The sequence below is a fragment of the Salvelinus namaycush genome, unplaced genomic scaffold (genome assembly GCF_016432855.1).
Source record: "Salvelinus namaycush isolate Seneca unplaced genomic scaffold, SaNama_1.0 Scaffold566, whole genome shotgun sequence".
Taxonomy (NCBI): Eukaryota; Metazoa; Chordata; class Actinopteri; order Salmoniformes; family Salmonidae; genus Salvelinus; species Salvelinus namaycush.
Window position 1 is genome coordinate 40,310 of NW_024061271.1, and position 119,768 is coordinate 160,077.

Below are 119,768 nucleotides of genomic sequence, written 5' to 3' on the forward strand. Positions count from 1 at the left end.
AACAAACATCATTATGATGGAAAACAGCCCTGATGTTGGAAACAAACATCATTATGATGGAAAACAGCCCTGATGTTGGAAACAAACATCATTATGATGGAAAACAGCCCTGATGTTGGAAACAAACATCATTATGATGGAAAACAGCCCTGATGTTGGAAACAAACATCATTATGATGGAAAACAGCCCTGATGTTGGAAACAAACATCATTATGATGGAAACAAACATCATTATGATGGAAAACAGCCCTGATGTTGGAAACAAACATCATTATGTTGGAAAACAGCCCTGATGTTGGAAACAAACATCATTATGTTGGAAACAGCCCTGATGTTGGAAACAAACATCATTATGATGGAAAACAGCCCTGATGTTGGAAACAAACATCATTATGATGTCATCCAGAGTCACATGTATTTATTTTCCAAGTTGTAGCACACCATGTGTTACACCCAACAGGTTTTTAAAGCACCAAACAGTTTAGTCTGTTACGATACTGCTATCGTCTCGGCCGTAATTGATATGGGATGTATGTTAAGTCCACGTGTACGGTTCTTTAGGTGGGCACACACTGATATGTACAAACACAATATTGTAATAATCCATCATGTTTATTGTCCCTCAGGTGGTTTCCCTCCTCCTATGACAGGTATGTCCTCATCACTACAGTATATCACTACACTATATTACTACAGTATCTCCTCCTCACTACAGTATATCACTACAATATATTCTCCTCACTACAGTATATCCTCCTCATCACTACAGTATATCCTCCTCATCACTACAGTATATCCTCATCACTACAGTATATCCTCCTCCTCCTCACTACAGTATATCCTCCTCCTCCTCACTACAGTATATCACTACAGTACATCACTACAGTATATCCTCCTCCTCACTACAGTATATCCTCCTCCTCCTCACTACAGTATATCCTCTTCCTCACTACAGTATATCCTCCTCCTCCTCACTACAGTATATCCTCCTCCTCCTCACTACAGTATATCACTACAGTATATCCTCCTCCTCCTCACTACAGTATATCCTCTTCCTCACTACAGTATATCCTCCTCCTCCTCACTACAGTATATCCTCCTCACTACAGTATATCCTCCTCCTCCTCACTACAGTATGTCCTCCTCCTCATCACTACAGTATATCCTCCTCCTCCTCACTACAGTATATCCTCTTCCTCACTACAGTATATCCTCCTCCTCCTCACTACAGTATCTCCTCCTCCTCCTCACTACAGTATATCCTCCTCACTACAGTATATCCTCCTCCTCCTCACTACAGTATGTCCTCATCACTACAGTATATCACTACAGTATATCCTCTTCCTCACTACAGTATATCCTCCTCTTCCTCACTACAGTATATCCTCCTCCTCACTACAGTATATCCTCCTCCTCCTCACTACAGTATATCCTCCTCCTCCTCACTACAGTATATCCTCCTCCTCATCACTACAGTATATCCTCCTCCTCACTACAGTATATCCTCCTCCTCCTCACTACAGTGTATCCTCCTCCTCCTCACTACAGTATATCCTCCTCCTCATCACTACAGTATATCCTCCTCCTCCTCACTACAGTATATCCTCCTCCTCCTCACTACAGTATATCCTCCTCCTCATCACTACAGTATATCCTCCTCCTCCTCACTACAGTATATCCTCTTCCTCACTACAGTATATCCTCCTCCTCCTCACTACAGTATCTCCTCCTCTTCCTCACTACAGTATCTCCTCCTCACTACAGTATATCCTCCTCCTCCTCACTACAGTATATCCTCTTCCTCACTACAGTATATCCTCCTCACTACAGTATCTCCTCCTCTTCCTCACTACAGTATCTCCTCCTCGCTACTATAACGTCTCTGTCTCCAGGTGGCTACCCTCCTCCTATGCCAGGTGTGGTGTCTCCATGGCCTCCTATGATGGACCAGTCTAAACAGTGGGACTACTACCCTCCAGGTAAACCAGTCTAAACTGTAGTACTACTACCCTCCAGGTAAACCAGTCTAAACAGGAGGACTGCTACCCTCCAGGTAAACCAGTCTAAACAGTGGGACTACTACCCTCCAGGTAAACCAGTCTAAACAGTGGGACTACTACCCTCCAGGTAAACCAGTCTAAACAGTAGTACTACTACCCTCCAGGTAAACCAGTGTAAACAGTGGGACTACTACCCTCCAGGTAAACCAGTCTAAACAGTAGTACTACTACCCTCCAGGTAAACCAGTCTAAACAGTGGGACTACTACCCTCCATGTAAACCAGTCTAAACAGTGGGACTACTACCCTCCAGGTAAACCAGTCTAAACAGTAGTACTACTACTACCCTCCAGGTAAACCATTCTAAACAGTAGGACTACTACCCTCCAGGTAAACCATTCTAAACAGTGGGACTACTACCCTCCAGGTAAACCATTCTAAACACTAGTACTACTACCCTCCAGGTAAACCAGTCTAAACAGTGGGACTACTACCCTCCAGGTAAACCAGTCTAAACAGTGGGACTACTACCCTCCAGGTAAACCAGTCTAAACAGTAGGACTGCTACCCTCCAGGTAAACCAGTCTAAACTGTAGTACTACTACCCTCCAGGTAAACCAGTCTAAACAGTAGGACTACTACCCTCCAGGTAAACCAGTCTAAACAGTAGGACTGCTACCCTCCAGGTAAACCAGTCTAAACTGTAGTACTACTACCCTCCAGGTAAACCAGTCTAAACAGTGGGACTACTACCCTCCAGGTAAACCAGTCTAAACAGTGGGACTACTACCCTCCAGGTAAACCAGTCTAAACAGTGGGACTACTAGCCTCCAGGTAAACCAGTCTAAACAGTGGGACTACTACCCTCCAGGTAAACCAGTCTAAACAGTGGGACTACTACCCTCCAGGTAAACCAGTCTAAACAGTGGGACTACTACCCTCCAGGTAAACCAGTCTAAACAGTGGGACTGCTACCCTCCAGGTAAACCAGTCTAAACAGTGGGACTGCTACCCTCCAGGTAAACCAGTCGAAACAGTGGGACTACTACCCTCCAGGTAAACCAGTCTAAACAGTGGGATTACTACCCTCCAGGTAAACCGGTCTAAACAGTGGGATTACTACCCTCCAGGTAAACCGGTCTAAACAGTGGGACTACTACCCTCCAGGTAAACCGGTCTAAACAGTGGGACTACTACCCTCCAGGTAAACCAGTGTAAACAGTGGGACTGCTACCCTCCAGGTAAACCAGTGTAAACAGTGGGACTGCTACCCTCCAGGTAAACCAGTGTAAACAGTGGGACTGCTACCCTCCAGGTAAACCAGTGTAAACAGTGGGACTGCTACCCTCCAGGTAAACCAGTCTAAACAGTGGGACTGCTACCCTCCAGGTAAACCAGTCTAAACAGTGGGACTGCTACCCTCCAGATAAACCTAAACAGGAGGGTGGTATAGACCATGTATTTATTTAATGTGATCCGCAGTAGATCTGTGTAATAGCAGAATTTAAAGGTCATATCTGATTGAGCTGACCTATGCAGTGGTTACCGTGACTACAGTCTCCGTGAACACAGGAACATTGCCTTTAAAAGGGTCACTCTCTGTTAGTCAGCGCCTCTACAAACTGTTTTTGGGTGTCAGCTAATGTTTTTTACTAGTGATCAATAACCAACCAGTCAATCAATAACCAATCAATCAGTCTGACCTGATGTTTTTTACTGTACTACTACCCACCAGGACCGGGACCGGGACCGGGACCGGGACCAGGACCCAGACGGGAGGACAAGAGGGAGAAGGAGAGAGAGAGACCCAGGGAGAGACCACATGAGAGGGAGAGAGAGAGAGAGCACAGCCCCTCCACAATGGCTTACAACAGGTTAGCCGAGGACGACGCGGCGACAGCGGGTTAGCCGAGGACGACAGCGGGTTAGCCGAGGACGACGCGGCGACAGCGGGTTAGCCGAGGACGACGCGGCGACAGCGGGTTAGCCGAGGACGACGCGGCCACAGCGGGTTAGCCGAGGACGACGCGGCGCCAACGGGTTAGCCGAGGAGGACGCGGCGACAGTGTTCTCCTAACAGTATTTCTTCCCCCACTGTCCCCGTACCGGGCTCGGACCAGTGGTCCTCTGCTCACTAACACAAGTGACCGCATTCCTTGGCAACGCACAAACCAGTTGAGCTATAGAAACATATTGAATACGATAGCTAGCTGTGGAGTGCGCTTACGGCACATTCTTAACGGCAGCTTGCCTAGTGGTTAGAGCGTTGGGCCAGTAACCCAAAGGTTTCTAGATCTAATCCCCGAGCTTACAAGGTATAAATCTGTTGTTCTGCCCCCTGAACAAGGCAGTTAACCCACTGTTCCCAGGCCGTCATTGTAAATAAGAATTTGTTCTTAACTGACTTGCCTAGTTAAATAAAGGTTAAATAAAAATTAACTCTGTTACTAGGGCCCTATAAAATCTGGAGACCGCAGACGGGATCGCAGAATCCAGACAATAAAAACTAAATGTATTGAACATTTAATTAATTTGCCCCAAGTTTATCATAAGACGTTAGCAGAGCGCCATCAGTGATTCCTATTCCCACCAACTTTCTGAAGAGGCAACGAGGAATGTGTGGTTTGCACTCAGCTACCCCTTCATGTAGCCGTTAGCCACGATGCTAATGAAAAATCTTCTGGTAGGTGCAACGTTTTTCGTTTAAATAAATAAAAAACTTCTCAATTAAATGTTAACTACAAAGTAGCCTATGCTTTAACCTGGCTGAATGACATCAGGATTATTTGCATTGTCGTGATTTGTTTAGCAAACTCGACCATCACGTGCGCTACAAAAAACGCAGCTAACAGCCTCTGCTAGGTGGGTAATGGAATTAAAGGGTAACTACAACCCTGCATAAAATATCAACAAACATGACCAGACCTCAAAGCTGCTTTTAAGCTTTGTGTTGTGGACTTAGAACAATCCAATTTAGTTGTTTTTCTATTGTGTGAAACTGAGGAAAACCAAAACAGAATTTTATAGGGCCTTACGTTACACGTTAGCACAAAAACAACACACATTCAGACGAATGCATGGTCACACATACACACCTCTTCCAGTTTCACATGTTCTCTACCATGAGAGAGCAAGATATGTTTAAACAACGACCAACAGATTGGCTCATCTCACTGTCCAATCAGAAAAGATCTGTTTAACTTCTTATGGGCAATGCTGGACGGTAGCGTCCCACCTGGCCAACATCCGGTGAAATTGCAGTGTGTGAAATTCAAATGACAGAAATATAAATATTTAACATTCATGTAAATACAAGTATTATACATCAAAATAAAGCTTAACTTCTTGTTAATCCAGCCGCGGTGTCAGATTTCAAAAAGGCTTTACGTCGAAAGCACACCATGCAATTATCTGAGGACAGCGCCCCGCATACAAAAGCATGAAAACAGTTTTCAACCTGGCAGGTGCGACACGAAAGTCAGAAATAGCGATATAATAAATGCCTTACCTTTGATGATCTTCTTCTGTTGGCACTCCAAAAGGTCCCAGTTACATCACAAATGGTCCTTTTGTTCGATAACGTCCTTCTTTATATCCATAAAAACTCAGTTTAGCTGGCGCGCTTCAGTCAATAATCCACTCGGTTTCCCTCCTTCAAAATGAAGCCCAAACGTTACCAATAAACTTATCTAAACAAGTCAATCAACGTTTATAATCAAACCTCAGGTACCGTAATACGCAAATAAACAATACAATTTAAGACGGAGATGTTCATTACCGGAGATAAATAACAAAGAACGCACTTTCATCCACGCGCATGGAAACACTACAGCCAAAATGGGAGCCTCTTAGAAAAACTACAACTTCTTGCAAATTTTTCCAAAAACCAGCCTGAAACTCTTTCTAAAGACTGTTGACATCTAGTGGAAGCCCTAGGAACTGCAATCTGGGAGGACTTCGCCTCATAATAAACATGAAAGCCATTGGAGACAGTTGTAGGCTGAGAATTATTTTTTGGGGATGGTTTGTCCTCGGGGTTTCGCCTGCCATATCAGTTCTGTTATACTCACAGACATTATTTTAACAGTTTTAGAAACGTTAGAGTGTTTTCTATCCAAATCTACCAATTATATGCATATCCTAGCTTCTGGGCCTGAGTAACAGGCAGTTTACTTTGGGCACGCTTTTCATCCAGACGTGAAAATACTGCCCCCTACCCAAGAGAGGTTAAACAACGACCGACAGATTGACACACCTCATCTCACTGTCCAATCAGAAAAGATCTGTTTAAACAACGACCGACAGATTGACACACCTCATCTCACTGTCCAATCAGAAAAGATCTATTTAAACAACGACCGACAGATTGACACACCTCATCTCACTGTCCAATCAGAAAAGATCTGTTTAACAACGACCAGATTGAACAGTGAGTTGTTTCAATCAGAAAAGATGATTAGTCATGTCACTGTCCAGCGTCCAATGAGATATTCTGTCTGGTCTCCATAGTGACGAGGAGCCGTACCGCGGTTACCGGGAGTACCAGGCGGAGCGCGGCTACAGCGGCGGTGACCGTGGAGGAGGTGACCGTGGAGGGGGGGAGCGTGGAGGCGTAGACCGCGGAGGTGACCGTGGAGGTGGGGAGCGTGGCGGTGACCGTGGCAGTGGTGGTGAGCGTGGTGGTGGAGGCGGGGAGTGTCACAGAGAGAGGTCGAGCCGTGAGGAGGAGAGACACAGAGAGAAGGAGGAGGGGAGACACAAGTCATCACGCAGGTACGACACACACACACACTCAGTCACTCACTCACTCACTCACACACACTATTTCACCTCTTTGTTGTATCAGAATCAGAACTGTCTTCCTTTTCTCCCCCCCTCTCTCTCCCTCCCTCTCCCTCACTCTCCCCCCCTCTCCCCCTCTCTCTCACTCTGAGCAGTAGCAGCAGGAGGAGACATGATAGTGAAGAAGGAGACGGTCACAGGAGACACAAACACAAGAAGAGCAAGAGAAGCAAGGAGGGCAAGGAACCTAGTGATGACATGGGAGGAGACCAGGAGAACCAGGACACCATGGAGTGATGAAGACAACATCCTCCTCTCCCTCTCCTCATCTCTCTCTCTCTCTGTTTCCCTCTCTACGTCCCTCCATCTGTCTCTCTCTCCCTCTGTTTCCCTCTATACGCCCCTCCATCTCTCCCTCTGTTTCCCTCTATACGTCCCTCCATCTTTCTCTCTCTCCCTCTGTTTCCCTCTATACGTCCCTCCATCTGTCTCTCTCACCCTCTGTTTCCCTCTATACGCCCCTCCATCTTTCTCTCTCTCCTCTCCCTCTCCTCATCTCTCTCTCTCTCTGTTTCCCTCTATACGTCCCTCCATCTGTCTCTCTCTCCCTCTGTTTCCCTCTATACGCCCCTCCATCTGTCTCTCTCTCCCTCTGTTTCCCTCTATACGCCCCTCCATCTGTCTCTCTCTCCCTCTGTTTCCCTCTCTATACGTCCCTCCCTCTGTCTCTCTCTCCCTCTGTTTCCCTCTATACGTCCCTCCATCGTTCTCTCTCTCCCTCTGTTTCCCTCTCTACGCCCCTCCATCTGTCTCTCTCTCCCTCTGTTTCCCTCTATGTCCCTCCATCTTTCTCTCTCTCCTCTCCCTCTCCTCATCTGTCTCTCCTGTTTCCCTCTCTACGTCCCTCCATCTTTCTCTCTCTCCTCTCCCTCAGAGCACTGTTGTAGTTGATCATGCTCAGAGATCGTTGTTTACCCGTTCCCTTCGTAGTCATGACGATCATAAACAACCCTCATCTTCTGTCATTTATTTTCTTAACCAAACACCTCGCTGAAAGATGTCAATTTGTTGAATTAAAAAACAAGCTTTTGATAACTTCTGTGTGTTTGGTGGTTTCTGTGTGTTGGGGGGTTTCGGCACACCTATATTTGGGGAGTTTCTCCCATTCTTCTCTGCAGATCCTCTCAAGCTCTGTCAGGTTGTTAGACAGAGGGTCAAGATTGGAGTCAAGTCTGGGCTCTGGCTGGGCCACTCAAGGACATTCAGAGACTTGTCCCGAAGCCGCTCATGCGTTGTCTTGGCTGTGTGCTTAGGATCGTTGTCCTGTTGGAAGGTGAACCTTCGCCCCAGTCTGAGGTCGTGAGCGCTCTGGAGCAGGTTTTCATCAAGGATCTCTCTGTACTTTGCTCCGTTCATCTTTGCCTTGATCCTACACCGACGCATGTCTTGTATTCAAGATCCTAAATGGCCTGGCTCCCCCTCCACTCATCCTACACCGACGCATGTCTTGTATTCAAGATCCTAAATGGCCTGGCTCCCCCTCCACTCATCCTACACCGACGCATGTCTTGTATTCAAGATCCTAAATGGCCTGGCTCCCAGTTACTGTATTCTACAGTCTACTATCAGGGTAGTGACCATGCTGGAGGTGTGTTACTGTATTCTACAGTCTACTATCAGGGTAGTGACCATGCTGGAGGTGTGTTACTGTACTCTACAGTCTACTATCAGGGTAGTGACCATGCTGGAGGTGTTACTGTACTCTACAGTCTACTATCAGGGTAGTGACCATGCTGGAGGTGTGTTACTGTACTTTACAGTCTACTATCAGGGTAGTGACCATGCTGGAGGTGTGTTACTGTACTCTACAGTCTACTATCAGGGTAGTGACCATGCTGGAGGTATGTTACTGTACTCTACAGTCTACTATCAGGGTAGTGACCATGCTGGAGGTGTCTTACTGTACTCTACAGTCTACTATCAGGGTAGTGACCATGCTGGAGGTGTTACTGTACTCTACAGTCTACTATCAGGGTAGTGACCATGCTGGAGGTGTGTTACTGTACTCTACAGTCTACTATCAGGGTAGTGACCATGCTGGAGGTGTGTTACTGTACTCTACAGTCTACTATCAGGGTAGTGACCATGCTGGAGGTGTTACTGTACTCTACAGTCTACTATCAGGGTAGTGACCATGCTGGAGGTGTGTTACTGTACTCTACAGTCTACTATCAGGGTAGTGACCATGCTGGAGGTATGTTACTGTACTCTACAGTCTACTATCAGGGTAGTGACCATGCTGGAGGTGTGTTACTGTACTCTACAGTCTACTATCAGGGTAGTGACCATGCTGGAGGTGTGTTACTGTACTCTACAGTCTACTATCAGGGTAGTGACCATGCTGGAGGTGTGTTACTGTACTCTACAGTCTACTATCAGGGTAGTGACCATGCTGGAGGTGTGTTACTGTACTCTACAGTCTACTATCAGGGTAGTGACCATGCTGGAGGTGTGTTACTGTACTCTACAGTCTACTATCAGGGTAGTGACCATGCTGGAGGTGGTACTGTACTCTACAGTCTACTATCAGGGTAGTGACCATGCTGGAGGTATGTTACTGTACTCTACAGTCTACTATCAGGGTAGTGACCATGCTGGAGGTATGTTACTGTACTCTACAGTCTACTATCAGGGTAGTGACCATGCTGGAGGTGTGTTACTGTACTCTACAGTCTACTATCAGGGTAGTGACCATGCTGGAGGTATGTTACTGTACTCTACAGTCTACTATCAGGGTAGTGACCATGCTGGAGGTGTGTTACTGTACTCTACAGTCTACTATCAGGGTAGTGACCATGCTGGAGGTATGTTACTGTACTCTACAGTCTACTATCAGGGTAGTGACCATGCTGGAGGTGTGTTACTGTACTCTACAGTCTACTATCAGGGTAGTGACCATGCTGGAGGTGTTACTGTACTCTACAGTCTACTATCAGGGTAGTGACCATGCTGGAGGTGTGTTACTGTACTCTACAGTCTACTATCAGGGTAGTGACCATGCTGGAGGTGTGTTACTGTACTCTACAGTCTACTATCAGGGTAGTGACCATGCTGGAGGTGTGTTACTGTACTCTACAGTCTACTATCAGGGTAGTGACCATGCTGGAGGTGTGTTACTGTACTCTACAGTCTACTATCAGGGTAGTGACCATGCTGGAGGTGTGTTACTGTACTCTACAGTCTACTATCAGGGTAGTGACCATGCTGGAGGTGTGTTACTGTACTCTACAGTCTACTATCAGGGTAGTGACCATGCTGGAGGTGTGTTACTGTACTCTACAGTCTACTATCAGGGTAGTGACCATGCTGGAGGTGTGTTACTGTACTCTACAGTCTACTATCAGGGTAGTGACCATGCTGGAGGTGGTACTGTACTCTACAGTCTACTATCAGGGTAGTGACCATGCTGGAGGTGTTACTGTACTCTACAGTCTACTATCAGGGTAGTGACCATGCTGGAGGTGTGTTACTGTACTCTACAGTCTACTATCAGGGTAGTGACCATGCTGGAGGTGTTACTGTACTCTACAGTCTACTATCAGGGTAGTGACCATGCTGGAGGTGTGTTACTGTACTCTACAGTCTACTATCAGGGTAGTGACCATGCTGGAGGTGTGTTACTGTACTCTACAGTCTACTATCAGGGTAGTGACCATGCTGGAGGTGTTACTGTACTCTACAGTCTACTATCAGGGTAGTGACCATGCTGGAGGTGTGTTACTGTACTCTACAGTCTACTATCAGGGTAGTGACCATGCTGGAGGTGTGTTACTGTACTCTACAGTCTACTATCAGGGTAGTGACCATGCTGGAGGTGTGTTACTGTACTCTACAGTCTACTATCAGGGTAGTGACCATGCTGGAGGTGTGTTACTGTACTCTACAGTCTACTATCAGGGTAGTGACCATGCTGGAGGTATGTTACTGTACTCTACAGTCTACTATCAGGGTAGTGACCATGCTGGAGGTGTGTTACTGTACTCTACAGTCTACTATCAGGGTAGTGACCATGCTGGAGGTATGTTACTGTACTCTACAGTCTACTATCAGGGTAGTGACCATGCTGGAGGTGTGTTACTGTACTCTACAGTCTACTATCAGGGTAGTGACCATGCTGGAGGTGTTACTGTACTCTACAGTCTACTATCAGGGTAGTGACCATGCTGGAGGTGTGTTACTGTACTCTACAGTCTACTATCAGGGTAGTGACCATGCTGGAGGTGTGTTACTGTACTCTACAGTCTACTATCAGGGTAGTGACCATGCTGGAGGTGTGTTACTGTACTCTACAGTCTACTATCAGGGTAGTGACCATGCTGGAGGTGTGTTACTGTACTCTACAGTCTACTATCAGGGTAGTGACCATGCTGGAGGTATGTTACTGTACTCTACAGTCTACTATCAGGGTAGTGACCATGCTGGAGGTGTGTTACTGTACTCTACAGTCTACTATCAGGGTAGTGACCATGCTGGAGGTATGTTACTGTACTCTACAGTCTACTATCAGGGTAGTGACCATGCTGGAGGTGTGTTACTGTACTCTACAGTCTACTATCAGGGTAGTGACCATGCTGGAGGTATGTTACTGTACTCTACAGTCTACTATCAGGGTAGTGACCATGCTGGAGGTGTGTTACTGTACTCTACAGTCTACTATCAGGGTAGTGACCATGCTGGAGGTGTTACTGTACTCTACAGTCTACTATCAGGGTAGTGACCATGCTGGAGGTGTGTTACTGTACTCTACAGTCTACTATCAGGGTAGTGACCATGCTGGAGGTGTGTTACTGTACTCTACAGTCTACTATCAGGGTAGTGACCATGCTGGAGGTGTGTTACTGTACTCTACAGTCTACTATCAGGGTAGTGACCATGCTGGAGGTGTGTTACTGTACTCTACAGTCTACTATCAGGGTAGTGACCATGCTGGAGGTGTGTTACTGTACTCTACAGTCTACTATCAGGGTAGTGACCATGCTGGAGGTGTGTTACTGTACTCTACAGTCTACTATCAGGGTAGTGACCATGCTGGAGGTGTGTTACTGTACTCTACAGTCTACTATCAGGGTAGTGACCATGCTGGAGGTGTGTTACTGTACTCTACAGTCTACTATCAGGGTAGTGACCATGCTGGAGGTGGTACTGTACTCTACAGTCTACTATCAGGGTAGTGACCATGCTGGAGGTGTTACTGTACTCTACAGTCTACTATCAGGGTAGTGACCATGCTGGAGGTGTGTTACTGTACTCTACAGTCTACTATCAGGGTAGTGACCATGCTGGAGGTGTTACTGTACTCTACAGTCTACTATCAGGGTAGTGACCATGCTGGAGGTGTGTTACTGTACTCTACAGTCTACTATCAGGGTAGTGACCATGCTGGAGGTGTGTTACTGTACTCTACAGTCTACTATCAGGGTAGTGACCATGCTGGAGGTGTTACTGTACTCTACAGTCTACTATCAGGGTAGTGACCATGCTGGAGGTGTGTTACTGTACTCTACAGTCTACTATCAGGGTAGTGACCATGCTGGAGGTATGTTACTGTACTCTACAGTCTACTATCAGGGTAGTGACCATGCTGGAGGTGTGTTACTGTACTCTACAGTCTACTATCAGGGTAGTGACCATGCTGGAGGTGTGTTACTGTACTCTACAGTCTACTATCAGGGTAGTGACCATGCTGGAGGTGTGTTACTGTACTCTACAGTCTACTATCAGGGTAGTGACCATGCTGGAGGTGGTACTGTACTCTACAGTCTACTATCAGGGTAGTGACCATGCTGGAGGTGTGTTACTGTACTCTACAGTCTACTATCAGGGTAGTGACCATGCTGGAGGTGTGTTACTGTACTCTACAGTCTACTATCAGGGTAGTGACCATGCTGGAGGTGTGTTACTGTACTCTACAGTCTACTATCAGGGTAGTGACCATGCTGGAGGTGTGTTACTGTACTCTACAGTCTACTATCAGGGTAGTGACCATGCTGGAGGTGTGTTACTGTACTCTACAGTCTACTATCAGGGTAGTGACCATGCTGGAGGTGTGTTACTCTACAGTCTACTATCAGGGTAGTGACCATGCTGGAGGTGTGTTACTGTACTCTACAGTCTACTATCAGGGTAGTGACCATGCTGGAGGTGTGTTACTGTACTCTACAGTCTACTATCAGGGTAGTGACCATGCTGGAGGTGTTACTGTACTCTACAGTCTACTATCAGGGTAGTGACCATGCTGGAGGTGTTACTGTACTCTACAGTCTACTATCAGGGTAGTGACCATGCTGGAGGTGTGTTACTGTACTCTACAGTCTACTATCAGGGTAGTGACCATGCTGGAGGTGTGTTACTGTACTCTACAGTCTACTATCAGGGTAGTGACCATGCTGGAGGTGTTACTGTACTCTACAGTCTACTATCAGGGTAGTGACCATGCTGGAGGTGTGTTACTCTACAGTCTACTATCAGGGAGCCAGACTGCTCATGCTCCTCTAACCTGTGAGAACATCCTGAAACCCCTAGAGATGATCCGGTGAGCATCTACACTGTCTAGTTCACTATATATCTATAGCGATCTTTCTGTTGGTCTATGTGTCGGTTGTTGGGTCAGTCCGTCACTGTGTGTCTGCCTGTCTATTAATTCCTAGTCTGTGAGTCTGTCTGTCTATATTAATTCCCAGCACAACTGGCCTGCCATGCAGACTATTACAGGGACCTGTTGGTCTTTATGCAGATACAGTCCCAGTGATGATGAAGATCACAGATGATCTCATTGAGAAGGTGGATGTTGGTAATGTTCAGTTGGGAATCTGGTAGACTGGATTACTGTAAAAGTACTAGGAGACATTTTTAAAGGGGCCTATAGAATAACGATCTTTAAAGTAATGACTCGGAACGTCGGTTATAAGATTAACGTGTATTTTAATAATACTTCACGTTACATTTGACCACTTTAGATTCTATAAAACAATAAAAGAAAGTTGCTAGTGAAAGCCAGGTTTATCACTCGTCACTTGCTCATAAGTGGAGCATTTTCGTTCTCACTTCCACTTCCTGTCGCAAAGCATCCTGGTAATTGCAGTCTAAGACGCAATATACAGAAATAGCTCCATCATTACATGGCTGCTAAATTTAAGATGGTTCGTCTAAACGAGTCATGCATAGTGTAGAGAATCATTGTACCATCTGAACCAATGAAATATATTTTTAATAACTAATTTTTAATTATTATTTTCAGCTGTTTGAAGCTGGTGTCCAAAACCGAGAGTAAAAAAGATGCCTAAATTTATGGACGGGAAGCAGGGAAATGGCACACATCAGACTTGCTTTCAACCAGAAGACACATCTATAACTCACGTGAATTTTGGTCGGCTCGCCAACAAAGCTACATATTGCACTTTTAATTAGTTCGTGAGGAAGAGAACTCCAGACCGACATGGAGAAATGAATTTGTCAAATTACCTGGGTGTCATGGATGTTGGAAATGTTTAAGGTACTGTTGTGTATCTAGTGGACTGGATTACTGTAAAGTTCCATGGCTGTGTTTACACAGGAAGCTCAATTCAAATCTTTTTTTTCTTCACTCATTGGTCTTTTGACCAATCAGATAAGATCTGATGTGATTAGTCAAAAAGACCAATTAGTGGAAAAAAATATCAGAATTGGGCTGCCTGTGTAAACACAGCCTAGAAAACATTTTGAATCGCATTATTCTAGGTGAAATAGGCCCCCAGACACGTTGTGAAGGGAGGAAGGATGAAAGAAATGTCTGGAATGGTGTGAAAGGAACGGAAACCATGTGTCTGATACCATTCCATCCTCCCCAATTGAAGTGCCACCATTTTTTTTTTTTTTTTTTACATTTTTTTAGTCATTTAGCAGACGCTCTTATCCAGAGCGACTTACAGTAGAGTGCATACATTTTTATTACATTTTACATACTGAGACAAGGATATCCCTACCGGCCAAACCCTCCCTAACCCGGACGACGCTATGCCAATTGTGCGTCGCCCCACGGACCTCCCGGTCGCGGCCGGCTGCGACAGAGCCTGGGAGTGAACCCAGAGACTCTGGTGGCGCAGCTAGCACTGTGATGCAGTGCCCTAGACCACTGCGCCACCCGGGAGGTCGCCACCCACCAGCCACCTGTGCCGCACACACTCAAGTTGTACAGCTGATGTAGGCCTACAAAAGTCAACTAATTTGAATCACGTTATTTTAGATCAGCCTTTTTCAAACCTCTCCTCCGGGACTCCCGAGAGGTCCGTGATTTAGTTTTTGCCCTAGAACTAACACCTTAGACGAAACTAATTAACTCTATCATCAAACCACAGATGATTTAAATCAGGTGTGTTAGTATAGGGCAATTTTAGAATACTTTTATGAAAATGTTTGTATCTACATGCCCAGGGACTACAGTTGAAAACTAGCTAGCTGGCTAAATCTGGCACATTTACAGAAATGTTGATTGATGTGCAGAATCTCTGTCAAAAAATACATGTTCAATAAATGAAATGGAATGTGTTTATTTGAGTTGGTCTTTAATACGTGTGATTAGTTCAATGTAACGTCATATACTACACATTGTAATCAGTTTGTTTTGGGGTTTGCAGAATCAATGTATATCGTTGGTTACCCATCCTATCATGTTACCATAACAACACAGATATGAGCCAAACCTGGTTGTTGTCACACTGCCCTCTGCTGGTAACACTGCAAAACATCACTCAATCAAATACAATTAATACAAATCCACTTTTTTTGCAGATATGATATTAATTTATGGGCTGAATACTTGTTTTAAGTGTATGAAGACTTTATATGACATGAATATGAACATATAATATATAAACCTATACGTGTTGAACGCGTCGACTGTGTTGAAATGGGAAGTAGTCTACATTATATAAGGAAGTAACTTTGAGGAATTCCGGTCGAAGAAACATGTTTGAGGTCTGTAGCCTTTTACAATTTAATATAGAAAAGTATTTTTGAGAACTTAGACTATTGTAGAGAGAGGTGATTTAGCGGTAAAACATCCGCAGAATTGTAAAGTTATTACAATACGGATTTCAACTTTCAAGAATAATAATTGCAGGCTTATATGTTGATTACTATTGATTATCCTAATTAATATGATGTGATGTTAAAGGCTATGAGGTATAGAGTTGTTGTTATAGGCGATTGATAGCACATTATCGTGATTTGATATCCGCGTGATCCCCAACACAGTCGAAACTTTGCGTTGTTTCAATTCCTGAAAGAAGACGTGCATCGGAAATGTGTAAATCTGTCGCTAAAGAAACTAGTCCGTCTCGTCAAGTTGGCAAAGTAAAAGTGACATGCAATAATTGGCACATAAACGATGTAAATGTTGACTAAATCATGGTTTCCAAAAGTCGGCCCGCCCCCCTACCGTTTTGCAACGGGTTGGTGAGGTTTGCACTAATGAGTACACCCCAGCTCTGGATCAATCAAACGTACTTGTTTTAATGTTAAATGACGAGACCGAGACATTGACGCGAGTAACAAGTCTTGTTCAGTGCGTTGCAATACATCCGGGTATCTCAAGCACCCCGGTAAAAACACTGGAGTTGCAGTAATGAACATTTACCAACAGGTGGCATCACTGTGCCATCTTACGCCTATAAAAGTACTTGCCAGACGAACCAAATTTTCCATCTTTGGACATTTTCCTGCAGAACAAAGCAATGCGTGTTACCTTTATAGGCAACTACTAAACCAGAATAAGAAACAATGGTGTGTAGGCTACTACTAAACCAGAACAAAAAACGATGGTGTGTAGGCTACTACTAAACCAGAACAAGAAACAATGGTGTGTAGGCTACTACTAAACCAGAACAAAAAACGAGGGTGTGTAGGCTACTACTAAACCAGAACAAGAAACAATGGTGTGTAGGCTACTACTAAACCAGAACAAGAAACAATGGTGTGTAGGCTACTACTAAACCAGAACAAGAAACAATGGTGTGTAGGCTACTACTAAACAAGAAACAATGGTGTGTAGGCTACTACTAAACCAGAACAAGAAACAAGGGTGTGTAGGCTACTACTAAACCAGAACAAGAAACAATGGTGTGTAGGCTACTACTAAACCAGAACAAGAAACAATGGTGTGTAGGCTACTACTAAACCAGAACAAGAAACAAGGGTGTGTAGGCTGTATTCTCCTAAAGGGTTAGGAAGAAATATCTGTCAGCAATGTTAACTTAAGCTCCCGAGTGGCGCAGCGGTCTAAGGCACATCATCACTACAGACCTGGGTTTGATCCTGGGCTGTATCACAACCGTCTGTTAACTGGAGTCCCATAGGGCGGCGCCCATTTGGCCCAGCGTCGTCCGGGTTAGGGGAGGGTTTGGCCGGGGGGGGGGGGGGCTTTACAAGTAGGCCGTCATTGTAAATAAGAATGTGTTATTAACTGACTTGCCTCGTTAAATAAACATGTTTAATGTCTGTAACGTCTACTTGAAAAATTATTATAATGTCTACTACCGTCTTTCAATATAAAGTCTGTAATGTCTTTTAGTTGTTTGTGTTGACCCCATGTAGACTAGCTGTTGTTATGTAGTCAGGGGGCCAACCAGGTAGACTAGCTGTTGTTATGGAGTCAGGGGATCCAACCAGGTAGACTAGCTGTTGTTATGTAGTTAGGGGATCCAACCAGGTAGACTAGCTGTTGTTATGGAGTCAGGGGATCCAACCAGGTAGACTAGCTGTTGTTATGGAGTCAGGGGATCCAACCAGGTAGACTAGCTGTTGTTATGGAGTCAGGGGATCCAACCAGGTAGACTAGCTGTTGTTATGGAGTCAGGGGATCCAACCAGGTAGACTAGCTGTTGTTATGGAGTCAGGGGATCCAACCATGTAGACTGGCTGTTGTTATGGAGTAAGGGGATCCAACCAGGTAGACTAGCTGTTGTTATGGAGTCAGGGGATCCAACCAGGTGGACTAGCTGTTGTTATGGAGTCAGGGGATCCAACCAGGTAGACTAGCTGTTGTTATGGAGTCAGGGGATCCAACCAGGTAGACTAGCAGTTGTTGCAACATGAAGTCTGTTCGAACTCTGACCACGGACAGTAAAAGTGTTGTCATTGTTAATGGTTCAACAATGTTCAGAAATATTGACTGTTCTGTTATTTATTGTTGTAGCTGAGTGAGCTGTGACTTACATCTAAAATGAGTCTCTCTGGGGAGAGAGAGGAGGAGACCACTGCCTCTAAAATTTGTCTCTCTGGGGAGAGAGAGGAGGAGACCACTGCCTCTAAAATTTGTCTCTCTGGGGAGAGAGAGGAGGAGACCACTGCCTCTAAAATGTGTCTCTCTGGGGAGAGAGAGGAGGGGACCACTGCCTCTAAAATGAGCCTCTCTGGGGAGAGAGAGGAGGAGACCACTGCCTCTAAAATGAGTCTCTCTGGGGAGAGAGAGGAGGAGACCACTCCCTCTAAAATGACTCAAGACACCAGTTCTAAGAAGTAAGAGATGAATTGTAAAATATACATGGTTAACCTGTTATAACAGGTTAAAAATATCAAACTAATGAAAAGTGTTACAAATTACATAAAATGTAGGTCTACATCATTCATTTAAAAGGCAAAAAATGGATTTACCAATTGTAGACTGTAGCTTTATAAAGAAACCTCAGGACTTCTAGAAGTTCCACTATACAGTTGTTAAAATGAAGTAGATGAGGTATTGATGAGGTGATTTGTCTCCCTGTTTTGTTCAGTGTCCAGAAGCCCAGAGCAGAGTCACCTACAACCAGCCTGCTATCAATGAAGAGTGATCAGCCACCTACTTTCAGCCAGGAACCATTACCAGATGACAATAAGGAAGTGGAGAGTTTGGACAGTGAGGATGCATTAAAGATCACACACAACCTTCTGGACAGAAGAAGTAAGACTGTGTTTCATACAATATTACAAAGAAGGGTTCACACACACACACACACACACACACACACACACACACACACACACACACACACACACACACACACACACACACACACACACACACACACACACACACGAGTCCCAACTCTCATTGTTTTCCTACAGGTCAAACTCTGCTGACAGTCCAACAAGACATTAAGGCTAAACTGAAACACAAGTATCAACACATATCTGAAGGAATTGGACACCATGGAAACCAAAGTCTGTTCAAGGACATCTACACAGAGCTCTACATCACAGAGGGTGGAAGTGGAGGGCTCAATAATGAACATGAGGTTAGACAGATAGAGATGGCATCCAAGAAACAAACCACACAAGAGACACCAATCAAATGCAACGACATCTTCAAGCATTTACCTGGACAAGACAAACCTATCAGAACTGTGCTGACAAAAGGAATCGCTGGCATTGGAAAAACAGTCTCTGTGCAGAAGGTCATCCTTGACTGGGCCGAGGGAAAAGCAAATCAGGACGTTCATTTCACGTTTCCTCTTCCATTCCGTGATCTGAACCTGAAAAAGGACCAATACAGTCTGATGCAACTTCTTTCCCACTACTTCTCAGAGCTGAAAGAGATTGACAGCATTGAAGATGGTGAAACCAAAACTGTTTTCATTTTTGATGGTCTGGATGAGTGTCGACTTCCTCTAGACTTCAAAAACAATGAGAAGTGCTGTGATGTCACGAACCCAACCTCAGTGGACGTGCTGCTGACAAACCTCATCAAGGGGAATCTGCTTCCCTCTGCTCTCCTCTGGATAACCACACGGCCTGCAGCAGCCAATCAGATCCCTCCTGAGTGTATTGACCAGGTGACAGAGGTACGAGGGTTCAATGAACCACAGAAGAAGGAATACTTCAGGAAGAAAATCACAGATCAGAATCTGGCCAATGAAATCATCACCCACATGAAGACATCAAGGAGCCTCCACATCATGTGCCACATGCCAGTCTTCTGTTGGATATCAGCCACGGTCCTTGAGATGATACTGAAAGAGGCAGAGAAGGATGAAGTCCCCAAAACTCTGACCCAGATGTACTCACACTTCATACTCATCCAAATCATTGTGAAGAACAGGAAGTACAACAAAGCCACAGAGACAAACCCAAAGGAACCGTCTCAGTCAGACAAAGAGATGATCCTGAAACTGGCGAAGCTGGCTTTCCAACAGCTGCAGAAGGGCAACCTGATCTTCTATGAGGAGGACCTGAGAGAGTGTGGCCTTGATGTCACAGAGGCATCAGAGTACTCAGCATTGTGTACAGAGATCTTTAAAGAAGAATCTGGGCTGTACCAAGACAAGGTCTACAGCTTTGTGCATCTGAGCATTCAGGAGTTTCTAGCAGCAGTGCATGCTTTAGAATCATGTCTGGACAAGAAGGAAAATGTTTTCTCCCCCACTAGTGATGATGAAGAGAAGGAGTCAATCCAGTTGTCTGACTTACACAGGAGCGCAGTGGACCAGGCCTTGAAAAGTAAGAATGGACACCTTGACCTGTTCCTCCGCTTCCTTCTAGGTCTCTCACTGGAGTCCAATCAGAATCTGTTACGAGGCCTTCTGACACAGACAGGAAGTACAACACAGACCAATGAGAGCACAGTTGAGTACCTTTCAGACAAGATCGAGGAGGAATCCTCACCAGAAAGGATCATCAACTTGTTTCACTGTCTGAATGAGCTTGGTTCCAACTCTCTAGTTGAAGACATGCAGACCTCCCTGCGATCAGGAACCCTTTCAGCAACAAGACTAGAACCTGACCAATGTTCAGCCCTGGCCTACCTGTTACTGATGTCAGAGGAGGGGCTGGAGGAGTTTGACCCGAAGACATACAACACATCAGAGGAAGGTTATCAGAGGTTGCTGCCGGTAGTTAGAACCTGCAAGAGAGCACTGTAAGTTCTGTTATTGAGTTGATGTTTACAGTATCATTATAATGACGGATTTGTATATCTAACAGATTATCTCCTCTCTCCAGACTGGATGGCTGTAAACTCACATATAAATCCTGTGAGACTCTGGCCTCAGCTCTGCAGACACCAAACTCCCCCCTGAGAGAACTGGACCTCAGCTATAATAACCTGGGAGACAGAGGAGTGGAGCTGCTCTGTGTTGGACTAACCAGTCCACTCTGCAACATACAGACACTTGTGTGAGTTAACTTTCTTCAGTATCCACTGTGAGTTCATATATTTTGTATGTAGTTAGTATGTGTGTGTTTTTAACATTATTTGAACATCTTGGTAAATATGCAGAAACGTACATCAAATGTGATAAATATATAAAACTAAGGTTAAATATCTTAAGTGAGTTAGTATGTTTTCAACATTGGTTAATCATGTGTACTTCCGTTTTTGTCTCTTGCTCCCTCTTAGTGAATAGGGGGCGCTGTTTTCACTTTGGGAAAAATCGTGCCCAAATTAAATGGCCTCGTACTCTGTTCTAGATCATACGATATGCATATTATTATTACTATTGGATAGAAAACACTCTGAAGTTTCTAAAACTGTTTGAATTATATCTGTGAGTAAAACAGAACTCATTTGGCAGCAAACTTCCAAACAGGAAGTGAAAATTCTGTAAATGGGGCTCTGTGTCAGGCCTTGCCTATTCAATTGCCTTATATTTATGGATCTGTATGCAATTCATACGCATTCCACTAGATGTCAACAGGCAGTAGAATGTTGAATGGGGTATCTAGCTTGACGTGAAACCGAATGAGAGCTTTTGGAGTGACAGGTCCGCCCTATTGGCAGTATTCAGCTGCGCACCAGAGAACACCACATTGTCTTCTGAAATGCGTTAGGTATACACGACGAAATGCGCCGTCTTGGACTTTATTGGATACATATGAGAAAAACATCATAAAGATGGATTTTCAACCGAGTTTGACCAGTTTATTCAACGTTTATTGTGACTTGGAATTTTTCGTTCCATGCGCGGAATTTTTCGTTCCAAGAGTTGATGGACATGTGCCCTCCACAATGCTAGCCAAAGTTGCTAATTCGACAGAAGAAATGGACATTCTAAAACAAAACAACGATTTATTGTGGAACTAGGACTCCTTGCACTACATTCTGATGGAAGATCATCAAAGGTAAGAGAATATTTATGATGTTATTTCGTATTTTTGTGGAATATGTTGGCTCCAACATGGCGGAGAATTGCTGGGCGCTGTCTCAGAATATTGCGTGCTGTACTTTGTACTAAAGTTATTTTTTTAAATCTAACACAGCGGTTGCATAAAGAACCAGTGTATCTTTCATTTGCTGTACAACATGTATTTTTTAGTAAAGTTTATGATGAGTTCTTTGGTTAGATAACGTGACTGTCCAAAATATCTCCGGGCAATTTTGTGCATTATGGCTACGTATTCACAATGTAAAACCAGGATTTGTAGCTCTAAATATGCACATTTTCGAACCAACATAAATGTATTGTATAACATGGTGGTGAGCTAACATAAATATATATTGTGTTTTCACTGTAGAACACTTAAAAAATCGGAAATATTGGCTGGATTCACAAGATGTTTATCTTTCATTTGCTGTACAACATGTATTTTTCATAAATGTTTTATGATGAGTATTTACTTATTTCACGTTACTCTCTGTAATTATTCTGGCTGTTTTGGTGCTATTTGTGACGGTGGCTGCAATGTAAAACTACGATTTATACCTATAAATATGCACATTTTCGAACAAAACATAAATGTATTGTATAACATGATGTTATAAGACTGTCATCTGATGAAGTTGTTCAAAGGTTAGTGATTAATTTTATCTCTTTGGGTTTTGTGAAAGCTATGTTTGCGGTGAAAACATGGCGTTGTGTGTTTGGCTATTGTGGTGAGCTAACAAAGATATATTGTGTTTTCGCTGTAAAACATTTTAAAAATCGGACATGTTGGCTGGATTCACAAGATGTTTATCTTTCATTTGGTGTATTTTTGAATATTTTTGAATTTCGCGCGCTGCGAAGCGGAATGTTGTGGGTGTTCGCTAGCGGAACCCCGGGGCGAGAAAGGTTAATTAATGTATCTCATTATTCTTAAAGCTTTGCAGTGTATCACCATATCTCCTCTCTCCAGACTGGATGGCTGTAAGCTCACATATAAATCCTGTGAGACTCTGACCTCAGCTCTGCAGACACCAAACTCCCCCCTGAGAGAACTGGACCTCAGCAACAATGACCTGGGAGACAGAGGAGTGGAGCTGCTCTGTGTTGGACTAACCAGTCCACTCTGCAACATACAGACACTTGTGTGAGTTAACTTTCTTCAGTATCCACTGTGAGTTCATATATTTTGTATGTAGTTAGTATGTGTGTGTTTTTAACATTATTTGAACATCTTGGTAAATATGCAGAAACGTACATCAAATGTGATAAATATATCAAACTATATCAAGGTTAAATATCTTGAGTGAGTTTGTGTTTTTAGAAAAAATATAAACTACTGGAACCAAGACTTCAAAATAACTGATATTGGAACAAGATGGAGGGAATGTTGGAACATAAATAACACAATTACAGTTAACAAGAATGTATGTTTAATCCAGTACAAACTAATGTATAGAATTTATTACACAAGACAACATTCACAAATTCTACAGCACAACGACAGAGTCGTGTCTTAAGTATAAAACTAACATTGAGTCAATAATTCATGCTTTCTGGGAATGCTATAATTCCAAAAGTTATGGGCGGAGTTAGAAGTTGTCTGTCAGAAGTATTACAACGTAAACATACTTTTAATCCGTCTTTCTGCATATTTCATGACATGGCATATGGGGGGTGTAGTGAGATACCCGATGTCGTGTCTTTACAATGGATTATATGATATATAACATGCTATTTTATCAAATCAATTCTCTGTAATTAATATTACCTGATTAAACTAATCATGTAAATGTAATTAACTAGGAAGTTGGGGCACCACGGAAGAATGTTTATAGAGCTGTTGTCTTCCGAATAAACTGATATGATGACTGGTTACACAAAGAAAGGGGTTGGGTTTGAATGAAAGAGCGGGAAGACTGAGGAACAAATGGATTGGGTCTCTATCGGTCCTCATGAAGCTATGCTATCGTAAATACAGAATCTTATGCATTCTAAATAACCGCCCATTCGGAAAAGGATAATGCAAGAAATATATTTACTCTGAGCTGCGCTTCGATAGATGGGTCGAAGATGGAAGGCTGGGTTGCCCAGCAGAGATCTCCCTTGTCCTTTGAAGAGTATTTCTGGGCGCATACGTCGTGGTCTGTCGTCTTGTGGTAGAACGGATACGTCGTGGTCTGTCGTCTTGTGGTAGAACGGATACGTCGTGGTCTGTCGTCTTGTGGTAGAACGGATACGTTGTAGTACCCTGTCTTACTTATTGTTTGTCTTTTCCTAAGCCAACACGTTTACAGCTGCTGCTGATAACTCGACGTCTAGGATGTATCACTTCTTTAGTGAATAAGAGTTCAAAGTTCACACCAAGTTGCCATACTGTAAGTTCATGCTATATTCTGGCTGGTGTAGTCGAAATTCATCCTTCCAGCGTGGCGATTGAAATTCCACTTTGAAATTCGCCCTTCTAAACGTATGGACATCAGTCCTCACGTCATTGGGAACACAATGTTAATTTCGTTAGGTTGTAGTCGTTCAACCATTCGCAACGAGAGCTCACGCTGAGGTTGGCTTAGTTCGCCGTGAATTGGGGTTTATAGAAATGTAGAAAAGGGGTTTGTTCATCATTTCCAACCAATGCCTGTTGACGTGGGTGTGGCCACTGATTGAGCATATTTTACTTATGAAAACAGTTCTCTCGCTTTAAAAACTAAAATTACATTTAATCATTTCACAAATAGTTTCATATTTAAATATTTAAATTGCACAACAATTCCATGTGGATCTGATAACTAGAACGTGTAGACTTTCCAAGATACAGTTTGTCGTCCTGTCATCAGTAATAATGTCTCAGACAAGAACTGATCTGACATCATATTCTTTAAGTACCAACGGACACTTTCAACTGGTTGGATTACAGAAATGTTGTTCAGTTACCAACCTGTTGACGTTACCATACTCTCTATGTTAACAAAGGGCTTTCCAAGAGTCCATTCTGTAGAGTAGAGAGAGAAAAGGGGTTAAGGTATTTATGGGGGTCATAAACCTCACCAATAGGGCAACGTCATGACACCGATGAGCTGGACGATTCTCTTCTCATCATTCATCTTGTAAAAACTAATACAAAAAATATATGAAGGGTCGTAAAAGTATGTTTTTAACATTGGTTAATCATGTGGGGCGGCAGGTAACCTAGTGGTTAGAGCGTTGGACTTGTAACCGAAAGGTTGCTAGATTGAATCCCCGAGCTGACAAGGTAATAATCTGTCCTTCTGCCCCTGAACAAAACAGTGTTCCTAGGCCGTCATTGAAAGTAAGAATTTGTTCTTTACTGACTTGCCTAGTTAAATAAAGGTTAAATAACAATTGTCTTCATGCATCTCATTATTCTTAAAGCTTTGAATATTTAAGTGTATATCTCCTCTCTCCAGACTAGCTGGCTGTAAACTCACATATGAATCGTGTGAGACTCTGCAGACACCAAACTCCCCCCTGAGAGAACTGGACCTCAGCAACAATTACCTGGGAGACAGAGGAGTGGAGCTGCTCTGTGTTGGACTAACCAGTCCACTCTGCAACATACAGACACTAGTGTGAGTTCAATATCTTCAGTATGAGTTATTATGTGGATGTTTTAAACATGTGTTAATCATGTTCTCCTCTGCCCTCTAGTCTAGGTCAATGTGGTCTGACAGAGGGTTGCTGTTCAGATCTGGCCTCAGTCCTGAGTTCACCCAACTCACAACTGAAACAACTGGAGCTGAGAGACAATGACCTGCAGGACTCAGGAGTTACACTGCTGTCTGCTGGACTGGAGGACCCAGACTGTAAACTACACACACTGGGGTAAGTACATCTGTTTCAGTCAGGTCAGTACTGAGCTGAGTTACACTGCTGTCTGCTGGACTGGAGGATCCAGACTGTAAACTACACACACTGGGGTAAGTACATCTGTTTCAGTCAGGTCTGTACTGAGCTGAGTTACACTGCTGTCTGCTGGACTGGAGGATCCAGACTGTAAACTACACACACTGGGGTAAGTACAGCTGTTTCAGTCAGGTCAGTGCTGAGTTTAGTAAAACAAATACTCTGAAAATCTGATGTTTCATGACAATGTTTGTGTCATGGACAAATGTATGGGTGTCCTACAAGATGATTGACACCAGTACACCAACCTAGACAGCTGTTGTGTGTCTCTGTAGGCTGTCTGGCTGTCTGGTCACAGAGGAGGGCTGTGCTGCTCTGTCTTCAGCTCTGAGGTCAAACCCCTCCCTCCTGAAAGAGCTGGACCTGAGCTACAATCACCCAGGAGACTCTGCAGGGGGACTGCTTTCAGCTGCTCTGGTGGGAGCTGCTCTGGTGTATCCCACATATAAACTGATGAAGCTGAAGTAAGTCAGAATAGATGTCCTAATAGTGTGAGCAGCGGTTGTGTCATATGTAGTGTAGTAGGGTCAGTAACATGAGGACATGATGGTAGAATTAAGGGGAAGTTTACTCAGCAGGCTGAGCACTCCAACACAGCATACATCATCCCCACATGAATACTCTTCTTCTGCATCTCTGATATCCTGTTGGAATTGTACTCTGTTCTGTATGCAGGATAGAATACCTGTATGTCTCTAGTAATGAATTGTACTCCGTTCTGTATGAAGTAGGTAGGATAGAATACCTGTATGTCTCTAGTAATGAATTGTACTCCGTTCTGTATGCAGTAGGTAGGATAGAATACCTGTATGTCTCTAGTAATGAATTGTACTCCGTTCTGTATGCAGTAGGTAGGCTAGAATACCTGTATGTTTCTAGTAATGAATTGTACTCTGTTCCGTATGCAGTAGGTAGGATAGAATACCTGTATGTCTCTAGTAATGAATTGTACTCTGTTCTGTATACAGTAGGTAGGATAGAATACCTGTATGTCTCTAGTAATGAATTGTACTCCGTTCTGTATGCAGTAGGTAGGATAGAATACCTGTATATCTCTAGTAATGAATTGTACTCCATTCTGTATGCAGTAGGTAGGATAGAATACCTGTATGTCTCTAGTAATGAATTGTACTCCGTTCTGTATGCAGTAGGTAGGATAGAATACCTGTATGTCTCTAGTAATGAATTGTACTCCGTTCTGTATGCAGTAGGTAGGATAGAATACCTGTATGTCTCTAGTAATGAACTTGGATAGTGCACCAGAACACAACAATATGGTTTAAATGTTGACTGCTTTATTAGGTCTTTGTCAGTCAATAACCTGTTTCTCCTACAGTGTGGATCATGGTGGAGAGTGCAGGCTGAAATCAGGGCTGAGGAAATGTAAGTCTCTTCAATCCTAATTAACTGAATATTCAGAACTATTGTAACATAGTAACTCATCAATACTTGTTCTGTAACTACAAAACAAAATGTTATATGAAGATGTGGTTTGATTAAACTCTCATTTTGTCTACAGATGCCTGTCATCTCACCCTGGACCCAAATACAGCACACCCACACCTGAAACTGTCTGAGGGGAACAGGAAGGTGACATGTGTGAAAGAGAAGCAGCATTATGAAGACCATCCAGACAGATTTGACTATCTTTACCAAGTTCTCTGCAGACAAGGCTTATCTGGGTGTCGTTATTACTGGGAGGTGGAGAGGGATGGTGACATGGCTGACATTGGTGTGGTGTACGAAGGACTGAAGAGGAAGGGACGGTTGTATGACAATTGGATTGGCGATAATAGGAAGTCCTGGTGTTTATTCTGCTCTCATAGAGGTTATGACTTTTTCCATGCTGGAGTCTGTAGCAGAATCCTCCCTGGTTCTGTTTCTAACAGAGTTGGAGTGTATCTGGACTGGCCAGCTGGTACTTTGTCCTTCTATAGTGTGTCCTCCTCTGGTACACTGACACACCTTTACACAAGACACACCACATTCACTGAACCCCTCTATCCTGGGTTTAAGGTTTACTCCTCAGTGACCCTGTGTCAGATAGATGACCAACACATTCAGAGGTGAGTGTTTTAATGTGTTCTGTTGGACCTACAGACAGTTAGATTAGTAGTAGTGGTGTGTTTTAATGTGTTCTGTTGGACCTACAGACAGTTAGATTAGTAGTAGTGGTGTGTTTTAATGTGTTCTGTTGGACCTACAGACAGTTAGATTAGTAGTAGTGGTGTGTTTTAATGTGTTCTGTTGGACCTACAGACAGTTAGATTAGTAGTAGTGGTGTGTTTTAATGTGTTCTGTTGGACCTACAGACAGTTAGATTAGTAGTAGTGGTGTGTTTTAATGTGTTCTGTTGGACCTACAGACAGTTAGATTAGTAGTAGTGGTGTGTTTTAATGTGTTCTGTTGGACCTACAGACAGTTAGATTAGTAGTAGTGGTGTGTTTTAATGTGTTCTGTTGGACCTACAGACAGTTAGATTAGTAGTAGTGGTGTGTTTTAATGTGTTCTGTTGGACCTACAGCCTTTTGACTTCAGGGATTCCTCAGAGCTGTAAGACTTGTGACCATGTTGAGGTAAGTCATAATGTCAATTCTTACTTTTACATACCTGCAGGAGTCAGGCACTGTCTCAAAGCCAGGTGTGTACTGACCAACCATTCATACTGGGATATAGACAGTCCTGTGTTCTGCTTTAGTAATATAAACACAGTCTCAAAGCCAGGTGTGTAGTGACCAACCATTCATACTGGGATATAGACAGTCCTGTGTTCTGCTTTAGTAATATAAACACAGTCTCAAAGCCAGGTGTGTAGTGACCAACCATTCATACTGGGATATAGACAGTCCTGTGTTCTGCTTTAGTAATATAAACACAGTCTCAAAGCCAGGTGTGTACTGACCCACCATTCATACTGGGATATAGACAGTCCTGTGTTCTGCTTTAGTGATATAAACACAGTCTCAAAGCCAGGTGTGTACTGACCCACCATTCATACTGGGATATAGACAGTCCTGTGTTCTGCTTTACTAATATAAACAGTCTCAAAGCCAGGTGTGTAGTGACCAACCATTCATACTGGGATATAGACAGTCCTGTGTTCTGCTTTAGTAATATAAACACTGTCTCAAAGCCAGGTGTGTACTGACCAACCATTCATACTGGGATATAGACAGTCCTGTGTTCTGCTTGTAGGCATGCAGGATTTTAGCTGTTGTCATATTTTGTCATTAGACAGTTTAACTGATAAATCACCAGCATTCCATGTAACATTGAATAAATACATTAGATTAGTTACTTTGGTTAATGGGCCAGTTTCCCAGACACAGATTAAGTCTTGTCCTGGACCTTAAAGAACTTTCTATTGAAACTTCCATTGAGCATGCTTTTTAGTCCAGCACTAGACTCAATCTGTGTCCAGGAAACAGGCCCCATATGTATTACTGACATGCTTGTCCTTGTTCAGGACTCCACACACTGGCTTCAGATTGAACCCTTGACTTCCACTGTCCAGGGACTGACGATGTTCAGGTAAAATAACTACTTTTAACATTTCATTCCACCTGCTAGTGTATTTCCCCATTACCTTTGGGAATAGTCTTCTAATCCAACCTCTCCATTTAACCATTGACCCTCTCTACCATATCTTGTTGTTGCCCTCAGACACAGGACACCCAAAGGGAGTTATGAGTGCACAGTGTCTGGGCTCCGCTGGCTGTGTGAGAGAGATGTCATCCTGAAGTATCACTTCAGGAACTGGGAACCCTACAGTCAACTTCTGAAAGACATGCAGTACACACAAGGTGGTCCATTGCTGGACATCACTATGGAGTTAGGTGAACTGGAGGAAGTTCATCTGCCACACTTTGTCTGTTTAGGTAAAACCATATAGAAATAGTATTCAGAAAGACATTTCCATGTAACTTTGTTTCACTTCCTGAATGAATGAATGAACTATTCTGGGAGTTTGAGTTTACTGTGATCTGTTACTGCATATTCTTTGTGTTTTAGTTGGATGAAAATAATACAATATTTGTCTTTCTGTCTCCTTTGTATTGTGTTGTTCAGGGACCAACCCTTCCCTGAGGAATGAGATGAAGATTCTTCATGAAAAGGAACATGGAGTGTCTTTAGAGGAAGTGCATGAGGTCACCAGATTCCATGCTAAGATTCTCCATCCCAAGTTCTCACCTATCTCTCTGATACTGAGATTACTGTCTTGGAACGTAGATGTCCACTGTGACGTGGTCCTCTATATGGCAGTAATAAAGGCAACAGTAGATTCAAGGCTGTACCTGCTCCTCAGAAACTCCAGTCAGAAAGAGGTGAGGCACTATCATTGAAGTGACAACAGTATGTTGAAACTTACTGAAGGAAAGCTGATAGTTTGTTAAAAATCTCTAGATTACAAAGACAACATGCAGCTCTGTGAGAAATCTATTTCTGTCTCATTCATTTGAAGAGCCAGTAGATGGCACACTTCTCTCTGGGCGAAGGAGATCCCATTGCCCCGGGGCAGTGAAGGGGACATAGCCCCGGGGCAGTGAAGGGGACATAGCCCCGGGGCTGTGAAGGGGACATTGCCCCGGGACTGTGAAGGGGACATTGCCCCGGGGCAGTGAAGGGGACATTGCCCCGGGGCTGTGAAGGGGACATTGCCCCGGGGCAGTGAAGGGGACATTGCCCCGGGGCAGTGAATGGGACATTGCCCCGGGGCAGTGAAGGGGACATTGCCCCGGGGCTGTGAAGGGGACATTGCCCCAGAGCAGTGAAGGGGACATTGCCCTGTGTTAGCGTGCTGTCTTTCACATGGGACGTTAAACAGGTGTCCTGACTCTCCATGGTCACTAAAGATCCCATGGTACTTATCGTAGGAGTAGGGGTGTACACCCGGTGTCCTGGCTAAACTCCCAATCTGACCCTCATACCATCATGGCAACCTAATCATCCTCAGCTTCCAATTGGCTCATTTTCCCCCTCTCCTATGCCCTGTAACTCTTCCCCAGGTCATTGCTGTAAAATAGAATCTCTTCTCAGTCAACTTACCTGGTACACCTTTCAAATAATATCCTGGTAAAATAAAGATAATAAATCAATAACGATTGTGTTGACAAAAATGGATTGCTCAGTGAGCTGCATGTTGTGTGAATTATGAGACTACATTGTTCTGACTGACTACTACATTGCTCATTTTGTAGGCTGTTCAGGAACGGGAGAAAGATCAGGTGTCCAAAGGATATTCAGAATTTCTCCTGCCAAGTCCAAACGGGTCCTTAAAGCTGAACAGTTGGTTTGCGTTCAAGAATCCCCACTCCACTTCCATCTATCCAGAGGTGCAGTTTTATCAGGCTGAGGACATGAATCTGTCATATTGTATATGAATAACAGGAATATCATTCTATTTCACTCTTTCTCTCTCTGTCTGTTGTCTCAATCGTTGCACCATATGGTCTTCTACAGAAGATTCAGGTGTTACCTGCAGACACCACACCAAGCTGTTGTCAGATGGTTATGGGAAACACAGGGGTTGACATTGAGATGGAGTTAATCGGGGATGATGAGAGGACAGTATGGAAATCAGTGTTATCAAAAGGTAAGAAATACTAGACATGAACAGTATGTCAATCATTTATGTCCTTTTCTAACAGATGCTATTAACATGTTTTATGATATATTCTCTTGTTTGTTTTTCAGATGTATACAGCAAATACTCTCATCCAACATGTAAGTTTGTTTTTGTGGACGGGGGTTATAAAACAGGTTACAGAGCTAACGTCTCTTCAAGTTGTGATGAAGGACACTGATGAAGTTCTTCATGAGTCATGTTCAGTGGGGTGATGAAGGTCTTCATGAGTCATGTTCAGTGGGGTGATGAAGGTCTTCATGAGTCATGTTCAGTGGGGTGATGAAGGTCTTCATGAGTCATGTTCAGTGGGGTGATGAAGGTCTTCATGAGTCATGTTCAGTGGGGTGATGAAGGTCTTCATGAGTCGTGTTCAGTGGGGTGATGAAGGTCTTCATGAGCCGTGTTCAGTGGGGTGATGAAGGTCTTCATGAGTCATGTTCAGTGGGGTGATGAACGTCTTCATGAGTCATGTTCAGTAGGGTGATGATGAAGGTCTTCATGAGTCATGTTCAGTGGGGTGATGAAGGTCTTCATGAGTCGTGTTCAGTGGGGTGATGAAGGTCTTCATGAGTCGTGTTCAGTGGGGTGATGAAGGTCTTCATGAGTCGTGTTCAGTGGGGTGATGAAGGTCTTCATGAGTCATGTTCAGTGGGGTGATGAAGGTCTTCATGAGTCATGTTCAGTGGGGTGATGAAGGTCTTCATGAGTCATGTTCAGTGGGGTGATGAAGGTCTTCATGAGTCATGTTCAGTGGGGTGATGATGAAGGTCTTCATGAGTCATGTTCAGTGGGGTGATGAAGGTCTTCATGAGTCATGTTCCGTGGGGTGATGAAGGTCTTCATGAGTCATGTTCAGTGGGGTGATGAAGGTCTTCATGAGTCATGAAGGCCTTCATTAGTCATGTTCAGTGGGGTGATGATGAAGTTCTTCATGAGTCATGTTCAGTGGGGTGATGAAGGTCTTCATGAGTCATGTTCAGTGGGGTGATGATGAAGTTCTTCATGAGTCATGTTCAGTGGGGTGATGAAGGTCTTCATGAGTCATGTTCAGTGGGGTGATGAAGGTCTTCATGAGTCGTGTTCAGTGGGGTGATGAATGTCTTCATGAGTCATGTTCAGTGGGGTGATGAAGGTCTTCATGAGTCGTGTTCAGTGGGGTGATGAAGGTCTTCATGAGTCGTGTTCAGTGGGGTGATGAAGGGCGTCATGAGTCATGTTCAGTGGGGTGTTGAAGGGCGTCATGAGTCATGTTCAGCGGGGTGATGAAGGTCTTCATGAGTCGTGTTCAGTGGGATGATGAAGGTCTTCATGAGTCATGTTCAGCGGGGTGATGAAGGTCTTCATGAGTCGTGTTCAGTGGGGTGATGAATGTCTTCATGAGTCGTGTTCAGTGGGGTGATGAAGGTCTTCATGAGTCGTGTTCAGTGGGGTGATGAAGGTCTTCATGAGTCATGTTCAGTGGGGTGATGAAGATCTTCATGAGTCGTGTTCAGTGGGGTGATGAAGGTCTTCATGAGTCATGTTCAGTGGGGTGATGAAGGTCTTCATGAGTCATGTTCAGTGGGGTGTTGAATGTCTTGTCTTCATGAGTCATGTTCAGTGGGGTGTTGAATGTCTTGTCTTCATGAGTCATGTTCAGTGGGGTGATGAAGGTCTTCATGAGTCATGTTCAGTGGGGTGTTGAAGGGCGTCATGAGTCATGTTCAGTGGGGTGTTGAAGGGCGTCATGAGTCATGTTCAGTGGGGTGATGAAGGTTTTCATGAGTCATGTTCAGTGGGGTGATGAAGGTCTTCATGAGTCGTGTTCAGTGGGATGATGAAGGTCTATATGAGTCATGTTCAGTGGGGTGATGAAGGTCTTCATGAGTCATGTTCAGTGGGGTGATGTAGGTCTTCATGAGTCATGTTCAGTGGGGTGATGAAGGGCGTCGTGTTCAGTGGGGTGATGAAGGTCTTCATGAGTCATGTTCAGTGGGGCGATGAAGGTCTTCATGAGTCATGTTCAGCGGGGTGATGAAGGGCGTCATGAGTCATGTTCAGTGGGGTGATGAAGGTCTTCATGAGTCGTGTTCAGTGGGGTGATGAAGGTCTTCATGAGTCATGTTCAGTGGGGTGATGAAGATCTTCATGAGTCGTGTTCAGTGGGGTGATGAAGGTCTTCATGAGTCATGTTCAGCGGGGTGATGAAGGTCTTCATGAGTCATGTTCAGTGGGGTGATGTAGGTCTTCATGAGTCATGTTCAGTGGGGTGATGAAGGTTTTCATGAGTCGTGTTCAGTGGGGTGTAATGATATAGAACATTCAGACAGAAATACAGAGCATTGCAAAAGTATCTGCATCACATTTTATTGTGTTACAAAGTGGGATTAAAAGGGATTTCATTGGAATTTCTTGTCAAGTCTACACAAAATACTCAGTAATGTCAAAATGGAAGAATATATATCTTAGATTGATATAAATTAAATTCCTAAAATATAGTTGTTCCATAAGTATTCAGCCCCCTGATTCAATACATGTTAGAAACACCTTGGCAGCCATTACAGCTGTGCATCTTGGGTAAGTCTCTAAGAGCTTTGCACACCTGGATTGTACAATATTAGCCCATTATTATTTTCATAATTATTCAAGCTCTTTCAAAATGTTGGGGATCATGGCTAGACAGCCATTTTCAAGTCTTGCCATAGATTCTCAAGCAGATTTAAGTTTAACTTGGCCACTTAGGAACATTCACTGTCTTCTTGGGAAGCAACTCCAGTGTAGATTTGGCCTTGTGTTTTAGGTTATTGTCCTGCTGAAAGGTGAATTCCTCCCCCAGTCCCTGGTGTAAAGCAGACTGAACCAGGTTGTCCTCTAGGAGTTTGTCTGTTCTTAGCTCCGTTCTATTTCTTTTTATCCTGATAAACTGCCCAGTATTTGCCGATGTCAAGCATACCCATACCATGATGCAGCCACCACCATGCTGGAAAATGTGGTAGTTACTCAGTGATGTGTTGTGTTGTATTTGCCCCAAACATGAGGCTTTGCATTTAGGCCAGAAAGTGTCTTCCTTTGTAGATGTTTTTTACAGTATTACTTTAGTACCTTGTTGCATATAAGATGCATGTTTTGGAATATTTTTATTCTGTATATTTGTATTCTTCTTTTCACTCTGTCATTTAAGTCGCTATTATGGAGTCACTACAATGTTGTTGATCCATCCTCAGTTTTCTCCCATCACAGACATTTGAAGTCTGTAACTGTTTTAAATTCACCAATGTCCTGGTGACATCACTAAGGTTTTTCCTTCCTCTTCTGCAGCTCAGTTCAGAAGGACGGCTGTATCGATGTGTCTATGTGGTTTAATATGTAATCCACAGCATCATTATTAACTTGACCACACTTAAAGAGATATTCAATGTCTGATTTGTTATTGTTACCCATCTACCCATCACTGCCCTTCTTTAAGAGGGTTTCTAAAAGATCCCTGGTCTTTGTATATAGTTGAATCTGTGCTTGAAATGCGATTCTTGACTGAGGGACCTTCCAGATGATGTATCTATGGGGGACAGGTCCACTTTGACATTACAGAGTATTTTCAGTAGATTGTTGACAAAACATTACAATTAAATCCATTTTAATCCCACTATGTAACACAGTAGAGAAAAGGGTGTGAATACTTTTGCACGGCTCTCTATGTTATGTAGAATAGACAATCGTGTCAGCCAGGGTAGGCGTCAATTCCAAATAAATCCGTCAATTCAGAAAGTAAACTGAAATTACAATTCAATAACTGGAAAAGGGTCATCTATTTTCAATGACTTGTTAATAAACCTAATAGTAAAAATTATTCATTTCAAAAGTGTTTTCAATTTTTTTATTGACTGACTTGAATTTGAATTGACTACAACCCTGGAGTCAGCTCTATAAAATAAATTAATTTCAGAGGAATGTTAACTGGAGAGACTGTTAGATGTAGAAACAGCTGCTGTTCACCCTAAAGCCATATTCATTTAATTCACCCCCTTTCAGCATTAACACTCCCTGAGATTCCTGCTGAGGAGTTTCTGAAGAAACACTGGGCTAAAATCATTCACGGAGCCACAAACCCAATGCCAATAGCAGATGATCTGTGGTCAAAGGACATGATTGGTGAAGAAGAGTACTCCAGAATAACAGCTGAAACAACTGAACAGGAGCGAATGAGAAAACTACTGAGATCAGTCCTCCCTAAAGGACCAGAAGTGACGGGAGCTTGTCTCAAAGCTCTCAGTGAACATGAACGCCATCTTGTTAAGTACTTGAGTGAATCTAGGTAACACAGCTTTCTTCTCTCCCTCCATTGAATATGCGGAATGATTTAAATATAGGTCAAATAAAAACATAGCTACTGTCACGACGTGGCCTTTTGGGTGTATATCGTGGCCGAGCGGCCGTTCATGTGCAAAGGATTAGCATTCCAATTAATAGAATTATCAACTGTGTGTAGTGAATCCATTTTGTCTTTCCCGCTCTTTTGTCTGTCTCCACCCCTTTTCTTTGTCTACCAAGCCGTCATATCGGCTTAGCCCACTATGGACTTTTCTATCAATGCATTGTTAGTAACAAATATCTACTGTTTGTTTGTTATGTATTTCTGTGATTATTTAGTTAGTTAGTAAATAAATAATTAAGCTATTTTGTATATTTCTGATTCATTATGGAAACTAGGGTTTGAGCAGATAACCAAACATTTTACAACGTTTGGAATGAGACTAACGAAGGTAACAATTAATCATCGTTAATAGAAGATTATAATTGATCAGATATTAAAATATCTGAAGAGTTATATTCGGAAAATTATAACTCTGTAAATCTCAACATTTTTCCGTGGTGCCCCGACATCCTAGTTCATTAATGTTTACATGATTAGTTTAATCACGTAATAATTAAACCTAGAGAACTGATTTGATAGAAATAAGCCTTCACATTTAATGATAGTCCAGACACGACACTACCCAGATCAAAAAAACTATATCAGAATGAAGCATGTTTTTGTGTTTCTTTCTGTAATAAATATGTCTTATTATAGTTCTATCATAGGACCATCATCACATCATTATCTCAGGTGTATCATAGGACCATCATCACATCATTATCTCAGGTGTATCATAGGACCATCATCAAATCAAATCAAGTTTATTTTATATAGCCCTTCGTACATCAGCTAATATCTCGAAGTGCTGTACAGAAACCCAGCCTAAAACCCCAAACAGCAAGCAATGCAGGTGTAGAAGCACGGTGGCTAGGAAAAACTCCCTAGAAAGGCCAAAACCTAGGAAGAAACCTAGAGAGGAACCAGGCTATGAGGGGTGGCCAGTCCTCTTCTGGCTGTGCCGGGTGGAGATTATAACAGAACATGGCCAAGATGTTCATAAATGACAAGCATGGTCAAATAATAATCAGGAATAAATGTCAGTTGGCTTTTCATAGCCGATCATTAAGAGTTGAAAACAGCAGGTCTGGGACAGGTAGGGGTTCCATAACCGCAGACAGAACCGTTGAAACTGGAACAGCAGCAAGGCCAGGTGGACTGGGGACAGCAAGGAGTCATCATGCCCGGTAGTCCTGACGTATGGTCCTAGGGCTCAGGTCCTCCGAGAGAGAGAAAGAAAGAGAGAAGGAGAGAATTAGAGAGAGCATACTTAAATTCACACAGGACACTGGATAAGACAGGAGAAGTACTCCAGATATAACCAACTGACCCTAGCCCCCCGACACAAACTACTGCAGCATAAATACTGGAGGCTGAGACAGGAGGGGTCAGGAGACACTGTGGCCCCATCCGATGATACCCCCGGACAGGGCCAAACAGGAAGGATATAACCCCACCCACTTTGCCAAAGCACAGAGGGATATCTTCAACCACCAACTTACAATCCTGAGACAAGGCCGAGTATAGCCCACAAAGATCTCCACCACAGCACAAACCAAGGGGGGGCGCCAACCCAGACAGGAAGATCACGTCAGTAACTCAACCCACTCAAGTGACGCACCCCTCCTAGGAACGGCATGAAAGAGCACCAGTAAGCCAGTGACTCAGCCCCTGTAATAGGGTTAGAGGCAGAGAATCCCAGTGGAGAGAGGGGAACCGGCCAGGCAGAGACAGCAAGGGCGGTTCGTTGCTCCAGAGCCTTTCCGTTCACCTTCACACTCCTGGGCCAGACTACACTCAATCATATGACCTACTGAAGAGATAAGTCTTCAGTAAAGACTTAAAGGTTGAGACCGAGTCATTATCTCAGGTGTATCATAGGACCATCATCACATTTTCTCAGGTGTATCATAGGACCATCATCACATCATTAGCTCAGGTGTAACATAGGACCATCATCACATCATTATCTCAGGTGTAACATAGGACCATCATCACATCATTAGCTCAGGTGTATCATAGGACCATCATCACCTCATTATCTCAGGTGTATCATAGGACCATCATCACATCATTATCTCAGGTGTAACATAGGACCATCATCACATCATTAGCTCAGTTGTAACATAGGACCATCATCACATCATTATCTCATTTGTATCATAGGACCATCATCACATCATTATCTCAGATGTATCATAGGACCATCATCACATCATTATCTCAGGTGTATCATAGGACCATCATAACATCATTATCTCAGATGTATCATAGGACCATCATCACATCATTATCTCAGGTGTATCTCACTCCTCCTCCTTCTCCATACTTTCTGATCTCTCTCTTCCCTTCTCCTCCATCCTCTGTCTTGTAGCGCCTAATCTGAAGATGCTGAGGTCTGTCTCCTAGTCTGTGGACAAAAACACTTAATCACCTAATCTGAAGATGCTGAGGCCTGTCTCCTAGTCTGTGGACAAAGACACTTCTTCACCTAATCTGAAGATGCTGAGGCCTGTCTCCTAGTCTGTGGACAAAGACACTTCTTCACCTAATCTGAAGATGCTGAGGCCTGTCTCCTAGTCTGTGGACAAAGACACTTCTTCATCTAATCTGAAGATGCAGAGGCCTGTCTCCTAGTCTGTGGACAAAGACACTTCTTCATCTAATCTGAAGATGCAGAGGCCTGTCTCCTAGTCTGTGGACAAAGACACTTCCTCACCTAATCTGAAGATGCTGAGGCCTGTCTCCTAGTCTGTGGACAAAGACACTTCTTCACCTAATCTGAAGATGCAGAGGCCTGTCTCCTAGTCTGTGGACAAAGACACTTCTTCACCTAATCTGAAGATGCTGAGGCCTGTCTCCTAGTCTGTGGACAAAGACACTTCTTCACCTAATCTGAAGATGCTGAGGCCTGTCTCCTAGTCTGTGGACAAAGACACTTCTTCACCTAATCTGAAGATGCTGAGGCCTGTCTCCTAGTCTGTGGACAAAGACACTTCTTCACATAATCTGAAGATGCTGAGGCCTGTCTCCTAGTCTGTGGACAAAGACACTTCTTCACCTAATCTGAAGATGCAGAGGCCTGTCTCCTAGTCTGTGGACAAAGACACTTCTTCACCTAATCTGAAGATGCTGAGGCCTGTCTCCTAGTCTGTGGACAAAGACACTTCTTCACCTAATCTGAAGATGCTGAGGCCTGTCTCCTAGTCTGTGGACAAAGACACTTCTTCACCTAATCTGAAGATGCTGAGGCCTGTCTCCTAGTCTGTGGACAAAGACACTTCTTCACATAATCTGAAGATGCTGAGGCCTGTCTCCTAGTCTGTGGACAAAGACACTTCTTCACCTAATCTGAAGATGCTGAGGCCTGTCTCCTAGTCTGTGGACAAAGACACTTCTTCACCTAATCTGAAGATGCTGAGGCCTGTCTCCTAGTCTGTGGACAAAGACACTTCTTCACATAATCTGAAGATGCTGAGGCCTGTCTCCTAGTCTGTGGACAAAGACACTTCTTCACCTAATCTGAAGATGCTGAGGCCTGTCTCCTAGTCTGTAGACAAAGACCCTAAGTCAAACAGGGCAGTGGATATGAGTGTTTAAATCAGACTGCTTATAACAGCACCACCTATAGGCTAATCGGTGCCATTATATTTTGACCAAGTTACTCACGGCCTCTAGTTTCTGTGTGCCAAATTAGAAAAAGAGTAATCAATGTATGCTGGAGGGAAATCAATCTAAGAATAACAATAGGGGTTCTATTTTAACAAATATTTCTGCTATTTTCACAACCAGAATTATGGGCCCAGTAGGTGGCGGTGGTGCGAAAGGGATGAATAAATTAATTGGAGGTGTGAGGAGAGCTTGGCCACTCACTGGCCAATCAACTCAGTTCATGGCTTAATACTGTATGCCATTGTCTCACGTTCTGTAGGGCTCCCGAGTGGAGCAGCGGTCTAAGGCGTCACTACAGACCCTGGTTCGATTCCAGGCTGTATCACAACCGGCCGCGATTGGAAGTTCCATAGGGCGATGCACAATTGGCCCGAGCGTCGTCCAGGTTAGGGTTTGGCCGGGGTAGGCCGTCATTGTAAATAAGAATTTGTTCTTAACCGACTTGCCAAGTTAAAGGTTAATTAAATCAAATCAAATATTGACGGTCTTTGTGTTGTCATCAACTCCAATCATTTCGGCTGGGGGCACGGAATATTCTCCTCCTAGTCCATACAATGTGGATTGATACTACAGTTTATTAAATATAATAGGTTATAACTTCTTTGGGCTGCAAGCCCGAAGCCGGGCACAATATGACAACAGCCACTTCAAGTGCAGGGCGCGAAATTCAAAATATATTTTTTAGAAATATTTAACTTTCACACATTAACAAGTCCAATACAGCATATGAAAGATAAACATCTTGTGAATCCAGCCAACATGTCCGATTTTTAAAATGTTTTACAGCGAAAACACCACATATATTTATGTTAGCTCACCACCAAATACAAAAAAGGACAGACATTTTTCACAGCACAGGTAGCATGCACAAAGCCAACCTAACTAACCAAGAACCAACCAAACTAACCAAGAAACAACTTCATCAGATGACAGTCTTATAACATGTTATACAATAAATCTATGTTTTGTTCGAAAAATGTGCATATTTGAGGTATAAATCAGTTTTACATTGCAGCTACCATCACAGCTACCGTCACAAATAGGACCGAAGCAGCCAGAGTAATTACAGACACCAACGTCAAATACCTAAATACTCATCATAAAACATTTCTGAAAAATCGATGGTGTACAGCAAATTAAAGACAAACATCTTGTGAATCCAGCCAATATTTCCGATTTTTTAAGTGTTTTACAGCGAAAACACAATATAGCATTATATTAGCTTACTACAATAGCCTACCACACTACCGCATTCATTCATCAAGGCACGTTAGCGATAGCAATAGGCACGTTAGCGATAGCGAATAAACCAGCAAAAGATATATAATTTTTGACTAACCTTGATAAGCTTCATCAGATGACAGTCCTATAACATCAGGTTATACATACACTTATGTTTTGTTCGAAAATGTGCATATTTAGAGCTGAAATCAGTGGTTATACATTGTGCTAACGTAGCATATTTTTCCCAGAATGTGCGGATATTTTTATGACACTCAACTATTCTGACCAAATAACTATACATAAACGTTACTAAAAAATACATGTTGTATAGGAAATGATAGATACACTAGTTCTTAATGCAATCGCGGTGTTAGAATTCTAAAAATAACTTCATTACGACATCCAGCTTAGTTATAGCGAGAGAGTGCCCAAACTCTGGGCGCAAACTACTAGTACAACATGTTCGACAGATATATGAAATAGCATCATAAAATGGGTCCTACTTTTGATGATCTTTCATCAGAATGTTGTACAAGGGGTCCTTTGTCCAGAACAATCGTTGTTTGGATTTAGAATGTCCTCTTCTCCAGTCAATTAGCACGGAAAGCTAGCAAAGTGGCGCGAAGCTCTCCTTCCTGAACATACGCAGACAAAGCAACACGCCTAACGTCCCGGAAAAATTTCAATAATCTAATAAAACTATATTGAAAAAACATACTTTACGATGATATTGTCACATGTATCAAATAAAATCAAAGCCGGAGATATTAGTCGTCTATAACGACAGCTTATCAGAAGGCAATACCAAGTCCCTTCTCGCGCTCTCCAGAAAACAGGAAACTGGTGACACGTCATACAAAGAGCTTTTATTCGACCCCAGATCAAGTTATACACTCCATTTCTTCTCTCACTGCCTGTCGACATCTAGTGGAAGACGTATGAAGTGCATGTATACTGATATATATCAAGGACATTTATAGGCAGGCCCTAGAACAGAGCATCGATTTCAGATTTTCCACTTCCTGTCAGGAAGTTTGCTGCAAAATGAGTTCTGTTTTACTCACAGATATAATTCAAACGGTTTTAGAAACTAGAGTGTTTTCTATCCAATAGTAATAATAATATGCATATTGTACGAGCAAGAATTGAGTACGAGGCCGTTTGAAATGGGCACCTTTTATCCAGGCTACTCAATACTGCCCCTGCAGCCCAAAGAGGATAACACCAGTAAAATAAACAAGTTGACTGTCAACATTGTTGAAATGTGCTTCAATGAGTACAGGCCTATATGTCTTTATGTAACAAGGTTAGTTGTGTTTCCACTTGACACTGCAGAAATATGTATTGTTTATTTTTTTAGATTTTGCTATTGGTTGGTTCAAGTCAAATGTCAATAAGTTGTTATACCATTGGTCATGCTGTCAGATAGGGGAAGATAGCGGAGGTAAATGAGTTCCCAGTCTGATATTGACATGCCAACGAATCTGCAGCCATCAACGACAACGAGCCTGGTCATCTGATGTGCTTCCTGTCTGTGGAGAATAAAATAAAGATCAACTGGGAGCTACTTTTCGTTATTACACAACGCAAGAGAGACTATGATCACATCTGTAACATTTACACATCACACCTCAAATATAAAATACTAGGCTCCTGTAAATTGCATTGCATGTGTGAAGCACATTCTCAAGAAGCAAGAATACAGCCTATGGCATTATGGCGTTATACAGGGCGTTTGGAAAGTATTCAGACTTTGCCCACATTTTGTTACGTTACAGCCTTATTCTAAACTGGATTACATTGTTCCCCCCCTCATCAATCTACACACAATACCCCATAATGACATCACAATACCCCATAATGACATCACAATACCCCATAATGACAAAGCAAAAATAGGTTTTTAGAATTTTGGGCAAAATAATTTTGGGTTTGATCCAAGGCTGTGTTGCAGCTGGCCGGGAGCTCCAAAGGGCGGTGTAGGTTAGGAGAATAAACATAGCAGGTACGGAGAATTAACATAGCAGGTTAGGAGAATTAACATAGCGGTTAGGAGAATTAACATAGTAGGTTAGGAGAATTAACATAGCAGGTTAGGAGAATTAACATGGCAGGTTAGGAGAATTAACATAGCAGGTTAGGAGAATTAACATAGCAGGTTAGGAGAATTAACATAGCAGGTTAGGAGAATTAACATAGCAGGTTAGGAGAATTAACATAGTAGGTTTGGAGAATTAGGTTATGAAAAGGGTTAGGGTTAGCTAAAATACAAAAAATGTCAACGTTTTGATGTTAATTTGACAAAAGCTGTATCCCTTCTAGCCATGTTCTGTTTCCTCCGACACATTGGTACGGCTGACTTCCGGGTAAAGTGAGCAGTGTGTTAAGAAGTTGGCAGCTTGGCGGGTCATGTTTCGGAGGACACGTGTCGTGACGTTGTATTAGTTAATGTGGCGACTGTTGCTCATCGAATGATTACAAGTTTCTAATTACGTGATTAACTGAATCAAGCAATTATTAACTCATTAACCTGGGGCACCATTGGAAAACTAGTTTTTATTGAGTTTCTATTTCCCAAATTAACTCAAAGAATATCAGAATATCGATTTTACCACAGCCGCTAATTAACCAGTTGCCTCTAACAGTCTCGTTCTGAACGTTTTATAGCCCGGGATTCTGCACGGACCCGGGTCTCACTAATGAATTCGCACCACACCAATCTTAGTTGAATGTTTATTTACTAAAAAGCTAAAATGATGATAAAAGATACACATACACAAAAACACATTCTAGGCTATTGATTAGAACTTAGTATAACGGGCCAACACACTAGGGCGCGTGTTACCCAAAATCGGGATTTAAAAGAGAGAGAAAGAGAGAAAGTACACAAGAGGAATATACATTTGGGTGAAATTGTCAGCTATGCTCATTCTAACCCTAGCCTTGCCCCAAACTGCCGCTGTTATGAGTCAGAATATAATGATGTAATTACTTGTGGAAGGTCTCCGTGGATTTTCCCACGTGGACCGTTCAAGCTGCTCAATGACGCACTTCTCCTGCGCACCTCTCTAGGTGTCCTCACGATGTCCGTGTCCTTTGGCTTTACTGGCCTGTTCCTTTGTCCTCGCTCTGGAAGGGGTCTTCGGAGGACAGATAGCTCTGTAGCTCAGAGCTCACAGCGTAAAGATGAAAGAGTGTAGATACCACAATTCGATGGGGAGTGAAGGCTAGGTGGTTCGGCTTGTATTCACCCGCTTAGACACCGCTACTCATCCGTAGCTTGGGTAGAAAAATATTTATTTGTCTTCAAACTTGTTGCGTTTTGGGTTCGTTGACCTTTTAGACCTTTGGCTGCAGCTCGGGTCACTTAGTCTAATCTGTTAATTCTGCACTCACAGGTTTTATACCCTCGGGTCAGAAGTGGGCGTACCCGCCTTCAGGGCAATTCTCTGGGCGTGCCAAGTTTAAGGGGCAAGGTATAGATTTTACTCAAATCCAATTTTAGACAACTAACTTCACATTTCATCTCTACCGAAACATTCTCTTTGATTTGGACATTTTCCACACAACGTACAATGTATAAACATCAAGCATATACGAGGAAAACTCTTAACGTTACAATGTTTTCATAATAACGTAATCTATTAACCTTTAATAACAAAACAAAAATGACATACATTTTCATATTCCATCTATCGTCATGACCACCATTGTAGTTGACGGAAACCATTGTTCCAAAGTCCCTTTATTGCATGTTTACAGTTCTGAGGCTGGTTCTCCATAGTGAGAGGGAAGGGACAAGGGAATGTTGTCCGTGGTCTCAGAATTACCATGGGTGTGAGGGGTCATAAAACCCCCACATCTTCAGACCCCTAGATCTCTCCTCCTCTGTTGGGGTTGAGAGATAATCTGTAGGGTTGTGGTCTCCTGTAACCTGACCTGATCAGGACAGTCATGACACATGTCACCACCATCGCCTCTCCCGAGCCCAGCGCTGCCTGAAATTGATATATGGTGCACGTTTTTAAGGACACACCTCAGATATTGTCACTCCTCCCACCTCAGATATTGTCACTCCTCCCACCTCACATACTGTCACCCCTCCCACCTCAGATATTGTCACCCCTCCCACCTCAGATATTGTCACCCCTCCCACCTCAGATATTGTCACTCCTCCCACCTCAGATATTGTCACTCCTCCCACCTCAGATATTGTCACTCCTCCCACCTCAGATATTGTCACCCCTCCCACCTCAGATATTGTCACTCCTCCCACCTCAGATATTGTCACTCCTCCCACCTCAGATATTGTCACTCCTCCCACCTCAGATATTGTCACCCCTCCCACCTCAGATATTGTCACTCCTCCCACCTCAGATATTGTCACTCCTCCCACCTCACATACTGTCACCCTTCCCACCTCAGATATTGTCACCCCTCCCACCTCAGATATTGTCACCCCTCCCACCTCAGATATTGTCACTCCTCCCACCTCAGATATTGTCACCCCTCCCACCTCAGATATTGTCACCCCTCCCACCTCAGATATTGTCACTCCTCCCACCTCAGATATTGTCACTCCTCCCACCTCACATATTGTCACTCCTCCCACCTCAGATATTGTCACCCCTCCCCCCTCACATATTGTCACCCCTCCCACCTCAGATATTGTCACCCCTCCCACCTCAGATATTGTCACCCCTCCCACCTCAGATATTGTCACTCCTCCCACCTCAGATATTGTCACCCCTCCCACCTCAGATATTGTCACCCCTCCCACCTCAGATATTGTCACTCCTCCCACCTCAGATATTGTCACTCCTCCCACCTCACATATTGTCACTCCTCCCACCTCAGATATTGTCACTCCTCCCACCTCACATATTGTCACTCCTCCCACCTCAGATATTGTCACCCCTCCCCCCTCACATATTGTCACCCCTCCCACCTCAGATATTGTCACTCCTCCCACCTCAGATATTGTCACTCCTCCCACCTCACATATTGTCACTCCTCCCACCTCAGATATTGTCACCCCTCCCCCCTCACATATTGTCACCCCTCCCACCTCAGATATTGTCACCCCTCCCCCCTCACATATTGTCACCCCTCCCACCTCAGATATTGTCACCCCTCCCCCCTCAGATATTGTCACCCCTCCCACCTCAGATATTGTCACCCCTCCCACCTCAGATATTGTCACCCCTCCCACCTCAGATATTGTCACCCCTCCCACCTCAGATATTGTCACCCCTCCCACCTCAGTGCAGGTGAGCTCATATATAACGGGTCAATTACCAATCCTGGCGCACAGATTGGAAAATAAGAAAGTGCCGGTCATAATTGCCAACGACATGCATTTGACAATAGTGCTGACTTGACGTCAGCCAACAATAGAGCCCTAGTTTTAAACAGCTTCACTGTGAACCCTTTTATTTAGATTTATTACACCTTTATTTAACCAGGGAGGCCAGTTGAGAACACGTTCTCATTTACAACTGTGACCTGGCCAAGATGGAGCAAAGCAATGAGACAAAACAACAACATAGAGTTACACATGGAATGAACAAACGTACAGTAAATATCACAATAGAAAAATCTATACACAGTCTGTGCAAATGTAGTAAGATTAGGGAGGTAAGGAAATAAATAGGCCATAGTCGCGAAATAATTACAATTTAGCATTAACACGTGAGTGATAGATGTGCAGATGATGATGTGCAAGTAGAGATACTGGGGTGCGAAAGAGCAAAAAATAAATAACAATATGGGGATGGGATAGTTGGCTGGACTATGTACAGGTGCAGTGATCTGTAAGCTGCTCTGACAGCTGATGCTTAAAGTTAGCGAGGGAGATATAAGTCTCCAGCTTCAGTGATTTTTGCAATTCGTTCCAGTCATTGGCAGCAGAGAACTGGAAGGAAAGGCGGCCAAAGGAGATGTTGGCTTTGGGGATGACCAGTGAAATATACCTTCTGGAGCGCGTGCTACGGGTGGGTGTTGCTATGGTGACCAGTGAGCTGAGATAAGGCGGGGCTTTACCTAGCAAAGACTTATAGATGACCTGGAGCCAGTGGGTTTGGCGACAGATATGTAGCGAGGGCCAGCCAACGAGAGCATACAGGTCGCAGTGGTGGGTGGTATACGGGGCTTTAGTGACAAAACGGATGGCACTGTGATAGAACTCTAACAAGTCTTCTGTCATTGTTGGTTCATAATGCCTGGTGAATTTTTGGGGGGTATTTGAAATTGTCTAAATAAATTAAATACAATTATAGTGATCAGACTGCATAGTAACCATATATGTTAACACACACACACACACACACACACACACACACACACACACACACACACACACACACACACACACACACACACACACACACACACACACACACACACACACACACACACACACACAAAACAAAAAACTGTCAATAATGACTGCAAAAGGGAGGAGTGTCAGTCACATGCTTCATAGGGTGATATAAAGTAAACCAACTGGTTCCTACAGAGAGGAAGTGTTTCAGGGAAATACTTTGTACTGCGACGCTCCCTTCAGTTCACCAGACAGCAGGATGGAGAGCAGAGATCAACACAGAGGGGAGAAATAGATCACTACTGTAAGTTGCTGTGGTGTGTGTGTGTGTGTGTGTGTGTGTGTGTGTGTGTGTGTGTGTGTGTGTGTGTGTGTGTGTGTGTGTGTGTGTGTGTGTGTGTGTGTGTGTGTGTGTGTGTGTGTGTGTGTGTGTGTGTGTGTGTGTGTGTTGTAACAGAATTCTACATGTGGCTAAGAGGAGGGCAGTAACGATAGATAATTGACAGGCTAACAACACAGTAAAAGGTTTAAACCGGTGGGCTATTTACAGATGGGCCGTGTACAGGTGCAGTGATCTGTGAGCTGCTCTGACAGCTGGTGCTTAAAGTTAGTGAGGTAGAAAATAGTCTCCAACTTCAGAGAACTGGAAGGAAAGACGGCCAAGAGGTTTTGGCTTTGGGGATGACAAGTCAAATATACCTGCTGGAGCGCGTGCTACGGGTGGGTGTTGCTATGGTGACCAGTGAGCTGAGATAAGGCGGGGCTTTACCTAGCAGACTTATAGATGACCTGGAGCCAGTGTGTTTGGAGACGAATATGTAGCGAGGGCCAGCCGATTAGAGCATACAGATCGCAGTGGTGGGTAGTATATGGGGCTTTGGTGATAAAACGGATGGCACTGTGATAGACTGCATCCAGTTTGCTGAGTAGAGTGTTGGAGGCAATTTTATAAATGACATCGCCGAAGTCGTGGATCGGTAGGATAGTCAGTTTTACGAGGGTATGTTTGGCGTCGTGAGTGACGGAGGCTTTGTTGCGAAATAGGAAGCCGATTTCTAGATTTAATTTTGTATTGGAGATGTTTAATGTGAGTCTGGAAGGAGAGTTTACAGTCTAGCCAGACACCTAGGTATTTATAGTTGTCCACATATTCTAAGTCAGAACCGTCCAGAGTAGTGATGCTAGTCGGGCGGGCGGGTGCGGCCTGCGAACAGTTGAAAAGCATGCATTTAGTTTTACTAGCGTTTAAGAGCAGTTGGGAGGCCACGGAAGGAGTGTTGTATGGCATTGAAGCTCGTTTGGAGGTTTGTTAACACAGTGTCCAAACAAGGGCCAGATGTATACAGAATGGTGTCGTCTGCGTAGAGGTGGATCAGGGAATCACCCGCAGAAAGAACATCGTTGATATATACAGAGAAAAGAGTCGGCCAGAGAATTGAACCCCGTATGTGTGTTTGTGCGTGTGTGTGTGTGTGTGTGTGTGTGTGTGTGTGTGTGTGTGTGTGTGTGTGTGTGTGTGTGTGTGTGTGTGTGTGTGTGTGTGTGTGTGTGTGTGTGTGTGTGTGTGTGTGTGTGTGTGTGTGTGTGTTGTAACAGAATGCTACATGTGGCTTAGAGGAGGGCAGTGATGACAGAACATTGACAGGCTCACAACACAGTAACAGGTTTAAACCGGTGTGAACTGGTTTATCTATTAAGGAACTTAATAGATTTAACAACGGATTCAGAAATGTGTAAAATAAAACGTCCTCGCAGGGTATGAGGCTGGTCTGCTTCTTCTAACAATAAGATAATCCAGTGACCTGTGTCCCAATCATCTCTCCTTCCTCCTAAAGTGTGCACTTGATCACTTAATTTCACTGATTATAAATAGACCAGGCGATATGTGAAAATGATGTTCACTTTTGAATAAAATAATGAAACTTGGTACACTTGTACAGTTTGGGACACAACACATTGGTGTAGACGTCACCTTTTCTCTGTGTTATCATGTTTGGTTAAGCAAGTGTTTTTGCAATGGCTCCATATCTGGAAAAAGGTTCAGGGCTCCAAACTGTACAAGTTTACCAAGTTTCATGCTTTATAAAAAAGTGAACATTTCACCTAAAATTGGACAGAAATTGTACTAAAAGGAAACAAACATATTGGATAACAAGGAGCGGCGTGATGTCACAAACAGACAGGCTATGGGGAATGAAATGGGCGGCTTCTGCCAGGGAACTCCCACTCCTTCAGAAAGTAAACAGACCGGCTTCAGCTGTGGGCGTGGCGGTGCAGACAAGTTTGCTATCAGGGGAACTGCTGGCCAATGGGGTGGAGCGTTGGCTTGGAAACGTGGCGCTTACACCAGAGTAATGCATCCAGGTGTTGCATTTACATAAAATGCTTTAGTTAGAAAGGGAATGAAGACGTCTATTAGACCTCAGGATAAGACCCAGATGCAGACAGTTCGAAAATAACAAAAGTTTATTTACAAAACAGGGCGGCAGGCAAACGACAGGTCAAGGGCAGGCAGAGGTCAGTAATCCAGGGCAGTGTCAAGAGGTACAGAACGGCAGGCAGGGTCAGGGCAAGAAGAATGGTCATAAACCGGGAGAACTAGAAAACAGGAACTAACGGGAAACAGGAGTACGGGGAAAAACTGCTGGTAGGCTTGACGCAACAAGATGAACTGGCAACAGACAAACAGAGAACACAAGTATAAATACACAGGGGATAATGGGGCAGATCGGCAAACACCTGGAGGGGGTCGAGACAAGCACAAAGAAAGGTGAAACAGACCAGGGTGTGACAAAGTGTCACGAACGTCGTCAGGGAAATGACCGGACCAAGGTGCAGCGTGGTGAGCATACATTTTCCTTTATTATAAATGTCGCCAACAAAACAAGAAACAACAAAAACAAACGTGAAGCTTACTAGGGCTATACAGGGCACTAACAAAGACAACTACCCACAACTAAGGTGGAAAAACAGGCTGCCTAAGTATGATTCCCAATCAGAGACAACGATAGACAGCTGTCCCTGATTGAGAACCATACCCCGCCAAAACATAGAAACAGAAAACATAGAAATAAAGAAACTAGAATGCCCACCCTAGTCACACCCTGGCCTAACCAACATAGAGAATAAAAGCCTCTCTATGGCCAGGGTGTGACACACGGTCTGTTTTATGATACACGAGTTAAGGTTAGACTGACAACCTGACAGGGTTGGTGTATAACATCACTTATTCTATGGAAACATACATACAATCACATAGGATAATGTTGCCTCCACATAAGAAACATTTTACAGAAAGTCTTAGTTTGTCAGTAACTGTCTAAATGGAGGAGTAGGTAAAGACATGACAGATTATAGACTGTCTTAGTTTGTCAGTAACTGTCTGAATGGAGAAGTAGGTAAAGACATGACAGATTATAGACTGTCTTAGTTTGTCAGTAACTGTCTAAATGGACGAGTAGGTAAAGACATGACAGATTATAGACTGTCTTAGTTTGTCAGTAACTGTCTGAATGGAGAAGTAGGTAAAGACATGACAGATTATAGACTGTCTTAGTTTGTCAGTAACTGTCTAAATGGAGAAGTAGGTAAAGACATGACAGATTATAGACTGTCTTAGTTTGTCAGTAACTGTCTAAATGAAGGAGTAGATAAAGACATGACAGATTATAGACTGTCTTAGTTTGTCAGTAACTGTCTAAATGGAGGTAAAGACATGAGAGATTATAGACTGTCTTAGTTTGTCAGTAACTGTCTGAATGGAGGTAAAGACATGACAGATTATAGACTGTCTTAGTTTGTCAGTAACTGTCTAAATGTAGGTAAAGACATGACAGATTATAGACTGTCTTAGTTTGTCAGTAACTGTCTAAATGGAGGAGTAGGTAAAGACATGACAGATTATAGACTGTCTTAGTTTGTCAGTAACTGTCTAAATGGAGGAGTAGGTAAAGACATGGCAGATTATAGACTGTCTTAGTTTGTCAGTAACTGTCTAAATGGAGGTAAAGACATGACAGATTATAGACTGTCTTAGTTTGTCAGTAACTGTCTAAATGTAGGTAAAGACATGACAGATTATAGACTGTCTTAGTTTGTCAGTAACTGTCTAAATGGAGGAGTAGGTAAAGACATGACAGATTATAGACTGTCTTAGTTTGTCAGTAACTGTCTAAATGGAGGAGTAGGTAAAGACATGACAGATTATAGACTGTCTTAGTTTGTCAGTAACTGTCTAAATGGAGGAGTAGGTAAAGACATGACAGGTTATAGACTGTCTTAGTTTGTCAGTAACTGTCTAAATGGAGGTAAAGACATGACAGATTATAGACTGTCTTAGTTTGTCAGTAACTGTCTAAATGGAGGTAAAGACATGACAGATTATAGACTGTCTTAGTTTGTCAGTAACTGTCTGAATGGAGGTAAAGACATGACAGATTATAGACTGTCTTAGTTTGTCAGTAACTGTCTAAATGTAGGTAAAGACATGACAGATTATAGACTGTCTTAGTTTGTCAGTAACTGTCTGAATGTAGGTAAAGACATGACAGATTATAGACTGTCTTAGTTTGTCAGTAACTGTCTAAATGGAGGAGTAGGTAAAGACATGACAGATTATAGACTGTCTTAGTTTGTCAGTAACTGTCTGAATGGAGGTAAAGACATGACAGATTATAGACTGTCTTAGTTTGTCAGTAACTGTCTAAATGGAGGAGTAGGTAAAGACATGACAGGTTATAGACTGTCTTAGTTTGTCAGTAACTGTCTAAATGGAGGTAAAGACATGACAGATTATAGACTGTCTTAGTTTGTCAGTAACTGTCTAAATGGAGGTAAAGACATGACAGATTATAGACTGTCTTAGTTTGTCAGTAACTGTCTGAATGGAGGTAAAGACATGACAGATTATAGACTGTCTTAGTTTGTCAGTAACTGTCTAAATGTAGGTAAAGACATGACAGATTATAGACTGTCTTAGTTTGTCAGTAACTGTCTGAATGTAGGTAAAGACATGACAGATTATAGACTGTCTTAGTTTGTCAGTAACTGTCTAAATGGAGGAGTAGGTAAAGACATGACAGATTATAGACTGTCTTAGTTTGTCAGTAACTGTCTGAATGGAGGTAAAGACATGACAGATTATAGACTGTCTTAGTTTGTCAGTAACTGTCTGAATGGAGGTAAAGACATGACAGATTATAGAAAGTGGACTGAGGATTTTCTGATGATTCTTTGACTTAATTACTGTTCTTTACTCTGTAGCAGCTGATGTTTCTAACTCTGTAGAGGCCAAAGTCTTTGGTTTATCTCCCTACAAGCCTCTAGGGTTAATGTTTACAGAACATGTATTGCGTTTTTATCAGGGTATAAAGGTCTGCTTATCTCGCCCAAGGTACCAGCCTGTCAGTTAGACATGTTCTCTGCTTGTGCTGGGTGGTACTAACAATGCTCAGGAATATTGACTGTTCTGTTATTTCTTTTCGTAGCTGAGAGAGCTGTGATTTACATCTACAATTAGTCTCTCTGGGGAGAGAGAGGAGGAGACCACTGCCTCTAAAATGAGTCTCTGTGGGGAGAGAGAGGAGGAGACCACTGCCTCTAAAATGAGTCTCTCTGGGGAGAGAGAGGAGGGGACCACTGCCTCTAAAATGAGTCTCTGCGGGGAGAGAGAGGAGGGGACCACTGCCTCTAAAATGAGTCTCTCTGGGGAGAGAGAGGAGGAGACTACTGCCTCTAAAATGACTCAAGACACCAGTTCTGAGAGGTAAGTGATGAATTGTCAAATGTACAGTTCTTTTAAAGGTATAAAACTTATTTTTGAGAAAAGTGTTGCCAAGTTAATTTAAGTCCTAAAATCTAATGACCAAATGCAGACTGTAGCTTTATAAAGAAACATCAGGACTTCTAGAAGTTCCACTATACAGTTGTTAAAATGAAGTAGATGAGGTATTGATGAGATATTGATGAGGTGATTTGTCTCCCTGTTTTGTTCAGTGTCCAGAAGCTCAAAGCAGAGTCACCTACAACCAGCCTGCTATCAATGAAGAGTGATCAGCCACCTGCTTTCAGCCAGGAACCATTACCAGATGACAATAAGGAAGTGGAGAGTTTGGACAGTGAGGATGCATTAAAGATCACACACAACCTTCTGGACAGAAGAAGTAAGACTGTGTTTCATACAATATTACAAAGAAGGGTTCTCACACACACACACACACACAAACACACAAACAAACAAACAAACAAACAAACAAACAAACAAACAAACAAACGAGTCTCAACTCTCATTGTTTTCCTACAGGTCAAACTCTGCTGACAGTCCAACAAGACATTAAGGCTAAACTGAAACACAAGTATCAACACATATCTGAAGGAATTGGACACCATGGAAACCAAAGTCTGTTCAAGGACATCTACACAGAGCTCTACATCACAGAGGGTGGAAGTGGAGGGCTCAATAATGAACATGAGGTGAGACAGATAGAGATGGCATCCAAGAAACAAACCACACAAGAGACACCAATCAAATGCAACAACATCTTCAAGCCTTTACCTGGACAAGACAAACCTATCAGAACTGTGCTGACAAAAGGAATCGCTGGCATTGGAAAAACAGTCTCTGTGCAGAAGGTCATCCTTGACTGGGCAGAGGGAAAAGCAAATCAGGACGTTCATTTCATGTTTCCTCTTCCTTTCCGTGATCTGAACCTGAAAAAGGACCAATACAGTCTGATGCAACTTCTTTCCCACTACTTCTCAGAGCTGAAAGAGATTGACAGCATTAAAGATGGTGAAACCAAAACTGTTTTCATTTTTGATGGTCTGGATGAGTGTCGACTTCCTCTAGACTTCAAAAACAATGAGAAGTGCTGTGATGTCACGAAGCCAACCTCAGTGGACGTGCTGCTGACAAACCTCATCGAGGGGAATCTGCTTCCCTCTGCTCTCCTCTGGATAACCTCACGACCTGCAGCAGCCAATCAGATCCCTCCTGAGTGTGTTGACCAGGTGACAGAGGTACGAGGGTTCAATGATCCACAGAAGGAGGAGTATTTCAGGAAGAAAATCACAGATCAGAATCTGGCCAATGAAATCATCACCCACATGAAGACATCAAGGAGCCTCCACATCATGTGCCACATGCCAGTCTTCTGTTGGATATCAGCCACTGTCCTTGAGATGATACTGAAAGAGGCAGAGAAGGATGAAGTCCCCAAAACTCTGACCCAGATGTACTCACACTTCATACGCATCCAAATCATTGTGAAGAACAGGAAGTACAACAAAGCCACAGAGACAAACCCAAAGGAACTGTCTCAGTCAGACAAAGAGATGATCCTGAAACTGGCAAAGCTGGCTTTCCAACAGCTGCAGAAGGGCAACCTGATCTTCTATGAGGAGGACCTGAGAGAGTGTGGCCTTGATGTCACAGAGGCATCAGAGTACTCAGCGTTGTGTACAGAGATCTTTAAAGAAGAATCTGGGCTGTACCAAGACAAGGTCTACAGCTTTGTGCATCTGAGCATTCAGGAGTTTCTAGCAGCAGTGCATGCTTTAGAATCATGTCTGGACAAGAAGGAAAATGTTTTCTCCCCCAAAGCAGTCACTGGTGTTGATGATGATGATGAGGAGGAATATGAGGAGAATGATGAGGAGGAGGAGGAGGAGAAGGAGGGGGATGAGGAGGAGGAGAAGGAAGATGAGGAGAAGAATTATGAGGAGGAGAAGGATGACGACAACGACGATGATGACGATGAGGAAGAGGATGAGGAAGATGATGACAATGATGAAGAGAAGGAGTCATTCAAATTGTCTGACTTACACAGGAGAGCAGTGGACCAGGCCTTGAAGAGTGAGAATGGAAACCTGGACCTGTTCCTCCGCTTCCTTCTGGGTCTCTCACTGGAGTCCAATCAGAATCTGTTACGAGGCCTTCTAACACAGACAGGAAGTACAACACAGACCAATGAGGAAACAGTTAAGAGAACAGTCAGGTACCTTTCAGACAAGATCGACGAGGAATCCTCACCAGAAAGGAGCATCAACTTGTTTCACTGTCTGAATGAGCTTGGTGCCAATTCTCTAGTTGAAGAGATGCAGACCTCCATGCGATCAGGAACTCTTTCAGCAACAAGACTAGAACCTCACCAATGTTCAGCCCTGGCCTACCTGTTACTGATGTCAGAGGAGGTGCTGGAGGAGTTTGACCTGAAGACATACAACACATCAGAGGAAGGTTATCAGAGGTTGCTGCCGGTAGTGAAAACATGCAAGAGAGCACTGTAAGTTCTGTTATTGAGTTGATGTTTACAGTATCATTATAATGAAGGATTTGTATATCTAACAGATTATCTCCTCTCTCCAGACTGGATGGCTGTGAACTCACATATAAATCCTGTGAGACTCTGGCCTCAGCTCTGCAGACACCAAACTCCCCCCTGAGAGAACTGGACCTCAGCTACAATGACCTGGGAGACAGAGGAGTGGAGCTGCTCTGTGTTGGACTAACCAGTCCACTCTGCAACATACAGACACTAGTGTGAGTTAAATATCTTCAGTATGAGTTATTATGTGGATGTTTTAATCATTTGTTAATCATGTGCTCTTCTGCCCTCTAGTCTGGGTCAGTGTGGTCTGACAGAGGGTTGCTGTTCAGATCTGGCCTCAGTCCTGAGTTCACCCAACTCACAACTGAACCAACTGGAGCTGAGAAACAATGACCTGCAGGACTCAGGAGTTACACTGCTGTCTGCTGGACTGGAGGATCCAGACTGTAAACTACACACACTGGGGTAAGTACAGCTGTTTCAGTCAGGTTGGTACTGAGCTGAGTTACACTGCTGTCTGCTGGACTGGAGGATCCAGACTGTAAACTACACACACTGGGGTAAGTACAGCTGTTTCAGTCAGGTTGGTACTGAGCTTAGTGAAACAAATACTCTGAAAATCTGATGTTTCATGACAATGTTTGTGTCATGGACAAATGTACGGGTGTCCTACAAGATGATTGACAGCAGTACACCAACCTAGACAGCTGTTGTGTGTCTCTCTGTAGGCTGTCTGGCTGTCTGGTCACAGAGGAGGGCTGTGCTGTTCTGTCTTCAGCTCTGAGGTCAAACCCCTCCCACCTGAAAGAGCTGGACCTGAGCTACAATCACCCAGGAGACTCTGCAGGGGGACTGCTTTCAGCTGCTCTGCCGGATCCCACATATAAACTGATGAAGCTGAAGTAAGTCAGAATAGATGTCCTAATAGTGTGAGCAGCGGTTGTGTCATATGTAGTGTAGTAGGGTCAGTAACATGAGGACATGATGGTAGAATTAAGGGGAAGTTTACTCAGCAGGCTGAGCACTCCAACACAGCATGCATCATCACCACATGAATACTCTTCTTCTGCATCTCTGATATCCTGTTGGAATTGTACTCCGTTCTGTATGCAGTAGGTAGGATAGAATACCTGTATGTCTATAGTAATGAATTGTACTCCGTTCTGTATGCAGTAGGTAGGGTAGAATACCTGTATGTCTCTAGTAATGAATTGTACTCCGTTCTGTATGCAGTAGGTAGGATAGAATACCTGTATGTCTCTAGTAATGAATTGTACTCCGTTCTGTATGCAGTAGGTAGGATAGAATACCTGTATGTCTCTAATAATGAATTGTACTCCCTCCTGTATGCAGTAGGTAGGATAGAATACCTGTATGTCTCTAGTAATGAACTTGGATAGTGCACCAGAACACAACAATATGGTTTAAATGTTGACTGCTTTATTAGGTCTTTGTCAGTCAATAACCTGTTTCTCCTACAGTGTGGATCATGGTGGAGAGTGCAGGCTGAAATCAGGGCTGAGGAAATGTAAGTCTCTTTAATCCTAATTCACTGCATATTCAGAACTATAGTAACATAGTAACTAATCAATACTTGTTCTGTAACTACAAAACAACATGTTATATGAAGATGTGGTTTGATTAAACTCTCCGTTTGTCTACAGATGCCTGTCATCTCACCCTGGACCCAAATACAGCAAACCCAAACCTGGTACTGTCTGAGGGGAACAGGAAGGTGACACGGGTGGTGGAGGACCAGCATTATGAAGACCATCCAGACAGATTTGACGCATATCCCCAAGTTCTCTGCAGAGAAGGCTTATCTGGATGTCGTTATTACTGGGAGGTGGAGAGGGATGGTAGCATGGCTGTCATTGGTGTGGTGTACAAAGGAATGAAGAGGAAGAGAGATGAGGGGGACAGTAGGATTGGACACAATAGGGAGTCCTGGAGTTTAGTCTGTTCTCATAGAGGTTATCAATTTTACCATGATGGAGTCAACAGAATCATCCCTGGTCCTGTTTCTAACAGAGTTGGAGTGTATCTGGACTGGCCAGCTGGTACTTTGTCCTTCTATAGTGTGTCCTCCTCTGGTACACTGACACACCTTTACACAGAACACACCACATTCCCCGAACCCCTCTATCCTGGGTTTGGAGTTGCGTCCTCCTCGGTGACCTCAGTGACCCTGTGTCAGATAGATGACCAACACATTCAGAGGTGAGTGTTTTAATGTGTTCTGTTGGACCTACAGACAGTTAGATTAGTAGTAGTGGTGTGTTTTAATGTGTTCTGTTGGACCTACAGACAGTTAGATTAGTAGTAGTGGTGTGTTTTAATGTGTTCTGTTGGACCTACAGACAGTTAGATTAGTAGTAGTGGTGTGTTTTAATGTGTTCTGTTGGACCTACAGACAGTTAGATTAGTAGTAGTGGTGTGTTTTAATGTGTTCTGTTGGACCTACAGACAGTTAGATTAGTAGTAGTAGTGTGTTTTAATGTGTTCTGTTGGACCTACAGACAGTTAGATTAGTAGTAGTGGTGTGTTTTAATGTGTTCTGTTGGACCTACAGACAGTTAGATTAGTAGTAGTGGTGTGTTTTAATGTGTTCTGTTGGACCTACAGACAGTTAGATTAGTAGTAGTGGTGTGTTTTAATGTGTTCTGTTGGACCTACAGACAGTTAGATTAGTAGTAGTGGTGTGTTTTAATGTGTTCTGTTGGACCTACAGACAGTTAGATTAGTAGTAGTGGTGTGTTTTAATGTGTTCTGTTGGACCTACAGACAGTTAGATTAGTAGTAGTGGTGTGTTTTAATGTGTTCTGTTGGAACTACAAACAGTTAGATTAGTAGTAGTGGTGTGTTTTAATGTGTTCTGTTGGACCTACAGACGGTTAGATTAGTAGTAGTGGTGTGTTTTAATGTGTTCTGTTGGACCTACAGACGGTTAGATTAGTAGTAGTGGTGTGTTTTAATGTGTTCTGTTGGACCTACAGACAGTTAGATTAGTAGTAGTGGTGTGTTTACAGGTGTTATGTTGGACCTACAGACAGTTAGATTAGTAGTAGTGGTGTGTTTTAATGGGTTCTGTTGGACCTACAGACAGTTAGATTAGTAGTAGTGGTGTGTTTTAATGTGTTCTGTTGGACCTACAGACAGTTAGATTAGTAGTAGTGGTGTGTTTTAATGTGTTCTGTTGGACCTACAGACAGTTAGATTAGTAGTAGTGGTGTGTTTTAATGGGTTCTGTTGGACCTACAGACAGTTAGATTAGTAGTAGTGGTGTGTTTTAATGTGTTCTGTTGGACCTACAGCCTTTTGACTTCAGGGATTCCTCAGAGCTGTAAGACTTGTGACCATGTTGAGGTAAGTCATAATGTCAATTCTTACTTTTACATACCTGCAGGAGTCAGGCACAGTCTCAAAGCCAGGTGTTTACTGACCAACCATTCATACTGGTATATAGACAGTCCTGTGTTCTGCTTTAGTAATATAAACACAGTCTCAAAGCCAGGTGTGTACTGACCCACCATTCATACTGGGATATAGACAGTCCTGTGTTCTGCTTTAGTAATATAAACACAGTCTCAAAGCCAGGTGTGTACTGACCCACCATTCATACTGGGATATAGACAGTCCTGTGTTCTGCTTTAGTAATATAAACACAGTCTCAAAGCCAGGTGTGTAGTGACCAACCATTCATACTGGGATATAGACAGTCCTGTGTTCTGCTTTAGTAATATAAACACAGTCTCAAAGCCAGGTGTGTACTGACCAACCATTCATACTGGGATATAGACAGTCCTGTGTTCTGCTTGTAGGCATGCAGGATTTTAGCTGTTGTCATATTTTGTCATTAGACAGTTTAACTGATAAATCACCAGCATTCCATGTAACATTGAATAAATACATTAGATTAGTTACTTTGGTTAATGGGCCAGTTTCCCGGACACAGATTAAGTCTAGTCCTGGACCTTAAGGAACTTTCTATTGAAACTTCCATTGAGCATGCTTTTTAGTCCAGCACTAGACTCAATCTGTGTCCAGGAAACAGGCCCCATATGTATTACTGACATGCTTGTCCTTGTTCAGGACTCCACACACTGGCTTCAGATTGAACCCTTGACTTCCACTGTCCAGGGACTGACGATGTTCAGGTAAAATAACTACTTTTAACATTTCATTCCACCTGCTAGTGTATTTCCCCATTACCTTTGGGAATAGTCTTCTAATCCAACCTCTCCATTTAACCATTGACCCTCTCTACCATATCTTGTTGTTGCCCTCAGACACAGGACACCCAAAGGGAGTTATGAGTGCACAGTGTCTGGGCTCCGCTGGCTGTGTGAGAGAGATGTCATCCTGAAGTATCACTTCAGGAACTGGGAACCCTACAGTCAACTTCTGAAAGACATGCAGTACACACAAGGTGGTCCATTGCTGGACATCACTATGGAGTTAGGTGAACTGGAGGAAGTTCATCTGCCACACTTTGTCTGTTTAGGTAAAACCATATAGAAATAGTATTCAGAAAGACATTTCCATGTAACTTTGTTTCACTTCCTGAATGAATGAATGAACTATTCTGGGAGTTTGAGTTTACTGTGATCTGTTACTGCATATTCTTTGTGTTTTAGTTGGATGAAAATAATACAATATTTGTCTTTCTGTCTCCTTTGTATTGTGTTGTTCAGGGACCAACCCTTCCCTGAGGAATGAGATGAAGATTCTTCATGAAAAGGAACATGGAGTGTCTTTAGAGGAAGTGCATGAGGTCACCAGATTCCATGCTAAGATTCTCCATCCCAAGTTCTCACCTATCTCTCTGATACTGAGATTACTGTCTTGGAACGTAGATGTCCACTGTGACGTGGTCCTCTATATGGCAGTAATAAAGGCAACAGTAGATTCAAGGCTGTACCTGCTCCTCAGAAACTCCAGTCAGAAAGAGGTGAGGCACTATCATTGAAGTGACAACAGTATGTTGAAACTTACTGAAGGAAAGCTGATAGTTTGTTAAAAATCTCTAGATTACAAAGACAACATGCAGCTCTGTGAGAAATCTATTTCTGTCTCATTCATTTGAAGAGCCAGTAGATGGCACACTTCTCTCTGGGCGAAGGAGATCCCATTGCCCCGGGGCAGTGAAGGGGACATAGCCCCGGGGCAGTGAAGGGGACATAGCCCCGGGGCTGTGAAGGGGACATTGCCCCGGGACTGTGAAGGGGACATTGCCCCGGGGCAGTGAAGGGGACATTGCCCCGGGGCTGTGAAGGGGACATTGCCCCGGGGCAGTGAAGGGGACATTGCCCCGGGGCAGTGAATGGGACATTGCCCCGGGGCAGTGAAGGGGACATTGCCCCGGGGCTGTGAAGGGGACATTGCCCCAGAGCAGTGAAGGGGACATTGCCCTGTGTTAGCGTGCTGTCTTTCACATGGGACGTTAAACAGGTGTCCTGACTCTCCATGGTCACTAAAGATCCCATGGTACTTATCGTAGGAGTAGGGGTGTACACCCGGTGTCCTGGCTAAACTCCCAATCTGACCCTCATACCATCATGGCAACCTAATCATCCTCAGCTTCCAATTGGCTCATTTTCCCCCTCTCCTATGCCCTGTAACTCTTCCCCAGGTCATTGCTGTAAAATAGAATCTCTTCTCAGTCAACTTACCTGGTACACCTTTCAAATAATATCCTGGTAAAATAAAGATAATAAATCAATAACGATTGTGTTGACAAAAATGGATTGCTCAGTGAGCTGCATGTTGTGTGAATTATGAGACTACATTGTTCTGACTGACTACTACATTGCTCATTTTGTAGGCTGTTCAGGAACGGGAGAAAGATCAGGTGTCCAAAGGATATTCAGAATTTCTCCTGCCAAGTCCAAACGGGTCCTTAAAGCTGAACAGTTGGTTTGCGTTCAAGAATCCCCACTCCACTTCCATCTATCCAGAGGTGCAGTTTTATCAGGCTGAGGACATGAATCTGTCATATTGTATATGAATAACAGGAATATCATTCTATTTCACTCTTTCTCTCTCTGTCTGTTGTCTCAATCGTTGCACCATATGGTCTTCTACAGAAGATTCAGGTGTTACCTGCAGACACCACACCAAGCTGTTGTCAGATGGTTATGGGAAACACAGGGGTTGACATTGAGATGGAGTTAATCGGGGATGATGAGAGGACAGTATGGAAATCAGTGTTATCAAAAGGTAAGAAATACTAGACATGAACAGTATGTCAATCATTTATGTCCTTTTCTAACAGATGCTATTAACATGTTTTATGATATATTCTCTTGTTTGTTTTTCAGATGTATACAGCAAATACTCTCATCCAACATGTAAGTTTGTTTTTGTGGACGGGGGTTATAAAACAGGTTACAGAGCTAACGTCTCTTCAAGTTGTGATGAAGGACACTGATGAAGTTCTTCATGAGTCATGTTCAGTGGGGTGATGAAGGTCTTCATGAGTCATGTTCAGTGGGGTGATGAAGGTCTTCATGAGTCATGTTCAGTGGGGTGATGAAGGTCTTCATGAGTCGTGTTCAGTGGGGTGATGAAGGTCTTCATGAGCCGTGTTCAGTGGGGTGATGAAGGTCTTCATGAGTCATGTTCAGTGGGGTGATGAACGTCTTCATGAGTCATGTTCAGTAGGGTGATGATGAAGGTCTTCATGAGTCATGTTCAGTGGGGTGATGAAGGTCTTCATGAGTCGTGTTCAGTGGGGTGATGAAGGTCTTCATGAGTCGTGTTCAGTGGGGTGATGAAGGTCTTCATGAGTCGTGTTCAGTGGGGTGATGAAGGTCTTCATGAGTCATGTTCAGTGGGGTGATGAAGGTCTTCATGAGTCATGTTCAGTGGGGTGATGAAGGTCTTCATGAGTCATGTTCAGTGGGGTGATGAAGGTCTTCATGAGTCATGTTCAGTGGGGTGATGATGAAGGTCTTCATGAGTCATGTTCAGTGGGGTGATGAAGGTCTTCATGAGTCATGTTCCGTGGGGTGATGAAGGTCTTCATGAGTCATGTTCAGTGGGGTGATGAAGGTCTTCATGAGTCATGAAGGCCTTCATTAGTCATGTTCAGTGGGGTGATGATGAAGTTCTTCATGAGTCATGTTCAGTGGGGTGATGAAGGTCTTCATGAGTCATGTTCAGTGGGGTGATGATGAAGTTCTTCATGAGTCATGTTCAGTGGGGTGATGAAGGTCTTCATGAGTCATGTTCAGTGGGGTGATGAAGGTCTTCATGAGTCGTGTTCAGTGGGGTGATGAATGTCTTCATGAGTCATGTTCAGTGGGGTGATGAAGGTCTTCATGAGTCGTGTTCAGTGGGGTGATGAAGGTCTTCATGAGTCGTGTTCAGTGGGGTGATGAAGGGCGTCATGAGTCATGTTCAGTGGGGTGTTGAAGGGCGTCATGAGTCATGTTCAGCGGGGTGATGAAGGTCTTCATGAGTCGTGTTCAGTGGGATGATGAAGGTCTTCATGAGTCATGTTCAGCGGGGTGATGAAGGTCTTCATGAGTCGTGTTCAGTGGGGTGATGAATGTCTTCATGAGTCGTGTTCAGTGGGGTGATGAAGGTCTTCATGAGTCGTGTTCAGTGGGGTGATGAAGGTCTTCATGAGTCATGTTCAGTGGGGTGATGAAGATCTTCATGAGTCGTGTTCAGTGGGGTGATGAAGGTCTTCATGAGTCATGTTCAGTGGGGTGATGAAGGTCTTCATGAGTCATGTTCAGTGGGGTGTTGAATGTCTTGTCTTCATGAGTCATGTTCAGTGGGGTGTTGAATGTCTTGTCTTCATGAGTCATGTTCAGTGGGGTGATGAAGGTCTTCATGAGTCATGTTCAGTGGGGTGTTGAAGGGCGTCATGAGTCATGTTCAGTGGGGTGTTGAAGGGCGTCATGAGTCATGTTCAGTGGGGTGATGAAGGTTTTCATGAGTCATGTTCAGTGGGGTGATGAAGGTCTTCATGAGTCGTGTTCAGTGGGATGATGAAGGTCTATATGAGTCATGTTCAGTGGGGTGATGAAGGTCTTCATGAGTCATGTTCAGTGGGGTGATGTAGGTCTTCATGAGTCATGTTCAGTGGGGTGATGAAGGGCGTCGTGTTCAGTGGGGTGATGAAGGTCTTCATGAGTCATGTTCAGTGGGGCGATGAAGGTCTTCATGAGTCATGTTCAGCGGGGTGATGAAGGGCGTCATGAGTCATGTTCAGTGGGGTGATGAAGGTCTTCATGAGTCGTGTTCAGTGGGGTGATGAAGGTCTTCATGAGTCATGTTCAGTGGGGTGATGAAGATCTTCATGAGTCGTGTTCAGTGGGGTGATGAAGGTCTTCATGAGTCATGTTCAGCGGGGTGATGAAGGTCTTCATGAGTCATGTTCAGTGGGGTGATGAAGATCTTCATGAGTCGTGTTCAGTGGGGTGTTGAAGGGCGTCATGAGTCATGTTCAGTGGGGTGATGAAGGTTTTCATGAGTCGTGTTCAGTGGGGTGTAATGATATAGAACATTCAGACAGAAATACAGAGCATTGCAAAAGTATCTGCATCACATTTTATTGTGTTACAAAGTGGGATTAAAAGGGATTTCATTGGAATTTCTTGTCAAGTCTACACAAAATACTCAGTAATGTCAAAATGGAAGAATATATATCTTAGATTGATATAAATTAAATTCCTAAAATATAGTTGTTCCATAAGTATTCAGCCCCCTGATTCAATACATGTTAGAAACACCTTGGCAGCCATTACAGCTGTGCATCTTGGGTAAGTCTCTAAGAGCTTTGCACACCTGGATTGTACAATATTAGCCCATTATTATTTTCATAATTATTCAAGCTCTTTCAAAATGTTGGGGATCATGGCTAGACAGCCATTTTCAAGTCTTGCCATAGATTCTCAAGCAGATTTAAGTTTAACTTGGCCACTTAGGAACATTCACTGTCTTCTTGGGAAGCAACTCCAGTGTAGATTTGGCCTTGTGTTTTAGGTTATTGTCCTGCTGAAAGGTGAATTCCTCCCCCAGTCCCTGGTGTAAAGCAGACTGAACCAGGTTGTCCTCTAGGAGTTTGTCTGTTCTTAGCTCCGTACTATTTCTTTTTATCCTGATAAACTGCCCAGTATTTGCCGATGTCAAGCATACCCATACCATGATGCAGCCACCACCATGCTGGAAAATGTGGTAGTTACTCAGTGATGTGTTGTGTTGTATTTGCCCCAAACATGAGGCTTTGCATTTAGGCCAGAAAGTGTCTTCCTTTGTAGATGTTTTTTACAGTATTACTTTAGTACCTTGTTGCATATAAGATGCATGTTTTGGAATATTTTTATTCTGTATATTTGTATTCTTCTTTTCACTCTGTCATTTAAGTCGCTATTATGGAGTCACTACAATGTTGTTGATCCATCCTCAGTTTTCTCCCATCACAGACATTTGAAGTCTGTAACTGTTTTAAATTCACCAATGTCCTGGTGACATCACTAAGGTTTTTCCTTCCTCTTCTGCAGCTCAGTTCAGAAGGACGGCTGTATCGATGTGTCTATGTGGTTTAATATGTAATCCACAGCATCATTATTAACTTGACCACACTTAAAGAGATATTCAATGTCTGATTTGTTATTGTTACCCATCTACCCATCACTGCCCTTCTTTAAGAGGGTTTCTAAAAGATCCCTGGTCTTTGTATATAGTTGAATCTGTGCTTGAAATGCGATTCTTGACTGAGGGACCTTCCAGATGATGTATCTATGGGGGACAGGTCCACTTTGACATTACAGAGTATTTTCAGTAGATTGTTGACAAAACATTACAATTAAATCCATTTTAATCCCACTATGTAACACAGTAGAGAAAAGGGTGTGAATACTTTTGCACGGCTCTCTATGTTATGTAGAATAGACAATCGTGTCAGCCAGGGTAGGCGTCAATTCCAAATAAATCCGTCAATTCAGAAAGTAAACTGAAATTACAATTCAATAACTGGAAAAGGGTCATCTATTTTCAATGACTTGTTAATAAACCTAATAGTAAAAATTATTCATTTCAAAAGTGTTTTCAATTTTTTTATTGACTGACTTGAATTTGAATTGACTACAACCCTGGAGTCAGCTCTATAAAATAAATTAATTTCAGAGGAATGTTAACTGGAGAGACTGTTAGATGTAGAAACAGCTGCTGTTCACCCTAAAGCCATATTCATTTAATTCACCCCCTTTCAGCATTAACACTCCCTGAGATTCCTGCTGAGGAGTTTCTGAAGAAACACTGGGCTAAAATCATTCAGGGAGCCACAAACCCAATGCCAATAGCAGATGATCTGTGGTCAAAGGACATGATTGGTGAAGAAGAGTACTCCAGAATAACAGCTGAAACAACTGAACAGGACCGAATGAGAAAACTACTGAGATCAGTCCTCCCTAAAGGACCAGAAGTGACGGGAGCTTGTCTCAAAGCTCTCAGTGAACATGAACGCCATCTTGTTAAGTACTTGAGTGAATCTAGGTAACACAGCTTTCTTCTCTCCCTCCATTGAATATGCGGAATGATTTAAATATAGGTCAAATAAAAACATAGCTACTGTCACGACGTGGCCTTTTGGGTGTATATCGTGGCCGAGCGGCCGTTCATGTGCAAAGGATTAGCATTTCAATGAACAGAATTATCAACTGTGTGTAGTGTATCCATTTTGTCTTTCCCGCTCCTTTATCTGTCTCCACCCCTTTTCTTTGTCTACCAAGCCGTCATACCGGCTTAGCCCACTAGGGACTTTTCTATCAATGCATTGTTAGTAACCAATATCTACTGTTTGTTTGTTATGTATTTCTGTGATTATTTAGTTAGTAAATAAATAATTAAGCTATTTTGTATATTTCTGATTCATTATGGAAACTAGGGTTTGAGCAGATAACCAAACATTTTACAACGTTTGGAATGAGGCTAACGAAGGTAACAATTAATCATCGTTAATAGAAGATTATAATTGATCAGATATTAAAATATCTGAAGAGTTATATTCGGGAAATTATAACTCTGTAAATCTCAACATTTTCCCGTGGTGCCCCGACATCCTAGTTCATTAATGTTTACATGATTAGTTTAATCACGTAATAATTAAACCTAGAGAACTGATTTGATAGAAATAAGCCTTCACATTTAATGATAGTCCAGACACGACACTACCCAGATCAAAAAAACTATTTCAGAATGAAGCATGTTTTTGTGTTTCTTTCTGTAATAAATATGTCTTATTATAGTTCTATCATAGGACCATCATCACATCATTATCTCAGGTGTATCATAGGACCATCATCAAATCAAATCAAGTTTATTTTATATAGCCCTTCGTACATCAGCTAATATCTCGAAGTGCTGTACAGAAACCCAGCCTAAAACCCCAAACAGCAAGCAATGCAGGTGTAGAAGCACGGTGGCTAGGAAAAACTCCCTAGAAAGGCCAAAACCTAGGAAGAAACCTAGAGAGGAACCAGGCTATGAGGGGTGGCCAGTCCTCTTCTGGCTGTGCCGGGTGGAGATTATAACAGAACATGGCCAAGATGTTCAAAATGTTCATAAATGACAAGCATGGTCAAATAATAATCAGGAATAAATGTCAGTTGGCTTTTCATAGCCGATCATTAAGAGTTGAAAACAGCAGGTCTGGGACAGGTAGGGGTTCCATAACCGCAGACAGAACAGTTGAAACTGGAACAGCAGCAAGGCCAGGTGGACTGGGGACAGCAAGGAGTCATCATGCCCGGTAGTCCTGACGTATGGTCCTAGGGCTCAGGTCCTCCGAGAGAGAGAAAGAAAGAGAGAAGGAGAGAATTAGAGAGAGCATACTTAAATTCACACAGGACACTGGATAAGACAGGAGAAGTACTCCAGATATAACCAACTGACCCTAGCCCCCCGACACAAACTACTGCAGCATAAATACTGGAGGCTGAGACAGGAGGGGTCAGGAGACACTGTGGCCCCATCCGATGATACCCCCGGACAGGGCCAAACAGGAAGGATATAACCCCACCCACTTTGCCAAAGCACAGCCCCCGCACCACTAGAGGGATATCTTCAACCACCAACTTACAATCTTGAGACAAGGCCGAGTATAGCCCACAAAGATCTCCACCACAGCACAAACCAAGGGGGGGCGCCAACCCAGACAGGAAGATCACGTCAGTAACTCAACCCACTCAAGTGACGCACCCCTCCTAGGAACGGCATGAAAGAGCACCAGTAAGCCAGTGACTCAGCCCCTGTAATAGGGTTAGAGGCAGAGAATCCCAGTGGAGAGAGTGGAACGGGCCAGGCAGAGACAGCAAGGGCGGTTCGTTGCTCCAGAGCCTTTCCGTTCACCTTCACACTCCTGGGCCAGACTACACTCAATCATATGACCTACTGAAGAGATAAGTCTTCAGTAAAGACTTAAAGGTTGAGACCGAGTAATTATCTCAGGTGTATCATAGGACCATCATCACATTATCTCAGGTGTATCATAGGACCCTCATCACATCATTATCTCAGGTGTAACATAGGACCATCATCACATCATTATCTCAGGTGTAACATAGGACCATCATCACGTCATTATCTCAGGTGTAACATAGGACCATCATCACATCATTATCTCAGGTGTAACATAGGACCATCATCACATCATTATCTCAGGTGTAACATAGGACCATCATCACATCATTATCTCAGGTGTATCATAGGACCATCATCACCTCATTATCTCAGGTGTATCATAGGACCATCATCACATCATTATCTCAGGTGTAACATAGGACCATCATCACATCATTATCTCATTTGTATCATAGGACCATCATCACATCATTATCTCAGGTGTATCATAGGACCATCATCACATCATTATCTCAGGTGTAACATAGGACCATCATCACATCATTATCTCATTTGTATCATAGGACCATCATCACATCATTATCTCAGGTGTATCATAGGACCATCATCACATCATTATCTCAGGTGTATCATAGGACCATGATAACATCATTATCTCAGATGTATCATAGGACCATCATCACATCATTATCTCAGGTGTATCTCACTCCTCCTCCTTCTCCATACTTTCTGATCTCTCTCTTCCCTTCTCCTCCATCCTCTGTCTTGTAGCGCCTAATCTGAAGATGCTGAGGTCTGTCTCCTAGTCTGTGGACAAAGACACTTCTTCACCTAATCTGAAGATGCAGAGGCCTGTCTCCTAGTCTGTGGACAAAGACACTTCTTCGCCTAATCTGAAGATGCTGAGGCCTGTCTCCTAGTCTGTGGACAAAGACACTTCTTCACCTAATCTGAAGATGCTGAGGCCTGTCTCCTAGTCTGTGGACAAAGACACTTCTTCACCTAATCTGAAGATGCTGAGGCCTGTCTCCTAGTCTGTGGACAAAGACACTTCTTCATCTAATCTGAAGATGCTGAGGCCTGTCTCCTAGTCTGTGGACAAAGACACTTCTTCATCTAATCTGAAGATGCTGAGGCCTGTCTCCTAGTCTGTGGACAAAGACACTTCTTCATCTAATCTGAAGATGCTGAGGCCTGTCTCCTAGTCTGTGGACAAAGACACTTCCTCACCTAATCTGAAGATGCTGAGGCCTGTCTCCTAGTCTGTGGACAAAGACACTTCCTCACCTAATCTGAAGATGCTGAGGCCTGTCTCCTAGTCTGTAGACAAAGACCCTAAGTCAAACAGGGCAGTGGATATGAGTGTTTAAATCAGACTGCTTATAACAGCACCACCTATAGGCTAATCGGTGCCATTATATTTTGACCAAGTTACTCACGGCCTCTAGTTTCTGTGTGCCAAATTAGAAAAAGAGTAATCAATGTATGCTGGAGGGAAATCAATCTAAGAATAACAATAGAGGTTCTATTTTAACAAATATTTCTGCTATTTTCACAACCAGAATTATGGGCCCAGTAGGTGGCGGTGGTGCGAAAGGGATGAATAAATTAATTGGAGGTGTGAGGAGGGCTTGGCCACTCACTGGCCAATCAACTCAGTTCATGGCTTAATACTGTATGCCATTGTCTCATGTTCTGTAGGGCTCCCGAGTGGAGCAGCGGTCTAAGGCGTCACTACAGACCCTGGTTCGATTCCAGGCTGTATCACAACCGGCCGCGATTGGAAGTTCCATAGGGCGATGCACAATTGGCCCGAGCGTCGTCCAGGTTAGGGTTTGGCCGAGGTAGGCCGTCATTGTAAATAAGAATTTGTTCTTAACCGACTTGCCAAGTTAAAGGTTAATTAAATCAAATCAAATATTGACGGTCTTTGTGTTGTCATCAACTCCAATCATTTCGGCTGGGGGCACGGAATATTCTCATCCTAGTCCATACAATGTGGATTGATACTACAGTTTATTAAATATAATAGGCTATAACACCAGTAAAATAAACAAGTTGACTGTCAACATTGTTGAAATGTGCTTCAATGAGTACAGGCCTATATGTCTTTATGTAACAAGGTTAGTTGTGTTTCCACTTGACACTGCAGAAATATGTATTGTTTATTTTTTTTAGGTTTTGCTATTGGTTGGTTCAAGTCAAATGTCAATAAGGTGTTATACCATTGGTCATGCTGTCAGATAGGGGAAGATAGCGGAGGTAAATGACTTCCCAGTCTGATATTGACATGCCAACGAATCTGCAGCCATCAACGACAACGAGCCTGGTCATCTGATGTGCTTCCTGTCTGTGGAGAATAAAATAAAGATCAACTGGGAGCTACTTTTCTTTATTACACAACGCAAGAGAGACTATGATCACATCTGTTACATTTACACATCACACCTCAAGTACAAAATACTAGGCTCCTGTAAATTGCATTGCATGTGTGAAGCACATTCTCAAGAAGCAAGAATACAGCCTATGGCGTTATGGCGTTATACAGGGCGTTTGGAAAGTATTCAGACTTTTCCCACATTTTGTTACGTTACAGCCTTATTCTAAACTGGATTACATTGTTCCCCCCCTCATCAATCTACACACAATACCCCATAATGACATCACAATACCCCATAATGACATCACAATACCCCATAATGACAAAGCAAAAATAGGTTTTTAGAATTTTGAGCAAAATAATTTTGGGTTTGATCCAAGGCTGTGTTGCAGCTGGCCGGGAGCTCCAAAGGGCGGTGTAGGTTAGGAGAATTAACATAGCAGGTTAGGAGAATTAACATAGCAGGTTAGGAGAATTAACATGGCAGGTTAGGAGAATTAACATGGCAGGTTAGGAGAATTAACATAGCAGGTACGGAGAATTAACATAGCAGGTTAGGATAATTAACATAGCAGGTTAGGATAATTAACATGGCAGGTTAGGAGAATTAACATAGCAGGTTAGGAGAATTAACATGGCAGGTTAGGATAATTAACATGGCAGGTTAGGAGAATTAACATGGCAGGTTAGGAGAATTAACATGGCAGGTTAGGAGAATTAACATGGCAGGTTAGGAGAATTAACATGGCAGGTTAGGAGAATTAACATGGCAGGTTAGGAGAATTAACATGGCAGGTTAGGAGAATTAACATAGCAGGTACGGAGAATTAACATAGCAGGTTAGGATAATTAACATAGCAGGTTAGGAGAATTAACATAGTAGGTTAGGATAATTAACATAGCAGGTTAGGAGAATTAACATAGCAGGTTAGGAGAATTAACATGGCAGGTACGGAGAATTAACATAGCAGGTTAGGAGAATTAACATAGCAGGTTAGGAGAATTAACATGGCAGGTTAGGAGAATTAACATAGCAGGTTAGGAGAATTAACATGGCAGGTTAGGAGAATTGACATAGCAGGTTAGGAGAATTAACATGGCAGGTTAGGAGAATTAACATGGCAGGTTAGGAGAATTAACATAGCAGGTACGGAGAATTAACATAGCAGGTTAGGATAATTAACATAGCAGGTTAGGAGAATTAACATGGCAGGTTAGGAGAATTAACATAGCAGGTTAGGAGAATTAACATGGCAGGTTAGGAGAATTAACATGGCAGGTTAGGAGAATTAACATGGCAGGTTAGGAGAATTAACATAGCAGGTTAGGAGAATTAACATAGCAGGTTAGGAGAATTAACATAGTTGGTTAGGAGAATTAACATAGTTGGTTAGGAGAATTAACATAGTAGGTTTGGAGAATTAGGTTATGAAAAGGGTTAGGGTTAGCTAAAATGCAACAAATTTCAACTTTTGAAGTTAATTTGACAAAAGCTGTATCCCTTCTAGCCATGTTCTGTTTCCTCCGACACATTGGTACGGCTGACTTCCGGGTAAAGTGAGCAGTGTGTTAAGAAGTTGGCAGCTTGGCGGGTCATGTTTCGGAGGACACATGTGTCGTGACGTTGTATTAGTTAATGTGGCGACTGTTGCTCATCGAATGATTACAAGTTTCTAATTACGTGATTAACTGAATCAAGCAATTATTAACTCATTAACCTGGGGCACCATGGGAAAACTAGTTTTTATTGAGTTTCTATTTCCCAAATTAACTCAAAGAATATCAGAATATCGATTTTACCACAGCCGCTAATTAACCAGTTGCCTCTAACAGTCTCGTTCTGAACGTTTTATAGCCCGGGATTCTGCACGGACCCGGGTCTCACTAATGAATTCGCACCACACCAATCTTAGTTGAATGTTTATTTACTAAAAAGCTAAAATGATGATAAAAGATACACATACACAAAAACACATTCTAGGCTATTGATTAGAACTTAGTATAACGGGCCAACACACTAGGGCGCGTGTTACCCAAAATGGGGATTTAAAAGAGAGAGAAAGAGAGAAAGTACACAAGAGGAATATACATTTGGGTGAAATTGTCAGCTATGCTCATTCTAACCCTAGCCTTGCCCCAAACTGCCGCTGTTATGAGTCAGAATATAATGATGTAATTACTTGTGGAAGGTCTCCGTGGATTTTCCCACGTGGACCGTTCAAGCTGCTCAATGACGCACTTCTCCTGCGCACCTCTCTAGGTGTCCTCACGATGTCCGTGTCCTTTGGCTTTACTGGCCTGTTCCTTTGTCCTCGCTCTGGAAGGGGTCTTCGGAGGACAGATAGCTCTGTAGCTCAGAGCTCACAGCGTAAAGATGAAAGAGTGTAGATACCACGATTCGATGGGGAGTGAAGGCTAGGTGGTTCGGCTTGTATTCACCCGCTTAGACACCGCTACTCATCCGTAGCTTGGGTAGAAAAATATTTATTTGTCTTCAAACTTGTTGCGTTTTGGGTTCGTTGACCTTTTAGACCTTTGGCTGCAGCTCGGGTCACTTAGTCTAATCTGTTAATTCTGCACTCACAGGTTTTATACCCTCGGGTCAGAAGTGGGCGTAACCGCCTTCAGGGCAATTCTCTGGGCGTGCCAAGTTTAAGGGGCAAGGTATAGATTTTACTCAAATCCAATTTTAGACAACTAACTTCACATTTCATCTCTACCGAAACATTCTCTTTGATTTGGACATTTTCCACACAACGTACAATGTATAAACATCAAGCATATACGAGGAAAACTCTTAACGTTACAATGTTTTCATAATAACGTCATCTATTAACCTTTAATAACAAAACAAAAATGACATACATTTTCATATTCCATCTATCGTCATGACCACCATTGTAGTTGACGGAAACCATTGTTCCAAAGTCCCTTTATTGCATGTTTACAGTTCTGAGGCTGGTTCTCCATAGTGAGAGGGAAGGGACAAGGGAATGTTGTCCGTGGTCTCAGAATTACCATGGGTGTGAGGGGTCATAAAACCCCCACATCTTCAGACCCCTAGATCTCTCCTCCTCTGTTGGGGTTGAGAGATAATCTGTAGGGTTGTGGTCTCCTGTAACCTGACCTGATCAGGACAGTCATGACAGTCCCCCTCTGGTAGGTTCAACTTGGAATGATTCTGCATGTTGCAACCCACCATAAGAATGACCATCGGATGTCCTGGTTTGTGGATCATCATAGCAGTCGTCCCCCCCCCCCCCCCCCCTTGGTGGTTCACCCTGGTAGGATTTCCGCAAGCTGCGGACCACCACCAGAATGGACCGGGTAGGTCCGGCAGTGGCTCCGTGTTCCGGCCCGTCATCCTGTTATCCCGGCTAGTGGATCTAGGCAGTAACTTGGCAGACGTTAATAACGCACAACACTCAGGCAATACATCATTACATTTCCTCCCCAAACGAGCAGCATTGGGCTCTACTGTTTCCTAAGTGTCAAAGGAAATTAAACGAAAAATTGGAATAAAAACATAAAAGTATACAAAATGTGTCTACCACACCCTAATCATCTAATTTGGACTATGTCCTATATATGTCCATGGTCTTGGCTAAATGACTCTATCATGGCATTGTCTCTAATGTCCTGTCTAGGGTGATCCTACTTGCAGGTGGGTAGTTAAGGCACTTGGAAAAACTTGGCCCCTGAAGGCCAAAGCTTACATTGGGCACATTACTGGGCTGACCTAGCGAGTTCAGGAGAGGAGGCTGGGACTGGGTCCCCAAAGGGGCTTTCAGGATCTATTGCCGACTTTCCAAAAATTGGGATCGCTTCCGTCCCACAGGTGATCCTAGTATAAGACCTCATTAGGTCTTCCATTGCACGTGTGCGCCTGTGTACGTAGTAGGTGCACACGCCAAGGGAAATAAGACCAAGGATTATGGTAACAGTCAGGATAGTTTTGTTCAGGAGAGTAGCGTGTGTGTTGACCACCAGCATAGTGTCCTGGAGAGACTTTCCCACATGTTGCAACTTGAGGGCCTGTGCCTTCATCTGCTGCTGGATAAGTGGCATCTCTTCAGTAATCTCCCTAACATTCCTCTTGACTGTGGCTAGACTGACTGCGTTGATGGCAGTGGTGCCTAGGGCAAATAGTGACCCTACGGCTGCCCCTATCGATAGTAGGGCCCCGACGAATCGTTTCTCTCGCCTGGGCTCGGCTAGTTCTGACTGGGTTACTGTGAACTTTTGGAGTTGGGCCAACATATGGGCAGTGTCTAGCTGGGCGTGCTTAATTGCCTGGCTGGTCCAGTCAGCCCCGGCCCAACTCAAATGCGCCGCAGGTGGAATGTGTTGGCGGTACACATTCTCTGCATCTAGGCGGACATACACTCTCTGCGTGTGTACTCTGCAGTTAGTTATGAGGAGTCCTGGATCGTCGCGGAGAACGATTCCCGTAGGAGGTCCGTTCGTGATTACGTCTGCTGGGTTGGTTTTGACCAGGGCGCAGAGTGTCAGGATCAGCCAAAGGAACTCCATCCTACAGAACCGCCTAATCAGAGATTGTTGGATTATTTAAGTTTTGTTTTGGTAAACTATTATTTAAGTTTTGTTTTGACAACTATTTTTCTGGTTTTGTTTTGAAACAGTACAGCGCAGGACAATATCAATAGTGTCAACAGATGTGTATCTGGTAGCTGGGAAGAAAATAAGAGATTTTAGGTGCAACGTACTGATCCCCTGGGAGGGATCATCTGAGGGTACTTAAGAATTTTCTTAGTACCTCTGACTTTGCTAGGTTTTATCTATTCGGTGCTGGCTAGCACCCCTTCTATTCACATGGGGGGAGTGTACAACTTGATTTGGTTCCGGTGGACCCACTTTAATGTGGCGTTTTGTCGACCTTTGTTGATTCTGATCTGGTAAGCTACAGGTGATAGCTTCACCAGAATCTCGTGTGGCCCCGTCCAGTGGGGCAGGAACTTTCTTGCAACGCCCACGGGTTTGGCGTATATGTAGTACCACACCTTATCCCCGACCTCGAACACCTGGTGTGAGGCCTTTTTGTCATAATAGGTCTTGTCACCTTCTGCACTTCTTTCCAACTGTCCTTGAGCATACGCAAAGGTAGTCTGGAGATGGTTCCCCAAGTCGGTCACGTATTGATGAGCCGTGTAGGCGGTGGCTGCGGCGACATCTCCCGGTTGGTACAGGAGATGCAGTGGAAGTGTCATTTGCCGCCCCGTCATCATCTCGAAGGGTGTTATTCCTGTAGACCTGTTGTAATTGGGAGTAATTACATACTCCCAAGAAGCTGCGCACCTCGTGAAGGTTCGTAGGTGTTTTGATGTTGCGGACAGCCTGGATTCTGTTCGACTGTGGCAGGATGCCCTCGGCACCCACCAGAAGCCCAACGTAGTTTACCTTGGTCCTGCACCATTGTCCCTTCATGATGGCCAACTTAGCCCCTGCAGTCCCGAGTTGGGTGAGAACGTGGTCCATTTCATTGAGGTGATGTGACCAAGTCTCACTTCTCATGAGAACGTCGTCCACGTAGATTATCGTCCCCCTAGAGGCTGCGTCTGGCATTGCCTTGTGCAGGAAGATGTTGAACTCTGAAGGGGAGTTCGCATACCCGAATGGGCAGCGATTGAGCGTAAAGAGCTTGTTCGAGAAAAAGAAAGCCAACTTGTGTTGGTCACGAGGGTCAACTGTCATGGTCCAGAAACCATTAGCCACGTCGACGGTGGAGAAGTACTTGGCGTTTGCCACCTTTGGTAACTCTTGGTCTAGCTGTGTCATTGGCCAACGAGACAGCGGAACCAGTTTGTTGAGTTGTCTATAGTCAACGGTAAGACGCCATTTACCCGTTGGTTTTAGAACAGGCCACACGGGAGCGCTGTACGTACTGTTACATTCCCTGATTATCCGTTTAGCTAATAAGGAATCGATAATCTCTTGTACCGCTGCGTATGCTGCAAGCGGGATTTCGTATTGTCTAACAAACGTAGGAGTTGCTCCGGGTGGCGTAGGAATACGCACCACATGGATATCCGTAACCCCGCAATCCAGTGAGTCTGTTGACCAGATCTCACTGTGTTTGTTAAACAATTCTCTCAACTGATGGCGTTCATTGTCATTGACAAGAGCATCAGCCTCCGACAGTAGTTGTATTACCTGCGCATGAAAACCAGGATATGGTTCTGCGACGTTGTACAGGTCTTCATCGGGTGGTGATGGCACCTTTGGGAGAGTCATCGGTTGTTACCTCACAAGAGTGTACTTCGTGCGCAGGAGGAGACGCAATATCATCCTCCGTGACGATGGAGTATGTTAACAGGTTGCTGTCAGAATCGCCATCCAGCCTGAACGTTGATGTGTCGTCAAGTGGCAATACGGGAGTTAGTGCGATTGCTTTTGACTGACAAGTAAACAGTGTACCTCCCTCGCCATCTAGGTCTAGGGAGGACGGAGGAGGCCCAATCACGGGAACAACCAGTTCAAAATCATGGAAGGAGTAATCGATCAATGTTCCTAGCTGAGTGTGCCGAGAAATGGAAATATTTTGAGTCAGATTTTGTACCAGGAGGTAAGTGGATCTAGCGGTTAGTTCCAACAGCAGGTTGCCATTGATAGTTAGCCCCAAGTCGAATAGTTGCGGAGAGGGTTGGAAGAACGCAGTGGTGCCTTCCATCCGGTATCCGGGCGCCAGGTTCAGTCTTACAGAAACCTCTGTAGTTCTTGCCGGGATCAACATGGCGGACTCAGTAATCACCTTGCAAGCTTCGGGAATAGTCTGCCCGGATGCCATTCGCACCGGGTCGAAAGTCAAGGCATGTTGGTTTGGCTGAGCCAAAGACCAAAGAACTTGGTGTATGGTGTCGAGTTTAACACCCAATCTTACCAAAATGTCCGCTCCCACATAGACTGTATGTGGGAGGTCCGCGACAACCAGTAGGTAGTGAGATACTTCCTTGGTTCCAATGCGGATCGATAGCGCACACACCCCTACTGCGGTGAGTGTTGTCTGGGGAGGCGTTCCCAGTGGAAATCTAAACGTTTTCGGCACAAGGGGATGGCAGTTAACCGTTTTCGAAATTTCGTTGAACAATTCCAGACTGATTGCGGATTTTTCTGACCAGGTTGCCAGTATGGCATCCTCAACCATAGTACCGTTTAGGCACACGCCCCCTATCAGAGGAGGGCGGTAAGTGTCAGCTGGTGAGTCACCCAAGCCACACAGGAAGACCTCATGTTCTGTTAAGTTCCGAGTTGAACTAACCTTGTCAGTTGCCACCAATGGCGGGCTCATGGCCAAGTTCACCGGGTTTGCGTCAGATGCTGACATCGAACCCACGTCGTTGCACAATGTATGGCAGGTAGCCTTGGAAGAATGCGGTGCAGTCAATGGAGTTGGCATCGGTATTTGTGACCAGATTTGATTGGTTTTCCAATCCATTAGTGGTACCAGACGGTCAATTAAATCAATCCCAATCAGCATCCGTTCAATTTCGATGCTAGTCACATACACGGGGTGGATCAGTGACACGCTTTCGAAGTTGAGTTTCAGTAGGAGACGCTTGGTTAGGGGCGAGGTGGCTTGCGTGAAGCCTCGAAGATTCGTATCGCAATGTTCCGTTTTCAACCAACGTTTTGCAGGGTCGACTGCCCTTTTTAGGTCATCCAGCAAGGTTTCGGATATGAGGGAAATTGTCGAACCCGAATCTATCAGAGCATGACAGGTCAAACAGTCCTCCAGGATTGTTCTAAGGTATGGCCTGTTCGAGTTGGTTTTTCTCGTCATATCTCCAACAAAATGGAGTGGGTTGGGAGAACGGAGCGGTTTGTAATCTGTGTCGATTTCCAAGACAGATAAGTCACCAACGTGACTCAGTGGGTCCTCTATCGGAATGGGAGAGGAATCGTCTGTTGCACAGCTACTTATCTTGTGCATCTCCACATCCGTATCCAAGTCTGTAGACAAAACCTGCGGGCTTGTGTCTAGAACGAGCGGTTCTTGGACGGGGTTTTGAGTGGGGGCGGGGGTAATGGAAATGTTTGCGTCCTCTTGAATTGCAAGAGTTTCGGCGGACTTGGTTTCCGACGATTTTACGCCTAGTCATGATGACTTATCCTTGTCCTCTTTCTCAGGTTTCTTACGCTGCAGTATCTCTCTTACCATAGCTTCTATATCATTTCGGTTAGCGTTTAGATCATTGTTGAACACTTTGTTGCCCTTGTTACGCTTGTTACCCTTAGGTCCTGACCATTTGTGAGAGTTAGGCGCAGGAGCATATCGGCTAGGTTGATCTCTACGGGACCTGTTAGATTGGGAACGTTCATCGTTGCTATTGTTACGGCGGTGGTTGTCGGAGTGGTGGTTACTTGGTAGCCACCCCCTTTGATCGTCATCTTTTACCGCACATGTCCACGATGCAGCACCTTCCAATTCGAGTGATGGTTCCCGTCTAAGCTCGAAAGTCGAGGTGTCCGGGCTTTTAGCCCGGCTTGCTTTTGATGCTTCAAAAGCGGTGCTTGCAAGTTCTCGGAGCGTCGAGATTTGCAACCCAACGTGGGCAGTAGGGCCCAAGTAGTTTATGAAGTTGGGAGACATGTTTGACAGGAACAGCTGTTTAAATGGTAATAGATCTTCCATTCCGGTTTCAGTGAGCATGCCAAAGTAAGCTGAACGAAGCCGGTGATAGTAGGCTTGTGGATGTTCATTTCGAGCATGTCTGATATTGTTAGCCAACGAGCTATCGTGTTTGCGAGTCGCAGAACCACTGAATTCTATTTTCAAAACCGTGGCAAGTTGAGCATAGTCGTTTTGTACGTGTTGCTCTTGTAAACGGATGAACCTTGTCACGTGTCTGTTGGACGTTCGCTTCAAAAGGTAGAGCCTGTCTGCATTCGTAGCGTTTGGGTAGCCATCCAAGGCGTCCTCTATGTCTGCTAAGAATGTCTCAGTGTCGTTTGGCTTTCCTGGAACGGGGTCAAAGAGCCGGAAGTTTTTAACGATTTTGTCAAGGCGGTCTCCGCCAAGTGCACGGGGAGCATCTGCACTCTCCCGTGGGCAATTGTGGGCTGAAAGGCCAAGAGGAAAGGTCAAGCTGTGGTTGTGTTGGCGAGGAGGCCCCAATTCACTGTGGGCCGAATGGCCAAGAGAAAGAGGCTGACCTCTCCTGTCATCTACATTCCCTCGGTCTCTGAGCTCCGGATGTGAGCTATTTTGCTTGGTTTGGTTGTCCCGCGATAGCGCGTGACTGTTCTGGAGTTCCTCCAGATGATACCTAAGGGTGGTGTTCTGCTGCATCGCAGAGTCCACCTGGGAGTTGAGGGTGTTTATTTTAGACACGTAGGTGTCGCCCTTGCTCCGCTCGGCCTCATACTTATCTGTCATGGTTTGCAGTGAGAGGTCTCGAGTGTGGAGTGAGAGATCCAGTGATGCAATGTCCTCCTTTTGTTTAAAGGTCACATTTTCCAACTTTCTCACTTGGTCTTTCTCATCCTTCATTAAATCAGCGACTTCAATGAGTTCTGCTGTTTTGTTCTCCAACTTGGTCATTGTGTTCATTAACTGATCGTCTTTGGTCTGCAGCTTTTGGAATAGAGCATTATTGCATTGAGTGGTTTCATTCACAACCGTTTGCAGGGCCTCAAGTTGCTCGCCCCGGTTTCTAGCTAGCTCGTTATATTCATCAAGTTTTGCGTGGACTTCATCGTATTTAGTTTTGGCTAAAACGAGTTGTTCCTTTAGAATACGTACTTGGTCAAGAGTTTGTTCGCGTTCTTTGTTATAAGTGTTAGACAGATCTTCCAATTTATCTGTTCTCACACACAGTTCATCGGCTAGCAGTAGCTTATCCTTTTTGGCTTTCGATGCCAGCTCCCTGGTTCTCTATAGTGAGAGGGAAGGGACAAGGGAATGTTATCCGTGGTCTCAGAATTACCATGGGTGTGAGGGGTCATAAAACTCCCACATCTTCAGACCCCTAGATCTCTCCTCCTCTGTTGGGGTTGAGAGATAATCTGTAGGGTTGTGGTCTCCTGTGATCTCACCTGATCAGGACAGTCATGACACATGTCACCACCATCGCCTCTCCCGAGCCCAGCGCTGCCTGAAATTGATATATGGTGCACGTTTTTAAGGACACACCTCAGATATTGTCACTCCTCCCACCTCAGATATTGTCACTCCTCCCACCTCACATACTGTCACCCCTCCCACCTCAGATATTGTCACCCCTCCCACCTCAGATATTGTCACCCTTCCCACCTCAGATATTGTCACTCCTCCCACCTCAGATATTGTCACTCCTCCCACCTCAGATATTGTCACTCCTCCCACCTCAGATATTGTCACCCCTCCCACCTCAGATATTGTCACCCCTCCCACCTCAGATATTGTCACCCCTCCCACCTCAGATATTGTCACTCCTCCCACCTCAGATATTGTCACTCCTCCCACCTCAGATATTGTCACCCCTCCCACCTCAGATATTGTCACTCCTCCCACCTCAGATATTGTCACTCCTCCCACCTCAGATATTGTCACCCCTCCCACCTCAGATATTGTCACTCCTCCCACCTCAGATATTGTCACTCCTCCCACCTCAGATATTGTCACTCCTCCCACCTCAGATATTGTCACTCCTCCCACCTCAGATATTGTCACTCCTCCCACCTCAGATATTGTCACTCCTCCCACCTCAGATATTGTCACTCCTCCCACCTCAGATATTGTCACCCCTCCCACCTCAGATATTGTCACTCCTCCCACCTCAGATATTGTCACTCCTCCCACCTCAGATATTGTCACTCCTCCCACCTCAGATATTGTCACTCCTCCCACCTCAGATATTGTCACTCCTCCCACCTCAGATATTATCACTCCTCCCACCTCAGATATTGTCACACCTCCCACCTCAGATATTGTCACTCCTCCCACCTCAGATATTGTCACTCCTCCCACCTCAGATATTGTCACTCCTCCCACCTCAGATATTGTCACTCCTCCCACCTCAGATATTGTCACTCCTCCCACCTCAGATATTGTCACTCCTCCCACCTCAGATATTGTCACCCCTCCCACCTCAGATATTGTCACTCCTCCCACCTCAGATATTGTCACTCCTCCCACCTCAGATATTGTCACCCCTCCCACCTCAGATATTGTCACCCCTCCCACCTCAGATATTGTCACTCCCCCCACCTCAGATATTGTCACTCCTCCCACCTCAGATATTGTCACCCCTCCCACCTCAGATATTGTCACCCCTCCCACCTCAGATATTGTCACTCCTCCCACCTCAGATATTGTCACCCCGCCCACCTCAGATATTGTCACTCCTCCCACCTCAGATATTGTCACTCCTCCCACCTCAGATATTGTCACTCCTCCCACCTCAGATATTGTCACTCCTCCCACCTCAGATATTGTCACTCCTCCCACCTCAGATATTGTCACTCCTCCCACCTCAGATATTGTCACCCCTCCCACCTCAGATATTGTCACTCCTCCCACCTCAGATATTGTCACTCCTCCCACCTCAGATATTGTCACTCCTCCCACCTCAGATATTGTCACTCCTCCCACCTCAGATATTGTCACTCCTCCCACCTCAGATATTGTCACTCCTCCCACCTCAGATATTGTCACACCTCCCACCTCAGATATTGTCACTCCTCCCACCTCAGATATTGTCACTCCTCCCACCTCAGATATTGTCACTCCTCCCACCTCAGATATTGTCACTCCTCCCACCTCAGATATTGTCACTCCTCCCACCTCAGATATTGTCACTCCTCCCACATCAGATATTGTCACTCCTCCCACCTCAGATATTGTCACTCCTCCCACCTCAGATATTGTCACCCCTCCCACCTCAGATATTGTCACTCCTCCCACCTCAGATATTGTCACTCCTCCCACCTCAGATATTGTCACTCCTCCCACCTCAGATATTGTCACTCCTCCCACCTCAGATATTGTCACTCCTCCCACCTCAGATATTGTCACTCCTCCTACCTCACATATTGTCACTCCTCCCACCTCAGATATTGTCACCCCTCCCCCCTCACATATTGTCACCCCTCCCACCTCAGATATTGTCACCCCTCCCACCTCAGATATTGTCACCCCTCCCACCTCAGATATTGTCACCCCTCCCACCTCAGATATTGTCACCCCTCCCACCTCAGATATTGTCACCCCTCCCACCTCAGTGCAGGTGAGCTCATATATAACGGGTCAATTACCAATCCTGGCGCACAGATTGGAAAATAAGAAAGTGCCGGTCATAATTGCCAACGACATGCATTTGACAATAGTGCTGACTTGACGTCAGCCAACAATAGAGCCCTAGTTTTAACAGCTTCACTGTGAACCCTTTTATTTTGATGTATTTCACCTTTATTTAACCAGGGAGGCCAGTTGAGAACAAGTTCTCATTTACAACTGTGACCTGGCCAAGATGGAGCAAAGCAATGAGACGAAACAACAACACAGAGTTACACATGGAATAAACAAACGTACAGTCAATAACACAATAGAAAAATCTATACACAGTCTGTGCAAATGTAGTAAGATTAGGGAGGTAAGGAAATAAATAGGCCATAGTCGCGAAATAATTACAATTTAGCATTAACACTGGAGTGATAGATGTGCAGATGATGATGTGCAAGTAGAGATACTGGGGTGCGAAAGAGCAAAAAATAAATAACAATATGAGGATGGGATAGTTGGCTGGACTATGTACAGGTGCAGTGATCTGTAAGCTGCTCTGACAGCTGATGCTTATAGTTAGCGAGGGAGTTAGCGAGGGAGATATAAGTCTCCAGCTTCAGTGATTTTTGCAATTCGTTCCAGTCATTGGCAGCAGAGAACTGGAAGGAAAGGCGGCCAAAGGAGATGTTGGCTTTGGGGATGACCAGTGAAATATACCTGCTGGAGCGCGTGCTACGGGTGGGTGTTGCTATGGTGACCAGTGAGCTGAGATAAGGCGGGGCTTTACCTAGCAAAGACTTATAGATGACCTGGAGCCAGTGGGTTTGGCGACAGATATGTAGCGAGGGCCAGCCAACGAGAGCATACAGGTCGCAGTGGTGGGTGGTATATGGGGCTTTAGTGACAAAACAGATGGCACTGTGATAGAACTCTAACAAGTCTTCTGTCATTGTTGGTTCATAATGCCTGGTGAATTTTGGGGGGTATTTGAAATTGTCTAATTAAATTAAATACAATTATAGTGATCAGACTGCATAGTAACCATATATGTTAACACACACACACACACACACACAAAACAAAAAAAACTGTCAAATGACTGCAAAAGGGAGGAGTGTCAGTCACATGCTTCATAGGGTGATATAAAGTAAACCAACTGGTTCCTACAGAGAGGAAGTGTTTCAGGGAAATACTTTGTACTGCGACGCTCCCTTCAGTTCACCAGACAGCAGGATGGAGAGCAGAGATCAACACAGAGGGGAGAAATAGATCACTACTGTAAGTTGCTGTGGTGTGGGTGGGTTTGTGTGTGGTGTGTGTCTTAATATGTGTGTGTGGGTGGGTGTGTGTGTGTGTGTTTGTGTGTGTGGGTGGGTTTGTGTGTGTGAGTGGGTTTGTGTGTGTTGTGTGTCTTAATATGTGTGTGTGTGTGTGTGTGTGTTGTAACAGAATTCTACATGTGGCTAAGAGGAGGGCAGTAACGATAGATAATTGACAGGCTAACAACACAGTAAAAGGTTTAAACCGGTGGGCTATTTACAGATGGGCCGTGTACAGGTGCAGTGATCTGTGAGCTGCTCTGACAGCTGGTGCTTATAGTTAGTGAGGTAGAAAATAGTCTCCAACTTCAGAGAACTGGAAGGAAAGACGGCCAAAAGAGGTTTTGGCTTTGGGGATGACAAGTCAAATATACCTGCTGGAGCGCAGCTACGGGTGGGTGTTGCTATGGTGACCAGTGAGCTGAGATAAGGCGGGGCTTTACCTAACAGACTTATAGATGACCTGGAGCCAGTGGGTTTGGAGACGAATATGTAGTGAGGGCCAGCCGATTAGAGCATACAGATCGCAGTGGTGGGTAGTATATGGGGCTTTGGTGATAAAACGGATGGCACTGTGATAGACTGCATCCAGTTTGCTGAGTAGAGTGTTGGAGGCAATTTTGTAAATGACATCGCCGAAGTCGAGGATCGGTAGGATAGTCAGTTTTACGAGGGTATGTTTGGCGTCGTGAGTGACGGAGGCTTTGTTGCGAAATAGGAAGCCGATTTCTAGATTTAATTTTGGATTGGAGATGTTTAATGTGAGTCTGGAAGGAGAGTTTACAGTCTAGCCAGACACCTAGGTATTTCTAGTTGTCCACATATTCTAAGTCAGAACCGTCCAGAGTAGTGATGCTAGTCGGGCGGGCGGGTGCGGCCTGCGAACAGTTGAAAAGCATGCATTTAGTTTTACTAGCGTTTAAGAGCAGTTGGGTTGCCACGGAAGGAGTGTTGTATGGCATTGAAGCTCGTTTGGAGGTTTGTTAACACAGTGTCCAAACAAGGGCCAGATGTATACAGAATGGTGTCGTCTGCGTAGAGGTGGATCAGGGAATCACCCGCAGAAAGAGCGACATCGTTGATATATACAGAGAAAAGAGTCGGCCAGAGAATTGAACCCTGTGTGTGTGTGTGTGTGTGTGTGTGTGTGTGTGTATGTGTGTGTGTGTGTGTGTGTGTGTGTGTGTGTGTGTGTGTGTGTGTGTGTGTGTGTGTGTGTGTGTGTGTGTGTGTGTGTGTGTGTGTGTGTGTGTGTGTGTGTGTTGTAACAGAATGCTACATGTGGCTAAGAGGAGGGCAGTGATGACAGAACATTGACAGGCTCACAACACAGTAACAGGTTTAAACCGATGTGAACTGGTTTATCTATTAAGGAACTTGAGATTTAACAACGGATTCAGAAATGTGTAAAATAAAACGTCCTCGCAGGGTATGAGGCTGGTCTGCTTCTTCTAACAATAAGATAATCCAGTGACCTGTGTCCCAATCATCTCTCCTTCCTCCTAAAGTGTGCACTTGATCACTTAATTTCACTGATTATAAATAGACCAGGCGATATGTGAAAATGATGTTCACTTTTGTATAAAAGAATGAAACTTGGTACACTTGTACAGTTTGGGACACAACACATTGGTATAGACGTCACCTTTTCTCTGTGTTATCATGTTTGGTTCAGCAAGTGTTTTTGCAATGGCTCCATATCTGGAAAAAGGTTCAGGGCTCCAAACTGTACAAGTTTACCAAGTATCATGCTTTATAAAAAAAGTGAACATTTCACCTAAAATTGGACAGAAATTGTACTAAAAGGAAACAAACATATTGGATAACAAGGAGCGGCGTGATGTCACAAACAGACAGGCTATGGGGAATGAAATGGGCGGCTTCTGCCAGGGAACTCCCACTCCTTCATAAAGTAAACAGACCGGCTTCAGCTGTGGGCGTGGCGGTGCAGACAAGTTTGCTATCAGGGGAACTGCTGGCCAATGGGGTGGAGCGTTGGCTTGGAAACGTGGCGCTTACACCAGTTACATAAAATGCTTTAGTTAGAAAGGGAATGAAGAGGTCTATTAGACCTCAGGATAAGACCCAGATGCAGACAGTTCGAAAATAACAAAAGTTTATTTACAAAACAGGGCGGCAGGCAAACGACAGGTCAAGGGCAGGCAGAGGTCAGTAATCCAGGGCAGTGTCAAGAGGTACAGAACGGCAGGCAGGGTCAGGGCAGGAAGAATGGTCAAAATCCGGGAGAACTAGAAAACAGGAACTAACGGGAAACAGGAGTAGGGGGAAAAACTGCTGGTAGGCTTGATGAAACAAGATGAACTGGCAACAGACAAACAGAGAACACAGGTATAAATACACTGGGGATAATGGGGCAGATCGGCAACACCTGGAGGGGGTCGGGACAAGCACAAAGACAGGTGAAACAGACCAGGGTGTGACAAAGTGTCACGAACGTCGTCAGGGAAATGACCGGACCAAGGTGCAGCGTGGTGAGCGCACATTTTCCTTTATTATAAATGTCGCCAACAAAACAAGAAACAACAAAAACAAACGTGAAGCTTACTAGGGCTATACAGGGCACTAACAAAGACAACTACCCACAACTAAGGTGGAAAAACAGGCTGCCTAAGTATGATTCCCAATCAGAGACAACGATAGACAGCTGTCCCTGATTGAGAACCATACCCGGCCAAAACATAGAAACAGAAAACATAGAAATAAAGAAACTAGAATGCCCACCCTAGTCACACCCTGGCCTAACCAACATAGAGAATAAAAGCCTCTCTATGGCCAGGGCCTGACACACGGTCTGTTTTATGATACATGAGTTAAGGTTAGACTGACAACCTGACAGGGTTGGTGTATAACATCACTTATTCTATGGAAACATACATACAATCACATTGGATAATGTTGCCTCCACATAAGAAACATTTTACAGAAAGTCTTAGTTTGTCAGTAACTGTCTAAATGGAGGAGTAGGTAAAGACATGACAGATTATAGACTGTCTTAGTTTGTCAGTAACTGTCTAAATGGAGGTAAAGACATGACAGATTATAGACTGTCTTAGTTTGTCAGTAACTGTCTGAATGGAGGAGTAGGTAAAGACATGACAGATTATAGACTGTCTTAGTTTGTCAGTAACTGTCTGAATGGAGGAGTAGGTAAAGACATGACAGATTATAGACTGTCTTAGTTTGTCAGTAACTGTCTGAATGGAGGTAAAGACATGACAGATTATAGACTGTCTTAGTTTGTCAGTAACTGTCTAAATGGAGGAGTAGGTAAAGACATGACAGATTATAGACTGTCTTAGTTTGTCAGTAACTGTCTGAATGGAGGTAAAGACATGATAGATTATAGACTGTCTTAGTTTGTCAGTAACTGTCTAAATGGAGGTAAAGACATGGCAGATTATAGACTGTCTTAGTTTGTCAGTAACTGTCTGAATGGAGGTAAAGACATGGCAGATTATAGACTGTCTTAGTTTGTCAGTAACTGTCTGAATGGAGGAGTAGGTAAAGACATGACAGATTATAGACTGTCTTAGTTTGTCAGTAACTGTCTGAATGGAGGAGTAGGTAAAGACATGACAGATTATAGACTGTCTTAGTTTGTCAGTAACTGTCTGAATGGAGGTAAAGACATGGCAGATTATAGACTGTCTTAGTTTGTCAGTAACTGTCTGAATGGAGGAGTAGGTAAAGACATGACAGATTATAGACTGTCTTAGTTTGTCAGTAACTGTCTAAATGTAGGTAAAAACATGGCAGATTATAGACTGTCTTAGTTTGTCAGTAACTGTCTAAATGGACGAGTAGGTAAAGACATGACAGATTATAGACTGTCTTAGTTTGTCAGTAACTGTCTAGATGTAGATAAAGACATGGCAGATTATAGACTGTCTTAGTTTGTCAGTAACTGTCTAAATGGACGAGTAGGTAAAGACATGACAGATTATAGACTCTTAGTTTGTCAGTAACTGTCTGAATGGAGGAGTAGGTAAAGACATGACAGATTATAGACTGTCTTAGTTTGTCAGTAACTGTCTGAATGGAGGAGTAGGTAAAGACATGACAGGTTATAGACTGTCTTAGTTTGTCAGTAACTGTCTAGATGAAGGAGTAGATAAAGACATGACAGATTATAGACTGTCTTAGTTTGTCAGTAACTGTCTAAATGTAGGTAAAGACATGACAGATTATAGACTGTCTTAGTTTGTCAGTAACTGTCTGAATGTAGATAAAGACATGGCAGATTATAGACTGTCTTAGTTTGTCGGTAACTGTCTAAATGGAGGTAAAGACATGACAGATTATAGACTGTCTTAGTTTGTCAGTAACTGTCTGAATGGAGGTAAAGACATGACAGATTATAGACTGTCTTAGTTTGTCAGTAACTGTCTAAATGGAGGTAAAGACATGACAGATTATAGACTGTCTTAGTTTGTCAGTAACTGTCTAAATGGAGGAGTAGGTAAAGACATGACAGATTATAGACTCTTAGTTTGTCAGTAACTGTCTGAATGGAGGTAAAGACATGACAGATTATAGACTGTCTTAGTTTGTCAGTAACTGTCTAAATGGAGGTAAAGACATGACAGATTATAGACTGTCTTAGTTTGTCAGTAACTGTCTAAATGGAGAAGTAGGTAAAGACATGACAGGTTATAGACTGTCTTAGTTTGTCAGTAACTGTCTGAATGTAGGTAAAGACATGACAGATTATAGAAAGTGGACTGAGGATATTCTGATGATTGTTTGACTACAATTCTGAATTTATTAATGTTATTTTACTCTGTAGCAGCTGATGTTTCTAACTCTGTAGAGGCCAAAGTCTTTGGTTTATCTCCCTACAAGCCTCGAGGGTTAATGTTTACAGAACATGTATTGCTGTTTTATCAGGGTATAAAGGTCTGCTTATCTCTCCCAGGATTCCAGCCTGTCAGTTAGACATGTTCTCTGCTTGTGCTGGGTGGTACGAACAAAGCTCAGACATATTGACCGTTCTGTTATTTCTTTTTGTAGCTGAGTGAGCTGTGATTTACATCTACAATGAGTCTCTCTGGGGAGAGAGAGGAGGGGACCACTGCCTCTAAAATGAGTCTCTCTGGGGAGAGAGAGGAGGGGACCACTGCCTCTACAATGAGTCTCTGCGGGGAGAGAGAGGAGGGGACCACTGCCTCTAAAATGAGTCTCTCTGGGGAGAGAGAGGAGGAGACTACTGCCTCTAAAATGACTCAAGACACCAGTTCTGAGAGGTAAGTGATGAATTGTCAAATGTACAGTTCTTTTAAAGGTATAAAACTTATTTTTGAGAAGTGTTGCCAAGTTAATTTAAGTCCTAAAATCTAATGACCAAATGCAGACTGTAGCTTTATAAAGAAACATCAGGACTTCTAGAAGTTCCACTATACAGTTGTTAAAATGAAGTAGATGAGGTATTGATGTGATATTGATGAGGTGATTTGTCTCCCTGTTTTGTTCAGTGTCCAGAAGCCCAGAGCAGAGTCACCTACAACCAGCCTGCAATCAATGAAGAGTGATCAGTCAATAGGTCACCCACCTGCTTTCAGCCAGGAACCATTACCAGATGACAATAAGGAAGTGGAGAGTTTGGACAGTGAGGATGCATTAAAGATCACACACAACCTTCTGGACAGAAGAAGTAAGACTGTGTTTCATACAATATTACAAAGAAGGGTTCACACATACACACACACACACACACACACACACACACACACACACACACACACACACACACACACACACACACACACACACACACACACACACACACACACACACACACACACACACACACACACGCACACACATAAACTTATGAGTCTCAACTCTCATTGTTTTCCTACAGGTCAAACTCTGCTGACAGTCCAACAAGACATTAAGGCTAAACTGAAACACAAGTATCAACACATATCTGAAGGAATTGGACACCATGGAAACCAAAGTCTGTTCAAGGACATCTACACAGAGCTCTACATCACAGAGGGTGGAAGTGGAGGGCTCAATAATGAACATGAGGTTAGACAGATAGAGATGGCATCCAAGAAACAAACCACACAAGAGACACCAATCAAATGCAATGACATCTTCAAGCCTTTACCTGGACAAGACAAACCTATCAGAACTGTGCTGACAAAAGGAATCGCTGGCATTGGAAAAACAGTCTCTGTGCAGAAGGTCATCCTTGACTGGGCAGAGGGAAAAGCAAATCAGGACGTTCATTTATTGTTTCCTCTTCCTTTCCGTGATCTGAACCAGAAAAAGGATCAATACAGTCTGATGCAACTTCTTTCCCACTACTTCTCAGAGCTGAAAAAGATTGACAGCATTGAAGATGGTGAAACCAAAACTGTTTTCATTTTTGATGGTCTGGATGAGTGTCGACTTCCTCTAGACTTCAAAAACAAGGAGAAGTGCTGTGATGTCACGAACCCAACCTCAGTGGACGTGCTGCTGACAAACCTCATCAAGGGGAATCTGCTTCCCTCTGCTCATCTCTGGATAACCACACGACCTGCAGCAGCCAATCAGATCCCTCCTGATTGTATTAACCGGGTGACAGAGGTACGAGGGTTCAATGATCCACAGAAGGAGGAGTACTTCAGGAAGAAGATCCCAGATCAGAATCTGGCCAATGATATCATCAAACACATGAAGACATCTAGGAGCCTCCACATCATGTGCCACATGCCAGTCTTCTGTTGGATATCAGCCACTGTCCTTGAGATGATACTGAAAGAGGCATGGAAGGATGAAGTCCCCAAAACTCTGACCCAGATGTACTCACACTTCATACTCATCCAAATCATTGTGAAGAACAGGAAGTACAACAAAGCCACAGAGACAAACCCAAAGGAACTGTCTCAGTCAGACAAAGAGATGATCCTGAAACTGGCAAAGCTGGCTTTCCAACAGCTGCAGAAGGGCAACCTGATCTTCTATGAGGAGGACCTGAGAGAATGTGGCCTTGAAGTCACAGAGGCATCAGAGTACTCAGCATTGTGTACAGAGTTCTTTAAAGAAGAATCTGGGCTGGACCAAGAGAAGGTCTACAGCTTTGTGCATCTGAGCATTCAGGAGTTTCTAGCAGCAGTGCATGCTTTAGAATCATGTCTGGACAAGAAGGAAAATGTTTTCTCCCCCAAAGCAGTCACTAGTTATGATGATGAAGTGAAGGAGTCAATCATAAAAGCAGTCACTAGTGATGATGAAGAGGAGTCAATCAGAAAGGCAGTCACTAGTGATGATGAAGAGGAGTCAATCAGAAAGGCAGTCACTAGTGATGATGAAGAGGAGTCAATCAGAAAGGCAGTCACTAGTGATGATGAAGAGGAGTCAATCAGAAAAGCAGTCACTAGTGATGATGAAGAGGAGTCAATCAGAAAGGCAGTCACTAGTGATGATGAAGAGGAGTCAATCAGAAAAGCAGTCACTAGTGATGATGAAGAGGAGTCAATCAGAAAGGCAGTCACTAGTGATGATGAAGAGGAGTCAATCAGAAAAGCAGTCACTAGTGATGATGAAGAGGAGTCAATCAGAAAGGCAGTCACTAGTGATGATGAAGAGGAGTCAATCAGAAAAGCAGTCACTAGTGATGATGAAGAGGAGTCAATCAGAAAAGCAGTCACTAGTGATGATGAAGAGGAGTCAATCAGAAAGGCAGTCACTAGTGATGATGAAGAGGAGTCAATCAGAAAAGCAGTCACTAGTGATGATGAAGAGGAGTCAATCAGAAAGGCAGTCACTAGTGATGATGAAGAGGAGTCAATCAGAAAAGCAGTCACTAGTGATGATGAAGAGGAGTCAATCAGAAAGGCAGTCACTAGTGATGATGAAGAGGAGTCAATCAGAAAAGCAGTCACTAGTGATGATGAAGAGGAGTCAATCAGAAAAGCAGTCACTAGTGATGATGAAGAGGAGTCAATCAGAAAAGCAGTCACTAGTGATGATGAAGAGGAGTCAATCAGAAAAGCAGTCACTAGTGATGATGAAGAGGAGTCAATCAGAAAAGCAGTCACTAGTGATGATGAAGATTATGATTACTATCACGATGAAGACAAGAAGGAAAATGTTTTCTCCCCCACTAGTGATGAAGACAAGTGGGGAAATGTTTTCTCCCCCACTAGTGATAAAGACAAGTGGGGAAATGTTTTCTCCCCCACTAGTGATAAAGACAAGTGGGGAAATGTTTTCTCCCCCACTAGTGATAAAGACAAGTGGGGAAATGTTTTCTCCCCCACTAGTGATAAAGACAAGTGGGGAAATGTTTTCTCCCCCACTAGTGATGATGAAGAGAAGGAGTCAATCCAGTTGTCTGACTTACACAAGAGCGCAGTGGACCAGGCCTTGAAGAGTAAGAATGGACACCTGGACCTGTTCCTCCGCTTCCTTCTAGGTCTCTCACTGGAGTCCAATCAGAATCTGTTACGAGGCCTTCTGACACAGACAGGAAGTACAACACAGACCAATGAGAGCACAGTTGAGTACCTTTCAGACAAGCTCGAGGAGGAATCCTCACCAGAAAGGATCATCAACTTGTTTCACTGTCTGAATGAACTTGGTTCCAACTCTCTAGTTGAAGACATGCAGACCTCCCTGCGATCAGGAACCCTTTCAGCAACAAGACTAAAACCTGACCAATGTTCAGCCCTGGCCTACCTGTTACTGATGTCAGAGGAGGTGCTGGAGGAGTTTGACCTGAAGACATACAACACATCAGAGGAAGGTTATCAGAGGTTGCTGCCGGTAGTGAAAACATGCAAGAGAGCACTGTAAGTTCTGTTATTGAGTTGATGTTTACAGTATCATTATAATGAAGGATTTGTATATCTAACAGATTATCTCCTCTCTCCAGACTGGATCACTGTGAACTCACATATAAATCCTGTGAGACTCTGGCCTCAGCTCTGCAGACACCAAACTCCCCCCTGAGAGACCTGGACCTCAGCTACAATGACCTGGGAGACAGAGGAGTGGAGCTGCTCTGTGTTGGACTAACCAGTCCACTCTGCAACATACAGACACTAGAGTGAGCTAACTATCTTCAGTATCCACTGTCTTTATAGTGTTCATATATTTGTAGGAATTATGTGTTATGTTTTTAACATTATTTGAACATCTTGGTAAATATGCAGAAACATACATACGATGTGATAAATATATGAAACTAAGGTTAAATATCTTGAGTGAGTTAATGTTTTTAACACAGTCTAATCATGACCTTCTGTTATTGTCTTAATGCATCTCATTATTCTTAAAGCTTTGCATATTTAACAGTGTATCAACATATCTCCTCTCTCCAGACTTCATGGCTGTAAACTCACATATAAATCCTGTGAGACTCTGGCCTCAGCTCTGCAGACACCAAACTCCCCCCTGAGAGAACTGGACCTCAGCTATAATGACCTGGGAGACAGAGGAGTGGAGCTGCTCTGTGATGGACTAGCCAGTCCACTCTGCAACATACAGACACTAGTGTGAGTTAAATATCTTCAGTATGAGTTATTATGTGGATGTTTTAAACATATGTTAATCATGTGCTCTTCTGGCCTCTAGTCTGGGTCAGTGTGGTCTGACAGAGGGTTGCTGTTCAGATCTGGCCTCAGTCCTGAGTTCACCCAACTCACAACTGAACCAACTGAAGCTGAGAGACAATGACCTGCAGGACTCAGGAGTTACACTGCTGTCTGCTGGACTGGAGGATCCAGACTGTAAACTACACACACTGGGGTAAGTACAGCTGTTTCAGTCAGGTCGGTACTGAGCTGAGTTACACTGCTGTCTGCTGGACTGGAGGATCCAGACTGTAAACTACACACACTGGGGTAAGTACAGCTGTTTCAGTCAGGTCGGTACTGAGCTGAGTTACACTGCTGTCTGCTGGACTGGAGGATCCAGACTGTAAACTACACACACTGGGGTAAGTACAGCTGTTTCAGTCAGGTCAGTGCTGAGTTTAGTAAAACAAATACTCTGAAAATCTGATGTTTCATGACAATGTTTGTGTCATGGACAAAATGTATTGGTGTCCTACAAGATGATTGACACCAGTACACCAACCTAGACAGCTGTTGTTTGTCTCTCTGTAGGCTGTCTGGCTGTCTGGTCACAGAGGAGGGCTGTACTGCTCTGTCTTCAGCTCTGAGGTCAAACCCCTCCCACCTGAAAGAGCTGGACCTGAGCTACAATCACCCAGGAGACTCTGCAGGGGGACTGCTTTCAGCTGCTCTGGTGGATCCCACATATAAACTGATGAAGCTGAAGTAAGTCAGAATAGATGTCCTAATATAGTGTGAGCAGCGGTTGTGTCATATGTAGTGTAGTAGGGTCAGTAACATGAGGACATGATGGTAGAATTAAGGGGAAGTTTACTCAGCAGGCTGAGCACTCCAACACAGCATACATCATCACCACATGAATACTCTTCTGCATCTCTGATATCCTGTTGGAATTGTACTCCGTTCTGTATGCAGTAGGTAGGATAGAATACCTGTATGTCTATAGTAATGAATTGTACTCCATTCTGTATGCAGTAGGTAGGATATAATAGCTGTATGTCTCTAGTAAGGAATTGTACTCCCTCCTGTATGCAGTAGGTAGGATAGAATACCTGTATGTCTCTAGTAATGAATTGTACTCCGTTCTGTATGCAGTAGGTAGGATAGAATACCTGTAGGTCTCTAGTAATGAATTGTACTCCGTTCTGTATGCAGTAGGTAGGATAGAATACCTGTATGTCTCTAGTAATGAATTGTACTCCGTTTTGTATGCAGTAGGTAGGATAGAATACCTGTATATCTCTAGTAATGAATTGTACTCCATTCTGTATGCAGTAGCTAGGATATAATACCTGTATGTCTCTAGTAATGAATTGTACTCCATTCTGTATGCAGTAGGTAGGATAGAATACCTGTATGTCTCTAGTAATGAATTGTACTCCATTCTGTATACAGTAGGTAGGATAGAATACCTGTATGTCTCTAGTAATGAACTGTACTCCGTTCTGTATGCAGTAGGTAGGATATAATACCTGTATATCTCTAGTAATGAATTGTACTCCATTCTGTATGCAGTAGGTAGGATATAATACCTGTATATCTCTAGTAATGAATTGTACTCCATTCTGTATGCAGTAGGTAGGATAGAATACCTGTATGTCTCTAGTAATGAATTGTACTCCGTTCTGTATGCAGTAGGTAGGATAGAATACCTGTATGTCTCTAGTAATGAACTTGGATAGTGCACCAGAACACAACAATATGGTTTAAATGTTGACTGCTTTATTAGGTCTTTGTCAGTCAATAACCTGTTTCTCCTACAGTGTGGATCATGGTGGAGAGTGCTGGCTGAAATCAGGGCTGAGGAAATGTAAGTCTCTTTAATCCTAATTAACTGCATATTCAGAACGATAGTAACGTAGTAACTAATCAATACTTGTTCTGTTCCTACAAAACAACATTGTATGTGAAGATGTGGTTTCATTAAACTCTCCTTTTGTCTACAGATGCCTGTCATCTCACCCTGGACCCAAATACAGCAAACCCAAACCTGGTACTGTCTGAGGGGAACAGGAAGGTGACATGGGTGAAAGAGGAGCAGCATTATGAAGACCATCCAGACAGATTTGACTATCATCCCCAAGTTCTCTGCAGAGAAGGCTTATCTGGATGTCGTTATTACTGGGAGGTGGAGAGGGATGGTGACGTGGCTTACATTGGTGTGGTGTACGAAGGACTGAAGAGGAAGGGAGATGAGGATGACAGTAGGATTGGATCCAATAGGGAGTCCTGGTGTTTAGTCTGCTCTTATAGTGGTTCTACATTTTTCCATGCTGGAGTCAGTAGGAGATCCATCCCTCGTCCTGATTCTAACAGAGTTGGAGTGTATCTGGACTGGCCAGCTGGTACTTTGACCTTCTATAGTGTGTCCTCCTCTGGGACACTGACACACCTTTACACAGAACACACCACATTCACTGAACCCCTCTATCCTGGGTTTAAGGTTTACTCCTCCTCAGTGACCCTGTGTCAGATAGATGACCAACACATTCAGAGGTGAGTCATAGCAATGTTTTATCATTTATTTTCCTCTGGAATCATTGATATAATTAGACTAGTAATGGTGTGTTTTAATGTGTTCTGTTGGACCTAGTTAGACTGTGCCTAGTTAAATGTCACCATCAGTATTGACTTTATGGATGGTGACATAGTGGGTTATGTCACATTTAGGCAATACACCCTACATAGGGAGCTGTTCTGTCACCCTTTATACACCCTTTGTACTGCTTATGAAGACTGTATGTATGTTATATCAAGCCTTTATAAGTTGTATTTAGTTTAATCACAGTCTATCCTTCTGCTTTACCAACACCAGAGACCATGGTGGAGAGAGTTGGATCAAGCCTGGACCTGAGAACACCAGAGACCATGATGGAGAGTGTTGGATCAAGCCTGGACCTGAGGACACCAGAGACCACGGTGGAGAGTGTTGGATCAAGCCTGGACCTGAGGACACCAGAGACCATGGTGGAGAGTGTTGGATCAAGCCTGGACCTGAGGACACCAGAGACCATGGTGGAGAGTGTTGGATCAAGCCTGGACCTGAGGACACCAGAGACCATGATGGAGAGTGTTGGATCAAGTCTGAACCTGAGGACACCAGAGACCATGGTGGAGAGTGTTGTGTCAAGCCTGGACCTGAGGACACCAGAGACCATGGTGGAGAGTGTTGGATCAAGCCTGGACCTGAGGACACCAGAGACCATGGTGGAGAGTGTTGGATCAAGCCTGGACCTGAGGACACCAGAGACCATGGTGGAGAGTGTTGTGTCAAGCCTGGACCTGAGAAATGTGAGTTAACTGATCATTGTTTTTAAATCAAACTATGATTAAAGCGTTCATTATACTTGAGTCCCAGACAAGGAACACAATCATGATCTATTTGGTCAAAACAAACTTAAAGGTAGAGTCAGCGATTTATGATGTAGATGCACAAAGTAAACAACATAGTGCAGGGGTTCTTAAACTTTTTCAGCCTGGGACACAAATTACAGATGTTGTGTTTTTCTGGTACCCAAGCTCAGGAAAATATGCAACTATATGTAAATATCGGAACATTTCATTGCCCTTATGCCTAAAACAAATGCAATATAGACAAAAACAAATAACAATGAAATGAAATACCCATATAAATATGTATTCATGTTCATTTTCCCCCATTAAAAACATTCTTACACATCTGTCTAGGTTGGAACTGTTGCTGCTAAAATACAATAAATAATTTTCATTCTTAACTGGAATAAACTGATTGCTCACATCACACAGATGTAGACTAGAAAACACACACAGTCCTAATGAGAGGTGTGTGTCTGGTTGAAGTTTTCAACAAGCAGGTCTGTTCTGGGCTCTGTGTTTAACAGTGCAACCCTGATGTCATACTCAGCCTTGAGACTGTTTCTGTACTTGTTTTTTAAGTATGTCAGAGTTGAGAACCCAGACTCACGTAGGTATGTGGAGCCAAACTGGATCAGAATATCTACTGCTTTCTCAGTCAGGCAGGAGACCGCTTCCTGCTGTAGGTATGTGGAACCAAACTGGATCAGAATATCTACTGCTTTCTCAGTCAGGCAGGAGACCGCTTCCTGCTGTAGGTATGTGGAGCCAAACTGGGTCAGAATATCTACTGCTTTCTCAGTCAGGCAGGAGACCGCTTCCTGCTGTAGGTGAGTGTTTGCCTCAAAAATCATCTCGCTTCAATCAGTTTATTCCAGTTCAGAATACTAATTATTACTTGTATTTAAACAGCAACAGTTCCAACCAAGACTAGTTTTCAACAATCATTTCTACAGTAAGATAGATGTACAGTAGGCCTGATAATATTTGTTTAAATATTAATCTGTACCGTTACTAAGGGTTGCACCATCAGTAACTAGCTAGCTTGCTTTCGCTAATTTTAGCAATTAGCTGTGTACAAGGCCAGTGGATTGTTTGAAAGAGAAACTCACATCTACTACTATGAGAGTTAGTACTCCCTTATTTCTGCTTATCATCACCTGTTATAAAATGACAACAATGTCTTGCTAGCTGACTTAGTTTTCCACCGTCGAAGCATTCTGCCTTGTTCTGAAAGAAGTCACTGGGTTTACCATCATGCTGTGGATGTTTGGTCAGGACGTGTCGTTTAATTAATTTGTTCGTTTTGAGAGACTCATTACTACCGTTAAGCACTTCCCCGCACAAAACACACTGAGGGCGCTCCTCGTTATTTCTCAACGTTTGTATTAAAGAGAGAGAAACTCATCCCTGTGTAACGGATGTGAAATGGCTAGCTAGTTAGCGGGTACGCGCTAGTAGCATTTCAATCAGTTACGTCACTTGCTCTGAGACTTTAAGTAGGGTTGCCCCTTGCTTTGCAAGAGCCGCGGCTTTTGTGGAGCGATGGGTAACGACGGGGACGGTTTAAAGTTATATCTGTTACATTGATGCTGTTGACCCGGATCACTGGTTGCTGCGGAAAAGGAGGAGGTTGAAAGGGGGGTGAGTGTAACGGATGTGAAATGGCTAGCTAGTTAGCGGGTACGCGCTAGTAGCATTTCAATCAGTTACGTCACTTGCTCTGAGACTTTAAGTAGGGTTGCCCCTTGCTTTGCAAGGGCCGTGGCCTTTGTGGAGCGATGGGTAACGATGCTTCGTGGGCGACCGTTGTTGATGTGTGCAGAGGGTCCCTGGTTCGCGCCCGTGTCGGGGCGAGGGGACGGTTTAAAGTTATACTGTTACACCTGTATTTGCGTTTTATGACAATTGAACTCAGTCAGAACTTGTGGCTAGCATGAGTCCATTTGATGACATTGGTGAGTGATGTTGAGTGGGAATGACAAGTCAGTGGCTGACAGGGCATCATCTGCTGCTGAACGACAGATGTGTCGCGGAGTTATCTTCAAGAAAACCGCAGGAAAAATATCCGGTGAACCGCGAAGCACACGGGCATCTCCCTCTCCTACTCACGCAGCTGCCAAACTGAACAGAGAGCGCAGATACACTTGGCCGAATCAATTCCAGTAATTAATGAAATAATTATACATTTACTCTGACACGTCGTGACCCACCATTAACAGGTCCGCGAACAGGTCCGTATAGTGGGTCAATTTCTGCAACAACTGAGCGCGTTGGAGGGCAAGGCTAGACCACTGTTTTGTTTCCGTGGTTACCACGTTGTAAGAGAGTGAAGAGAACCTTTGTACATGGACAGATACTGTGTGAGAGAGAAGTCAGGCATCTTGCTCGTCACAATATCTGTGGCGCTGCTCCTACATCATCATTTAGCTGACTCTACCTTTAAGCTCTCAGTCTAGGATCTAGCAGAAATCAGACCCTCAACATTAACAAAACATGGACCAGAACGATGTTGTTTCCTGCTTCCACAAACATTCATTAATATAACACTAATGTCAGATTAGGGTATGTTAATGTGTGGCCATTGAGAATGTTGCTCACTTACAATCATTTGTATTACAATAAGATTGTCCGTTTTAAATAACAACTACTTTTGACTTCAGTGATTCCTCAGAGCTGTAAGACTTGTGACCATGTTGAGGTAAGTCATAATGTCAATTATTTTACATCAAATCAAATGTATTTATAAAGCCCTTCTTACGTCAGCTGATATCTCAAAGTGCTGTACAGAAACCCAGCCTAAAACCCCAAACAGCAAGCAATGCAGGTGTAGAAGCACGGTGGCTAGGAACAACTCCCTAGAAAGGCCAGAACCTAGAGAGGAACCAGGCTATGAGGGGTGGCCAGTCCTCTTCTGGCTGTGCCGGGTGGAGATTATAACAGAACATGGCCAAGATGTTCAAGTGTTCATAGATGACCAGCAGGGTCAAATAATAATAATCACAGTGGATGTCGAGGGTGCAACAGGTCAGCACCTCAGGAGTAAATGTCAGTTGGCTTTTCATAGCCGATCATTCAGAGTATCTCTACCGCTCCTGCTGTCTCTAGAGAGTTGAAAACAGCACGAGTCTCAAAGCCAGGTGTGTACTGACCAACCATTCATACTGGGATATAGACAGTCCTGTGTTCTGCTTGTAGGCATGCAGGATTTTAGCTGTTGTCATATTTTGTCATTAGACAGTTTAATTGATAAATCACCAGCATTCCATGTAATATTGAATAAATACATTAGATAAATGACTGTTTATTTAATGGGCCAGTTTCCCGGACACAGATTAAGCCTAGTCCTGGACCTGAAAGAACTTTCTATTGAAACTTCCATTGAGCATGCTTTTTAGTCCAGCACTAGACTCAATCTGTGTCCAGGAAACAGGCCCCATATGTATTACTGACATGCTTGTCCTTGTTCAGGACTCCACACACTGGCTTCAGATTGAACCCTTGACTTCCACTGTCCAGGGAGTGACAATGTTCAGGTAAAATAACTACTTTTAACATTTCATTCCACCTGCTAGTGTATTTCCCCATTACCTTTGGGAGTAGTCTTCTAATCCAACCTCTCCATTTGACCATTGACCCTCTCTACCATATCTTGTTGTTGCCCTCAGACACAGGACACCCAAAGGGAGTTATGAGTGCACAGTGTCTGGGCTCCGCTGGCTGTGTGAGAGAGATGTCATTCTGAAGTATCACTTCAGGAACTGGGATCCCTACAGTCACCTTCTGAAAGACATGCAGTACACACAAGGTGGTCCATTGCTGGACATCACTATGGAGTTAGGTGAACTGGAGGAAGTTCATCTGCCACACTTTGTCTGTTTAGGTAAAACCATATAGAAATAGTATTCAGAAAGACATTTCCATGTAACTGAGTTTCACTTCCTGAATGAATGAACTATTCTGGGAGTTTGAGTTTACTGTGATCTGCTACTGCATATTCTTTGTGTTTTAGATGGATGAATAATACAATATTTGTCTTTCTCTCCTTTGTATTGTGTTGTTCAGGGACCAACCCTTCCCTGAGGAATGAGATGAAGATTCTTCATGTAGAGGAACATGGAGTGTCTTTAGAGGAAGTGCATGAGGTCACCAGATTCCATGCTAAGATTCTCCATCCCAAGTTCTCACTTATCTCTGTTATACTGAGCTATATCTTTTCATGGAACGTAGATGTCCACTGTGAGCTGATGCTCTATCTGACAGTGAAAAGGGAAACATTAATTTCTCGCCTATACCTGTTCCCCTGGAACCCCGGCCAAATACAGGTGAGGGACCATTATTTCAGAGATGACCTTAACTAACCAGTGGTGCAGTTTGTTGACACTCATTAAATGAAGATAAGTGTGTTGCTAGTTTTCTGAATAATGTTTGAATAAGACTATACATTGACTGGCTGGGTATTCCATGCCTCGTTTCGCAGGCTGTGGAACAACAGGAAAAGTCTCAAGGGTCTTCAAGGATTCTCATCTCAAGACCAGAGCGGTCCTTCAAACTGAATAGTTCCATCAGACTGAACATTCCCTGTTCTACCTCCATCAATCCACAGGTACAGTTTCAGTAGAATAAGAACATGAATCTGACATTTAAGTCACAGTTCTATCCATTGCTCTCTGTCTCTTTTCCTCTCTGTCTCTCTCTCTCTGTCTCTCGCTGTCGCCTTCTCGCTGTCTCTCTCTCTCTGTCTCTCGCTGTCGCCTTCTCGCTGTCTCTCTCTCTCTGTCTCTCTCTCTCTGTCTCTCTCTCTCGCTGTCGCCTTCTCGCTGTCTCTCTCTCTCTGTCTCTCTCTCTCGCTCTCAATTCAATTCAAATGGCTTTATTGGCATGAGAAACATATGTTTACATTGCCAAAACAACCTCTCTCTCCAGAAGATTCATCTCATACAAAGAGACACCACACCAAGCTTTTTCAGGGCGGTTATGAAAATGACAGGGATTGACATTGAGATGGAGTTATTCAGTGATGATGAGAGGACAGTATGGAAAGAAAAAGTATCACAAGGTAGGAGAATATTTATTTATTTATTTAACCAGGTAGGCTAGTTGAGAACAAGTTCTCATTTACAACTGCGACCTGGCCAAGATAAAGCAAAGCAGTGCGACACAAACAACACAGAGTTATACATGGAATTAACAAACATACAGTCAATAATACAATAGAAAAAGTCTGTATACAGTGTGTGCAAATGAGGTAAGATAAGGGAGGTAAGGCAATAAATAGGCCATAGTGGCGAAATAATTACAATATAGCAATTAAACACTGGACTGGTAGATGCGCAGAAGATGAATGTGCAAGTAGTAGAGATACTGGGGTGCAAAGGAGCAAAATAAATAAATAAATACAGTATGGGGATGAGGTAGTTGGATGGGATATGTAAATCATCACTTTGTACTTTAGTACCAGATGCTATTTAGAGTGATATAACCTCATGTTGTTTATCTTTCAGATGATTACATCACTGACACCCGTTCAACAAGTAAGTAAACATGAGTTACAGTGCATTCGGAAAGTTTTCAGACCCCTTGACTTTTTCCACATTTTGTTACATTACAGCCTTATTCTAAAATTGATTCAATTGTTTTTTTTACCTCATCAACACAATACCCCATAATGACAAAGCAAAAACAGACAAAACTGAAAGCTTGGCACACCTGTATTTGGGGAGTTACTCTTCTTCTCTGCAGATCCTATCAAGCTCTGCCAGGTTGGATGGAGAGCGTCGTTGCATAGCTATTTTCAGGTCTCCAGAGATGTTAGATCGGGTTCAAGTCCGGGCTCTGGCTGGGCCACTCAAGGACATTGAGACTTGTCCCGAAGTCACTTCTGCATTGTCTTGGCTGTGTGCTTAGGGTAGTTGTCCTGTTGGAAGGTGAACCTTCACCCCAGTCTGAGGTCCTGAGCTCTCTGGAGCAGGTTTTCATCAAGGATCTCTCTGTACTTTTCTCCGTTCATCTTTCCCTCGATCCTGACTAGTCTCCCTGCCGCTGAAAAACATCCCCACAGCATGATGCTGCCACCACCATGCTTCACCGTAGGGATGCTGCCACCACCATGCTTCACCGTAGGGATGCTGCCACCACCATGCTTCACCGTAGGGATGCTGCCACCACCATGCTTCACCGTAGGGATGGTGCCAGGTTTCCTCCAGATGTGACGCTTGGCATTCAGGCCAAAGAGTTCAATCTTGGTTTCATCATACAAGAGAATTTTGTTTCACATGGTCTGAGAGTCCTTTAGGTGCCTTTTGGCTAACTCGAAGCAGGCTGTCATGTGCCTTTTACTGAGGATTGGCTTCAGTCTGGCCACTACCATAAAGGCCTGATTGGTGGAGTGCTGCAGAGATGGTTGTCTTTCTGGAAGGTTCTCCCATCTCCACAGAGGAACTCTGGAGCTCTGTCAGAGTGACCATTGGGTTCTTGGTCACCTCCCTGACCAAGGCCCTTCTCCTCTGATTGCTCAGTTTGGCCGTGCAGCCAGCTCTAGGAAGAGTCTTGGTGGTTCCAAACTCCTTCCACTTAAGAATGATGGAGGCCACTGTGTTCATGGGGACCTTCAATGCTGCAGATATTTTCCGGTACCCTTCCCCAGATCTGGGCCTCGACATAATCCTATCTCGGAGCGCTACAGACAATATCTTCAACATCATGGTTTGGTTTTTGCTCTGACATGCACTGTCAACTATGGGACCTTATATAGACAGGTGTGTGTGCCTTTCCAAATCATGTCCAATCAATTGAGTTTACCACAGGTGGACCCCAATCAAGTTGTAGAAACATCTCAAGAATGATCAATGGAAACAGGATTCACCTGAACTCAATTTCGAGTCTCATAGCAAAGAGTCTGAATAGTTATGTAAATAAGGTTCTGTTTATTTTTAATACATTTGTAAACATTTGCAAAAATCTGTTTTCACTTTGTCAGTATGGGGTGTCGTGTGTAGATTGATGAGGGAAAACATTTATTTAATCAATTTTAGAATAAGGCTGTAACGTAAGAAAATGTGGAAAAAGTCAAGGGGTCTGAATACTTTCTGAATGCACTGTACAAACCAATGGCATGAGGGCCAGTCAACATGGTTTACTGTAGGACCTGGACTAGTCCTGATTATAAAAGACTGACTTCAAGAACAATGACATCTCCTCCAGGACTTGATGTAGATTAGCCTGGTTCTGAATGACCCAATGACATCTCCTCCAGGACTTGATGTAGATTAGCCTGGTTCTGAATACCCAATGACATCTCCTCCAGGACTTGATGTAGATTATCCTGGTTCTGAATGACCCAATGACATCTCCTCCAGGACTTGATGTAGATTAGTCTGGTTCTGAATGACCCAATGACATCTCCTCCAGGACTTGATGTAGATTAGCCTGGTTCTGAATACCCAATGACATCTCCTCCAGGACTTGATGTAGATTATCCTGGTTCTGAATGCCCCAATGACATCTCCTCCAGGACTTGATGTAGATTAGCCTGGTTCTGAATGACCCAATGACATCTCCTCCAGGACTTGATGTAAATTAGCCTGGTTCTGAATGACCCAATGACATCTCCTCCAGGACTTGATGTAGATTAGCCTGGTTCTGAATACCCAATGACATCTCCTCCAGGACTTGATGTAGATTAGCCTGGTTCTGAATGACCCAATGACATCTCCTCCAGGACTTGATGTAGATTAGTCTGGTTCTGAATGACCCAATGACATCTCCTCCAGGACTTGATGTAGATTAGCCTGGTTCTGAATACCCAATGACATCTCCTCCAGGACTTGATGTAGATTAGTCTGGTTCTGAATACCCAATGACATCTCCTCCAGGACTTGATGTAGATTAGCCTGGTTCTGAATGACCCAATGACATCTCCTCCAGGACTTGATGTAGATTAGCCTGGTTCTGAATGACCCAATGACATCTCCTCCAGGACTTGATGTAGATTAGTCTGGTTCTGAATGACCCAATGACATCTCCTCCAGGACTTGATGTAGATTAGTCTGGTTCTGAATGACCCAATGACATCTCCTCCAGGACTTGATGTAGATTAGCCTGGTTCTGAATGCCCCAATGACATCTCCTCCAGGACTTGATGTAGATTAGCCTGGTTCTGAATGACCCAATGACATCTCCTCCAGGACTTGATGTAGATTAGCCTGGTTCTGAATGACCCAATGACATCTCCTCCAGGACTTGATGTAGATTAGCCTGGTTCTGAATGACCCAATGACATCTCCTCCAGGACTTGATGTAGATTAGCCTGGTTCTGAATGACCCAGCCTGTTTTTCTATGTCTGTGAAACCGTCCTAAATGTGAATGTGATATGTTCAGGTCATTATTGTAAAAGAGAATGTTTTCTCAGTACTTTTATTTTAGGAGTCTGCTTCTAAATGACTGAAATGTAAAATGTACAAATGTAGTTATTTTGTAACCTGACTCTCTCAGGTGCTGTGTTGGGGGCAGGAGGTCCGGCTGAGAGCAGTCTGACTGGTTCTCCAGAGCACCAGCTGCGTTCTGTACGGACAAAGTTTGTGAACCAAGTGTCAAAAGCTGTCCTGAATGGACTGCTGGACGGACTCCTGCAACACACAGTCATCAACCAGGAGGAAATGGAGTCAGTGAAGGTGATCGCTGAGAGGGCAGAGAAGGCACGTGACATCATCGACATGGTGTTGAGAAAAGGAACGGAGTCGTGTTCCAGGATGATCAACCTTCTTGGGGAGCTGGACCACTGTCTTTGTTCACAGCTTCAGATCAACAGTGTTGGTGTACCAACCTAATGGTAGAATGGATAGTAACAGTGTTGGGGTACCATCCTAATGGTAGAATGGATAGTAATAGTGTTGGGGTACCAACCTAATGGTATAATGGATAGTAACAGTGTTGGGGTACCAACCTAATGGTAGAATGGATAGTAACAGTGTTGGGGTACCAACCTAATGGTATAATGGATAGTAACAGTGTTGGGGTACCAACCTAATGGTAGAATGGATAGTAACAGTGTTGGGGTACCATCCTAATGGTAGAATGGATAGTAACAGTGTTGGGGTACCAACCTAATGGTAGAATGGATAGTAACAGTGTTGGGGTACCAACCTAATGGTAGAATGGATAGTAACAGTGTTGGGGTACCAACCTAATGGTAGAATGGATAGTAACAGTGTTGGGGTACCAACCTAATGGTAGAATGGATAGTAACAGTGTTGGGGTACCAACCTAATGGTAGAATGGATAGTAACAGTGTTGGGGTACCATCCTAATGGTAGAATGGATAGTAACAGTGTTGGGGTACCAACCTAATGGTAGAATGGATAGTAACAGTGTTGGGGTACCAATCTAATGGTAGAATGGATAATAACAGTGTTGGGGTACCAACCTAATGGTAGAATGGATAGTAACAGTGTTGGGGTACCAACCTAATTGTAGAATGGATAGTAACAGTGTTGGGGTACCAACCTAATGGTAGAATGGATAGTAACAGTGTTGGGGTACCAACCTAATGGTAGAATGGATAGTAACAGTGTTGGGGTACCAACCTAATGGTAGAATGGATAGTAACAGTGTTGGGGTCCCAACCTAATGGTAGAATGGATAGTAACAGTGTTGGGGTACCAACCTAATGGTAGAATGGATAATAACAGTGTTGGGGTACCAACCTAATGGTAGAATGGAGAGTAACAGTGTTGGGGTACCAATCTAATGGTAGAATGGATAATAACAGTGTTGGGGTACCAACCTAATGGTAGAATGGATAGTAACAGTGTTGGGGTACCAACCTAATTGTAGAATGGATAGTAACAGTGTTGGGGTACCAACCTAATTGTAGAATGGATAGTAACAGTGTTGGGGTACCAACCTAATGGTAGAATGGATAGTAACAGTGTTGGGGTACCAACCTAATGGTAGAATGGATAGTAACAGTGTTGGGGTACCAACCTAATGGTAGAATGGATAGTAACAGTGTTGGGGTACCAACCTAATGGTAGAATGGATAGTAACAGTGTTGGGGTACCAACCTAATGGTAGAATGGATAGTAACAGTGTTGGGGTACCAACCTAATGGTAGAATGGATAGTAACAGTGTTGGGGTCCCAACCTAATGGTAGAATGGAGAGTAACAGTGTTGGGGTACCAACCTAATGGTAGAATGGATAGCAACAGTGTTGGGGTCCCAACCTAATGGTAGAATGGAGAGTAACAGTGTTGGGGTACCAACCTAATGGTAGAATGGAGAGTAACAGTGTTGGGGTACCAACCTAATGGTAGAATGGAGAGTAACAGTGTTGGGGTACCAACCTAATGGTAGAATGGATAGTAACAGTGTTGGGGTACCAACCTAATGGTAGAATGGATAGCAACAGTGTTGGGGTACCAACCTAATGGTAGAATGGAGAGTAACAGTGTTGGGGTACCAACCTAATGGTAGAATGGATAGTAACAGTGTTGGGGTACCAACCTAATGGTAGAATGGATAGTAACAGTGTTGGGGTACCAACCTAATGGTAGAATGGATAGTAACAGTGTTGGGGTACCAACCTAATGGTAGAATGGATAGTAACAGTGTTGGGGTACCAACCTAATGGTAGAATGGATAGTAACAGTGTTGGGGTACCAACCTAATGGTAGAATGGATAGTAACAGTGTTGGGGTACCAACCTAATGGTAGAATGGATAGTAACAGTGTTGGGGTACCAACCTAATGGTAGAATGGATAGTAACAGTGTTGGGGTACCAACCTAATGGTAGAATGGATAGTAACAGTGTTGGTGTACCAACCTAATGGTAGAATGGATAGTAACAGTGTTGGGGTACCAACCTAATGGTAGAATGGATAGTAACAGTGTTGGGGTACCAACCTAATGGTAGAATGGATAGTAACAGTGTTGGGGTACCAACCTAATGGTAGAATGGATAGTAACAGTGTTGGGGTACCAACCTAATGGTAGAATGGATAGTAACAGTGTTGGGGTACCAACCTAATGGTAGAATGGATAGTAACAGTGTTGGGGTACCAACCTAATGGTAGAACGGATAGTAACAGTGTTGGGGTACCAACCTAATGGTAGAATGGATAGTAACAGTGTTGGGGTATCAACCTAATGGTAGAATGGATAGTAACAGTGTTGGGGTACCAACCTAATGGTAGAATGGATAGTAACAGTGTTGGGGTACCAACCTAATGGTAGAACGGATAGTAACAGTGTTGGGGTACCATCCTAATGGTAGAATATGTCATGACGTTGGCCTGGGGATAGGTTTATGACAGTCATAAATACCTCTCCCCCCCTTTTCCTCTCTCTACCCTACTGATGTGACATTTGAAAATCCTTTGGTTAACATAGAGATGCTGGGAACATCAGAAGGTGGGGGGAAATGAACCATATTCTTGTAATCCGACCAGTTGAACATATGCGGTGGTACTTAATGAATATGATGTCAGTTCGGTTGTCATCTGAGACATTCCCATCAATGATAGGATGACAAACTCTACAGTGGAAAGTCTGCACTATGTAGTTATCGGATTCACATAGAATTGTTGTTCAATTTAAATGTTTGAATATAAAATGATTGGTGAAAAGATTAAATGTAATTTAAGCTTCCAAATGAGAGATTTGGGTTTTCATAAGGTTAGGGCTCTGCTCAATCAGTGACCTGCCCCTGTGAAGAGACATGGGCTGTAAACTATGAAAAACATCCTTCTAGCTCCACTATATAAAGCCTTGACGAAAATGTAACCTCCTGTTCCGAGGATGTGAGGACGACTGTCCATACGTTAAAAGGACTAACATGTCAACTGTTCCGGGTACATTAGGATAACGATCCGATGTCAGAATGGTTCAGATAATAACTACAGAACGAAGCCAACCTCAGCGTGAGCTTTTTTTGCGAATGGTATGAACTTTGAACTCTTATTCACTACAGAAGTGATACCTCCTAGCCGTTGAGTTAGCAACAGCAGCTGCAAGCGTGGGCTAGGAAAGAACAGACAGAGTATCCCGTCTACCACACAACGACGTTACTATCCAATTTACCAGCAGAGACATTCTTCAAAGTACTCTGTTGGGCAACACGGCCTTCCATCTACCACCAACTTAAAAGCGCAGCTCAGAGTAAATATTTATTGCATTTTCCTTTTCCAAATGGGCGGTAATTTAGAATGCATAAGATACTGTATTTACGATAGCATGGCTTCTCCCTTTGTTCCACCAGTCTTCCCGCTCTTTCACTCAAACTCAGCCCCCTTTTCTTTTGTGTAACCAGCTGTCACATCTGTTCCGTCCGCTAGGGACGTTTCCCTTTATTACATAATTTGTAATCAAGGTATGATTCATTCTGTGTATATGTAATTCTGTGTGATTAGTTAGGTATTTAGTAAATAAAAAATTAAACCCAATTTTGTATTGCTGATTCAACTTGTTAGCCAGGGTTTGTGAAGATAACCAAGAATTTACAACTTTCAGATGAGACTGAAATAAGGTGACAATTAATATTGACTGATATGGATGTAAAATATTACTAGGTCTTTAAGAGTTTATTCGGAAGATAACAGCTCTATAAATATTATTTTGTGGTGCCCCCGACTTTCTAGTTAATTACATTTACATGATTAGCTCAATCAGGTAATATTAATTACAGAGAAAGGATTTTATAGAATAGCATGTCATATCACTTAATCCGGCATAGCCAAAGACACGACACTGTTGTCACTTCAATGATAGTGCCTCACCTTTTTCTGACTGGAGTCACTGAGGAGATGGCAATTAGGTGTAATTAGGTAACCTAATGGTAGAATGGATAGTAACAGTGTTGGGGTACCATCCTAAAGGTAGAATGGATAGTAACAGTGTTGGGGTACCATCCTAATGGTAGAATGGATAGTAACAGTGTTGGGGTACCATCCTAATGGTAGAATGGATAGTAACAGTGTTGGGGTACCAACCTAATGGTAGAATGGATAGTAACAGTGTTGGGGTACCAACCTAATGGTAGAATGGATAGTAACAGTGTTGGGGTACCAACCTAATGGTAGAATGGATAGTAACAGTGTTGGGGTACCAACCTAATGGTAGAATGGATAGTAACAGTGTTGGGGTCCCAACCTAATGGTAGAATGGATAGTAACAGTGTTGGGGTACCAACCTAATGGTAGAATGGATAGTAACAGTGTTGGGGTACCAACCTAATGGTAGAATGGATAGTAACAGTGTTGGGGTACCAACCTAATGGTAGAATGGATAGTAACAGTGTTGGGGTACCAACCTAATGGTAGAATGGATAGTAACAGTGTTGGGGTACCAACCTAATGGTAAAATGGACAGTAACAGTGTTGGGGTACCATCCTAATGGTAGAATGGATAGTAACAGTGTTGGGGTACCATCCTAATGGTAGAATGGATAGTAACAGTGTTGGGGTACCAACTTAATGGATAGTAACAGTGTTGGGGTACCAACCTAATGGTAGAATGGATAGTGACAGTGTTGGGGTACCAACCTAATGGATAGTAACAGTGTTGGGGTACCAACCTAATGGTAGAATGGATAGTAACAGTGTTGGGGTATCAACCTAATGGTAGAATGGATAGTGACAGTGTTGGGGTATCAACCTAATGGTAGAATGGATAGTAACAGTGTTGGGGTACCAACCTAATGGTAGAATGGATAGTAACAGTGTTGGGGTACCAACCTAATGGTAGAATGGATAGTAACAGTGTTGGGGTACCATCCTAATGGTAGAATGGATAGTAACAGTGTTGGGGTACCAACCTAATGGTAGAATGGAGAGTAACAGTGTTGGGGTACCAACCTAATGGTAGAATGGATAGTAACAGTGTTGGGGTACCAACCTAATGGTAGAATGGAGAGTAACAGTGTTGGGGTACCAACCTAATGGTAGAATGGATAGTAACAGTGTTGGGGTACCAACCTAATGGTAGAATGGATAGTAACAGTGTTGGGGTACCAACCTAATGGTAGAATGGATAGTAACAGTGTTGGGGTCCCAACCTAATGGTAGAATGGATAGTAACAGTGTTGGGGTACCATCCTAATGGTAGAATGGATAGTAACAGTGTTGGGGTACCATCCTAATGGTAGAATGGACAGTAACAGTGTTGGGGTACCATCCTAATGGTAGAATGGATAGTAACAGTGTTGGGGTACCAACCTAATGGTAGAATGGATAGTAACAGTGTTGGGGTACCAACCTAATGGTAGAATGGATAGTAACAGTGTTTGGGTACCAACCTAATGGTAGAGTGGATAGTAACAGTGTTGGGGTACCAACCTAATGGTAGAATGGATAGTAACAGTGTTGGCGTACCAACCTAATGGTAGAGTGGATAGTAACAGTGTTGGGGTACCAACCTAATGGTAGAATGGATAGTAACAGTGTTGGGGTACCAACCTAATGGTAGAATGGATAGTAACAGTGTTGGGGTACCAACCTAATGGTAGAATGGATAGTAACAGTGTTGGGGTACCAACCTAATGGTAGAATGGATAGTAACAGTGTTGGGGTACCAACCTAATGGTAGAATGGATAGTAACAGTGTTGGGGTACCATCCTAATGGTAGAATGGATAGTAACAGTGTTGGGGTACCATCCTAATGGTAGAATGGATAGTAACAGTGTTGGGGTACCAACCTAATGGTAGAATGGATAGTAACAGTGTTGGGGTACCAACCTAATGGATAGTAACAGTGTTGGGGTACCAACCTAATGGTAGAATGGATAGTAACAGTGTTGGGGTATCAACCTAATGGTAGAATGGATAGTGACAGTGTTGGGGTATCAACCTAATGGTAGAATGGATAGTAACAGTGTTGGGGTACCAACCTAATGGTAGAATGGATAGTAACAGTGTTGGGGTACCAACCTAATGGTAGAATGGATAGTAACAGTGTTGGGGTACCATCCTAATGGTAGAATGGATAGTAACAGTGTTGGGGTACCAACCTAATGGTATAATGGAGAGTAACAGTGTTGGGGTACCAACCTAATGGTAGAATGGATAGTAACAGTGTTGGGGTACCAACCTAATGGTAGAATGGATAGTAACAGTGTTGGGGTACCAACCTAATGGTAGAATGGATAGTAACAGTGTTGGGGTATCAACCTAATGGTAGAATGGATAGTAACAGTGTTGGGGTACCAACCTAATGGTAGAACGGATAGTAACAGTGTTGGGGTACCATCCTAATGGTAGAATATGTCATGACGTTGGCCTGGGGATAGGTTTATGACAGTCATAAATACCTCTCCCCCCCTTTTCCTCTCTCTACCCTACTGATGTGACATTTGAAAATCCTTTGGTTAACATAGAGATGCTGGGAACATCAGAAGGTGGGGGGAAATGAACCATATTCTGGTAATCCGACCAGTTGAACATATGCGGTGGTACTTAATGAATATGATGTCAGTTCGGTTGTCATCTGAGACATTCCCATCAATGATAGGATGACAAACTCTACAGTGGAAAGTCTGCACTATGTAGTTATCGGATTCACATAGAATTGTTGTTCAATTTAAATGTTTGAATATAAAATGATTGGTGAAAAGATTAAATGTAATTTAAGCTTCCAAATGAGAGATTTGGGTTTTCATAAGGTTAGGGCTCTGCTCAATCAGTGACCCGCCCCTGTGAAGAGACATGGGCTGTAAACTATGAAAAACACCCTTCTAGCTCCACTATATAAAGCCTTGACGAAAATGTAACCTCCTGTTCCGAGGATGTGAGGACGACTGTCCATACGTTAAAAGGACTAACATGTCAACTGTTCCGGGTACATTAGGATAACGATCCGATGTCAGAATGGTTCAGATAATAACTACAGAACGAAGCCAACCTCAGCGTGAGCTTTGTTTGCGAATGGTATGAACTTTGAACTCTTATTCACTACAGAAGTGATACCTCCTAGCCGTTGAGTTAGCAACAGCAGCTGCAAGCGTGGGCTAGGAAAGAACAGACAGAGTATCCCGTCTACCACACAACGACGTTACTATCCAATTTACCAGCAGAGACATTCTTCAAAGGACTCTGTTGGGCAACACGGCCTTCCATCTACCACCAACTTACCAAAGCGCAGCTCAGAGTAAATATTTATTGCATTTTCCTTTTCCAAATGGGCGGTAATTTAGAATGCATAAGATACTGTATTTACGATAGCATGGCTTCTCCCTTTGTTCCACCAGTCTTCCCGCTCTTTCACTCAAACTCAGCCCCCTTTTCTTTTGTGTAACCAGCTGTCACATCTGTTCCGTCCGCTAGGGACGTTTTCCTTTATTACATAATTTGTAATCAAGGTATGATTCATTCTGTGTATATGTAATTCTGTGTGATTAGTTAGGTATTTAGTAAATAAATAATTAAACCCAATTTTGTATTGCTGATTCAACTTGTTAGCCAGGGTTCGTGAAGATAACCAAGAATTTACAACTTTCAGATGAGACTGAAATAAGGTGACAATTAATATTGACTGATATGGATGTAAAATATTACTAGGTCTTTAAGAGTTTATCCGGAAGATAACAGCTCTATAAATATTATTTTGTGGTGCCCCCGACTTTCTAGTTAATTACATTTACATGATTAGCTCAATCAGGTAATATTAATTACAGAGAAAGGATTTTATAGAATAGCATGTCATATCACTTAATCCGGCATAGCCAAAGACACGACACTGTTGTCACTTCAATGATAGTGCCTCACCTTTTTCTGACTGGAGTCACTGAGGAGATGGCAATTAGGTGTAATTAGGTAACCTAATGGTAGAATGGATAGTAACAGTGTTGGGGTACCATCCTAAAGGTAGAATGGATAGTAACAGTGTTGGGGTACCATCCTAATGGTAGAATGGATAGTAACAGTGTTGGGGTACCATCCTAATGGTAGAATGGATAGTAACAGTGTTGGGGTACCAACCTAATGGTAGAATGGATAGTAACAGTGTTGGGGTACCAACCTAATGGTAGAATGGATAGTAACAGTGTTGGGGTACCAACCTAATGGTAGAATGGATAGTAACAGTGTTGGGGTACCAACCTAATGGTAGAATGGATAGTAACAGTGTTGGGGTCCCAACCTAATGGTAGAATGGATAGTAACAGTGTTGGGGTACCAACCTAATGGTAGAATGGATAGTAACAGTGTTGGGGTACCAACCTAATGGTAGAATGGATAGTAACAGTGTTGGGGTACCAACCTAATGGTAGAATGGATAGTAACAGTGTTGGGGTACCAACCTAATGGTAGAATGGATAGTAACAGTGTTGGGGTACCAACCTAATGGTAAAATGGACAGTAACAGTGTTGGGGTACCATCCTAATGGTAGAATGGATAGTAACAGTGTTGGGGTACCATCCTAATGGTAGAATGGATAGTAACAGTGTTGGGGTACCAACTTAATGGATAGTAACAGTGTTGGGGTACCAACCTAATGGTAGAATGGATAGTGACAGTGTTGGGGTACCAACCTAATGGATAGTAACAGTGTTGGGGTACCAACCTAATGGTAGAATGGATAGTAACAGTGTTGGGGTATCAACCTAATGGTAGAATGGATAGTGACAGTGTTGGGGTATCAACCTAATGGTAGAATGGATAGTAACAGTGTTGGGGTACCAACCTAATGGTAGAATGGATAGTAACAGTGTTGGGGTACCAACCTAATGGTAGAATGGATAGTAACAGTGTTGGGGTACCATCCTAATGGTAGAATGGATAGTAACAGTGTTGGGGTACCAACCTAATGGTAGAATGGAGAGTAACAGTGTTGGGGTACCAACCTAATGGTAGAATGGATAGTAACAGTGTTGGGGTACCAACCTAATGGTAGAATGGAGAGTAACAGTGTTGGGGTACCAACCTAATGGTAGAATGGATAGTAACAGTGTTGGGGTACCAACCTAATGGTAGAATGGATAGTAACAGTGTTGGGGTACCAACCTAATGGTAGAATGGATAGTAACAGTGTTGGGGTCCCAACCTAATGGTAGAATGGATAGTAACAGTGTTGGGGTACCATCCTAATGGTAGAATGGATAGTAACAGTGTTGGGGTACCATCCTAATGGTAGAATGGATAGTAACAGTGTTGGGGTACCATCCTAATGGTAGAATGGATAGTAACAGTGTTGGGGTACCAACCTAATGGTAGAATGGATAGTAACAGTGTTGGGGTACCAACCTAATGGTAGAATGGATAGTAACAGTGTTTGGGTACCAACCTAATGGTAGAGTGGATAGTAACAGTGTTGGGGTACCAACCTAATGGTAGAATGGATAGTAACAGTGTTGGCGTACCAACCTAATGGTAGAGTGGATAGTAACAGTGTTGGGGTACCAACCTAATGGTAGAATGGATAGTAACAGTGTTGGGGTACCAACCTAATGGTAGAATGGATAGTAACAGTGTTGGGGTACCAACCTAATGGTAGAATGGATAGTAACAGTGTTGGGGTACCAACCTAATGGTAGAATGGATAGTAACAGTGTTGGGGTACCAACCTAATGGTAGAATGGATAGTAACAGTGTTGGGGTACCATCCTAATGGTAGAATGGATAGTAACAGTGTTGGGGTACCATCCTAATGGTAGAATGGATAGTAACAGTGTTGGGGTACCAACCTAATGGTAGAATGGATAGTAACAGTGTTGGGGTACCAACCTAATGGATAGTAACAGTGTTGGGGTACCAACCTAATGGTAGAATGGATAGTAACAGTGTTGGGGTATCAACCTAATGGTAGAATGGATAGTGACAGTGTTGGGGTATCAACCTAATGGTAGAATGGATAGTAACAGTGTTGGGGTACCAACCTAATGGTAGAATGGATAGTAACAGTGTTGGGGTACCAACCTAATGGTAGAATGGATAGTAACAGTGTTGGGGTACCATCCTAATGGTAGAATGGATAGTAACAGTGTTGGGGTACCAACCTAATGGTATAATGGAGAGTAACAGTGTTGGGGTACCAACCTAATGGTAGAATGGATAGTAACAGTGTTGGGGTACCAACCTAATGGTAGAATGGATAGTAACAGTGTTTGGGTACCAACCTAATGGTAGAATGGATAGTAACAGTGTTGGGGTACCAACCTAATGGTAGAATGGATAGTAACAGTGTTGGGGTACCATCCTAATGGTAGAATGGATAGTAACAGTGTTGGGGTACCAACCTAATGGTAGAATGGATAGTAACAGTGTTGGGGTACCAACCTAATGGTAGAATGGATAGTAACAGTGTTGGGGTACCAACCTAATGGTAGAGTGGATAGTAACAGTGTTGGGGTACCAACCTAATGGTAGAATGGATAGTAACAGTGTTGGCGTACCAACCTAATGGTAGAGTGGATAGTAACAGTGTTGGGGTACCAACCTAATGGTAGAATGGATAGTAACAGTGTTGGGGTACCAACCTAATGGTAGAATGGATAGTAACAGTGTTGGGGTACCAACCTAATGGTAGAATGGATAGTAACAGTGTTGGGGTACCAACCTAATGGTAGAATGGATAGTAACAGTGTTGGGGTACCAACCTAATGGTAGAATGGATAGTAACAGTGTTGGGGTACCATCCTAATGGTAGAATGGATAGTAACAGTGTTGGGGTACCATCCTAATGGTAGAATGGATAGTAACAGTGTTGGGGTACCAACCTAATGGTAGAATGGATAGTAACAGTGTTGGGGTACCAACCTAATGGATAGTAACAGTGTTGGGGTACCAACCTAATGGTAGAATGGATAGTAACAGTGTTGGGGTACCATCCTAATGGTAGAATGGATAGTAACAGTGTTGGGGTACCAACCTAATGGTAGAATGGATAGTAACAGTGTTGGGGTACCAACCTAATGGATAGTAACAGTGTTGGGGTACCAACCTAATGGTAGAATGGATAGTAACAGTGTTGGGGTACCATCCTAATGGTAGAATGGATAGTAATACTCCTATTCAAACATACCTGATCCTAGATCGACACTCCTACTCAACGTTTAGGTTTACACTGAATGCTCTCTCTCAAGACACCAGTCGGGAAGTTAAAGCTTGGTCACAAATGGGTCTTCCAAATGGACAATGACCCCAAGCATACTTCCAAAGTTGTGGCAAAATGGCTTAAGGACAACAAAGTCAAGGTATTGGAGTGACCATCACAAAGCCCTGACCTAGAAAATTTGTGGGCAGAACTCGCGTGTGTGAGCAAGGAGGCCTAAAAACCTGACTCAGTTACACCAGCTCTGTCAGGAGGAATTGGCCAAAATTCCCCCAACTTAATGTGGGAAGCTTGTGGAAGGCTCCCTGCAACGTTTGACCCAAGTTAAACATAATTTAATGCTACCAAATACTAATTGAGTGTATGTAAACTTCTGACCCAATGGGAATGTGATGAAAGAAAAAAAAGCTGAAAGAAATAATTCTCTCTACTATTATTCTGACATTTCACATTCTTAAAATAAAGTGGTGATCCTAATTTACCTAAGACAGGGAATTTTTACTAGGAATAAATGTCAGGAATTGTGAAAAACTGAGTTTAAATGTATTTGGCCAAGGTGTATGTAAACTTCCGACTTCAACTGTATGTGAAGTAACCAATCAGAAAGCTAATTGATGGCCGGTAAACCAATCAGAAAGCTAGTTTATGCCGTATTAACCTAAGTGGTCTTGGTGATACCAACCCTCCTCTCAGAGAGCTACTGGGTCTGCAGGCTTTTGCTTCAGCCCTGCTGTAATACACCTCATTCTGCCAGTCAAGGTTCTGATTAGACTGATTAGTAGAATCAGGTGTTAGAGCAGGGTCGGAGCAGAAGCCTGCACGGCCAGTAGTATCTCTCCAGGAGTAGGGTTGGCCGTCCCGTTTTAATTCAACATATTCCTCTATCTCCATGGTTACCCCCTGATCATGAACCTTGACCTTTACTGATCAGCCAAAGCTCTACCAAATGGCATCCTATTCACTATACAGAGCCCAATGGGCCCTGGTCTAAAGTAGTGCACTACATAGGGAATAGGGCCCTGGTCAAAAATGCACATTTGTGGCCTGCTGGAGGTCATTTTGCAGGGCTCTGGCAGTGCTCCTCCTTGCACAAAGGCGGAGGTAGCGGTCCTGCTGCTGGGTTGTTGCCCTCCTACGGCCTCCTCCACGTCTCCTGATGTACTGGCCTGTCTCCTGGTAGCACCTCCATGCTCTGGACACTACGCTGACAGACACAGCAAACCTTCTTGCCACAGCTCGCATTGATGTGCCATCCTGGATGAGCTGCACTACCTGAGCCACTTGTGTGGGTTGTAGACTCTGTCTCATGCTACCACTAGAGTGAAAGCATTCAAAAGTGACCAAAACATCAGCCAGGAAGCATAGGAACTGAGAAGTGGTCTGTGGTCACCACCTGCAGAACCACTCCTTTATTGGGGGTGTCTTGCTAATTGCCTATAATTTCCACCTTTTGTCTATTCCATTTGCACAACAGCATGTGAAATTTATTGTCAATCAGTGTTGCTTCCTAAGCTGACAGTTTGATTTCACAGAAGTGTGATTGACTTGGAGTTACATTGTGTTGTTTAAGTGTTCCCTTTATTTTTTTTAGCAGTGTATAATATAAACTTATACGTGTTGAACCCGCCCACTGTGTTGAAATAGGGAAGTACATTTATAAGGAAGTAGATGAATAAATGGACACCATTTATTTTTTGGGGTTTTCTGAACTCCCATAGACTTAACATTGGTCGGACGATTCAGCCGTGGTTGGATAAAACAGACGTGGTTGGATGTTCACCTGTGAAAGACTCTCGTCCGCCGAGCTACAACCGAGATAGTAGAGCTGCTCATCGATTTGACTGGCGTCGTAACGCAGCAGTGTTCCTATACAGAGCCTAGCCTATCTTCTCCAGAGCGGCAACTGTTATATCCAGCGAGGACGTTTTATCCAGCCGAAGTCGTTTTATCCAACCGAGGTCGTTATATCCAGCGAGGTCGTTTTTATCCGGCCGAGGTCGTTTTATCCGCCGGGTCTTTTATTATGCAGACGAGGGTCCGTTTATCCCCGTTTCCAGCCGAGGTCGTTTATCCAGCCGAGGGGCCGTTTTATCCAGCCGAGGTCGTTTTATCCAGCCGAGAGGCCGTTTTATCCAGCCGAGGCCGTTTTATCCAACCGAGGCCGTTTTATCCAACCGAGGCCGTTTTATCCAGCCGAGCGCGTTTTATCCAGCCGAGGCCGTTTTATCCAACCGAGGGCCGTTTTATCCAGCCGAGGCCGTTTTATCCAGCCGAGGCCGTTTTATCCAACCGAGGTCGTTTTATCCAGCCGAGGTCGTTTATCCAGCCGAGGTCGTATCCAGCCGACCGGCCGTTTTTATCCAACCGAGGCCGTTTTATCCAACCGAGGCCGTTTTTATCCAACCGAGGCCGTTTATCCAACGAGGCCGTTTTATCCAACCGAGGTCGTTTTTATCCGGCCGAGGCCGTTTTATCCGGCCGAGGCCGTTTTATCCGGCGAGGTCGTTTTTATCCGGCCGAGGCCGTTTTATCCAACCGAGGCCGTTTTATCCGGCCGAGGCCGTTTTATCCAGTCCGAGGATGTTTTATCCAACCGAGGCCGTTTTATCCAACCGAGGGACGTTTCATCCAGCCGAGGGCCGTTTTATCCAGCCGAGGGCCGTTTTATCCAGCCGAGGGCCGTTTTATCCAGCGAGGGCCGTTTTATCCAGCCGAGGCCGTTTTTATCCAGCCGAGGGCCGTTTTATCCAGCCGAGGGCCGTTTTATCCAGCCGAGGGCCGTTTAATCCAGCCGAGGCCGTTTATCCAGCCGAGGCCGTTTTATCCAGCCGAGGGCCGTTTTATCCAGCCGAGGGCCGTTTTATCCAGCCGAGGGCCGTTTTATCCAACCGAGGTCGTATTATCCAGCCGAGGTCGTTTTATCCAGCCGAGGGTTTTATATCCAGCCGAGGCCGTTTTATCCAGCCGAGGTGTTTTATCCAGCCGAGGATGTTTTATCCAGCCGAGGATGTTTTATCCAGCCGAGGGCCGTTTTATCCAGCCGAGCCGTTTTATCCACCGAGGCCGTTTTATCCAACCGAGGCCGTTTATCCA

General features: G+C 43.7%; 2 protein-coding genes across 3 annotated transcripts; both read left to right on the top strand.

Moving 5' to 3' along the window:
* Positions 1-18,226: 18,226 nt before the first annotated feature.
* On the top strand, positions 18,227-36,141 carry LOC120041866 (NACHT, LRR and PYD domains-containing protein 12-like). Its single transcript, XM_038986733.1, has 16 exons — positions 18,227-18,335; positions 18,590-18,756; positions 18,921-20,709; positions 22,905-23,078; positions 25,601-25,774; positions 26,131-26,319; positions 27,192-27,238; positions 27,375-27,921; positions 28,380-28,431; positions 29,322-29,386; positions 29,519-29,733; positions 29,924-30,180; positions 31,054-31,188; positions 31,316-31,448; positions 31,550-31,579; positions 35,490-36,141. Exons 1-16 carry the CDS (start codon positions 18,265-18,267, stop codon positions 35,774-35,776), a joined length of 4,332 nt encoding a protein of 1,443 aa, XP_038842661.1. The 5' UTR covers positions 18,227-18,264; the 3' UTR covers positions 35,777-36,141.
* Positions 36,142-52,722: 16,581 nt separating this feature from the next.
* Positions 52,723-105,514, top strand: LOC120041864 (NACHT, LRR and PYD domains-containing protein 12-like). 2 transcript variants are annotated; one of them, XM_038986731.1, is made up of 16 exons: positions 52,723-52,853; positions 53,084-53,250; positions 53,391-55,371; positions 55,455-55,628; positions 55,708-55,881; positions 56,145-56,318; positions 56,898-56,944; positions 57,081-57,636; positions 58,731-58,782; positions 100,105-100,169; positions 100,302-100,516; positions 100,699-100,958; positions 101,114-101,239; positions 101,560-101,692; positions 102,138-102,167; positions 105,128-105,514. In XM_038986731.1, exons 1-16 carry the CDS (start codon positions 52,738-52,740, stop codon positions 105,460-105,462), a joined length of 4,605 nt encoding a protein of 1,534 aa, XP_038842659.1. In that variant the 5' UTR covers positions 52,723-52,737; the 3' UTR covers positions 105,463-105,514. The 2 variants fall into 2 exon arrangements, with proteins under 2 accessions (XP_038842659.1, XP_038842660.1); XM_038986732.1 differs by lacking the exons at positions 100,105-100,169; positions 100,302-100,516; positions 100,699-100,958; ... (2 more) ...; positions 102,138-102,167; positions 105,128-105,514 and adding exons at positions 59,509-59,573; positions 59,706-59,920; positions 60,111-60,367; ... (2 more) ...; positions 61,737-61,766; positions 65,643-66,245.
* The last annotated feature ends 14,254 nt before the right edge of the window (positions 105,515-119,768 follow it).

Coding starts and splice junctions, on each gene's coding strand:
- LOC120041864 (XM_038986731.1), top strand. CDS start 52,738: ATGAGTCTCTGCGGGGAGAGAGAGGAGGGGACCACTGCCTCTAAAATG. Junction 56,945..57,080: donor GAAATCAGGGCTGAGGAAAT/GTAAGTCTCTTT, acceptor GTTTGTCTACAG/ATGCCTGTCATCTCACCCTG. Junction 101,240..101,559: donor CTACCTCCATCAATCCACAG/GTACAGTTTCAG, acceptor CTCTCTCTCCAG/AAGATTCATCTCATACAAAG.
- LOC120041866 (XM_038986733.1), top strand. CDS start 18,265: ATGAGTCTCTCTGGGGAGAGAGAGGAGGAGACCACTCCCTCTAAAATG. Junction 28,432..29,321: donor AGACTTGTGACCATGTTGAG/GTAAGTCATAAT, acceptor GTCCTTGTTCAG/GACTCCACACACTGGCTTCA. Junction 30,181..31,053: donor GAAACTCCAGTCAGAAAGAG/GTGAGGCACTAT, acceptor CTCATTTTGTAG/GCTGTTCAGGAACGGGAGAA.